Source organism: Phodopus roborovskii, unplaced genomic scaffold (assembly GCF_943737965.1).
Source record: "Phodopus roborovskii unplaced genomic scaffold, PHOROB, whole genome shotgun sequence".
In the NCBI taxonomy this organism is placed as follows: domain Eukaryota; kingdom Metazoa; phylum Chordata; class Mammalia; order Rodentia; family Cricetidae; genus Phodopus; species Phodopus roborovskii.
The window spans coordinates 22,568,493-22,693,308 of NW_026126416.1; the positions used below are offsets into that span (position 1 = coordinate 22,568,493).

Consider the following 124,816-nt stretch of genomic DNA (forward strand, 5'->3'; position numbering starts at 1 on the left):
CTGCAGGAAGACACAACTTTCATCTCAGGTCTTTGGCTCTAATACAAGGCATTTCTTACTTGCCTGCTTGTCTCACAAGGATCTCACAAGAAAGGACATCCAGGGAGTCCATGTCTTCCAAACCGTACTGGAGTTTTGTTCCCTCCACACTATTCCAGGCTAAGGTGATAAAATTACTCCATACATTTATTTTTTTGTCCCTGCTTGATCCCCCAAAACTACTATAATAGGTTGGGAGTGGAGAGGGAACATAAGTTCAAGAGGACAGAGACAGCAGAAGAGACAGTTGCAAAACGTGTTAGAAGTTGAAAAACTGGAACGGATGATAAATTTGACTTAGACACTCCAAAAAGAAAAACAAAACAAAACAAAAACAAACAAAAAAACTAAGACCCAAGGAAAAATTATAAACAGCCTCATTTTCATGGAAAAGGGGTGAGAAGGAGAGAGGAGATTTGAATTGAGTCTTAGACACCTTTGAACCGGATCAAGTCACAATCAGAACTGGGTGAAAGAATTGAGAAACAGTAAAGTCTCACTGTGGAAATTTGAATGAGGTGTCCCCCCCCCCCAGGTTCTGGCCTCTGAATGCTTGGCCCCCAGTTGGCACTATTTGGGAGGCTTAGGAGGTATGGCCTTGTTGGAGGAAGTATGTTAATGGGGGTGGGTTTTGAGTTTAAAGAGTTCCATCTTTCTTCATACTTATATCGAGGGATGAGAGCTTTTCGAATCCTGCTCAAGCTGCAGTGCCCGTTGCTTGCTGCTATAATTTCTTGCTTTTATCCCTCTGAAATCATAAGGCAAAATAAAATCTTCTTTAAGTTGCCTTGATCACTGTGGGGTTTTTTTGTTTGTTTGTTTGTTTTGTTTTGTTTTTGTTTTGTTTTGTTTTTTAAGACAGGGCTTCTTTGTGTAGTTCTGTCTGTCCTGGACTACAGAGATTCACCTGCCTCTGTCTCCCAAGTGCCTGGCTGACCACGGCACAACATGGGTTAAGGATGCCAGAAATGTTCCAGATTCATCATGTGTTTGCTTTTGAATTAAGTTTTCAGCTGTTGCACATTAAGAAACCTTTCACTGTTGCCAATTTTTTCATGACCCCCCACATTCAGAGTGGAACACTACCCACATTTTGGGAAGCTGTACCTTATCCCTCATCACCAACCTCCCCCACCACAGTGGTAAGTTCATAATAGCTGATGAATCGTCATTGATATGTCATTATCATCTAAAAACCCATGGTTTACATTAGGGTTCACTCTTGTGGTCATATATTCTACAGGTTGGCACAAATGTGTGACTTGCATTCATCATCACAGTATCATACAGTATTTTCAGTGCTCTAAAAATTCTCAGTGAATTTTAAGAGGAAACAAGTTTTCTTCTGTGTTGCCAGGTAATTGTTGCTTTTCTAGTAGAGGGACCAACAGCAAGAGTTGCAAAGAGTGAAAAAGCATGGTGCTGTTCTAGAAACAGCTGTAAAATAAGACTCAAGTGCCAGACGGAGCAGAGAAAATGAAAAGCCAGACACAGCAGATTTGCACATCAAGAGAATATCTTGAGAGAGAAAGAGAGAGAGAGAGAGAGAGACAGAGAGAGAGAGACTAGATCTGCATGAGAATGGATTGAGAAGTCTGCAACAGCCTAGGGGAAAGGTGAGGAGGTCTGTTTTATACCAAAGTGAGAGCTCTATCATCAGCAAACCTATGTTCAAAAGGCCTTCCTGGAAATTGCTAGATTGCAAGGAGGGAGAGGAGAGCCTAGCTCCCTGACTCGAGGTGTGAGGGAGGAAGTGGTCACGGCAGCTGGTTCAGAATAAGCTTTATTAGGAAGTGAGAGCCTCAAGATCATGGAGGGCTATTTTCAGGCTTAGGCTAAGAGAGTACCAGCAGTGACAGCATCATCTCAGAGACCTTGAAGAGAGGGGAGGAGTTTGCCCTAACACTTAGAGGACCCTCATCAGTAGAGATAGCTTAAGTGGAAAAATAGAAAACAGAGCTGCAATGTACGGTGTGACAGTTATCCTGAGAGGAAAGTCTTCAGATAACCCAAAACAAGGGAGATTTTACTTATTTGACTTATTCTTCTACAATTGATTTTACTTATTTGACTTATTCTTCGACAATTTCATACATGTATAGATCATCATGTATCTTGATCATCTCTCTCTCCCACAGACTCCCCTTAAGCTCCCTGATCCTTCTCCTCCCACCTAAATGCCCCCTTTCTCTCAACTCACTGAATCTAATAAGTGCTGCCAACATGGGCACAGGGATGGTGCCATCCGCTGCAGTATGGGAAACACACTATCAGACACATCCCTAAAGAAAATTGAAACCTCCTTCCCCAGAAGCCATCAACTGGCAATAGCTTCTCAGTTAGGGGTGAGGGCTTGTGAGCTCTCCCTCCATCCCTGCTGGAATGTTCACTGGCTAAATCCTGTGCATGTAAGCACAACTGTTGTTGAGTTCACACGTGCCGTGGCCATGTCATATTCAGAAGAAAGCATTTCACAGCATCCCTTCGCATCCACTGGTCTCTGCGTTCTTTCTGCCCCTCTAACATGATATTCCCTGAGTCTTGGGGTAATAATAGATGTCCTGTTTGAGACTAAGCATTCAATAGTCACTTATCCTTAACTCTTTGACCACTTATGAATTTCTGCATTATCTGCAAACAAAAGGTTCTCTGTCCAATCTTGGGAGCAGCACCAACCCATGAGTACAAATATAAATATTTAGAAGCTTGATAACATGAACATTTAGAACAACAGTACTTAGATCCCCCTAGGGCTTGTCACCTCCCAAACCATCGGCATTTGACCAAGTTTACAGTATCAAGTATGAATTCCTTCCTGTGAGGCCGGCCCCAGGCCCTAGCAGAAGGTATCCAGCTAAACCACAGCAGTCATCCCACTATTCCAGTGGGAAGATCTTGACTGACAGATCAGTATGGCAGCATATAAGGTCCTGTGCTGGGTAAGACCATTATTTTAGTTTGCGTTGTGATAAAACACCATGAGCAAAAGCAACAAGGGAGGGGAAGGGTTTATTTGGTTTACATTTCCAGGTAACAGTCCATCACGAAGGGAAGTCGGGACAAGAACTCAGGGCAGGAATCAGAAGGAAGGAACTGATACCCAGGGCACAGAGGAATGGTGTTTACTTGCTCGCTTCCTATGGATTGCTAGCTTTCTTTTGTTTCTTCCTTTTTTTTTTTTTTTTTTTTTTTTTTTTTTGGTTTTTCAAGACAGGGTTTCTCTGTATTGCTTTGAAGCCTGTCCTGGAACTCACTCTGTAGACCAGGCTGGCCTTGAACTTGCAGAGATCTGCCTGCCTCTGCTTCCCAAGTGCTGGAATTAAAGTCATGAGCCACCAACGCCTGGCACTAGCTTTCTTATACCACCCAGAATCACCTGCCCAGGAGTGACACCACCCACAGTGGTTTGTGCCCTCTCTCATCAGTTATTAATCAAGAAAATGTCCTACTGGCTTGCCCACAAGCAATCTAATGGGATCATTTTCTCAAGTGAGATTTCTCTTCCAACATGGCACTAGGTAGGGGAAGATGAAAACAAAACAAAACAAAACTAGCCACACAACCTTCTGCAAGGGAGATTCCTAACATTTATAGGTTTACACAAGGTAACAAGTGATACTGCCCACAAAGGGTGGGGCCCCTCGCATGTCACCCATCAATCATTAATCAAGAATATCTCCCACAGATGTGCTCACAGGTCTGCCTGATACAGTAATCCTCCAGCTGAGGTTCCCTCTCCCCAGATGACTCTAGTTTGTGCCATGCCCCTTCTTCTTTTGTGCCCCATAAAAGATGGCCTCAGACAATAATCCAGGCACTTGGGTGTCTTCACTCCTGTAGCCTGCTGCTTCCTTGCAGTGTATTCTGAATGTTTCTTTTTTGCTTTTCTTCAAATAAAGCTTTCTTGCTACTTTCGCACATCTGTGTGGGCTTTTATTTTAATTCCTTGAAAAAAGAGACCAGCAACATGAAAACACTCTATCCTCAAGTAGGGTAACAATCTGCCTTAGTTTATATGCTAAGGTGAAGAGATTAGGTAGGCCTTCACAATAGCAGCAGAGAAGGGGAGGAGCTGCAAGGCCGCAGCACAGCGGGGCTCCCGAGAGCAGAAGAGGGAAAGGGGGAGAGGGAGGGAGGAGTGAGGCGAGGGAGGGGTGAGGGCGGGGAGATTTCAGGCTGGTGTGGCCTGATTCTAGGAGGGGAAGTTGGGTAGAGGGCTTGTAACCTAACATTCACTGATTTCTTCTTACTTCCCTTTTCGGGGGAGGTTTATGGTTTGCCAAAGCAGAAGGAATGGGCTGCTAGGCATTTTCCATGATGAATTAACCCACAAACTATTTATGGTTTATGTGAAGGATCTGGGAGGGGGAGAGGGGTATCTCAGACTGGAAAATGGGGAGTAAGGTAAGGGGGGGCCTGAAGTGCAGTGCGCATACACCCTGCTAAGAAGCCTAGCGGTGATGGCTGTGAGAACTGCATGCTTCCACTGATCTGCTAGAATGGGCCTTGCTATCACAATAAGGGCTCAGTGCTCCCAAATCCCGAGTCAGTTTCTTGTCTATAGTGTAAAAAACAAGCTGGGCGGTGGCGAGAGTAATGGGTAGATAAACAAATGAATAAATAAATAAATAGAGATAATTAAGTACAGGGACGCACTGTTTCTTGGATATACTCGCTCCCACTGTGCAGTCACTGGCCTGCAGCAGGTGGAACATCTTAGAGGTACCCCACCTTTGAGGACTGTTGCGCCGGATGTTACGACAGAAGCCAAATTGCACTCTTTTAACAGTTAAAAATGTTCACAGACACGGAAAGGACCAAACAGCGGAGAAGATGTGACCCTTACAGCTCAGCATCAGGAATCCATCCTACGGCGTAGCCAACAGTGTAACCCGGCTACGGAGCGCGCCGCGCCTGCGCACTGCAGACAATGAAGCCGCGCGCCCTCAGCGAAGGAGGCGGGACTTGCCCGGGCATCCGGGTCCCACACCCCGCCTCCGCGGCATGAATGAGAGGCGCGGCGCCCGCCCCTCCCCCGCCGGGCCCGCCCCTCGCCGGGGCCGAAGCTATCAGTCGCCACCGCCAGCTCAGCGGCTCGGACTCGCGGACGCGGCTTGCTAGCAGTACGCTGCCCGAAAGCTGCCGCCGGGCGCCGCAGCCCTCACGCCTGCTGCCCACCGCCCGGGTGAGTGAAGGGAGGGCCGAGCGTGAGGCCGCACGGCTGAGGCTGAGGCTGAGACGCAGGCTCCGCAGGTTCGTCTCTGGGATGCTGAGGGCAGCGCGCCGGCCTCGCACCGGCTCTCAGAGCCGGGGGTGGGGGGCGCGGGGCAGTCCCACACACCCGCACAAAGGGCGGCGCGGGTTGTCACCCGGAGGTCACCTCGGGCTGGGCCCGGGGTGGGGGAGGCGGGATGGGCGGAGGATGGAGGAGCCGCTGCCTCCGCGTTGGTGGTGGGGACGGACGCGCGTCTCGGGGACGCGGTGTGGCAGTGGTTTTCTGGTCCCGAGCCACTCCTTCCTTTGTGGTGCTTGTCTCGTGCCTGGTTGTCACACTGTGCAAGGCAGTGGTCTGCACTGGCTTATTTACTAATGGAAGTCATATGGCGGCCTCATCAACTATGGGTGGGGGGGCGTGTGTTGCACCCACAGGCCAGAGAATTAATGACCCTGCTTTGTTTCCGGAGACCCAAGGGGTGTGTGTCCTGTGAAATGGGACGGTGTGAGATCCTCTAAAAGGGAACATGGAAAAGAAGTGTAAAGATAACTTCTCATCTTTACCTGTCCGCCCCTGGTGTTATTCCAGATAACAGTTTTTCTGATTGATTGGTTTTGGTTTTGGTGTTTCTTGTAAAAACAGTGGGTCTGTTCATTGAAAGTGTAAGTCTGTATTATGTCGTTGGATATTTAGAACACATTGCTTTTGGGGTTAATGGTGAGATATTTATGGGTCGGGGATACACCAACATCCAGAACATTGCTTTCTGGGCTTAGGTGGTTGATAATGGGTCTTTGTATACATATCTATAGGAATACTCCCATGTATCTAGGGCACTGCCGTACGCACTCCAGTACAGGTGGATTGTGTTTCTTGCCTCCCTGCTTTACAAAGTAAAAGGTGGTACAGCAGGTTCTCTTCACCTCCTTGTTTGTCCGGCCGCCTGGTGCCCGCTCCCCATGCTTTGGCAAAGGATTTTATTGCATATTATCCTGGCATGCACTCTGGCTTTGATCTGAATTTTCTTGTGTTTGGTTGTGCAGCTCATCTTACATGATTACCTGACTACCAGAAAACACCTTTCTTTTTTATTTATTTATTTTTTTTAATTTGCCGGGCGGTGGTGGCTCATGCCTTTAGTCCCAGCATTCGGGAGGCAGAGGCAGGTGGATGTCTGTGAGTTCGAGACCAGCCTGGTCTACAAGAGCTAGTTCGCTAGTTCCAAAGCCACAGAGAAACCCTGTCTCAAAAAAAAAAAAAAAAAAAAAAAAAAAAAAAAAAAAAAAAAAAAAGACACCTTTTCTTTTTTTTTTTTCCCATCCCTCAAAGAGAGTAGGAAGCACTGCTCGGTCCAGTAGACTGACTTGATAGGACCACTTGCCTGTTCACTTAACCAGCTAAAAAAAGGTCTTTAAGCTAGCATCATCAAGGTGTGGCAGCCAACGCCTTTCATCCCTTCTCTTGGATGGAAGAGACAGGAGAATCTCTGTGATTTCAAGGCCAGTCTGATCTACATCAGAATTTCTAGACCAGAACTACATGATGAGACCTTGTCTCAACAAACAAGCTATATCTTGTTATTTTAAGACAGATTATTTGACTTTTATAAGATAGTTACTATTCTAGTTGGATAATGATATTTTGGTTTCTTTTTTACCCTTTTAATTTTGTAGAGTGAAAAAGCACATTTCAGAAATATTTTGTTATGATCTTTTGATTCAAAGTAGTAGTAGTGGAAAAAAACTGAGGAGTTTATATATGATTAATTGAGTGGGTTCAGGTTTCTTTAAGATTCTCTTCAAGATTATTTATTTTTGAGTCACATATATTTTCATTCCTAGTAAAATTTCAGTACAAAATGAAATGTAAACCTCCACAGCATCTGTTTATGTATAGATTCCCTGCTTAAAACATTTGCTTTTGATTTGAAGGAAATTTTCCACTGGTTGGATGACAACCCATTATTCTTAATAAAAGTCTTGCCTTATTCGTTTTTCTTAAACCAAACCGTGGGTCACAACCCAATATGGGATTGCATAACTGAATGTGGGAGTCACAAATAATTAGCAATCAGAAGTTTCTGAATGTTCAGTGATCAAAAATAATTCAAGGGGTTGGAGATGTAGTTTAGATGATAATGCATATTTGCTTAGCATGTACAATGTCATGCCCTGGATTTGGTCCCTTGGACTGAATTAACTAGATTTGGTATCCCATACCATTTCCCCTTGGGAGACTACAGGCAAGAGGATCTCCTTGGCTACTTTAATGGGTTTGATGCCAGCCTGCGATACAAGAGACCCTGCTAAAGTGGTAATAGTAAGAATAATTCACAGACACATAATAGATCTGAGATGTTCTGGCTTTGCTAGTGTGGCAGTGCAGGACATCCTTGAATGCAACCTTGCTTCTGAGTATGCTTAGTCACCTCATGCTGTCTGTCACACCAGTAACAGTAAGTGAGCCTCAAGTACCTTGTCTCAGATTCGAGGCCCTTGTCTATTAGAATTCAGTGGTTTTGTTTTGTTTTTTCTGAACCTAGAAAGTTCTGTGATCCCATTGAAACATAATGGTTTAAAGCTGGTGGTGTGGCAGAAACCTTTAATCCCAGTACTAAGGAGGCAGAGTTCAAGGGCAGCCTGGTCTCCAGGATGAGTTCCAGGACAGCCAAGGCTATACAGAGAAACCCTGTCTTGAAAAACCAATGAGTGGATGGATCTTTGAAGAAAGAGAAAAATACTGTACCTTTTGTATTATTTAATTTTCTTTTAGATAGGGTGTCACCACATAGACCTGTAACTCACTATGTAGACCAGGATAGAATATTTTGGAGGCAGTGGCAGGCAGGTGGAGCTCTGAGTTCAAGGACAACTTGGCCTACATAGAGCTGTTTGAGTTGCTAACTTGAATTTCATTTAAATTTTTTTTTGAATTTTGCTTTGGGATTAGATTTCCAACAACTTCAGAAATTGTCCTGTATCAGTTGTTTTTCTCATTGCTGTGACAAAAATAACTGACAAATGACTTAAGGGAAGGTCTGTTTTGGCAGCTTGAAGATGTCATAGTAGGGAAGTACAAGACAGGAGTATAAATAAGTCCCTTGTTGCATTATGTCTAGTGGAGAAGCTGAGAGTGGTGATAGATGCTGTTTTCCTTCCAGCTTGTGAGGATACTGCCATTCACATTCAGTGAATTTGTGTTTTATGTGTCTGGATGTTTCACCTGACCTGCAAGTGTGTTCGTGTACCAGTGTGCTTGCCTGGTGCCAGAGGAAGCCAGAGGAGAGCATCAGATTCTCTGAAACTGGAGTAGCAGTTGTGAGTGGCCATGTGGGTGCTGGAAATTGAACCCCAGTCCTCTGGAAGATCAGCCAATGCTTTTAACTGCTGGACTTTTTCAGCCCAGTCTTTTCAGTCAAACCTTTGGGAGCAGAGGACACCTTTATAGACATACCCTGAGGTATGATTTTTATGATTCTCCCATCAAGTTGAAAATCAACATGAACCCACATAGGCCTTAAACATACTTATTCCATGTTGTACCATATATTTGTATAAAGCAGCACTTGAACTTTGACATTATAAAATCAAAAGACTAGTCATCTCTAAATGATGGTACTCTATGAACTATCAAATATTTAGCCACAATTTAATTCTCTATATAAATATCAACATATCCATACAATATGCAAATTTGCCTTTTGTCTTTAGTAAGTGGCAAAATTGTATATGTCAAAGAGTAATTTAAATTTTTTTAAGTTTATTATCAGTAAATGTTTGGTCTGATATGCCTGTATTCCTGAGGTCACACAAAAAATCATTTCTGAGATGAAAGGGGATGAAAATGATAAGATTTTTTTTTAGTACCTTAAATTAGTAAAGGTTAACTTCCTTGTTTGTTTTTGAGACAGGGTTTCTCTGTGTGTAGCTCTGGATGTCCTGGTACTAGCTCTGTAGACAAGGCTGGCCTCAAACTCACAGAGATCTACCTGCCTCTTGCCTATGCAGCTTTGGGATTAAAGGTGTGTACCACCACCACCTGGCTAAAGGTTAACTTTTATGTTGATAGGCTTGGGTTTTACAATGTAGAATTTGTTTATTTTTGAGACAGGGTTTCTCTATAGATCAGTCTGGCCTCGAACTCAGAACTGCCTGCCTCTGCCTCCCAAGTGTTGAGATCAAAGGTGTATATAACTATACCTGGCTGAACTTTAATTTTTTCAAGTGTGATTCTTTTCTCTCTCTCTCTCTCTCTCTGTCTGTCTCTCAAGACTTAAAGATTTAGAAGATCTCAGATAGAAGTCCCCCTTCACCAACCCTGAAAACCTGTCCTTAGGACTCTTGTGTTTCTCATATCAGGAACCACCCCTCCCTCTTGTCTTCACTATTCATGGTTCCTGTATTTATGCCCTTTCTCTTGCATCATTAACGTTACACAGGTCTCTCCATGTCAGCTCACAGGCATATTCTCTTGACATCTTTAAAAAACAGCACTAAATTTAATAAACTTTTTTTTTTTTTTTTGCCTTCCACCAGTCTGTTCTGTTTACCTGATGGTTAAATGTCTCAGGTGAGAAGCACACACTTTGCCTGTGTCTATGTAGGAACCATCATTCCTAGCTGGTATTGTTGACTTTCTTTCTTGTCTCTTAGCCCTACTAGAATGCCAGCGACAATAAGGCAAGAACCTTATCTATTCTGTAATTCAATATTCAACCTAGTCATCTAGCTCGTGCCTTTTGATTTTCCATTTTTTTTAACAAGAAAATAATTTCATCTTTGTTTTATTTATTCATTTCTACACTAAAAGTTGCTGGGCAGTGGTGGTGCATCGCTTTGATCCCAGCATTTGGAAGGCAGAGGCAGGCAGATCTCTGAGTTTGAGGCCAGCCTGGTCTATAGGGCCCAGGGGCTTGAACTCAGGGTTGTAGGCAAGCACCTTTACCCGCTGAACCGTCTCATCAGTTCTCTCTTCAATATTTTTCTTTAGAATACTTGTATCCTTCTAAGATATTATTGGTCATAGATATAACCTATTTAGTTTTTTTCTCCTGTTCCTCCCCCATTTCTTGCCCATCTGTTCCCCAAATTATATCATGTGATAGGTTAGTAAAATGATCTGCAATTGGCCAGGCAATAGTGGTGCATGCCTTTAGTTCCAGCACTTTGGAGGCAGATGCAGGCCAGCCTGATCTACACAGAGTTCCAAGGGTATTATCCAGAGAAATCCTGTCTCAAAAACCAAACCAAAAAAAAAAAAAAACCCTACAGTTGACAAATGAGCAGAACACCTTATAGCATGTCTTAGCAGTTTGGTAAACTGATAAATCAAGTTGATCATTTGATAAAACAGTTTAACTTTGAGCCAAGTACTATTTGTTTATTTGGCTCAAAGGTTCCTTCTTCATGATAGTCCATGTTGTTATCTTATTTACTAATTTTGTCTTCCTTTCTGAAACAGTTTCACTGTTGTGTAGCCCTGGCTGGCCTGGATCTCCCTATATCATCCAATCTGGCCTCCATCTTGAAAGACCCTCCTCCTACTTCTGTTACCTGTGTGGTACGATTATAGTTGTGTGCTAAAACTTTCAAATGCCCAGGGTCATCAAACAGATTACTTATTTATTTTGGTTGTTTGAGACAGTATTTCATGTAGCCCAGGCAAGCCTTGAACTTAAGTTTGTGGCTGAACATGACCTTGAACTCCTAATCCTCAGGACTCTACCTCAGGTGCTAAGATTATAGATAGATAAATGTTCTCAGATATGTTTATATACTAGATGCATGGAAAAGAGTTTTTTTTTTTCCCCCAGTAACTGTAAGATGTTCTTTTTACATGCTAGCAAGATAAGCTAGGCAGGCAAATGTATGCAGCAGTTTAACATACTTTGACAATCACATAGAGGTTATATACAGGCTGTATAAGTCCCACTAGAAAGGATTAGATCTAACTTAGACTTAAATCTTTTTCTATGTCTTACATTGTTTGTTGTTGTTTTGGACATTTACTTAATAACCATGGTCCTTTTAAATTGAAAACAGGATAATTTTTAGTTTTAGAAATTGTTTTTTGAATTAATTTGGTAGTTACTTCTTTTTTATGTAAATGCATAATGGGAACTCTTGTAATCTGAGCATTTCAGACCTCAAATGTAGTGCTGTGTAAATTCAGGGTTTTAAAAGAATGCCAGATGGTTGAAAAGGAATTGTGAGCACTGCAGTTAGTGCCATCCTTTGAAAGCCAGCCGGATAAACCTCTGCTGTGGAGGTAAGAACTAGACACTTTGTTCCATGCCAGCTGGCCCATGAATAGGTGGACGGTGGCCTTATTTTGAGTTGACCACTCTTGGAAAGCCAGCCTGGACCTTCCATCTACCCTAAGGATAGTAATGCCAAAGGGTTAGTTGCTCCAGGCCTCCCTCTGTGGTGTTGAAGTCAGCCTGCAGTGTCAAGGAAGCCACTTAGTGTTGCAGATGAACTCTGTGTTATGAATTGCTGTGGGAGAGTTTAGTGCAACCTGAATTTTTATGAATTTAATGCTAAGGATAGAAGAATTGCTTGTCAATAAAAATGAATGTTTTTATATTGGGACTTTCTCCAGTTTTCCTGTTTTCATTTATTAGCATCTCTTAAAATGAAGTTTGCTTGTTATTTTCATCTTTATCTTGTAAAATTTGAGCCATTTGGATAAATAAAAATTTTCACCTCATAAAATTTGCTTTATAAACCATAGGCCTCAGTAGAGGGCCAATTCTATATGTTGTCTTAAAATTTGTCTCATTTTATTTGCTAATGATTTCCTAATTAGACAGGTGCTTGTATCAGGCAGTTCCTTACATCCTTTAGCAAATTTAATGTATTAATTTAATTAAGAGAAAAATTAATATATTAGTTTAATTAAGTATGGTACTGCCGGTATGAGCACACATCTCATCTGAAGATGGTATCTTTTGGATTCTCAACATTAATAGCCTAATTTAGACTTCAGTCTTTAACAATTGGCTAGTTTTAAAAGAATCGATGCAAAGGAAATGATGGAAAGGGGTCAACACTTCAAACCATCAAGTTCTAGAATTGCAAAGGTGTGGGATATGGAAAGGGACATGTATAAAAAAAGTGTGTGTGTGTGTGTGTGTGTGTGTGTGTGTGTGTGTGTGTGTGTTTCAAGACAGAGTTTCTCTATGGCTTTGGAGCCTGTCCTAGAACTAGCTCTTGTAGCTAAGGCTGGTCTCCAGAGATCCACCTGCCTCTGCCTCCCCAGAAAATAAGTCTTATCATGTGGAGATTTATGGTATGTTAGTGGTCTAACTACCTTTGACAGAAAAAATTACAATAGTGTGTTAACTTAATTTTTGTTTCCATTTGGAGAGTGAATGGTTCTATATTACCTGTTTGTTAAATTCATCTAAACAAACCAAAAAAAAAAAAAAAAAAAAAAAATGACGAATGGCCTATGTTTCTTTATTATTCCTTCTTAAATCTGAGCATGTGACATTATACTTTGTGCTTTAAACTTAAAATAGGATCTAGTCTCTACTGTTTGGACTGAATTGTGTATATTCTGTAATTAAAGTTTTTTTCAGTCTTCTGGGTGGTGATAACTGCTTCACATCTATCATTCCAGGGCTCAGGAGGCAGAGGCAGGCAGATCTGTGAGTTCAAGACCAGCCTGATCTGTGTGTTCCAGGACAATCAAGGCTACACAGAGAAATGATATCTGGAAAAACTAAATAAATACATAAATAACTAAATATTCTTCAATCTTTTGATTTTTCAATTTTGTCTTTGAAAACAAGCCAAAAGTAACATTTCTTTATTGAGACAGGGTCTCACTATGTAGCTCTGGATGTCCTAGAACTCTCTTTGTAGATGTAGACTTGGCTGGCCTTGAACTCAGTGCCTCCCAGTTGCCGAGATTAGAGGTATACACTATCATATCTGGCCCAGAAGGAAACTTAAGATTTGTTTGCTTTAAATGACAAAGCAATATTAATAGCTACCGATAACTTTGTGCAAAATGTTTTACATGATTTAGCCTGCACTGAAAACATTGTATATCTATAACATTATAGGTATTACTTATTTCTTCCTTACAACTATGCTGAAAACAGTTCATGGATGATAAATTAAAGATCAAAAAGTAATTTCCTTTTTTTAAAAAATAATTTATCTACTTTTATTTTATGTGCATTAGTGTTTTGCCTGCATGTGTGTCTGTATGAAGGTGTCAGATCTCCTGAAACTGAAGCTACCCGTAGTTTTGAGCTACCATGTGGTTGCTGGGAACTGAACCCAGGTCCTGGAAGAGCAGCCAGTGCTCTTATTCCATGAGCCATCTCTCCAGCTCCCCAAAAAGTAATTTCAGGTTAACAAGTCAGAAGCTAGGGCACAGACATCTCCATAGCCCATCACCTATTTATGCTGCCAACTTCTAGGAGAGTATTCAGATGGCTTGGCTGCCATGGATGAAGGCAATTTAGAGTCCTTGCAAAGACTAGCTGTAGAACTACACTGATCTTCTGGTTCTGCCTCCCAGTTTCTGGGACTTAAACTACCACAACCAGCTACAAATTCCTAATTACATCTGCAAAGACCCTTGTTTTGAGGTCACATTTAGGTTTCTGGTACAGATTAATTCTCCCCTCCCCCATCATTTAACCATTTAATGCCACGAGAAGACAACAACTGCCTTGATATTTTTCATTGTCAATGTTAGACAAGGTGGGGAAAGTACAGAAGGACAGAAGACCCAACTTCTTAGCAAGGGTTAGGGAATTGAGCAGATGTACAGGAGACACCAAAGGTTCTGTAGGACTGGGGTGTGTGTGTGTGTGTGTGTGTGTGTGTGTGTGTTTTGGAACACTTGCCTACACAATCCCCATAACTACAAAACCATTGTTCTGATTAGAAGCAGAATGTTTTGTGCTTAGAAACTACTTCTGGAAGGTTATTGATTTTTCTTCCTGCTTTACTTTGAACCCCCTGAGAAGAGAATTTACAAAGTGAGCTTCATAGACCTTTAGTCAGCACCATGTGTGGAATATGTTGTGAATGTTGTGTGTTAAGATACTATCTGAAAAAAAAAAAAAAAAAAAAACATGTGAAGTGATCAAATGGAAACAAAAGGAAAACTTAATTCAGTTCTGAACGTAGCTGTGACTTCTGTTTTGTGTGTCTCTATTTCAGTTCACTGCCACCATCCATTTACAACTCAATTCTGTGAAAACAGGACACTTCTGAGGAGTAGACAACTGCACCAATAAAAGGATGTGTTTGCATTTGGAGATTCTGCCCCTAACCCTCTCTCCCCCCCCCCCCCGTATTCTATAAAACTGATTGTTCTATGCTATAGATTTTCAGTAAAAGAATGCATTTTAGGCATAAAACAATATGTGTGGTCTATAGTTGTGTGGCTGTTTTATTCAAGGAGAAATGGTATTTCCCATATAACTTATCCTACTTCTGCACACTGAAAAACCAGTAAGGTAACTTTTAGCCATGGGTTCCCTTTATTTTCTGCCTGAAATTAATATTACTTGTTAGATTCAACTACCTTTTTTTTTTTCTTTTGTTTTTGTTTTGTTTTTGTTTTTTGAGAAAGGGTTTCTCTGTAGGTTTGGAGCCTGCCCTGGAACTAGCTCTTGTAGACCAGGCTGGGCTCGAACTCACAGAAATCCACCTGCCTCTGCCTAGTGCTGGTATTAAAGGTGTGTACCGGCAGACTCAACTATCTTACTTTGCTTTTGCTGTTGTTGCTTTTATTTTGTTTTGTTGTTTTTTGAGACCAGGTCTCACTATGTAGCCTGCTGGTCTGGAACTTGTTACATGCATCAGGCTGGCCTGAAACTCAACTGAGCTCTGCTTCCTTCTGCCTCCTGAGTGCTGGGATTACAAGCCTGGGCCAACACACCCAGCTAGATCAACTAAGTTGCTTTTCAAACTTCTGTTTGCAAGGGGCTTAGATTTTGTGAGGAAGAGCTGTAAACATAATCAGAAGTAATGTAAATACTTCTATATGCCACCTCAGTGGTTACAGCAGCAGTTCTCAACCTGTGGGTTAAGACGCCTTTGTGGGTGGAATGATCCTTGTGACCTAACACCATTGGAAAATACAGGTACTTACAATTCATAACAGCAGCAAAATTACAGTTATGAAGTAGCAGTAAAAATCATTTTATGGGATAACCACAACATGAGAAACTGTATTCGAGCATTAGGAAGGTTGAGAACCACTGAGTTACAGGGTATGTCATACTTGTTTCTCTTAGCCTTTTATCTTTCACCTTCCCTTGCTGAAATATTTTAAAAAGCTAAGTCCGTGTCATTCTGTCTGTCTCTTTTTATTTGGGGCAGTTCCTCTTCTTTTTGTTTTATGTTATGAACTCATCCCAGGAGCTGGGTCCTGGTCCTGTGACTCTACATTTGGGCTTTGTCTGCTTCTTCATCTCATGGTGCAGTTTGTTTGATATTCTCTGTATCACATTCAACACTGAATCACACTTAGAGGCTTTATGTATCTATCTACTCCACTTCTGGTATTGCTAAAAGACCATTGTGATAGTCACAGTATAAAGCATTTTATCTGTGGTGTAATGATGACTTTTTTTTACTCTGCTGTCTCTTCTACATTTGTTAGCAAGAATTTTGTGAGATATTTATCTCATCAAAGGGCTTTTTAGGGTGACCACTTTATATGAGAGGCTGCTACTGTAATTTTATACTGGTATACACTTGGTAAAAATAAGTTTAATGAGATAAGGAAGGGAATTGAACTGTTTGACTTGAGGATTTAATCTTTCTCTTAGTGGCGCTACCTTTGCTTGACTACCATAACAAGATGGGAATTATTTCTTTTAAAATTTACATGAACTTTAATACCTTTGCAAGCAAAAGGTGGAAATATATGAAAGCCTGTTTTAATCAAGCAATGGAAGGAAAAGCTTACTAGGTTAGGATACCAAACCCACCAAAAGTCGATTTGACCCAGTCCTTCCTCAGATGCAACTGAAACTCTCATTCCACTCATTCTTCATGGGCTGCTTTTTGTGTGAATGTTGCTAAGTTCCCAAGAAATAGTGAATCTGGAATAAAAAACAAGATAAACACCACAGATTACATTGGTTTTAAATTTATTTCCTCTATCATGAAAAACAATGATACTTACATTTATTTCTTCTTCCTTTTCCTTTTATTCTACACATCTGGGATTAAATATGGCTTTTAGACCTACTTTTTTTTTTTCCTCGAGACAGGGTTTCTTTGTGTAGCTTTGGAGCCTCTCCTGGCACTCATTCTGTAGACCAGGCTGGCCTTGAACTCATGGAGATCCACCTGCCTCTGCCTCCCAAATGCTGGGATTAAAGGTGTAGCGAACACTTTTAATCCCAGCTCTGGGGTGGGGGTGGGCAGAGGCAGATGGATCTTTGTGAGTACCAGGACATCTGTTAAACAGAGAAACCCTGTCTAGAAAACAAACCAGGAGAAATGATGGAAGAACTCATTAGCATAAAGTTAAAAACAAAACAAAACAAAAAAAAGTATGCGCCATCACTGCCCAGCATTTCCTGATACTTCACATTCATTTGATAAATTCAGAGAAAGCCTCACTTGTTTTGTCCTTGTTCTCAGGGTTTCCTTAATTTCAAAGGGAAGTTAAACAAATTAGGGTTTTTAGCTTAGTAACTATCTCTAGATAATCTCTAATTATACTGTTTGAGAAGGTCATTAAAAGTATGTGCTAGTATGATTTCTCCATAGATGAGCCTTTGCTGTGTTATATTGTTTACTTTAAAAGGATTAGTACTGTAGTGTGGTCTCCTAAAACTGAAGTACACCATTATAAAGGGAGAGATGCCTTAAAAGACCATTACAGAAATCCACAACTGATCACAATTCAGAGAACAACTGATGGAAGAGTACCCAGCCCCAGGTGATATACCTGCAACAAACTCCAGTACCGAAGGCTCAGGGAAGCTCATGGAAGAGGGGCAGTGATGGGAGATGTCATTCTGTAAATATGTTTCTCATATTGGTTAATGAATAAAGCCCTGTTGGCCAATAGGAAAGCAAGACAGGTGGGACTAGGAGACAAAGAGGATTTTGGGAGAGGTAGGAAGAGATTCAACATGTAGGACCAAGAGAACAGAACTCTGTACCCTCTCTCCTGTAAGATAATGACACGTGAAAACACTTAGATTGATAGAAATGGGTTAATAGTTAAGACAGAGCTAGCCAATAAGAAACACTAATAACAGGCCAACAGCTTTATATCTAATATAGCGTCTCTGTGTGTTATTTGGGACTGGCGCGGCTGTGGGACCAGGCTGACAGGAAAACTGCTCCAAACAGGGCAGAAAGATTATAAAGCTAGAGAATCAGCAAGCTGCACAGTTGTCTCCTGGAAATGATAGGGAAGCTACACTAGTGATACCTGAACAGTGTGGCTGCCTAAACAATACCTGAACAACGACAACACCAATAGACAACCTAATATGAAAGGGGGTAGCCTGTAGTCACTGCTGAGGGAGGGAGAATGAGTCATCCCTGGGATGAGCCCCCAATTGGTTATCCAATACCAAATGGTCAGCCCTGAAATCATGTACATACAAGCAACTCAGCAAGTCATGTGTGTGTGTGTGTGTGTGTGTGTGTGTGTGTAAATAAAGGAAAAGAGGCCATCAAATTAAGAGATAGCAAAAGGGGATGTGGGAGGTATTGTAGAGTGAAGACCAAAGGAGAAATAATGTAACTATATTTTAATTTTTTTAATTGAAAAAAAAAAGACTATACAAGAACTGGGGAGTATTAGTAGAGTACTTGTTTAACATGCATGAGGCCCTCCCTGTTCAAAACTCCCCTCACTCTAGCCCATAGATAAAATCAGCATAATTGTTTTTAATCAGGTGATCAAGCATTACAGGTAATCATTGTTCCTCATCTCAGCCAAAGTAATCTAGTGCTGAAAATGAACTTTCTACTTGCTGAGTTCAACAGTTACTTTAGAATAACCACAGTGTGCAAGTCACTGTGCCTAGCTAGGCACTAAGCAGAGGGCTCATTGCATGGGTTTAGATAAGATGCACTTCCTTTCTGTAAAGAGTCCTGGAAATTGTGTCACCACTTTGTTGCCTCATGTCCTTGCCTTCTTTTGATGCAACCAGAGCCCACAAGGTGTGGACCCCACGGTCCAGTCTTTGCCCTGTAATTATTTCTTATGATGAGGAGGCCAATAAGACAGTGCACCACAATACTTAGCAGTTCTGACTCCTGGAGTCTGAGCAAAGTTGGTACATTTTCACAACAAACAAGTGTAATCTTTTGTCTTTTTAGGATAGAGATGTCAATTGGGCCAATGAGATGACTTAGCAGATAAAGGCACTTGCCACCAAGACTTGAAAACATCCCAGAACCCACAAGGTAAAGAAGAGACCCAACTGCTTCAAGTTATCCTCTGACCTTGACATAACATCCCAGTGTACACATGCCCCTTCCCGTACACAGTAAATAAATAAGCAGTTCATAAATTTTAATGACTTAATATAAAAAAAATATTCACATTGTTCCATTGAACATTCTACTTTGGTTTACTATCTTTATTCATGTCTCTTATCTTTTATATGCCAGGTATCATCTAGTCTGAATTTATAAATGGATTACTCCTTTATCTGATCCACAGTGTTACAGTTTAATTCAAAATTTATTAGATTTGCCAGTTGTCATTTTAATATTCTTTTCCTGACATTTTTCATATGATCTGACTGAAAAGTTCCTGTAAAACTTAAAACAGGAACTTCTTTGGCATCTTAGTATTTTCCACAAGCTTACTTTCTATAAATACAGTGAAATCAAGTAGAACTTGCATTTGAGTTTTTATTAGCTAATTCCCAACTCTCCTAAAAGTCAAACATACATTTTTTGGGGGTGGGGCAGTAAATGCCATTGATATTTTTTTGAAAACAGAAAAAAGCAGAGTGATACAGAAACAGCATATAGTAGTTGGGCAAGTTTTGGCCTTACTCATTAACTGTGTTCTTAATCACAGATGGAAGTAATTACAATTAAATACTTGAATTACTGTGAATGTAATTTAGTTCCTTTAACAAAGTACCGTCCTAATAATTATAGGGCTAGTCCATTGGATGGAATGAACACAAAACAAATAGTCTTTGCAAATAATATGACTATCTTTGCCTGCCTGGTGAAATGTGCCTGATTAGAGGTTTCCCTCCAGTGATTGTAACATGGTCTGAAAAATTGTTCCTACTTCATTCAGTTGGTATTTTTTCACTTTTTAGGAGGCATATTTTTCCATATACATGAAATAATGTGAGACTCTGGGTTTATTGTACACAAAACTGTTGCAACACTGTCATTTTTGTTTTTGTTTCCCTCCTTTGTAACTGGTTTTTCTGTTCATTGTTCTGCATAACTTAGACATTATTGACATAATTTCTAGGCTTACACACTACATTTTTAGTTATTGAGTTTCATGAGAGGAAAACTTAAATAAATGTTTTATTTTGAACAGACAGCTGTTGTGTATGACAGGCTGAGTATCCCTAATCTTAAAATCTGAAAGACTCCAAAAGTTGAGGCTTTTTGAGCATTAACAAGTCCTAATTTGTCTAGTTACAGTCACAGAGTAGATACTATAAAAATTGAATAAACAGCTTTAGCTGTATGTATTCAATATATAGAAATACAAATGACTTTGTTTAGACTTGTGTCCTATCCCCAGTATTTCATGTTATATACCTACACAGAGAGGGGATGGGCAGATTACTCCAGAATCTGAAAAAAAGGCTTGATACGATTCTTGTACCAATCATTTCAGATAAATGATATTCAACCTGCAGCACGAATGAGATTTTGGGATCAGGATATATATATATATATCCTGTATGTCAGATAGAGGCAGTTAGATAATTAGTAAATGTATTGCTTGCTGATGGTTCCAGACTACTTCCACTGTCAATGTTAAGATCACATTGTAACATCAAATTTTCTGTGCTCTAATTAGTTATATGTCAGAACATGGGGCTAGGGAATATATATGTATGATTTTAGCAAAAAAGTGTGTTTTTCTGAACTAGAATTAGGATCTGTGATCTGGTTTCCTGAATGTCTGTGAATACAAAATAATTTAAAAATAGTACTAACCTAGATGATAAGTCTATGAGATGGGATCAGCTATCAGTGACAGAAAACTTCCTAAAACAATTATTTTAAAAAGATTGAAAATTGTTTCTTTATGAATGTAAAAGTTGTCACAGGTCTAGTATGAAGAATCATGGAGCAAGGAACCATAATATTAAACACCCCCATTTCTATCTTGTATCCCACCTTCAAGTTATGGGCAACCCCATCCACTTCCTCTATTTGCCATGCTATGAATAGAACCCGGAACTTGTGCATGCTGGGAAAGCCCTGGACCAATGAACTATATTTCCAGGCCTTCTTGAGTAGATTGGCATGGTGTCCGCATTACAGAACATAACGTAAAGAAAGGGATGAAGCATAAAGTAGACGACAGGGAGTGCTTTGATAAGCATGATTTCTAGACACTTTCCTGTGCATCCATTGCAGGTGTTATAACTAAGACGTGGGCAAGTGCAACAGCAAGGAGAGTTGGGAAGTGTAATCACAGGAAAGAAAGGAAGACAGAAATTTCAGGAGACAGGAGAGGAGGGCAAACTATCATTCTCTGCCACAATCTTTGTTGTTGTTGTTGTTGTTGTTGTTATTTGTAAGCATTTTATTTATTTAAATATTTATTGTATGACTGGTTTGCTTACATATATGTCTGCATGCCACATATGTGCCTGATGCCTGTAGAGACCAGAACAAGGGTATTTGATCCCCTGGAACTAGAGTTAGAGATGCTTGTGAGCTGCATGTGGGTGCTAGGACTTGAACTCAGGTCTTTTGGAAGGGCATTCAGTACTCTTAACTGGTAAACCATCTCTCCAGCCCCATGACACTATCTTGTTAATCATAAGAGAAAACCAAGGACATCCTTCATTATATCTCTTCCTCTAAAGAAGGATTCTATATTTCTAATACCTATACCTACTACTGATTCTCTCTCTCTCTCTCTTTCTCTCTCTCTCTCTGGGGGGGGGGGAGACAGGGTTTTTCTGTGTAGCTTTGGAGCCTGTCCTGAAACTCGTGTAGACCAGGCGCTGGCCTGCCTCTGCCTCCCAAGTGCTGGGTTAAAGGTGTACACCACCACCTGGCCTGATTTTCTAAATAGACCTATCTTTTAGAGAAGAAATGCTCCCAACTTAATTGAAATGTCTCTTAATATGTCATTACCATGGCTGAAGAGAGAGTTCAGTGGTTAAAAGTAAGCAGTGCTCTTGCAGAGCATCCAAATTGTGGATGTCATTTGGTTTACAACTGCCTGTAACTCCAACTACAGGGTATCTGGCCTCCATGGACACCTACACTTGTGTATGTACGAATGTGCATGCACATACACACACATGTATTAAGTGTAACAAAAATTTTAAAACGAAAAGAATGTCATTCTCAGATGTGGTGTCTAACCCCTGTAGTCCCACCCAGCATGTGTGACACTGAAGGAGGAGAATACCAAGTTGAGGACAGTTTGTTCTACATCCCAGGTTCCAGGCTACTCAGAGCTATATGGTCCCAAAAATAAAATAAAATACAGAAAGATAAATCATTCCTTTTTCTGTATTTGGGTTATTGTAAAAGAATAGTCTGAAGGATTAATAGAGCTGATGTGATTTATGAGCCAGTCTCTTATGAAATAAAAGTTGTTCACACATTCCATGGAACTCAGTAACTCCTTAAGGAAAATAATTAGTAGGGAATAGACTCAACCAGACAATTAGCTTACTGGGGCATTTACATTTAAGACTTAATCAGTTCTAATCTTGTAGTAGGAGAAACTCAGAATTTTCTAATATATCCATCTGTAAAATCCAAATAATAGTACTTTATGTGACAGTTATAATACCAATAGTGTAAATGTTTTTATTATATAAAGAGAAGAAAGCTTCCAGGACTAATAACATTGCAAGAGCTGACTCTTTAAAAAGCTGTTTAGAGAAGATTGTTCATCATTCTGGAATGATTATCACCTTCTCAGGATGTTTTAAAACATGAAAGCAGAGCCATACTCAACTCACAGGAAAAAAAAAAAAAAAAAAAAAAAAAAAAAAAAAAAAAAAAAACACATTTTATCCCCACCCCATTATCCCGGTAATTCTATAATCTGCCTAAAACCATTTTAAGCGTACACTTAGGCTGTGTTTGTGGCTCAGTACAATGACTCCCTAGCATATAAGAGATCCGGGGTTCATGCCTCAGCGTAATTCTAGAAGACAAAAAGATATTTGGGTGTAGTGCTTAGGATTAATATCTAGAAACTTGAGGTAATTATCCCCAAGTGTCAAAATACAATAAAAAGCAGCCTCAGCCCTGTGGTGGCTCATGCCTTTAGTCCCAGCATTCAGGAGGCAGAGGCAGGTAGATCTCCCAGTTTGAGGCTAGCCAGATACACAGACTGAGTTCTAGAACAGCCTGGGCTACACAGAGAAACCCTGTCTGGAAAAAAACAAAACAACAAAAAGTAGCCTTCATACTTTGGGTTTAAAGAGAGACATTTGAGGATTGCTGAGTTAGTCATGAGCCTCTTAGATGGCTGTTTTAGTCCATCGGTTTTCCTTCTACAAATTAAGGTTCAAAAACAGATATGTTTTTAGCTTATAGAACTTTAGCTATCTAGAACTTGTTTGAAAAAAAAAAGTTCAATTACATACTCTGTCAGTTCACTTTAGAAAGGAATCTGCTTGTGACCCAAAGTAGGCCAGGAAGATGTGACTTAAGCCAAAACGATTGATTGCTAACTGGAAAAGTTTACACTTAACCCCTACCCAAATCAAAACTAACCTTGGTAGCCATGATGAACACTTGCCATTTACCAGGCACATCCCTTGGTAGATGTTGCTGCTATCCTTTTCTGTGGGTAGGAAATGGAGACTTCCCTGTGACTAGCATCCTGGGAGGAAGGATGGTGAAGCTGAAGCCTGGGAAGTCCATGCAAGTCACTAATGTGTCCCTTGCTTGGATTCTGAGTACTACCACGAAGTTTACTCTCATTTACCTCATTCTGCTAATGAATTTCTAAAACATTGGTTACACTATTTTCTGTCTTTTTAAAAGCCTGTACAGTGACAGACTCTTCAATTTATTTGTTTGCCTGTGTTTTACCATTCTAAATGTGGTTATAGTTTATTATTAAACTTTGTTACTGGTTGCCAAATATGCTTTATTTCTTCTAGTACTTTTCCTCTTCAATGATTTGGGTCCTGTGTGGACTCTGAAAAATGAGTATCTTTTCTGGGAATTGAGAACCTACAGGTGAGATGGCAGGACACATTTAGTGTTTGAAGTCCAGGGTCTAATCACCAGAAAGGGGACTCAGCAGGAAAGTCCTGAACTTGATATGCTAGACACTCGGCCTCAAGAGTGAGAGAACCTGGTGAGCCTCATTCTTGGAGGATCTATCTTATCTTACCATGTCTCCTGAAGCAGCTTGAATATATATGTACTCAATATGCAATAACTGAGTATTATATAAAGACTATAAACTTTTTCTAGGTTCAGAATTTAAATAGAAATCACTTCTTAGCTCAGCAACTTTAATGCCACCAGTAAGAAAAAAAAACAAAACAGTGTTTTGTTTGTTTGTTTAGTTGGTTGGTGTTTTGAGACAGTGTTTCTTTGTAGCTTTCAAGCCTGACTATAACTCACTGTGTGGACCAGGTTGGCCTGGAACTCACAAAGATGCACTTGTCTCTGCCTCTTGAGTGCTGGGATTAAATGTTTGCACCACCACTGCCTAGCTACCCAGTGACTTTTAATATCTTTGTATACTTGAATTTAGTTATTAATAAAATTATTAATTTACTTTGTCTAGAGACTGAACGAAGTCAAGTCCTTTAATTTAAAAACAAATTAAATCTTTCATGACTCTTCCATAAAGTTGTATTGATTTCTGTCTGGTGACCTGTGCTTTTCCAGGAACTTATGACTAATTGGTGTGTTTGGTTTTATTGGCAGGTGTCTTAAGTGCAACTGACCTATCAGGTTATCACAGTCAGTCTCTTTACTTAGAGAATGGCTCTCTGGAGCCTGTGAGATGGTGTAGGGAGGAAAAGCTCTTTCTGTTTAAGCCTGGCCACCTGACTTCAATCCCCTGGAACCCATAAAGTTGTCTTCTGACCTCCATGTCCTCACTGTGACACACATACACCTCCAATACACACTACAACAATTTTAAAAACTAAAGAAGGGCTCTTTTTCTGTCTTTAGAGCCACTCTGGCTCTTATTTTATGTTTTCCAATTTGTCACATAGGTCCTGTAATTCCCAGGGCTAGTATTCAGTTTCCTGAAATAAACACCATGATATTTTTAGAATAAAATGAACCTTGATTAATTTTAATGTAAAAGACATAGTTCTTTGTCATATATTGAAAGAGGCTTAATACAAGGTGAGATCTTGGATTAGATCCAAAACAATGGGAAAACATTAATGGAAGAACCAGTCAAGTTTGAATGCAGTCTATAGTTTATTTAATAGGATTATACCAGTCTTATTTTCCTTTCCTAATGAAAAATTAGGTTAGGTGATGCTAAGTGAAGAGTATGTGAACTCTGCAGCTTTCCCATAAATATAAAATTATTGGAAAACATTTTTGTTTCGTGGAGTCAGGATCTCCAAATAACCGTGGCTGTTCTGGAACTTACTATGTTGACTAGGCTAGTCTCCAACTCAAGAGATGCACCTGCCTCTGCCTCCTGGGTGCTAGAATTAAAGGTGTGTACCAGCATGCCTGGCCTTAGAGAAGTTTTAGATATATGCCTTACTCAGAATCATTAGAAACTTGTGATGTGGGCCCTTCTTGAGGCTGTATCCGTAGAGTGAGAGTGCCCTAGGGTGTGCCAGCCTGCTGGCTGCCACAGGGCCCAGTCCAGACTGCTGCACTCATGTATCTGTTCTCACACTGCTGGGTTCAGCAAGCTTACACAGTCCACAGGGCAACCGGATCTTGGGGAAAGTTTGGGTCCAGGTTTGGGATTCCCTAAATGGCTTCAGTTTGGGCAGCCAATCTTATTGTTAGAGTCTGTTAGTTAGTTTTTTGTTTTATTTTGTTTTAATCTATATATTGGAAAGTATAGTATTTGGTTTATGGTGATATGAAGACTTAAAAACTTACATGTGTCTTAGTCATAAACTGTAAGGCACTATAGAGAATGCTCACTCTGATTATTGTATTAAAGAATTCGTGGGGAAAATTTTTTTTTGTCAGTTTTTTTGTTTGTTTTGGGCTTTTGGTCATAGTCTTTGTGTGTAACTCTAGCTGTACTGGAACTCATTCTGTAGACCAGGCTGACCTCAAACTCAGAAATATGCCTGCCTCTACGTCCTGAGTGCTTGACCACCACCGGTCAAGATTAGTCAGTTTTATGTATTATGGGTTAAGCTGGCTCTCTGGAACCTTTCCTAGATTAATTGTATAACTGCATTAAGTGCAACCAAAAGCCATAGATGATATATTTATAACTGTGCTTATGATATTTTCAGTATTGTATCATTAGCACTGTGAACTTTAACCAATAGGATTAAGTCTCGTGGAGTCATTAAGTTGAATAGTGTAGTCTACTAATTACAGAGATTTTACTTACACATTATTTTAACCTATTCACGCCAGTGTCTAGGGCTTTGACAGTCATGGCACTAGAAAGAGAATTTCAGCTATGAAAGCCTCAGATATGAAATATAAAACCCAAGATACCAGTGGAATCCATAAAGTCTATGACCAAGAAACTCTCAAATGGTTACCTTACATTGTGTCAAACAAAAGGTGCTGGGCAGCGTGCTAGGGGAGGAAATGCATCAGTAGTCTCAACTATCACTGGGCCTTGCATACTATAATACCGATTTGGCTGGCAAGATGTGCCCACCAGTGCAGTAGGAGCTTAATGGCCATGAGGGTAACCAACAGCTTTCTAATTGGTTATGAGGCCTGTTCCCCAGGAGGTATTTCATGCTTGGTACTGTAAACCTGATCAAAAGTCCATACCTGTGTGCTAGCTAGTTTTTAATGCCAACTTGACACAGGCTAGACTCATTTGGGAAGAGGGAACCTCAATTGAGAAAATGCCTCCGCTAAATTAGCCAGTGGGCAAACCTTTGAAGCATTTTCTTGGTTAATGGTTGGGTGTGAATGGGCCCAATCTGAAAGAGGTGGCACCAACCCTAGGCAGGTGGTCCTGGCTGTTAGAAGTAAGCAGGCTGAGCACTCCACGAGGAGCAAGCCGATAAGGAGCGCTCTTCCATGGCCTCTGCTTGAATTCCTGCCTCCAGGTTCCTGCCCTGCTTGAATTCTTGCTCTGACTTCCCTCAGTGGTGGACTGTTGTATAAGATGAAATAAATTTTTCTCTTTCCAAGTTGCTTTTGGCCATGGTGCTTTATCCCAGCAATAGAAAAATACAAGACAAATAGTGAGAAAAGAGGTCCTGGGGGAACCTGCAGTTTTGTTAAATAGTATGCTGTTAGACTTCTAAATACAGCTTTGCGTTGCTTTCAGCTTGTGTCAGAGAAGTTGCTTTTTGTAGTGGGTACTGGTTAATGCAGAGACTCATAAGTGCTTAAAGTGCTGAGTAGAAGTCGAGTGTTCAGCTGTGTATGAATCACACACATATATGTCACCCCCACCACACAGTCCAAGGCTCACGGAACACTGCAGAGGAGGGGACAGAAAGAATTAGAACTGGGGAGTGGGGAAGAGAGCTGTGAAAGACTGGTTTCCAGATACGACATGATATGACAAGCACACATCAACTCACAGCAGCTGTTGTTACCCACCCAGATGGAGCCATTCCAATGGTTTTCAAACAAATTCATACTGAAGATTTTCTTTAGATGGTCTGTCTTTATATTCTAGTAAACATGTAGATTTACATAAAACTGATAATGTGATACGTACAGGTTTTTTTTTTCAGTTGCATTTATTTTGTGCCCTGCACCTGTGTAAGAACCAGGAGTTGATGAATAATCAATGTAGACTCAGGTCCAGCTCTGTAGGAAGACATGCACTGGTCCCATTGAATTTGAGAGCTGTTAGAAAGTGGACATTTGCCGGGCAGTGGTGGGGCACGCTTATGATCCCAGGGAGAGACAGGCAATCTGTCTGTGAATTCAAGATCAGCCTGTTCTATAGGATGAGTTCCAGAGCAGGCACCAAAGCTACACAGAGAAACTGTCCTGAAACACCCCCCCCCCCAGAAAAGTTGACATTCATAGATAAATAAGAGTAAAGTTATTATTGACATAGTTGTTATTTTGATTTCTTTTGTTGTGAGGAAGATGTACTATTTTTTTTCTAAAATTAAGCAGATAATATACCTACAGTTTACTGCAGATTGAGAAGGGAGTGACTCTTTTCTGCCTAATTCTTTTCAGTGCCTTTGTGTAACTGATGGTGAAACTCTCCTTTATAATTTGTGTTCTGTACTGTCTGAGCATTACAGGATGGTGGTGATTATTATTTTAACAATCTAAGAATCCTGTACTTGGATCAGATGTGGTGGCACATGCATTTGATCCAAGACCTTAGTAAGCAGAGGGAAGCAGATCTCTGTGAGTCTGTGTCTGAGTTCAGACCAGTCAGGACTACATAGGGAAAACCTGTTTCAGGATGGATGGATGGTGGGTGGGTGGATGGATTGAAGGAAGGAAGGAAGAAAAAAAGGAAGGAATTTTAAAAATTCTGCACTTAGCATTTGGGAAGAGGTAAGAAGCTTGTGAGTTTAAGGCTGAGGTTTATATGAAGACATCCTGTCTCCAAAACAAAACAAAACCAAAACCAAAACAAAGCAAAACACCTAAACAGAAAAGAACTTTCACTAAGCTGTTTGTAAGACCATGAATCAAATAGAATATAATAATTAAAGGCTGATAAATAGATTCTTTGTAGTATAGTGTTTGCACTGTGTGCCTGATACAGACCAGAAGAGAATAGGAGATGATTGATTTGAATCCATCATCACCACAGTGAAGTCTCTTAAAAGTCTTCAAAGTTTTAATGGAGACTTACTTCATCACATAAAAAGATGGGGGTGGGCCTTTATGAAACTATCACAGAATAACTGACCAGCTGGACTGTGGTGACATATACATGGTAGATCTGACTGAGTTCAAGGCCAGACTAGTCTGCAGACTAAGTTCCAGGACAGCCAGGCTACATGGAGAAACCCTATGTTGAAAAACAAAACAACAACAAAAGAATATCTGACACTGGGAAAAGGGCAGAGTAAAAGGATCCATCAGAATAGCAAACACTCATGCTCCAATTACCGCACACAAATTAAAGGCATCAGCTCAGGCTTGATTACTTGGGCAATACCAGCCAAGGGGAGATCTGGATACATACCTAGAGGAATCAGTAGCAGCAGAAAGAAACAGCCCAGCAACAAAGGGATCAGCTGATGTTACCATTTACAGAGCAGGGGAGGATAAAGACTATTAGATTTTTTTGAAAAATGTTTTCTTTTTTTTAATGTGCATTAGTGTTTGTCTGCATATATGTCTGTGTGAGGGTGTCAGATCTCCTGGAACTGAAATTATAGACAGTTGCAAGTTGCCATTTGGCTACTGGGAATTGAACCCCAGTCCTAAAAGAGCATCCATGCTCTTAACTGCTGAGCCATCTCTCCAACCCTGGATCTCTCTCTCTCTCTCTCACCCTCTCTCCCTCCTTATCCCCTCTCTCCCCCTTTCTTGAGGTGTTTACTGTATAGCCCTGACTGGCCAGCACTCATAAAGATCCACTGGTCTCTAACTACTGAGTGTTAGGACTAGAGCCTTTTGTCCCACAGCCATCTCTGTTTAGAATTTTTATTCCTTAAAAGCAAAGTACAAATAAAGTAATAAAACTTTCATAGCATTCTTTTTTTACATTCTTACTGTTACTTTATTTTTACTTATTTGTGTGTATGTAGAGGTCAGAGAACAACTTACAAGTGTTAGTTTTCTCTTTTCCACCATGTGGGTTCCAGGGATGGAGCCAGACTTGACAATAAGTAACTTTACCCACTAAGCCACCTTGCTATCTATCCCCTTATGTTCTTTAATGAAAAAAGGCAGAATCAAAATAAAGAGGTGGTTTGTGGGTGAAATAAAATGGAAAGATCCACACTGAAATATAGATGAAACAAATAACTAGGATGTAGTATTGCAGTAATATATGTTTTTATACTTCTAATTCTCCAAATAATGAGGATAGGATGGGAATGCAAGCAGAGGGAAGTTACAGACGCTGCTGCAGAGAAAAGTCTTCTGCAGCTGATTGAGTCTGTGGCAGAGCTTTTTTCTTTTCTTTTCCACATTGGGTACTTGAAGACGCAGCCCCCAGACAGCCATCATTTTTTGCTGGCTGTTTTTAAATACTGGAAATTGACCCTAGGGCTTTGCACAGCACTCTACCACTAAACTGTATTCCATAGTTCTTTTTTACCAGTCTCACTAGGTTGCCCAAGCTGGCCTGGTCTCACGGCTGTCCTGCCCCAACCCTACTGAGGTGTTGGGATTGCAGGCCTGCACTACTAAGCTGGCATACCAGCTTCTTCGCCAGAAAAAATAAAAGATAAAAATGATCTCAAACCAACTCGAACAATGTAAAAAGTTTCATTAGAGAAATGTTTTAAAATACCAGGCAAGCGTCTTTTAGCTCTTGCACTTAGGAGATAAAAGATGTTTTTAACCAAAATCTTGTTTCCCATAGAATCTGATACCATTTCCAACATGGAAGTAATATAGAATATTGTAAAAGCATGGGATGCAAAGGGAGATCTTCGAACTCCTAGTGGTAGAGGCTGGCATATATGGAAATATGTGGCCCTGGTGGCACCAGGGCCACCAGCTTAGGCTCTAGCTCAGCCCTTTCACTGCACCAGCATCTCTGAAGGGGCTACTTTTTAGGTTTTCACTTACTTCCTTAAGGGACTCTCTTGGGAGAAACAGAATTATTAACATATATAAGCTAACTAAATTTGGTGTTAGAATAAAGGAAGGCATTTCTTCCCTAGTATAGAGGTGCTTTCTGGAGAACTTGGGTTTTTGGCATTCACTGGTGACATGGCAGAAAAACATGTTTAATCATACATATGTAATTTATACTTCATACACAGTGATTCCCAACACTATCTCCTTTCAAGTCTTTTATGTGAAGGTGTAAACAAATATTGGTCATTACTGTTTAGTTCTTTTTTTTCTGTTTTTCTGTTTTTCTTTTTTTACTTTAAAGTGTTGCATTTTGGAACTATATTTGTAGCATACCAATTTCAAAATACAAAAGAATATATATATTCCTATTGTCTTAGGATTCTTGTTGCTGTGACCAAAAGGGATGTGGGGAAGAAAGGGTTTATTCTTACAGCTTGTTGTCTGTCCGTCATCCAGGGAATCAGAGTAGGAACACAAAGGGGGAACATGAGAGGCAGGACCTGAGGCAGAGGCTGTGGAGGAGTGCTGCTTACTGCCTTGCTCCTTGTGGCTTGCTCAGCCTGCTTTCTTAACATAATTCAGTACCACCTGCCCAGTGGTGGCACTGCCCACAATAGGCTGGGCCCTCCCACATCAGTTATTACTCAAGAGAATGCCCCACAGACTTGCCTACAGGCCAATATTATGGAGGCATTTTTCTCAAGATTCCCACTTTCCAGATATGTCTAAGTTCATGTCAAGTTGACAAAACCCAGCACATGTGTTCCTTATTTTCTCACCAAAGCAGTTTGTGCTATCAGTTCTTTCAGTTTCTTAATATCCTCCAGGCTTTGTCTGTATTCAAGCCAGTTCCAGCTGTGCATATCCTGATCCACACAGGCCTGTAATTCCAGTGCTTGGTAGCTGAAAGAACAAGATCTGAAGTTCAAATACAGCCTGGGCAAGACCCTGCCTCAAAAATAGAAATAAAACACAAAGTGTGTATTCTCTAGTGAAACATGCCAAGCCTATGTAGCAGCCCATGTGTTTAATTAGCCTCTGTTGTGGTAGAGAGTTGACTGTAAATGGAGTGGTTGTCTAGACAGACTCAGAGCTGCCACGTGATTCTGGAAAGCTCGGGTCATTGTAGTAGGGCCAGGTACCGACCTACCCAGTGAAGCTGCTTTGTGGCCATCACTAGGCATCAGCAAGAATGAATGTTGTGTTCTGCACTTGTTCCTACACTAGCAACATGAAACAGGGCTCTAGCCTGGTTTTGCCTTTTAATTGGTTCTAAGACCACCTTTGGTTAAGCTAAAACACAAAAGATTGTATCTTCTACGTCACCATTCACATTGGGGAGTCTGGAGCAACTGCTGGCTTACTACAGACCAGCAAGTTAAAAGTAGTTTTACTTATTGTCTTGTCTTTGTAACATATAAGTAAAAAGTACATGTTAAATCCTATGTTCATTTGTTTTACAACTGGCTTTTCTTGAAGCACTCATTGCTCAGAGCTGAGTAAACTTCAAGTGCAGTGCGTTAACACTTAATAGATAGCAGCAGTAGCAGCATCTGTCTTTAACCTTCTAGGGTAGGCTATATAAAAAAGTAACTTTTTTCTGTCAAAACAACCAGTTTAGAAAATATTACATGTGATTTTAAATATGTATATATGTGTATATACACATACACTTGGAAAAGTATAAACTTGTTTGAATAAACTATAGAAATCTATCTATCTGGACATGGTGGGAAACACCTTTAATCCTAGCATTTTGGAGGCAGAGTTAGGTGGATTTCCATGATACAAGGCCACCCCTGGTCCACACAACAAGTTCCAGGCCAGCCAGGGTTACATAATGAGATTCCATGTCAAAAACCTAAAAATCAAATCTATCTAAAATAATATAAGTCTAAGATAAATGAGAAGAATATAAAGGTATATTTTAGACCAGTTTGTGTTGCTATCACAGAATCCCACAGACTTGAGGCTTTAAAATATTAAAATTAACAGAGGGACTGATAATGGCTTCATCACACCAAACCATGTGGTGGTCTTAATGAGAGTGGCTCCCACAGACTCATGTTTGGTCCCCAGTTGGTGAAGCTGTTAGGGAAGGATTAGGAGGCATGGCCTTATTGAAGGACCTATGTCATAAGGGTTAGTTGGTTGGGTTGGATTGAGACTGGTCTCTCTATGCTGTCTTGGCTGTCCTGGAATTCAAAGGTCTACAGCATTCCCAGTTAGTTCTCTCTGCCTTACCCTTGTGGATCAGATTTAAGTTTCAGCTACTTCTAGTACCATTCCTGCCTGCCTGCTGCCATGCTCCCTGCCTCCATGGTCATGGACTCTAATCCTCTGAAACTGTGAGCCTCCAAATTAAATGTTTTAAAGTTGCCTTGTTCATAGTGTCTTGTTACAGCAATAAAAAAGTAACTAAGACACCATCTAGCTAAATTGGTGAGCTCAGGTTCAGGGAGAGACCTTGTCTCAAAAATAAGGTGAAGAGAGTTAATAAGATGGCTCAACAGGCAAAGTTATGCAAACATGGTGGACCTGAACTCTGTCCTTAAAACTCAGGGGCTGGGTAGAGAGAACTGACTCCACAAAATTGTTCTCTGACTTCCACATGTGTACAGCGGTACTCACTCTTCCTCCACATACACATCATACAAACACGCAACAATAAAACTTTAAAAAATTTAAGATTGAGTGCTCACTTTGGCAGCACATATACTAAGATTAGAGTGATACAGAGATTAGCATGGCCCCTGTGTAAGGATGACATGGGAATTTGTGAAGCATTCCATATTGTTGAAGAAGTAAAAAAAAAAATAAAATAAAAATTAAGGTGGATTGATAGAGGAGACACCAGACATCATTGACCTCTGGCCTTGGAGCTTGTTGACTCCCCTATCTAGCTGAACCAGTGAGGGAACCTGTTTCATGAATAAGATGGAGAACATTTGAGGAACACACAAACACAGGCACTTAGAAATGTGAACACATATATGCCACACGTACACACACACACACAGTTAACAAACCAACCCCATGATATCCATTCATGAGGGAAGAGCCCTGTTGCTGTGTAGCTCTCTCTGTGTGCCTATAATACTATTACAACAGAAATTAAGCTGTATCATAAATTTGGAAGGACACAAGCATTCAGACTTTAGCAAAACATGTTCTTATGTTAACTATACATTTAATATTCTCTTCAGCCACCTTCCGAAGAGAACATTTTAAAATCTGAGGACATGTCCAATGGCTCAGAAGTTAAGAGCACTTAGCTACTCTTACAGAGGACCTGGATTGAGTTCAGTGCCCACTTCAGGTGAATCTTTAACCCCAGCTCCAGGGGATCCAATGTCTCTGTCTCCCTCAGGCACCATCACTGATGAGCACATGCACACATACCTGTACACAATAAAAAGATAAGTCTTTAAAATAAACTTAATGGAAAATAATGTGTAAGAATAATTTTGAAATATTAAAAAGAAAGCAATACTACTCCATCCTGTATAAATTACTCATGTGCTTAAATTACATTAAAACTAAGTTCCACATGCTGATATCGGGCATCATAGTATTTTTTTTATGTCACATTCTAGGTGGATTAAATATTTAAATTTAAGGAACAAAACTATGCAAATGTGAAAAGAGAATATAAGTGAACATTTCTTTAATCGCATATGGGAAAAACTAAAGTAGAAAAAATAGTGACAGATTATTGGCAGAAGCAGCCAGTCAGAGACCTGATAGACACACTTACCACACAGAAATAAAATCACAATGCCCTCCATTAGATATTTGTTCTTTTCTTCCTTTTTTTAAATACAGGCAAAAGGATTTATCTCCTGAGGGAAAAATAGCAACACAAACACAGTAAGTAAGAGGAAGTGGTGAAAATTGTGACTAATGGGAACTTATTGGCATACGTTCAGTTCACAGGCACTCTGTAGACTGTAAAAATGCCACCCACCCTACTATGCAATGGTACAGCAGCCTGCAGAATGGCCATGCAGCCCCAAGCAGTGTTTTGCTGTGTAAAAATGCAGCTTAGTAGTAGAGTGCTTGCCTATCATGCTTAAGGTCCTCAGTGACATAAAACATATATCTTTAAAGTCAGGTCTTCTTGAGCCGGTTTGACTATTTATATACCTAAACATCCATTAATCTAAATTAGGAAATTAATACTTAAATTCTCATTAGTTTTTAAAGGTCTTAGCATAAAAAATTTCTTTTTCATGTTTTATTTGGTTAGTTGACTCAAACATGCTTGATTTTTCTTTTTTCATCTGTTTTTGGTTTTCTCTTTGTTTCTTCTGGCTTACATGATTTGTTCTTCTAAAGTTGAATTATCCAGTTCATTTTCAGTATTTTTCTATTCTTTTAAGATTGATAATATAAATGAAAGTTTATGTTTCCAATTTCTGGCTATTGAACATTCCATGCTTGAGCAACTGTCTTTGGTAGGATGGAGCATTTTTTGGGTATATATACCCCAGAGTCGTATAGCTGGATGTGGTGATACATTACTTATGATTTAGTAAAGCTTGCCTGAGGATTCAGAAAGCAAAGTCAGCCACAAGTCATGAAAACCAGGCGCACACCTTTAATCCCAGCAGCCAGAAGCTAGGAGGTGGTGGTACATACCTTTAACCCTAGGACTCAGGATTAAGAGATAGATGGATCTCTGAGTCCAAGGCCACCAATAGCTACACAAGATTGATCCAAGCCTAAAGAGAAACAGCTCTCACAAAGATGATCTCAGTACATGGGATCAAATGCCTTTAATCCCAGTATTAGGGAGGTATTTAAAACAGGAGCAAGGTCTCGGTATCAGCATTCATTCTCCAGCCACGTTGAGGATAGGAAGGCATTTAGTCTCAGGATTCTCCTGCCATGCTGAGGAGAAGCAGCAGGATCAGCCCTTTCAGCCTGAGGTAGTGGTAAGAGCTAGTGGCCCAATACTTTGCTTTTCTGATCTTCAGATTGAAACTTCAACCTCTATATCAGTCTCTAGGTCTTTTATATATTGTGTTACAGCTAGATCTGGAGATAGGTCAATTCTCATCTTCTTGAGGAACCACCACCACACTGAATTCTGTTGTGTCTGTACAAGTTCACAGGCCCACCAGCAGTGAATGAATGTTCCCCTTACTCCACATCCTTGCCAGCATGAGCTGTCATTTGTGTTACTGTCTTAGGTGTAAGACAAAAATCTCAAAGTCGTTTTAATTTGCATTTTCCTAAGGATGTTGAACATTTCTTGTGTTTCTCGGCCATTTGTGTTTCCTCTTAAGAATGCTCTGTTTGATCTGATCTGGTCCTCATTTTTTAATTGAGTTGCTTGTTTTCTTGATATCTGGGTTTTTTTTTTTCAAGTTCTTTATATATTTTGGTATTATCTCTCTGTCAGATGTATCATTGGTAAAATCTTTCCCCGTTCTGTAGACTGTCACCTTGTTCAAATGATAGTGTTCTCTGCTATGCAGAAGCTTTTCAGTTTCAAAAGAAACTGAAATAAATAAAAATTATTGATCCTAGTGCCTGTGCTATCAAGTCTGTACCATGCCAAAACGTTTAAAGCTATTCCCCATTTTCTTTTCTATCAGGTTCAGTGTATCTGGTTTTATGTTGAGGTCTTTGATCCATTTTCAGTTAAGTTTTATGCGGGTTGAGAAATACAGATCTATTTGGATTCTTTTACATGCAGCCATCCAGCTTGACCAGCACCATTTGTTGAAGTTGTTGCCTTTTCCCTGCATGTATTTCTGGTTTCTTGACCAATATGTCTGTTTTGTACCAATACCATGCTGTTTTTATTACTTACTATAGCTCTGTAGTACAGTTTGAGGTAAGGGATGGTGATAGTAACTCTAGCAGTTCTTTTATTACTCAGGACTGTTTCAGCTATCTTTGCTTTTTTGTTTTGGTGTGTGTGTGTGTGTGTGTGTGTGTGTGTTTCCATATGAAACTGAAAATTTGAGAATTGTTCTGTCAAGACCTGTGAATGGAATTTTGATGGGAATTACATTGAATCTGTAGATTGCTTTTCAAGAATGGTCATGTTTACTGTGGTAATCCTACCAACCCATCTTTTTCAGTTTCTTTAGTGTCTTAGGTTTTTTTTTTTTTTTTTTTTTTTTTTTTTTTATTAATCATATAAGTCTTTCATTTGCTTGGTTAAAGTTATTTGATGCTGTTGTGAAAGGTTTTGTTTCCCTGAGTTCTTTCTGTCTGTCATTTTTATATAGGAAGGCTGCTGATTATGAGTTGATTTTTGTCTCTAACTACTTTGCTGAAAGTGTATTTTATCAGCTGTATGAGTTTCCAGTGGAATTATTAGGACCACTATCATATGTAGCACAAATTCTAATCGTTCTTAATAATAAAAATTCAGTCAGATATTGGGGTTAAAGTTGAAGGTCAGAGAAGCAAAGCAGCCAGCCACTAGAGAGTTCTTACCTCTACCAATGCTCAGACCAAAGGGGCCATCCTGTTTTCAGACTGCATCCTTAGACTGCTTAGACTGCACTGCTCCTCAGATGGCCTCTCTGTCTTGTCTCCTCCTGTCTTGTATTCCTCTCTCTGTATCACTCCTGTTTCTACCTCCCTAGTGCTGGGATTAAAGGCATGAGATCCGAAGTGCTGGAATCACCTTTGTATGAGCTCTGTTTCTCCTTTAGACAGATTCAATCTCAAGGCCCAGGGTGGCCTTGAACTAACAGAGATCCCTTTATCTCCCAAATTCTGGGATTAAAGGTGTGCAACACTACTGTCTGACCTCTATGACTAACTAGTATGCCTAGCTTTGCATTCTGTTCTTCAGGCAAGCTATATATTTGTTAGATCATAAACAAAATATCACCACAATCAAATCATCTGCAAATAAAGACACATTGACTTCTTTCTACTTTATATCTCCTTGATCTTCTTCAGTTGTCTTATTGCTCTAGCTAAGACTTAAGCTAAGACTATGTTGAATAGATACGGAGAGATGGATAACCTTGTCTTGTTCCGATTTTAGTGGAATCACTTTGAGTTTCTCTATTGAAGATAATGCTAGCTATGAGCTTGCTGTAAACTGTCTTTATTATGTTGAGGTATGTTCCTTGTATCCCTAATCTCTCCAGGACTTTATCCTAAAGGGGTGTTGGATTTTGTCAAAGGCCTTTTCTGCTTCTAATGAGATGATCATGTGGTTTTTAATCTTTCAGTTTGCTTATGGTGGATCTATATATGTTGAACCCTCCCAACCCCCAACCAACCCCCCCATGAGGAAGCCAACTTGATTATGGTGATCTTTTTGATGTGTTCTTGTATTCAGTTTACAAATATTTTACTGAGAATTTTTTCATCTATGTTCAAAAGGGAAATTGGACTGTAATTTTGAGTCTTGAGATTTGAGTATCAGGGTAACTGTGGCCTCATAAAATGAATTGGGCAGAGTTCCTTCTGTTTCTATTTTGTGGAACTATTTGAAAAGTGTTAGTATTAATTCTTTGAAAATGTGATAGAATTCTGAGCTAAAACCATCTGGCCCTGTTTTGTCTTTTTATTGGTAGACTTTTTAATTACTGCTTCTAAATAGAAGTAATAAATAGGGGTTATAGGTGTGCTTAAATTGTCTGATCTTGATTTAATTTCAGTAGGGGGTTATATATGCATCAAGACAATTATCCATTTCTTTTAGATTTCCCAATTTGATGGAGTACAAGATTTTAAAGCCTGTCCTTATGATTCTCTGGATTTCCTCAGTCTATTAATTTACTTCTTTTCTCTGCCTTTTAGTTAAATTTGGCTAAGGGTTTGTCAATTTTACTGATGTTCTCAAACATCACCTTACTGATTCTTAGTATTGTTTTTGTTATTGTTTCTATTTTATTGATTTCTGTCCTGAGTTAGATATTCTTGCCATCTACTCCTTTTGGGTGTGAGTTGTTTTAGTTCTGGAGCTTTCAAATGAGATCTCTTCTTTTTTGTACTATAGGCACCTAGTGCTTTAAACTTGCCATGTAGAATCACCTTCATTATGTCCCATAAGTCTGGGTATTTGTATATTCATTTTCATTCAATTGTAGAAAGTTTTAAATTTCTTTCTTAATATATGTCTTGATCAAGTTTTCATTCAGTAGTGAATTGTTCCGTTTCCATGAGTTTGTTTCTGTTGTTGCTGACATCCAGCTTTGATCCATCGCTGCCAGAGAGGATACAGGATGTTATTCCAGTTTTCTTGTATCTGTTAAGTCTTGGCTTTGTGACCAAGTATGTGTTCAATTTTGGAGAAAGCTCCATGAGCTGCTAAGAAGGAAGTATATTTTTTAGTGTTTGAATGGAGTGTTCTATAAATATCTGCTAGGTTCATTTGGTTTATGATGTCACTTGGCTACAACATTTCTCTGTTTAGTTTTGTCTGTTTATTGGTGAGAGTGGAGTGTTGAAATCACTTACTATCTCTGTGTGAGAGTCAATATGCGATTTAAGCTGTGGTAGTGTTTCTTTATGAACTTAGGTGCCCTTGTGTTTGGTGCATAGAAGTTAAGAATTGCAATGTCCACCTGGATTTTTCTTTTGAATATGTAGTGTCCTACTCTAGCTCTTTTGATTAGTTTTGTTTGAAGTCTATTTTTGTCAGATATTAAAGTGGCTCCACCAGCTTTCTTCTAAATGGACATAAAACATCTTTTTTCATCCCTTTACTCTGAGGTGATGTCTATCCTTGATGTTAAAGTGTGTTTCTTGAATGCAGTAGAAGGATGGATCCTGTTTTCCATCCAGTCTGTGATTTCCTTTTTGTTAGGGAATTAAGACCATTGGTGTTGATAATTATCAATGAACAGTATTTGTTAATCCCTGTTATTTTGGTGTGTGTGTGTGTGTGTTTCCCTTCTTTGGTCTAGCTGCTGATCTACAATTATTTATTCCTTGTATTTTATTGAATGTGGTTAACCTCTTTAGATTGAAGTTTTCCTTCTAACATCTTTTATAGGGCTGGATTTGTAGATAGATATTGCTTAAACTTGGTTTTATCTTGGAATATCTTATTTTCCTTATTGTGATTGAAAGTTTGGTTGGGTATAGTTGTCTGAGATGGCATCTGTGGCCTTAGTGTGTAGAACATCTTTTTGTTCTACATTAGGCTTTAAAGTCTACACTGAGAAGTTAGGTGTTATTATAATAGGTCTTCCTTTGTATGTTACATGATCTTTTCCCCTTGCAGATTTTAATAATATTCTTTCTTCATTCTGTATATTTAGTGTTTTTTATTATTGCATGCCAAGGAGAGTTTCTTTTCTTGTCTGATATATTTTCTGTGCCTTTGCCCTGGGTTTCTTCTCCTTTCCTTATTCCTAATCTTCTTTGATGTGATCATTTCATAGTGTCTCAGATTTCCTGTTTTGTGCCAAGATTTTTTTAGGTTTAACATTTTCTTTGACCAAGGTACCCATTTCTTCTATCATGTCTTCAATGCCTCTCTCATCTCTTGTATTCTGTTGGTGAGGCTTGTCATGAGGTTCCTGTTAGAGTTCCTACATTTTTCATTTGTGGATTTTCCTCAGTTTGGGTTTTTTCTTTATTAATTCCACTGTCAGTCAGGTCTTGAATTGTTATACTCATTTCCTTACACTGGTTGTTTGTGTTTTTATAGGTTTCTTTAAGGGATTTATTCATTTCCTCCTATGCTCCAGCTGTGTTGCAGTTCTCAAAGCCTACAATGATTGTAATTCTAAGTGCTGACGTCTGTCTTGTCTTTGGTGGGTGTTTTGTTACTTGGTTTCTGTTTCTTCTCTGGTTCTTAGAACTTGGTGGCTGTGTGGTGCCAAGTGTGGCCATTTGGGGTTTCAGGTAAAAGTGTTTCTAGGTATTGGAAGCTGACACTTGGGAATGACGATGGGCTTGGGAGTGGTTTGAAGGGGTCCACAGGAAGGAAGAAGACTCCTCTAGAGTTTGCTTAGTCACCTAGGAATGGGGCAGAGTGAAGAGAGACCACAACAGGTAGTCTGCCACAGAGCTAGGGGTGAGATTGGTGGATTGGATTTGTAGAAGAGGGAGAGTAAAACCAGCAATTACCCTACTTGCTCCTCTGGCTGGCTTGGCTTACAGTTTCCCAGGGAATGCCTGATGTAGTTGGGGACTGGGATAAAGAGATGAATAGAGGTAAAGAAGGCCAAAGGGGAAGATCTGTGTGGTCTGCTGGAGATGGGGGAGAAGGGGGAAAGCGGGAAGGGAGGCCAAGGCAGATGGTCTCCTACTGAACTGGGGTGAGACTGAGGAATTGGGTGTGGAGGAGAGAAGGGAGAGATGAAGATCTGCAGTTAGCTTACTTGCTCCCTGGCCAGTGGGTTTCCAGAGAATTCAGTCCACTTCTTTTTATTAAGGCTGACTAGGACTCCATTGTGACAAACCACAATTGTTTACCTGTTCATCTCAATAGACATCTAGGCTTTCCTACTTTCGCACAACAATAAAATAGTGCTGCTAAGAATACACAAGAATTTATTTTCAGATCTTTGGGATATATCACATGATAACCCTATTTTCATTTTGTTTTGTTTTTGAAGACTCTCACTGTGTATCCCTGGATAGCCTAAAACTCCTTGTGTAGACCAAGCTGGCCTTGAACTCACAGAAATCCACTTGCTTCTGCCTCTGAGCACAGGAATTAAAGGTGTGCATTACCAGGCCCAACTCTTTAACTTTTTGAGAAACAACAAAACTGTATCATTTGATGCTATATAATATTTAATCTTTTCTGAGAAATATGTGGGTTATTGTGTATGTCATGTGCCACAGCAGGGAGTCATTTTTCTCCCCTTTACATGGCTTCTGACAGTGGAATCTGGCTTGTCAGGCTTGCCATTACCATTACCAGCCCATATGTGTTATTTTTCACATATTACCATTATAAGTACTGATAAGTTATGAGGTGAATACTGCTACATAAAGGGGTGAGTTATTAAATAATCTGAGAAGCTTAAATACATTTTTTTGTTCCCTGAAATTTTTGTGTTGATTAATTACTGGCATTATTTCATGAAGTGCATCATGAATGAATGTAAACCAAAATGCTTTTGTTTTTAATCTAATAACTAACATTGGTAAACATTTGGTGTGATAAATGAAGGAAGAACAAGAATATTTATACTTTACCTTATTTTAGTTCAGGTCAAACATTAGAAAACTTGCCTCTTCGTGGTTCTAAGGGAGTTTGGGGGTTTGATTTTTTTTTTTTTTTTTTTCTTAACAGTCTTGCTACGTAGCTTTGGCTAACCTCAAACTCTTAGCAATCCTCCTTCCTCTTCTCAACAGCTGGGATTACAGACATGTACATGACACACTTGTCCACACCTAATTCTTTTCCATTCTTTCTTTTCCCACAGTTCATCCATGAGCTCAGATTTCCCACATTACAACTTCAGGATGCCTAATATTGGATTCCAGAATCTGCCTCTCAACATATATATTGTGGTTTTTGGCACTGCTGTATTTGTCTTCATTCTTAGCTTGCTCTTCTGTTGCTACTTGATTAGGTAATCAATTTTATTATTTCCTGATATTTCTACCATAAGGTCAAAATATGTGTAAGAATGGGCCAATCTTCTAAGGCCATAGTGGGTTAGCATTTTAGCTGTCTGTGACTTGGTGTTCAGTAACCCACATTTGTACAATCTTCAATCCTATCAGCTGATGAAATGTTTTACTCTATAGTAGAAAATGGTCTTCAATAGTTCTTCCACAATATTAGCAGCCCGTCCAAATATACTTAATCATCATCTCCAAAACTTAACCTACTTTCTCTTTGTAAGTTTTGTTTTGAGACAGTCTCAATCTATGCATCCCTGACTGACCTGGTACCCATTATGTAGACCAAGCTGGCCTTGAACTCATAGAGATCTGTCTGCCTCTACATCTGGAGTCCTGATTTGGTCTATTGGGAGTTGCTCTTGTAGAAGGCATTTGCATCACTGTCATCTGACGTCACCATGGGTCAGAAAATATCTTAAGACAAAAGCTATGCCTTAAAAAGCCTCTTGCAGCTGGTCTTTCAAGACTAAACACCTCTGTGTTGCAAAAGTTGGGTATTCATGTAATTATCTATCTGCATAACACACTAAACATTCCACACTGCAAACATTAATTATACACAGAGGCATGGGATAGAAGAGGTCATCTCACTTGGGGTGAGGTGACAGATTTTGTCACTAATGATTCACTCCTGGCTGAGTTGTTATCTAAACACTTTTACCTTTTACATTGTTAAATAGAACCTAATTTTCAAAGCCCAAACTAACTTTAAAAATTCTGTGTAGTAAGCCAAGTTTAATAGCAGATACTTGTGTCTCAGCCCTTCCGAGGTGGAGCCACATGTTCAAGAGTTCAAGGCCAGCTAAGCTTTGTAGCAAGAACATATATCAATCAAAAAACAACAGTGCAAAGTGGTACACGAAACCAGGCATGTAATTATAGCACTGAGCATGCTAAGGCCAACTTCAGCTCTAAGTGAGTTCCAGGTGGGATAGAGTAAGACTCTGTCTCAAAAAAAATTATACACACTAGGGAAAGTGAGAGCAAGCGCATGGGCACACAAGCCAGGTGGCTCACACAGTCCTAATACTCAGGATGAAGCAGGTCTGTCCTACACAGCAAGACCCTGTCTCAAAGAAGAGGGTATAGTGTATGATAAAACCTAAAGAAAGTAGCAATAACTGCTGCATAGAACCTTAGGATTCTAATCATGGATAGGTAAAAAAGCAAAAAGAAATTATAAATCAAGTCCCTCTTCCCCTTCAGTACTAGGCTTATGCAGGCTAGACAAGCATTCTATCACTAAGCAATAGTCTAGAGCAAGCAATATACCAGAGCAAGAAATAATGATCATATTGAATTTTAGTCATAGAGCATAATAACTGGCTGCTTTCACTCTTGTGTGAATTCCAAGTAGATATACAATTAGGACCACCGGGCCAGGAAGGTAGATGCTAATGGAAAGAAGCTTATATGACAAATAAAATAGAGATATTATTTTAACCTGTCTCCCCAAGATTGTGTCAGAAAGGGTACAGCAGTGACTTTATGGATTGACAAAACTGAACTGACTGATTGACTGATTTAAGTTAAGTGTCAAAGGTTTGAACAGCTAAGGAACTACCATGAGAACTGAGGCTAAGGAGACATTAGGTATAAAATGGGATCCCAAGCTAGACTATTGCTAAAGAAAGGGCATGAGTGAGAAAAAAGCTTGTGAAATTCAAATGGGGCTATTGTTGATAGTTGGCTGATGTCCTGTCAGTATTATGCCATGTAGTTTTCTAGTTGTGGTAAGTATACTATGGTTCTATAACCATAGTATTGGGAAACAAGGAGAAAAGTATATGTGAGCTAAGCATGGTGGTGGTATAGGGTCCTAAGGTAGGGAGTTCTTAAGTCCAAAGCCAGTCAGGGCTACATAGTAATACTCTTGTCTCAAATCAAAAATATATATGGACTGTATATGTTTTGTGTGTTTGCTTTACAATACAAGTTTTTTATGTGCATGTATGTACCTACATGAATTTATGTGCACCCCATGTGTTGTGTAGGTGCCTTTGGAAGCCAGATAGCATTGGAACTGAAATTATAATCAGTTGTGAGCCGCCTGATGAGGGTGCTAGGAATGCAACACAGTTCCTCTTCAAGAGCAGTGAGTGCTCTTAGTTGCTCAACCATCTCTCCAGCTCCTAGAATAAAACAGGGTGTTAGTTTTCTAGGACCCTCTCAGAGCACTATAAAACAGATGAGTCCAGACAACAGAAGTGTCCCTCTCTTTGGGCATGTCCACTAGAGGCCTCTTCCTAGCATCTGGTGACAACCAGCAGTCAGTCCTTAGCTTTCCTTGGCTTGTGGATGCTGCTTTGCTTCTGCTCTGCAATCACTTGGTCACCTGGCCTCTTTCTCTCTCTGCCTGTTGACTAAAGATACCAGTCACACCAGATCCAGGATTCAGAGTTTTTGAGGGATGCCATTGGAGCCAGTGTGAAGGGCAGGAAGATGAAGCACTGGGGGCGGGTGCAAAGTCTATGAGAAAAATCACATGTTGCATATGACAGTTGATACCAGATATATATTGCTGCATTCATGGGGAAAGGAGGATCTTAATAAATGTTTTGAAGCCAGTATAAAAGCTGGTATAGGGATAAAAAGAATCTAGAACCCTACCTCACAACACACATAAAGTCTAGGCTCAGGTAGATCTCAAGCCCTAAATGCAGTAGGTAAAATAAATATAGCACATGGTTTTTCAGAATGTAGGACATTGTTTTGAGACTGTCTTGTGTAGCCCACCCTAGGTGGGCCCAAATGACTTGAACTTTTGATCCTTCTACCACTCTTTCCCAAGTGCTGGGGTAATAGGTTTTTACCTTCAAACATTGGCTTCAGGATTATTATCTTCTTAATTCTTGGCTAGGCGGACATTTCTGTAACAATGTAGAAAAAAGAATCTGTTAGGGCCTGTAGATTGGAAGAAACCAAACACAAAGGAGGGTGCACCAAGCAACCAATGCATGAGTTTAAAAGCAGACTTAGCTAATCTTCATAATCTACATTGATGGGTGATAAGAAGCCAAATAGATGCCAGGTTTTTTTGTTTTTTTTGGTTTGGTTTGGTTTGGTTTGGTTTGGTTTGGTTTTTCAAGGCAGGATTTGATTTCTCTGTGTAGCTCTGGTTGTCCTGTAAATCACTTTGTAGACTTGGCCTTGAGCTCACAAAGATCCTCCTGCCTCTGTCTCCCGAATGCTGGGATTAAAGGTGTGTGCCGCCACCACCTGGCAAATAGGGCCGGTTTTAAGGATGAACACTGATTGGGAGGGATCATTTCAGAAGCTTTGGGGATCCTGAGAATAATCTATATCTATCCTGATGTGACTGATAATTATTTCAACAGATGCATATTTTAAGTTTCTGAACTGTGTACTTAATTTTGGCACTTTACCGAATGTGTATCATAAGTTTTTTCATTAAGAATGAGACAAATAAGTAGACTTTCCTTAACATACAAAACCCTTTTCTTCATTAGAACATCTGGTGTAGTGAGTTTGTTTCAATGATATTTTACTAGAACTTACAATAGATGCTATCCCATGGCTCACTGGACACTTTCTCCAAAATCTCAGTATTAAACTGCTCATTTGTGTCTTTTAGGCTAAGACATCAAGCACACAAAGAATTTTATGCCTACAAACAGGTGAGCAATTTACAATTAGCTTTTATCATGCTTTGCAATAAACTTTGAGACTATTGTTCCATAGTTTAAAATGAGATTAGCTTAACATGGGTTCATTTTAGCTTTTCATTTGTCAGTCTGTAGCACAGAATGATCAATGATTTTCTCATGTGGTCTACTACTAGTATTTGAAACTATAGAAATTTTAGGTGATAGAATAAAATGACAGAATTTCAGTCAATATTTGCTAAAGAAAAATGCTGTCATCTGTAACCCTCAAGTTACCACTGACTTAATAGAGTGCACATCCCACTGAGTGGGTCCTCTCTTTCATGAACAATAAAGCAACTGCTCAAAGGAGACCAGATGTGTTTCTATGTTCTCTTCCTCAGGTCATTAGCCTTTTACCCATTTTTTTTTTTTTTTAATAACCTCAACTGGCTTTTGGTGGCGGTGGCAGGTTTTATTATTTTGAAACAGTAGCTTATGTGCCCAAGGCTGACCTGGAACTTATTTTGTAGTCTAGGATAATCCTGAACTGGAAGCAGTCCCTGTCATGGCCTAGCCTTGCTGGCACTGATGACACATTTTAGAGTTGTGTTTTCTTCTGTTTGACTATTGTGAAAGTGTTTGAAATGAATTCATTGTACACCTGTTAGTGACTACCCTGTGTTTCTCTCCAGTACTACCATATGGGTCTAAGACAGTTGAATGCTGTAGTTTTCTAAATGAATGAATCCTTTTGTCTCAGTTTTATCATACATAATCTTGAAAATCTACAAGGTACTTGTATGTAAGTAACTATAGAGTAAAATTGGTCTTAGTGGCCATTTAATAGGTAAAACTGACTGGAAACTAATCAGGTGAGATGAAAAGTAAACATGATACTAAGATGAGTAAGATTTTTAGCATATCATTCTGTGGCTGGATGGTAACTTGCTTGTGATTTTGGAAAACATGGTTTGCCTTCAAAACCATTTTCTATTTAAATGTCAAACACCCAAAATTTAGGGGTTTTCACCAAATTTAACTTGCCTGATTTTCCCATTTAAGATAAACATAAGTAGTCAGATTTGGCACAGATCTTTATTCCTAGCACTCAGGAGGCAGAGGCAGGCAGATCTCTTTGAGTTTGAGACCAGCCTGGTCTACATAGTGAATTCCAGGACAGTCAGAGCAACACAGAGACTCTGTCTCAACTGTCCCCCCACCACCTCAAGCAAGCAAATAAATAACTTTTTAAAAAAGATAAACATAAGTGTGTTCTGGGGTTAGGAGCCTCAGTGGTTAAGAATACTTGCTGCTCTTGCAGAGGGCCCATCCAGGTTTGATTGCAGGACTCATGTGGCTTATAACTGTAACTCTAGCTCCAAAGAAACAAGCACACACATGGTGCACAAATACACATGCAGGCAAAGAATCCGTGCTCATAAAATAATTTTTACTTGTGTGGGTGTTTTGCCCGTATGCTTGTCTGTGCACCATGTGCATGCCTGGTGCCCTTGGGCAAGAAGAGGGCATGAGAGTGGCAGATCTCTTGAGACAGGAGTTACAAAAGGTTGGGAGCCGCCATGTGGGTACTGAGAATGGAACCTGGGTCCTCTGGGAGGAGGAACAGTCAGTGCTCTTAACCACTGATATCTCTTCAGCCCCAAAATAATTTTTTTAAGGTAAGCCTATTCTCAAATTTTCCTTTTTGATGGAATCCTTGCCATGTCACATTCACTTTGGCTAATGTTTGTTACCACACACCCAGGACAAATCTAAATGAATTTTTCTGAGAACATGGATGTATAATAATAAGCAGACGTCCTGTGTGAGCAGATTTAATGAAGTCCATGAATGCCCGAATAAAAGAACAACAGATACTTATTTGGGGAGCACTCGTACAATAAAGGTAAATTGCCATCGCGGTCTTCTGCCCTTAAGAGGCACAGGATGCTGTGATGCAGAATGACAATCGGGTCTCAGACCATAACCCCAAGAGATAGCAAGTGCAACCCCTCCTCTTCCTTATAAGGGATCATGTCCATACACCAAATGACTCCAAAACTACTGGCAGAAATTAATTCTCACTACACTTCCGGAATTAAAATTGGCTTTACATTTTTATCTTTTATGAATTACTTGCATTGGCCAATGCCACTTAATTGTGGTTATTGCTTCCACCAGTTTCATTACAGTCCAGATAAGTATGTGTTAAGATTTGCTCTACTCAAAAAGATTCAGACATAGAGCTGAAGATGTAGCAGTTAGAAGAGGCTTGCCAAACATGCACAAGGTCCCGAGTCCAATCCTCAGCTCCACCTAAACTGGGCATGAGTACACGCCTGAAATCCCAGCCATTCAGGAGATGGAAACAGGAAGAACAAAGGTTAAAAATCATTATTAGCTACATATTGAGTTCAATAACAGCTTGAGTTACATGAGACCATAGCTTTAAAAAAAATAAAAATAAGTGCTCTTCAGAATATTTAAAAGAATGCTGTTAATCTCAGCACTCAGGAAGAAGACAGCTCTCCATGAGTTTAAGGGTAACTTGACCTATATAATGAATCCCAGGCTAGTCCTGCCTTACAAAAGGTTAGAATATTCTGTTTTAAATTGTAAAGGAGATTGTAATTTCAGTGTAAGGAAAATGAGCTAGATACATGTTTTTTTATATTCCTATATATATGCACATATAAAACATGCATATATTTGTCAACAGAATTGAGAAATTCTTTAATATTCTGTGCATGTAGCAGTAGGGATTGAAGCCTGAGCCTAGTACATGCTAGGCAAATACTGTGACCACTAAGTGCATATTCACATGGCTGGTGAGATGGTAAAGATACATGCCTACATATTTATATGGTTGTAAGAACATTTTTTTTAATCTTACAGGTTATATTAAAAGAAAAAGTAAAAGAACTGAATTTACATGAGGTAAGTTGCTTTTAAGTATTTTAATCTTTCCATGATTTTCTAATACCTTCATTTTCAGCTGAAAAAGATGGGCATCTCCCAGCTCCCTCTCCTGTGATGATCATTGTGTAGTATCACTTACTCTTGTCACTGTGACAAAACACCTGACAGCACTTAAAAGAAGGGAGGGTTTATTTGGGCTCAGTTTGGGTATTAATTCATCATGGTGAAGACCTGGCATTGAGACAGGCGTGAGCAATTTTAGGTGCATGAGCAGCTCACACTGTCCTCCAGTGAGAAGCAAAGAATCAAACACTGATGCTCACCAGGCTTCCCTGGCCCTCTCCCCCTTCTATATTCAGTGTGGAAACCCAGCCCACACAGAAGGTGTCTTCCTCTTCAGTTAGGCCTCTCTTGGAAACATCTTAACCCTTACACAAAGTCTCAAGATTTTTCAGGGGTTGTTTTTGAGACAGGTTCTCATTTGTAGCCCAAGGTATCCTTGGATTTACAACAGTCCTCCTGCATCAGCTTCCCATGGGCTTATAGGCATAACTCAACATGCCTGCTTTAAGGATCATGCTGACTTTGACTACAGATGCCCAGAATGTACAGCCTGATCCTCTCACTAGGAACCTTAGGGAGCCCTATGTCCTGATGCTTAGCTGAGTTTCAGGAACCCACACCATGTTTTGTGGTAGACACTGGCCTTACTTGGGACTTTGCCTTTTAGCTCTGTGCTGTGTGTCTAGAAGACTTCAAGCCTCGAGATGAACTGGGGATTTGTCCATGTAAGCATGCCTTCCACAGAAAGTAAGTACTGTATAACATTACTTAATGTGATTCAACTTATTCTAGGCTATGGGACATATCCAGCCAAGCTTGATGGCTTTATAATTGGTCTGTAATGCAAAAACTGACAGCATACCACAGGGTGGGGCACATGCATGTGTACGTGACATTAGGAGGGAACGGGGAAATGGAACATGACCACCACTGCAGGGTTGGGCAGAGATCCAGCATATCCTACACCTCTATAAACAGCTCTTTGGCTGGAATTTTCCAACAACTGTTTCCACCTCTTGAAGCTATATTTTAATCAAAACTAATTATTTCAAGTCACAATAAATAGTGCGGATATACATGATATTGTAGGATTACTTTCCTTTCTACAGACACATTTCATATCCCCTTCTGGAAACTTTGGTTTCTTTTATTTTTCTGGCTTCCCTACATCAGCATACTTTTAGGAAGTCACACATGACACAGTATGATGTGTTAGTTGTGGTAACTTTGTAACCTTGTGGGAGATAGAAAGCTCTGGCTTGTCAGAAGGTGATGTGGACTTGGGGCTGAGATCCCACCCTAGACTCCTTGCTTACTCTTAAGTCTAGAGCTGATGATGTCTTCCACCTGGCTGTCTTGTTCTGCAGGTGCCTTGTTAAGTGGCTGGAAGTCCGGAAAGTATGTCCCCTGTGCAACATGCCGGTGCTGCAGCTGGCCCAGTTGCATAGTAAACAGGACCGAGGTCCCCCTCAAGAGCCGCTCCCTGGGGCAGAGAACATTGTATAGCTTGCTGCAAGAATCAGACTTGCTGGATGCATCCGTGTGGAGCCAGGAGGAATACAGCAAACTTTGTTTGGGCTGCTCTCTGCCTGGGGCACCCACTGTCTCTTCCTTTGCTTCATGAAGAACTCCTGAGCCAGGCAAGCTGAGACCCCAGGCATCTGGATCTTGTGACAACCAAAGCCCTCTGACATCATCCTAGGCCAAGAGGAGTGGATAAGCCTGCAGGTTTGGTTTCAGAAATTCCCTGAGTATCTCTTGCTGTCTCCCAGGCACCTCCACATCAACCAGAAGGGAAGATAACATGGATGTTAGAGAAATGAACTGAGAATGAGACTTTAATGCCACACCCACCTGTGGACCTATAAGCTGCTGTATAGACCTCACCTGCCTCTGTTGCCACAAACCCTCTTGGCATCCTGAATGGTGAAACCAGCTGCTCCATCAGCTGAAGCACAACTGGCTGCCAGTGTTTGGTGAGGTAGCCCCTGCAAGGCTCTTCGGGTTCTATGCCTTTACTAAGGCCTTCTTGGAACCTGAAGACTATGGGAGCAGCAGCAGCAGAACCTCTCGCCATACACACACTGGTTCACACTTGCTGTCAAATCTTCCAAGTTGAAGCCATTAGACACTTGGAAAGGCCTGGTCAGGAACCATTCCTCTTCTGTTTTCCTTCCTAGTCAGCAGTAAGACCCAGCAGGAGCTTGACCCTGAACCTCCACTGTCTTGTGTAACCCAGGAGCCAGGGTACTGCTTAATACCCCACAAACGCAGTATGATTCCATTTCAGCTGCTGGCCTCAGTCGGCTCCAAAGAGGAGCTCCTTTCTCAGCAACGCCGGTCCTTACCCACCTGGATGACCGGGGCGCTGACACTTTGCTTTTTTCCTTCTTTCTCTCCCCTCCTCTCTTCTGCTCCTTTTCTACATAAGAAAAACGGTCTTACTGAATTTTTAAACATTTATCCCAAATAAGCTCTCCTGTAATTCTGAAGCGTGAAGCCAGTGAGCCACTTGGAGTTGTAAATAGTTTGAGGAAACTCCTGCATGGCTGACCTTCTGTTGGTGTGTACCTCAGTTATTTGGACTTGGTATCCCTAACTGAAGGTGTTTTTATATGAGAAATGCATGCTGCTCTTTGGCTTTTCTGTCCAACTTTTCCAGAGATAATTGCCTCCAATGGGCTTTGTGGACACTGTAAATTAGCCATTAGCCATGTAAAAAGCACAGAACATTCTTTTTACACAGCTTGCTCTCCCCTCCCTCGTTGCAACAGTGCCCTCTGTAATGCCTCATCAACTGTTCTGCCCTGCTGTCCCACAGTTGTGAGGAGGAAGTTTTTTGCAGGAAGTACAGTCTGGCATGGGGGGGTGGGGGGGGCTTTGCTACTCTGTTCTTGGCATCTACCCAATCTTAGAATGAGAGGAGACCTGCCTTTGCTCCTGGTAACTGAGGTCAGATGGGGAAGAAAATTAAAATTCCTATTTGTCTAATGTTAAAGTGCTAAGGAAGCCAAATGTGGTACACACACCTGTGTAGTTCCAGCTGAGGCAGGCAGGGTCACAAATTTGAGACCAGTCTTGGCTTCATAGTGAGATCCTCTTGCAAAAGGGGACTGGGGGGGGGGGGCGGTTCTTGGCAGAGTCCATTTGGAAAATTACAAATCTGGCTGGTAAGAATTAGTTGTCCCCAGTGTGTGTTTTATACAGAGCAATTCCTATACAGAGCAAGGACGTGTTAACCGTTTTCTGAGAGCCTTTGCCTGATTGGCCCCAAGAATTCATGCCTATGTTCCTCTTGCTCCTGTTAGGTTTGTAGCCCCAGAGTCAGATGCCCAAGCACTCAGTTTACAGTAAATGTTTCTTATAGGGTAGCATCCATCATTTCATATTCCGTAACTGGACACAATAAGAAGTTACTACCGCTCACAGCTTTTGTAGAATCCTGACGTTTCGCTGCAGCCTTTTCTTTCCCTGTCCTTATTACTAAAAAGCCAACTTCACCAAATCTCTGTTATGTAGAAAGGCAAAATTGCTTATCAGACAGGTTGAGGTGGTGGTGTGCAGCCTGAAAAGTCAGTCAGTCATCGGAAAAGTACTGGGGGTGCTTTGCTTTTCTTTCACCAGGACACTCATTCTGCTGGGCCTGAATAATTGTTTCTGCCCAGCCACTGTTAATGTGATTCTTCCTAAAAGACATTCCTTGACTGGAAGAAGCTACAACCGTGCAAAGTTTGGTTCTCATCTCCCTTCCTTTGGCTTGGTGATCACCTCCTGCTTCAACAGCCCAGTCACACCTCTCAGTCATTCTGCCCCATTCATGCCTGATGTCTGGGTCCCCCACCAATGTTTTCTTGTACATTTACAGTTGGCTGAGCCATATTCTGCTCAAGCCTAAACCTGCAATGAGGCCATCACTTCTTAAGTGTCTGGTAACCTTTATGTGTGGGTTTGTGAGGATTTTGGTCTACTCTTGAACTATTTGAACTCAAGCCTCTTACGTAGCTAGAGGATTGGGTGTTACTTGTAAGCTATGGGTTAGTAGAGCATAACTCAGTCCTTGCTGGGCTTAATGCCATGATCATTATTGCCTGGAACTCAACTGAATTTGGTTGGCATTAGAAATGAAACAAAATCAGATTCCTACTTGAGTCTCTAACATATAGATGTTGACATCTGTTTTAGTTTGCCATGTATAATTTTGTTTGGCCCATCCCTGACTATTATGGTTCTTATAGCATGTGCTTACCTAACCAGGAAGTGGGACAAACAGCCAGGTAGGGAGAGGTGGCCTCTGGGTGAGGTCTGTACTGAGGAATACAGAGGACCTTCCACCACTGCCAAATACTGTTCTTGACAAGACTTGACAAAAGATCTTTTCCATGGCTCTGTTGCAAAGCATGTTGACTTTGAACAGCCACTCTGACTATGCTAAACACCCTACAGCTCTTACTTTCTGGGAATTTGAGATGACCATAGAGGTTCCAGGGAAATCTATGCAGAAGTGCTTGCACAAGTTTGAATTGTCCACTCAGCGTTCACTTGCTTTGTGCTTTTCTTCATGTCAGCCTCCCAGAGCCTCCTTTCCTTAGCCACTACCCAGGAATTGTAGCAAGGTTCCTAGAAGACATTCCCGTCCAGTCTGGAGGGCACAGGCATGAGAAACACCAGGAGCTACAGATAGTATATACCTTCCTGGTAACAAACTGAAGAACTTCTTGAACTGTGGGGCTTCCCCTGGCTCTGCCAGTCAATTTTTTTGTGACAGGTTCTATGTACTCCTGGTTGTCCTGAAACTGTAGACCAGGCTGACTTCAAAGTCAGAGATCAGTTTCCTCTGCATCTACTACAATTAAAAGCAGGGAACCATGCTTAGCCTCCACACTGAATCCTGACTTGGTTGCTCAGTCTTCCTTTGAGTCTTTGAATAGGTTAATCCTTCACAAAAATTCAAATATCACAGCAGTTGTCTTCCTTGCCAAATTCTATCCCATGAGCACTCAATTCATTACTTGTTCCTTTTGTCTCCTCTCAGGGGTAGGGGTACATGTGGAGAGAGACTATACAGAAAGCCATCCCAGAAGTGAAGATAGCTATATGAAAGGTGAGCCAGAAGTGGAGGCTGCTCTTGCATTCCTTTTGTGTAGATTCCTTTACAGACTGTCCCTTACTCCTAATAAAACAGCACAGCTGCTTTTCCTTACCCTCTCCAGAATGACAGTCTTCCCTCTAGCACTAAACAATTTCTTCAGGTGCCTGGACCAGCTGCCTCTCAAGCTGCAATGGTCACTTAGTTGGAAATCATGGATCAAGATAGAGGTCTCCTAAGTCCCCAGGGCTAACAGTCATTACACCTAAGTATCTGCAAATGAGACCCTATAGAAGTAAATCCTTCCTATAGAATTCCCCCCTCACTTTCTGATTAACAGAAATCACTGTTTTCTAAAGTTCATTTTGCCCTCATGATTTAAAAATTAAAACAGCCTACTCCAGGCAACCATAAGGGAAAAGCAGACATGTGCCTTGCTCTCTAGCATCCACCAACCAACGTCTTTGCCCCACTCACCTGCTTCCATGCAGCCCAAGAAGCACCCCAGTGAGTAAAGTGTGCCTGTGCTTACCCGAGATGAACCTTGAAAAGTGGAGACCCATCTTTATGGTACTTCATACCTCCAGCCTGGTTAATCAATTAAGAGCACCCAGAAGACAAGACCCAGGTTCAGCTCCCAGAGATTTCTTCTGGCATTTGAGGGCACCAGGTACACACATATATAGGCAAGCAAACACTCATACACATAAAAGTGAATCTTTTAAAATTTTACCTAACATGGAAGCATCACAGTATTTAAATCTTAGAGATGACCTGAAATGCCAGGTAAAGGCTTTTAAATAAAAGATTTAACAGGATTTGAGTACACTAATTGAGCTGTTTTCACATTCAGCTTTAAAAGCCAAATTGTTGCAAGATGCTTTTATTCTAGTTAGACCAAGCAAAGTATCCACATTCCTAGTTCCTTTGTACACAGGGCCAGGGAGAACATCCCTGCTGTTTCAAAGACACGATGTAGCTAAGAACATGGCCCTACCAGTGTTAAAGGGATTTGTGCAGTTGAGAAACCTCAGCACCAACCACTTGCCTCCAGCATGGCTGATGTGGAGAAGCAGGGCATCTTCCTGGTGACAGCCTGGAACTGCTGCCTCTGAGTCTCTTGACAAGTCATGGCCAGGAAAAGTCGGGGAGTGGCACTTTAGTCTTGTAGTTTAGCCTTTTGGGGCTTATTTACTAGATATAACTCCCTCAAAAAAAAAAGGTTTATGAAATGCTGAACCCCAGGTTTCATAGACTGTTTGTACACTAAGAATTCTGCAGCAGAATATTTTTAAACATTGGTTTTTGTAAGCTATATTTTTGTATATTTAATTGCTATTTTAAAACTTTAATGCATTTTTTGCTAATCACTTGTTTAAAAATAAAACATGCATGTAATTGACTCAAACACATGTAAATAAAGGGCAGATTTTGAAATACTTTGTATTATATACCTATCAACTTATGGACATGAAACTGAAATGACCTGACCTGTCGTCCTTTGGCATGGGGTAAGGTGGGGCACACTGATGGGGGAAAACCCATTAGGCCTCAGTGACATCAAGAAGCCAGACCATACTATCCATTCCTTCTGTGACTGCTAACTAGTACTTGGGGTAGTAGCTTCATATATAGTTTTATCCTTTGATAGTCTGCAACATTCCTAGAATTTGCCTCAACCTTAACCCTCAAAGTCCTGTAAATGTGGCTGCTTTCCTCCCCTAATACTCACAAAGCAGTGAGCCGTTCTCTGCTGTTTAGCTTCAGCCCATGGCTTCACCAAGACCACACATAACCCTGGACCTGTCTCTGGGCAACCTTATAGCCCTTCTATCAAGTACCTGTTTAGCACTCTGCTCTCTGACTCCTCTGTCCCTTTACCTCAGGTTGTGTTCCCTGCAGCCTGTTCCTTCACTGCCCATCTCCAAATTTTCTCATACTCTATCTCAAATTCAAATGTCCCGATGCTTTGGGGGGGGGGGGTTCTCAAAACCAAGGACTCTAAAACCAAACCTAGGTGCCCTTAGCACCTCCTGGCTCACACTTCCTATACTATATCTAGCCACTGGAGCCCACAAAACATTTCCTCTTCGCACAGGTCATCCTCCCATCTTACGTCCAGGCTTTCTCTGTGCTTCATGGCCACAATCCTCCTTCATACCTGAGTGGGAGAAGTGAGGCAGAACTTTTGGCCACCAAAGAAACTATCTAGACTGGACAGATGAGAAGGCAAGATGGTTCCAACAGCCACTGGATGCAGCTCACAGGTCAGAGGTGGCCATGAGATGCAATATGTACCTTTCTGCAGATAGTGATGGGACCAACAGGAGGACAGCTTAGAGAACCCACAGTTGAGCTTGAGAGTGGAACTGTCAGTAAGTCAGTTGGTAGACAGCTGCCAGGGATGAGGCCTTAAAACACCCTTTGTATGTACAATGGCCTTGTACTAGTAGTGCACACCTATAATCTCAAATTTTTCAGATGTGGAAGCAACTGCATCAGCCAGCCTCAGCTAAACTGCAATATTCCGAGTTTGAGGTTAGCCTGGACTACAGGAGACACTGTCTCAAAAAATAAAAGAACCCTTCCATGGAATGACACTGGGCTGAACACAACAAGGAAAGAGAAAACAGATAAGAAATGGGAGGTGCAGAACACTACCCATTCATCCCCTTGCTTTGTGCCATTGACCTTGTTTCTTCAACGTAAGAAGATAAAAATAATGAATACAAAACACTGGTCACAGCCATCAAATAGCCAAGGTGTAGACAACACACCTCAAGTGCTTGGTCAGCCAGTCCCAAGGCAGTGTAAGTTCACAGGAGTCACCGAGGGGGTAGTAGGGTGAAGTAGAACCCTGCCACAAATGGAGAAATATCCTGGTACTAGTGGTAGGTGAAGAGTCAGTTTTGAGGAGTCTCAGCCATCCCTGCAACAGCCCCATGTACTGTGCTATGTAAGGCCCCAGCCCAATGGCACCAGAAATCCAGTGGGCCAAAAGTACACATTAAAGTGTAGTTGTCCCTATGGGAATCGGGAACCATCAAGGAGGCTAGCCAGCCAAGTTCATCTCCTGAGTTCCCATGGCCCAAACCAACAAGAGCCTTCTGTTGCCCTAAAGTTGGCATGAGAACCCACAGCTGAATGGCAGAAACACATTTCTAGCCAGAGCTTGAGGTCTCTGTTCCAGATGCAAGGCTACTGTGGACAGGCCCTTCCTTGTCTTCAGCTTGCCAATCACCTACCCAAGAGAATTCTACCAGAAGTCTTGTCTTTGCACACAGTATAGAGGATAGGAAGTATCCTTCCAAAATTCATGTTGAGCCAAGTTTGCAGAACCTTGAAATAAACCATTTTCAGTATGTCAACATAGAGGCTAAACATGAACCAGAATGTACAGAGAAGACTATCTCCAAGGGTATACTGACAAAACTGGTTAGATTCTAACACATATTCAACAGGACAAGCAGTCAGCAGAAGTACAGATAGCTCTCCATTGCATACCAAGTGGGTGATGTTGAGAGTTCAAAGCACCTTGGAGGCAAGATTACTACCCTGAAGAAGAACAGCTTATAAACAGCAAATCTTCATACTGTCTAGACAGGGAAAAAGGAAAATAATCCTTACTGGCTACTAGGTTAGACAGAATTTTAAGAATTTATCTTGATGACTTAGAAAAATACATTTGTTTCTTGCTCTGATTTGGATAGTACACGATCATAAAACTTTAAGTCTCTTTAAAAAACAAAACAAAAAAAGAAAAAAAGAGTCCACAGATGCCCTTGTGGTAGGTTTCAGGAAGTCCTCTGGGTAACAGTCAGGGTATCTTCAACAGCTCAAGGAGTGCACCAACAGCTCCAAAATAACCCTGAAAAAAGAAAAGAAAAAAAAAAAAAAAACAAGATCAATTTTTACAATTCTTTTAAGATATGTATGGGGAGTGTACATGTGAGTACAGGTAGACAGAAACCAGAGCTCAGCTCCCCTGGAGCTACAGTTGCTTAGATAGTTGTGAGCCACCCAACATGGATAGAGAGGCAAATTTAGGTCCTCTGCAAGAGTAGTGTGCGCTGTCAGCCACTGAGCCATCCTTCCAGTCCCAGGAGGTCATTTTTAACTCCCGCCAAGTATAATTACTATATTAAAGTTAGCATGCCCCTTTAACACCTGACCCATTTGTTTCCTGAGCACAGAGAGCTTAGGAGAAGTCCTAAGGAATTCCCTTTAAGTGAGGGACTGGATGCTGGAAATGCTCACAAGAAGAGTGATTAGTGATTGGTGTGGGAGAGCCCAGCCCACTATGGGCAGTGCTATCCCTAGGTAGGTAGTCCTGGGTTCCATAGAAAGCAGGCTAAGCATGCCATGAGAAGCAAGCCAGTAAGCAAGCCTGCCTCAAGTTCCCACCCACTTTGAGTACCTGCCTTGGCTTCCCTCAATGGACTGTTACCGGGGATATGTAAGCCAAATAAATCTTTCCTTCCCAAGCTGCTCTGGTTATGGTGTTTATCATAGCAATAAAACCCTAACAATGACAGATGGTGGCTGTCCCTGCCCTGGGGCAAAGGCCTGGACATTTCCAACAGCCAAAGCTTGCCGGTGTCAGTGAGAAGAGACATGTAAGCTTAGTTACACAGGATGAAAACCTGAACGGTCTGGAAGAAGGGGGAAGTAGGAAGGAGGGTATAACTTGATCTACAGGGTTCTCCACCAGCCAGGCTACATAGTGAGACCCAGTTTAAAAAAGTAAACCTTAAAGACACATGCCCTACAGTCTGCAGCAGTAAGGAGTAGGCTCAAACAGGAACCTGAAACCAAACCAAAAAACAAAGGACAAAAAAAAAAAAAAAAAAAAAAAAAAAGAGGCAAAACCCTCACCAACAGAAGAATGGCAGCAAGAACCATACAAAGGACAGATTGCATCAGTCTCCAAGCAGGAGGTCAGAAATTAAAGCATGTAAGAATAAACAACTGGACAGGGCTGTGGCTCAGTGGCAGACCACTAGGCCAGAAGAGAAAGCCAGGGCGAGATCCCCAGGACTATCCAAAGCAAAAAAAAAAAAAGGAAACATGAAAATCATCACGTCTTAGTGGTGGATTCTAAAGAATACACTAAATATTATACCTAGAAAGGAAACACTGTAGGAGTCACTTAACCAAGTGGGGACAAACTCAGCAATGTTCAGAAATTCATCACACAAACCTAAGGGTACTCTCAGCTCTAAGTGATATAGCTTCAAAGTAAGTAGCTCCCTATGTCTGAGGTTTATTTTATAATGAAAGAACAAAGAAATGAAAGAGAGGAGGGAGGGAGGGAGGGGAGGGAGGGAGGGAGGGAGAGAAAAGAGAAAAAAGCACAACCAAGTTATAATACATAAGTTCCACAGAAAACCCAGGGCCTTCTACTGAGTAAATAAAAAGGTCACGGTAGGCTATTGAGTACTTTGGAAAGTATTAAGAAAGAAAGGGGAGACTTGAAAAGAAAAGTACAGCATTCCTCCACATCTTCTGAACCAACTGCCTTGTCATGAGAGGGCACACAAGTGTCTCAGGACCCAAAGGGACTGAAATAATGAGTGACAGGCATCAACATACAGGTCAGAAACCTGACTATAAGCAAAGATGCCAAGAACAAATGGTCCAAGCTAAGCAGAAGGAAAAAATGAGCAAACAGTGAGAAGAACAAAACAGAATCCCATTAAGGTATGACTACAGGCTAAGTCCCCTTTTCCAAAATGCTTGGGAACAAAAGTGGTTCTGGTTTGGGAATCTTCCAGATTTTAAGGTTATCTGCAAAGATTTACTTCTGTACCACATCTAATCAAAAACACCTCAAAGTTTCAAATTTGCTGCCCAGAGATGTTTAACCTGTATAAATGGGGAAGGAGGAAGGGATATTATACTAAGAAACTAATTTCCATGTTTTACATAGCAAAAGGTGCTTGCTGCCTTTTGGTAGAAATTGTGCAAGAGATAAAATTACACTAAGATAAACAATTTTGTTTGTTTTTTCCTAGAGAGGGTTTCTCTGAGTAACAGCTCTGGTTGTCTTGGAATTTGCTTTGTAGACTATGCTAAACTTGAAATCTGAAATCTTGCCTGCCTCCCAAGTGCTGGAACTAAAGGTGTGAGACACCACTGCTCAGCTAACAATTTTTATTCTAATATAAAACAAAATAAAGTAGGTGAGGTGTCATAGAAATGGGTATATGGAAAAGATTATAAACTGTAAGAAACGTAACAGCAATTGGTACCAATTTACTAATATAATAACCTTACAAAATAAAAATGCCAATCACATGCCTATAATCCCAGCACTTGGGAGAGGAGGCAGGAATCACTACAAGTCCAAGGCCAGCTTAGTCTACTACACTTAGAGACCATGTCTCTAAAAACCAGCAGGTAAGATGGCACAGCAGATAAACGCACTTGCCACCAAGCCTATCCACACAGAGCTCAATACCCAGGACCAATATGGTAGAAAGAGAGAACTCAGTTTTGTTTTGTTTTTTAATCTCAACATAGCAGGTGCCTGGCCATGAACACATATGCATATGCATGGATATACTCATATGTACACACACTAAATGTAAAATACGTATTAAAAAAATAAACTAAGCATTGTCGCATACATCTTTAATCCAAGCACTCTGGAGGTTAGAGGCAGGTGGATCTCTTGAATTTATGGCCAAACAAAGCAAGTTCCAGGACAGCCAGAGCTACAAAGAGAAGCCTTGTCTCAGAAAATAAATAAATAAAAGTTAAAAGATTTAAGCCTTACCCTATCTGATGAAAGGATGTGTACTTTGGATTTTAATCATGACGAAAAATAATTTAAAGAACTTTTATCAAGTCATAAAATACTTAAATATGCACACAATAAATTTCATTATCTAAGCTCCAACAACACATGAACTAAAATAAGTACCCACTCACCAAGGGGAAGGAAGAAAACACACCCATCCACAGCTCCTGTCCAATTGTCCCCAAACAGAGAAGAGGAGGGAGACAGGGCACTTTCCAAGGCAGGACCCAATTCTTTTCACCCTGGCTTCTAGCTGTCAGTATAGTATGGTTCCAGTGTAGAATGTTTTTATTACCACTATTCATTTCTAGAACATATATACATATGTAAACGATACCTGACATTAAAAAACTGTCATGAAAAAGCAGAACACATGCTTGTTTAGAGAATAAAGCATCAGCAATACAGGGCAATGTCCATCAGCATCACCTTCCTTTGGGCCTAAAGGTATAGCTGAGTGATAGAACCCTTACCCACCTAGTACAAAGCCCTGCATTTGAGCCAACACCAAAAATAGACAAACAAAAAAATTTTTTTTCCTTTAAAACCACTCAAACTGTCAGGCATGGTGGCTCATGCCTTTAATCCTAGCACTTAGACAGTAAAAGCTCAAACCAGCCTGATCTATATAGTAAGTTCCAGGACATCCACAGCTACATAGGAATTCCTAATTCAAACAACAACAACAACAAAAAAAAAAAAAGTTTAAAAAGTTAACTAGCTGAACACTTACCTCATTACATTTGTTAAGAAATATTTTCATAAACAACAACAAAAGCCCAAGGCCACTGCACAGTTAGAACAGGACCACTGCAGCCCTGGTCAGTTCTTTAACTGAGCCCTGCAAACAAGTCACTCACCTCATGCTCTGAAAACAGTGCTTTCAGCTGCCCCTTGGACCAGTAATCCAGAGCATATGCCAGAAGCCGCATGGCGATTGTGTTGACTCTCAGGAAATTGCCGACAAATACAACCTGGTTAATGTTCTGAGCACAGAAAAGTGGCAGTGAGTTCACACTCTGATTTGTTTTCTCATAAAGTTCTACCCAACAGCATCATATAGTTTTCAGAGAAACTTGACTGGATCAAATTCTATCCAACTGGTTCACATCTAATGAGATTTGATAGTCAAGACAATTCAGGGGCAAGCCAAAATTGTCCCACAGAAAGATTATGAAACAGACTGTTAAATGTGATAAACAAGAAAAACTTAATAGTAAGCTTAAAACAAAACAAAAACCCCAAAAATAAACAAAACCCCAGCAGAACCCCTCATTATTAATTTTGTCAACCTGATTGGATTAAGACACCCTGGGGTATTAGTGAGGTACAGCTTTAGGTTGTGAAGTCACTTGGAGAGAGGTGTAAGTGGGTGAGGGGCACTGGGGGGGGCGGAGCCACATTCACCTCTCTCCCTCTCGGTCCTGCCCCATCCACTTGTGATCAAGAGCCTCACATTCACACAGAGCAAGTGCAAGCCAATTCTTATGGCCATGCCTTCCCTCCCTGAGTTCAAGTAAAACTTTTGGTCTCTAAATTGCTCTTGCCAGGAATTTGGTTATAGCAACATGAAAAGGAATACAGAGCTTCAGGAAGACAGATAAGGTATTTGTTCTGAAAGCATGAGGGAGGACCTGAGTCAAATCCCATCACCTATTGGCTGCACATGCCGGTAACCACAGCATCAGGGGTCCAAGACAAGTGGATCCTGAGAGCTCATATTCTATTTCAAGGCAGTAAGATGTAGACAAATAAAGGAAGACATGCAGAGTCCTGCTCAGGCCTCCACAAACATAAGCATAGGTATGCACATATGCACAATCACATGTATAAGTAGGAGGGAGATGGGATACATGGACAGGGAGAGAGACACAGAGAGGAGAAAAGAGGGAAAGAGAGAGAAAAGGAGGGGTCTCTTTCTAGAGAAAACAGAAAAGCAACACAAAATTGGTATGGGCCAGTGAAATGGCACATCAGGTAAAAAATGCTTATCTCAAAGCCTATTGGCATGGGTTCAATTCTAAGAATCCACAAAAAGGTAGGCCAGAACCAATTCCAAGCTGCCATCTAATATCCACAAGCATGCCATGACACGTGGGCACCTCAGCCCCACATACATAATAATAATTACATCTTAAAAGAAATTGGTGCCAAGAAATGAGGCCATTATTGTGGTAACACTGACTGTGGTACATAGGCTTTCTAAACCACTGGAGGAGTGGGGAGAGGTCTGGACCCTGAAGCGCCCAAGAGATGGGGAAAATCGGCAATTTGAAAGAAAGGAGAATGAATCCAGATAAAGTTAAAGAGAGTATTGCCATTACAGAGATACACCAAGACAACAGAAAAATACTCTGAGTTTAAGACATCCCCCGCCACACACCTTCAAAAGCTCCAGGGCACAATAATGCTAACTTACTTGAAAAACTTTCATTAAAAGAAGACTGCCTGAACAGGTAATGACATCTTGCTCCAAGATGGCTGCTCAGAACAGTGTTTTCCTAGGTTCAGACACTCAAGACACCCAGAGACCTCTGTCACTATTATAAATGAGGCACAGCTACATCTGGAGAAGGCAGGAGGCAGCAATGAATCCACATGGTACTGTTTTGCAGGCATCACAGTCTCAGAGTTGGGCTGGTACATGGCTCAGTGGTAAGGACACCTGCCTGATAAACTGAGTTGGATTCAACATGCTGGAAGGATAGAATCAATTCCCAAAAGCTATTCTCTGATTTTACACAACTTCTGACATGCAAGCACAAACACGTACCCACTAAATATATAAATAATGTTTTTAAAAGATCCAAGAATTACAGAGTTAGTGAAGTTTGCATCATGGCTTCAGAAAGCTAATGGGGCCAAGCAATGTGGATTGGGTTGAATACCCTACAAGTAGACTCCAAGAGGGCACCGTGTGAAGTATAAGTTGCAACATAGGCTCTATAATACTGGAGATGCCAGAAACATGGGATATTTACCAAGAAAACCTGTAGACTCCATGTGAAGTCATCTCAAGAAAGGAACAACAACTGCCACCAACAATATGAAAGCCCGTTGATGCCTAAATGATGCCATCATGAGCCCTGGGCACGGAGCTGCAAAGGCTGATGTTTATCCTAGTCTGTTACATAGTCTGTTATTTCCTTGCTGTGCTCCTGTTCCTCCCTTACAGAATGGAAATGTTTACTCTGTCTCAGTATACTGGAAGTTGTATTCTACATTTTGATTTTTACAGAAGCTCACCATTATGACATTATGCTAAGACTCAGAACCAACTTTGTTTTGTTTTGTTTCTAAGACAGATTCTCACTATGTAGTCTTGGCTGGCCTGGAAATCACACTGTAGACCAGCCTGGCCTGGGATTCAGAGATCTCTCTACCTCTGCCACCTGAGTGCTGGGATTAAAGGTGTGGCTTTCCATGCCCAGCTTCAGAACCAAGCCGCCTTATTCAAGTAAATAATACCTTACCCAGGCAAGCAACTCAATTAAATGCAATGAGCCACAAACAACAACAAAAAGACATGAGGTAGATGGGAGTTTGGGGGAAAAGAAGGAAGGGGTTCAGGGGAAGACAAAAACAAGTGATAATGAGGAACATGTAATGTGAAAGGAGACTCTGTTGACACTCAGATGAACATGAGGAAAAAAAGAAGACATTAAGGGTAAGGGTGGGATGTTAGATTTAAAGTGAGGTGTTTGGATGACAAGTTGACAAGGGATAAGCTTAAGATGAGCAATCCTTTTTGTCAGTGTCTGAGGCATTTCCAGAGGGTAATTAAGAAAAAACTTGCCTTGAATGTGGGCAATACCACCCCACAGACTGAAGCATCAGCTGAACCAGCCTTCATCTGTTTCCTGGCATATCAAGATGTGAATAAGCATCCTTGACAGACTATACCCTCAGTCTGTGAGCCAACATAAATCCTGAAGTCACTCTTGTCAGATATTTTGGTCAAGGTGAAGAAAAAGTAACTAACCCAAAAGAGGACTTGACACTAAGAAGCAAATTGTGCCAGCTAAAAACAATTTAGCTTCAGCTACGAACCAAGGAAGCAAAATCTAGTCTACCTGAAACTCCAACCGCAAATTCATAAAGCTGTCCAGCCATCAATGCTAAAGATGCTCAAAATGGGTACACCCCTGTGTAAAACTCCTCAGCAATTTCTACCAGGATCCATAAGCACAATCATAACGTAGGATGATCACAATGGCCACACCCAACTCAGCCCTGGATCAAGAATAAAACAGCCAAAGAACAGTTCATACTTCAAAATACTTACCAGTCACCACTTCCAAGAAAACCAAATGCCCAGCTCTATTTGAATAGTTAATGCAAAATAAGAATCTGATCAAATATACAGCCATGACAAAGGGAGGAAGCTTAGTCAGTAGAGTGCTTGCCATGCAAGTGTGAGGTGCTGAGTTGAATTCCCCAGAATCCACCTAAGAAAACAGGGGCAGGAGCAAGTTTAAAATCCCAGCACTTCAGAGGCAAAAACAGATCCTAGGGACTCACTGTCCAGTCATGCTGGCTAATGAACAAGTTGCAACCAGTGAGAGACCATGCCTCAAAAACTAAGGTGAGCCAGGCATGGTGGCACACATCTTTAATCCCAGCACTAGAGAGGATGAGATATCTAGCAGTTTGAAGCCAGCCTGATCTTGATAGCTAGTTTTAACCAGCCTGGTCTTGATAGCTAGTTTTAAAAAACAAAACAAAAAACAAGGTGGACAGAACCCTAGATTATCCTCTGACCTTCACACTCACAAGCACACACATGCACTCGCACACACAAAATTCACTCACAAACCATATATTTCAGGTTAAAAATACAATGTATGCACATTAACTAAAAAATTTAAAATACATACGCACAGAAAAGATAACATTCAATAAAGGAAAAAAATGTTATTTTTAAAAATGAAGTACTTTTTTAAAAACCTGGTATATAGTATCTTCTAAATTAAAATTTAGGCAAATCCTTTTGGGCCTAGAAGTCTCCTTTTAAGGGACATGTCTATATTAAAGAATAATTTTAAACCAAAGTGTGTAAATAGGGACAAGCCATAAAGCTGCACAGACTGGATCCTAGATACTCTTTCCCTAAGGCAGCCCATTCTTGGTTCTTTCATAGCCCTGTACAATGCTGCTTGACCTGAATGCTACAAGGCAGCACTGTAAAGAAGCTGAAAGCACGAAGACAGCTCTGCTGAAGTGGAGGGGAACCAAGGTGGGCTTCCTCTGACCGCTCAGTCTTCTCTCCCAGCTTCAGTGGCTTCTTGAGAATTCCTTTCCATACCTCAACAGCACCCAATAAACAGCATCTAGATTCAGCGTTGTTACCCATCATTCATCCCACCCCCAGCTCAACTCTAGCCTCCTTCCTGACCCCCTCCACTTTCTCCTCAAAAGCAGCCACTCACCTCTAGGAAGAGAAAAGATGTGTGAGGAGGGTGGGGAGGGGGAAATCAGTGAAGATAAATCTGATCCTCAAGCATATAAAGTTTGTATTTAAAGTCTACCCCACGTAAATACATTTGGACACTACTGTAAGAAGACAGACACTTTGTAAGGCTGAGGTAGGACCAATTTTAAAAAAGTCAACATTTCCCCTTAGAATAACAGAACAATCTCATGTCCCCTTACTTCATTAAGGGCGCACATTCTTGCTATGGAGCCAATGTTGTTGGTGATGGTGATCAAAGTTGCTCTGGCAAGGTCCTCCTTACTGGCAGCCTCTCTCTTCTCCTTGCTCATCATGTTTCCAAAACTGTAACGGAGGAAAAAAATTTCATTGCTGAAACAAAGGCAACACAGTCCTTTTTTACTATGATAAAATGACTTTACAATAAGCCTTTCCATTTTTTATTACAGAGTGATGGAAGCATCCACTGGAGATCTCAGCTTCAAACAAAAGCCCACAAAGCACTCTAAATGAGCAGGTAACCTGCCCAGTCTTCTACTGAAATTCAACTCTGGTACTAGATAGTTCCCTACCCAAGCAGCATCCTACAGATCCACTGAGAGGCAACACTGCCTGATTTGCCACCAGAGTTCCAGGAAGATATCTCTTATCAGCAGGCCATCCCTATTGTGCAACTGTTCCGCTCAGATGGTCACAGTCACATCTATTATAAAGAACTCATCAGCACAAAGTACAAAACGACTGAGTCCCACAGTGAGCTACTAAAGATCCAGGCTGTCCTAGAAGGTAAATAAAAGACTTCAAATTTACTGACCAGAAAAAGTGCTACATTAGTAACTGTGACCCAAACCCAAGAATAAGAATAAGGAAGTGATCAAATGTTGCAAACAAAACAGAATCTACAGCACTGACTCAGTTCCTATTACTCAGCACATACTTGCACATGAATGCCTTTCCTATTATTAAAAACCAAGTCCTCTGTTGTGCATGGCATCTCAATACCAGCACTTAGGAGAGGCAGAGGCAAGTAGATCTCTAAGAGTCCAAGGCCAGTCAGAGCTACATAGTGAGACTTTATCTCAAAAACAAAGCAAAATAATACACATGCTCTAACACAAAACACAAAAATTACATCCCCAGGGGGGCTAGAAAACTGGCTTACTGGCTGCCCTTCCAGAAGACCCCTTCAATTGCTAGAACCCAACATGTCAGCTCATAACCATCTATAAGTTTCTACCTTCACTCTCAAGGAATCTGATGCCCTCTTCTGGTCTCTATGGGCACCTGGCATGGCCATGGTATACAGATATATATTCAAACAAAATATTCATACACATAAAAGTAGTTACTTTAAAAAAAATTACAACCAACAAAATAAAATTAAGTAAGTCCCCAGCATCTCACAGCACCTGAGAGATCAAGGTAGACCTGGGCTTCACAGTGAAATACAGTCTCAAAAACATCAAAAGGGAGAAAAAAACTTCCATTTTTGACAGAACTGCAGAGAATTAAACAGGAATATACTTAACAAAAGAAATATAATGCAGTTGAAAGACAATAACCACCTAAATAAATGGAAAGAAGCCCATCTTCCCGAACCAAAGACTTGACTGTGTTAAGTTAAATATTCAGGTCTACAGAAATAGCTCAGTGGTTAAGAGTACTTGCTCTTGCAAAAATCCAGGTTCAATTCTAAGAACCTATATAGAGGTTCACAATGGTCTTTATTTACAGACTGATAACCTCTTCTGACCTTCATGGCCACCAGACACACACTGGGTACACATGCATACATCCAAGGGAAACACAATATAAAATTTAAAATTAATAATAAAAAAATAAAAGCTGGCAATACTCCTCAAACTGGTCAATAGGTTCAACACAGTCCCTATCAAAATCCGAGGTGTCTTCTTTAGACATTGCCAAGTTAATCCTAAAATTCATACAGAAAGTCAAAGAATTCAAAGTAATCTTGGAAAGGAAGAACAAGTTAAAGGGCTATGCCCTGTATGTTTACCACTTCCCCCTTAAAAACTTAGTACAAAGCTGTTGTAAACAAGGGAATGTAGTACTGTTCTAAAGACAAATATATAGAACAAAAGGAAATTAAGAATCCAGAAATAAACTGAAACATCTAGAGTCAACTGACTGTGACAAAGGTCTCCAAAGAATAGGGAAAGAGCAGTCTTCAGTAGATGGGTCAGCTAGAACAAGTAAAAACACCATGCAAAAGAGACTATGGAGCTCTATCGTGCACCACACAGAAAAGCTAACATAGAATGGTCATAAGCATAAATGTCAAAGCCCAAAGTATAAAACTCTTAGAAGTTAATCTTCACAATCTAAGATGGGACAAATGGCACTAAAAGCACAAGAAATAAACACATAAATAAGAGGTTTCACCAAAATTACAAACTTCTGGCTAAGTTTGATAGCACTTACCTATAATCCTAGCACTCAGAGGGCAAAGGCAGAAAGAGAAGCAAAAATCTGAGGCCAGCCAGGACCACACACTGAAACCCTAACATATATACATATATACATATACATATATATATACACACACATACATTAGATACACACACATACACACACACACACATATATATATAAAATAAAGAACTTTTATCTACAAGAATATAAAGAATTCTTGAAGCTCAACAAGGTGGTAGTGGTGAGGTAGAAACAGCCAGATCTCTGAGTTCAAGGCTAACCTGGTCTACAATACAAAGTGAGTTCTAGGACAGCCAGGACTCATAAACAAAAACAATTCTTGAAGCTTAATAAATAGAAAAATTAATTTTAATTAGCAAAAGGCTTCAACAGACATATTCCTTAAACGATGAACAGAAAAACAAAAGTCAAGATTACAATGAGCTGTGGCCTGGTAGCACATCCCTGTTATTTTCAAGTCAGGAAGCTGATACGTGAGGATTACAAATTCAAGTCACTCTGGACTCTGTAGAGGGAAGACATGGCTCCATCAAAGGAAAGAAAAGCAAAGACCCAGATTTAGAGATAAATGGAAAATTCAGGAAGAGATGAGAGAAATTAGGAGAAAATTTATGGAGGTATCCTTATGTGGGAGCCCTCTAATCTCAATGACATCAGGATGAATTCTGCTATGTATGACTTCTACTGTTTTCCATGCAACTGACACTGGGATTCCCATGGGTCTCTTTTTCCTTACACTGCAGCTATGCCGGCTTCTAACTGCAGGCTGCCTTTGTGCCCAGTGTAATAATACAATTTCAACCATTTGCATGGGGAAACTGAAGTTACTAAAGCAGCTCATAAAAAGGGGCTGGGGGTGAGGAGGAGAAACGACTCCTAAACAAAAAGACAATGATATAGAATAAGTTAAGATCCTGAGGCTGTAAAATGGTATGGTCATACCAATTTCATTCCTAGCTAGAGATCAACAGAATTAAAACAGGTTATAGTAGCACATGCTTTTAGCTTGGGAAGCAGAGGCAGACAGTTCTCAAGTTCCAGGCCTGCCTAGCCTACAGAATAAGTCAATCCCAGGGGAGCTAGGGCTACATAGAGAATCTCTGAATCCAACAACCAACAAGCAAGCACACAAAAAGGAGAAAGAAAATTAAATGTCCATACAAAGACAAGTACACAGGTCTTCAGCACTATTCATGATAGCCAGAACCCAATGTTTATTAATAAATACATAAAATATGGTATAGTCACATAATACAACAATAAAGAGAAATAATTCCATAAACATTGCAGTAAGTGACATGAAGCTGGTTATGACATTTCATACTATATAATTCCATATATATGAAATGTTCAGAATAACCAAATCCAGAGACAGGGGGAAAAAAAAGGTATTGGAAAAAAAAGAAAAAAAAAACAAGTACTTGTGTATACCAGACTAGCCACCCGGGGCTGAGATTATAGGTGTGTACCATCCCAGTTTATACAGTGCTGGAGAATCATATACACTAGTACAGGGCTCCATAAACACTAGTACATACTCTAACAGAACTACATCTTTAGCCCCAAATTAAATATTCTCAACAGATTAACTTTACAAATTACATTTCAATGAAACTGTTTAAAACAAAACATGTACCTAATAGAATTTTAGTCCTATATTTCTTACTACATACATACACCCTTACCTTGAAGCCACAGCCCAGCCTGGCAATCCAAACCTTTCATAGTCTCCTCCATAAATGTCTCGAACTAATTTGTCCACTTTGGTGCTATCCCCACGAGATGCCATTTCAAGAGCTTCTTCAAAAGTGCTACAGCCAGTAAGAAGACAGCAGAGACCAAAGAAAGTTCCTCCTCCAAGACTATGATTAAAAGCAAACAATGCAGTATTTTTAAAACACAGAAAAGGGATGTTAAGACTTATGAACTCCAAACAATACTCATGTAGCAGTCTACTCTTGCCCCGATTAAATCATGCACAATACCAATAAGTTTGCAAGACGATAAATACAAGTGCTTCATAAATACAAAATGTATATGTCCATGTGAGCCAAAAAAGTAGAAAAATATATACAGCCCATTTCCCTGTATGTGTCCCCAGTGCTGTCTACTCTTGCTGAGTATAAAAGCCTCAGGTACACATAAACAAGGCCAACATACCCAGAGTCATGTTAGCACCTACTTTCTGTCTTCAAGTGCGAATGACCTCTGAAGTCATTCAAGTACCTGTCACTCTAACCCACCAGACTCCTCTATTGAAACCTCTTTCTCCAATACTCTCACTTGTTGGCTAATGAGTGTTATTATACTCATTAGGTAAAGAGTTATTCAAACCCTCAGGTTTTTTTTTTTTTTTTTTTTTTTTTGCTCAAATAACCCTTGAATCTTAACCAAAACATTTTCTTTCATCTAATCCCCCCTTTTCAAATCATTTTTCTAGTTATCAGTATCTCAACTTCTAGATCCATTGTCTTAGTTACTTTTCTCTTCCTGTAATGAGACATCATGACCAAGATAACCTACATAAAGGAAAGCATTTATTTGGGGTATACAGTATCAGTCCATGACAGTAATGACAGACAGCATGGCAGCAGGCAGGCATGGCACTGAAGCAGTAACTGAGATCTCACATCTTGAGACATAACCACGAGGTAGAGAGAGCTAACTGGGAATGAATGACCTACCCCCAGTGACAAATTTCCTCCAATGAGGCCAGCCCTCCTAATCCTCCCCAAACAATTCCATTAACTGAGGACCAAGCATTTAAATATATGACCCTATGGGACGGCATCTCATTCAAACCACCACATTCCACCCTGGCACCATAGGCTTGTAGCCCTATCATAATGCAAAATGCATTCAGTCTACCTCCAAAAGTTCCCATTGTATTTCAGTCTCAATACTATTTCAAAGCCCATCCACATCTCTTCCAAGACTCAAGGCAATCAGTAATAGTAACCCCATGTAAAAGCAAAAGCAAAAAGCAGATCACATACTCCCAAAACATACAATGCACAGAATATACATTACCATCCCAGATGGAGGAAAGGGGACACAGTGAGGAAATATTGAACCAAACCAAAACTGAAAAACAGCAGGGCAAACTCCAAATCCACTATTTCTGTCTGATGGCAAAGGATTTAAAATAGCTTTCCCCTTCCAGCTTTGCCAACTATTATACACTTCTCTCTTTTGGGCTGGTTCCACAGCCTGTCTGTGACTCTCCTTAGCAGGTATCCCAAGGATCTGGCATCTCCAATATCTTGGGATCTCTAAAGCAATCCAGGTTTCACTTTCACTGCCTCACACATGGCCTCTCAGAGCCTCCATGCAGGGACTCCCCTGCCATATGCCTGGCCTCAAGTGACTTTCCTTAATCATGAAGATTCCACAACCCCTTTAACTCATGTATCCTTCTTGACACTAAAGCCAGAACCATGTAGATAGCTGCCAACTTGAGCTGCCTGCTTGGGAAGAGACCTGGCCCCTTCTTGAATTACATTTGCAGTTTTCCTTTGTTATTGGTTTTTGTTTGTTTTGAGCAGAAAATTTCTCAAGCATTTCTTTTACAAGCTGAAAGCTTAGCTGGGTAGTTTCTTGCCCTGAGGACACCCATCCCTTTTATTTTATTTACCATTAGGTTTTACCTTGTCTTTCAGCATAGGCCTTGGTTCTGACATTAAATCTCCTAATGCTATTATTCCACTTTAAATACAGTTTGTATTTCTTTTTGTTTCACTTATTGTTTTGCACTGCAGATCTAACAGTTATTGCTAATAATCACATGACATAGTATTAGGCTATCTTGAAATCTTCTCAGCCAAGAAAATTAATCCATCATTATTCAATTTTGCCTCAGGCAATTTTTTTTAAAGGACAAGAGCAGAAAGTAACCAATATCACAAAAATGATCTCTAACCCAGTTGCTAATATTGTTCCCCTCTGAAACACTTTTTGTTTGGTTGGTTGGTTTGTTAGTCTGTTTGTTTGAAAAAGTCTCTCTCTATATTAGCATTTTTCAACCTGTGGGTTACAACTCCTTTAAGGGTCAAATGAATCTTTCACAAGGGTCATCTGAGACCACTGGAAAACAGGTATAACATTACAATTCCTAACAGTAGCAAAATTAGCACAGAAAATAATTTTATGTTTGGGGGTCACTACAACATGAGGAACTGTACTAAAAGGTTACATAGCATTAGGAAGATTGAGAACCAGTTATATAGTCCTGAGTGCCTAGAATTCTGTAAGACCAGTCTGGTCTTGAACTCAGAGATCCTCCTGCCTCTGCCTCCTGAGTGCTGGGATTAATGGCATGTACCACATCATACCTGACCCTATCTGAAACCTCTTGGCCTGGGCACCTATAATCAACATTGCTCTTAGTACTGCTATCTTGCAAGTTCCTACTAAAATGACCCTATTCAACCCTGCTTACAGTATTTTTCTAATCCAAAGCTCCAAAGTTCACATACCACAAGCCTGTCACACCAATAGCCCATTCCCTGGTACCAACTTCTGTCTTAGTTACTGTTTTATTGTTGTGGTAAGACACCATGACCAAGGCAACTTTTGGAATGTTTACTTACTGGGGGCTGATAATTAAGAGTCTATGACCATCATGGTGTGGAACATGACAACAGGTAGCTAAAAGCTCACATTTTGAGACAGAGAAAGCTAGGAATGTCTGGGGCTTTTGAAATCTCAAAGCCCACCCCCAGTAACACATCTCCAACAAGGCCACACTCCCTAATCCTTCCCAAACATTTCCATCAGCTGGGAACCCAGCATTAAAACATGAGACTAGGAGGGACTTTTTCATTCAAACTATCACACACAATACCACAGAATACCCATTACCCTAGGGCCACATCCCCTGGTCACCTTATACCATCCTCTGATATAAATGCATGCATGCATATGCTGAAGTATGTATGGATATATATGTACAAAGTCTATAGGTTTCAAAGGAAGAACTGTTTGCCTTCTCTTTCAGAGGTTTACCTGGTTAACTGCAACTATCTTAGATATGCACACCAAATCTATAGATGCAATGAGTCTGTTGAGGTAAAGCTTAATGAAACAATGATAATAAAAATCCTAAGCAAAAGCAGGGTGGCAGTGGCACAAGCCTTTAATCCCAGCACTCGGGCAGCAGAGGCAGGCAGATCTCTGTGAGTTTGAGACCAGCCTGGTCTACAAGAGCTAGTTCTAAGACTCCAAAGCTACACAGGGAAACCTTGTCTTGAAAAACAAACAACAACAACAAAAAAAAAAAAAAAACAAAACCCTAAGCAAAAGAGCTCATGATATCAGAATGTTGGAAGAGAAGCAACATGTGCATGCATAGTTTCAAAAAATTTAAATCTTTCACAAAATTTTAATGGGTGCTATAGATATATATGGTGATATATTATTTATGATTTAATATAGCTTGCCTGAGGGTTCAGAATGCAAAGCTAACCACAAACCATAGAGGCCAGGTAGTGGTGGCACACACCTTTACTCCCAAGACTCAGGAAACAGGCTGTGAGTTCAAGGCCACCCAGGGTTACATTAGAGTGAACCAGTCTGAAAGAAAAACAGCTCACACAAAGGAGATCTCAGCACTTGGGACCCCACAACTTTAATCCCAGCTCTAGAGGTATAGGAACAGGGCATTCAGTATTCAGTCTCAGAGATTTATTCTCCAGCCACGCTGAGCACAGAACAGCCCTTTCAGCTTGAGGCAGAGGTAAGAACTAGTGGCCAACTGCTTTGCTTCTCTGATTCCAATAACTGTCTCTGGGCTTTTATTATTCATGCTACACATGTGATTCGGTGTAGCTCTGGGGCTCTCTGGCCAAATGGTCTAGTCTAATCAAGTAGACCATGTGGACAGCTCCTTAAGATCAACACCTGGAGGTCAACATCAAATCTTTCTCATCTTCTAAGTCAAGGTCTTTTACTGCAGCTAGCTAGCACTTACTGACGACCTAGACCAGCTGGCTCAGTAAACCTATATCAAAGTATAAACAATGACTTATATGAAGGATTTACCTGGTGCCTGTGACCCTCTTGTAATTATCTTTGGAATACACTGCTAAAATGCTAACCCCTGAGCCGATGTTCACCAGAAGCAGAGGGTATGGATTTTTCAAATCAAATGGTAACTTCTGACATTTTTCAGAATCAGCAGGATTTTCAAAATAATAGCACTGTGACCGTCCATTGAATCCAACTGAGTCAATGTATAAAATTCCTTTTATCAAGCAATCCAGTTCATCCAGTTTGTGAAGTTGAAGGTCTCCTATCTGTAATAAAATTAGAATGTAATCAGATTTTCTAATAAGCCAACAATTTTTTTTAATATGATTTTCTGAAACAAAGTCTCACTGTAACCTAAACTGGCCTTAAATCCTCTTGCACCCAATTGCTAAGTGCTAGGACTATGGGTATGAGTCCCTACATCAGGCAACCAACAGAAAAATTTTAAATTCCATTTAAAAGGACATCCCTACACTGAAGGAACTATAAAAGCATACCCATTTATATGTGCTTTGAAGAGCAGATCTAAGCAGATCTTTGGTTCCCAAAGAGTCTCCATCCAAACCAATGCAACTGTGGGGCTATGTGCCAAGTCCCAAGTGAGCAGCAGAAAATGGGACCTCTGATGACAGGGACAGTGAAGCAGAGATGTAACTGAGGCCATGGCTTATCAGAGTACCTAGTAACAATGGCAGAATCCATAAAGACTGGCATGTTGAGATGGAAAGATAGCTTAGTTGGTAAAGTTTGGCACCCAAGCATGAGGACCATTTCCATTTCTACACACTCAGAAAAGGCTGGGTGCAGGAATCCCTGGGGCTCTCTGGCCAGATGGTCTAGTCTAATCAAGTAGACCATGTGGACAGCTCCTTAAGAACAACACCTGGAGGTCAACATCAAATCTTTCTCATCTTTTAAGTCAAGGTCTCTTACTGCAGTTAGCTAGCACTTGCTGACGACCTAGACTGGCTGGCTAGCCATCTCTACTCCCAGGCCACAGGCACACACTCAGCTTTCTAATATGGGTGCTAAGGATTCAGACTCAGGTCCTCATCCTTGAGCAGTAGGCACTTTACCCACAGGGCCACTTTCCCAAAACCCTTCATTCCATGTAGTTTTCATCATAACATGAGAACATGAAAAGGAGAAACCCTAATAGACTAAGAACCTGCTTTTAAAATACAAAGTCTAATTTGCACTCTGGATTCTCACATAACTGAGGCTCTGTAAATGGTCTGAATGGTTTTCAAATATTTATTGCAATGGGGCCTCTACAGCACCTTGGAAAGAGAAGTTTTTGCCACCTACTTATCTATCTATCTGGCCCACTGGGAGACTTTCTTTACCTGAATTCATAGATTGGGGGAAAGGGGGGAGCACTGAAAACCCAACAAGCCAGGTACATGTTAGAGATTCTGCATACTGACTTAAGGTTAGTTCTTAATTATTCTCAATAGCCATGGCCAACTTTTATACTTAACATCCTTTTAGAGTATCAGCTAAAATTTTTGGAATGTATTAACAGACCACTAGCTTAAACTTAAGAAAGTCATTAGACAACATCTAAAACCTACAGCACCTGCCTACCTGATGTTTCCACCAATGCATTTGGAAAAGCACTGACTTATGGCTTCCTTTTGTTCTGTAATCTCTTCCACAAAAGGATGTCATTCATGTTGTTCAGGGCAGCCCAAATTTGTGTTGCCAGGCCTGGCTGCTTGTATTTGGTTCAGAATAAACTCAATTCCTGTGAAGCAAGAGCTATACTTTGTCAAAGAAGGGAAAACCTCCCTCAAGTCAAATACTCTCATTTGGTAGCATGAAAAGGGGTTACTGAAGCCAGGCAGTGGTGGCGCACGCCTTTAATCCCAGCACTCGGGCGGCAGAAGAAAGGCAGATCTCTTTGAGGCAAGCCTGGTCTACAGAGCAAGTTCCAGGACAGGCTCTAAAACTGCGTAGAAACCCTGTCTCAAAGAAAGGTGGGAGGGAGGGAGGAGGAAGGGAGGGGGGAGGGAGGGAGGGAGATTGGTCACTGAAGACATTTTAAGTCTATATACATTGCACTCTGAAGGCTAGGGCCTTGAGAAATCCACTTGTTAGTTCTCATACCTTCGTTACATCAACCCTCAAAAGACCTAGCCTTAATACCTTGCAATCACAAAAGGAAAGCAAAAACTAATGCCCAGTGGTATACAGTAGTTTAGATATGGTTGAGAAACTTGGTTTTCAAGTATAGCACAGGCTGGGATTGTATTTGCCTAGTTTGTGCACGACAGCTCTGCTGTCAGCTCTAATGCCTGAAAAGAACCACTTTTAAAAAATGTCTTTTGCTCTTGTTTTTCCAGACAGGGTTTCTCTGTTTAACAGCTCTGGCTGTCTTAGAATTCACTCTGTAGACCAGGGTGGCCTTGAACTCAGAGATTCCCCCTGCCCCTGCCTCCCCAAGTGCTGAGATTAAAAGTGTGTGCTAACACTGCCCAGTCACTTTAAAGTTTTTATTTAAAATTTCATGTATATCAAGTTTTTGCCTGCATGTATGTATACCACATGTATATATCAGGATCCCCTGGAACTGGAGTTACACATGGTTGTAAACCACTATGTGGGTACTAGGAATCAAACCTAGGTACTCTAGAGGAGCAACCAGTGCTCTTAACTACTAAGCAATCTCTCCAGCTCCCCACATACACACACCCCACTCCCAAACCACTTTTAAGCAGGCATGCTGGAAAACAACCGAGGTGGCAGAAGAGAAACTATATGGTATACAAGATAGGAAGCAATTTTGTGGCAGATGTGGCACATGTGGAGATCAGAGGACAACCTGAGATGTTATTTCTCAGGTGACATCTACTTTTTTCCTGATTCTTCACTGACCTGGAATTTTCCATGAAAGCTGCCCATTTAGCCCCAGGGATCCACTTGTCTGTCTCCCAAGTTCTGGGCCAATACCCAGTTTTCGGTTTTTTTTTTTTTGTTGTTGTTGTTGTTATGTTACTTCTGAGATGGGGCCTATGTGTCCCTGATTGATCTGGATGGAATTTGTCATTGTAGACCAAGCTAACCCCAAACTCCTAAGAGATCCACCTGCCTGACTCCTGAGTACTGCTGAGATAAAAAGGCATGGACCAACACAGCCAACTTAATTTTTATTTATGTCTCTGTACACCCTGGTGCTGGAAGTGCAGGCAGTTATGGGCTGTTTTGACATGGTCCTTGCTGAGCTACCGCTCCAGCCCACACACAGCCTTTTTATGTGGGTTCTAAAGAATGAACTCAGGTCCTCCAAACACTTTACTAACTGAGCCATCTCCCTAGCCCAGGGCTAAATTTTTAATTTTTGTTTTTAACTCCTTAATGAAATATAATGACGGTACTTCTTATAAGCTCTTAACATGCTTATCCCATATTCAAAGCTTTCATACTAAAAAAATGGTAAAGTGCTATGCTCATGCACATTAGCATACTTCAACCAGGTAAGAAGCACACTACCCAACAATCTCCAGATGATCAACTCCTGACTGCCACTAGTTTATATATAATGTTCACTTCCCTCAAGAATATTCAAGCTCCATTAGAAATGGAAATGATTCTACCACTTGTAATTGACATCATTTTAAACAATCAAATTACCATAAATTGTATATAAGCTAAAAAATGCATACTGTGAGAAAATCCTGCTCAAATTTGTATGATCCGCCTCCAGTGGCACAAAAGACAGTGTGGAGACTCGAGAAGTTTTTATCTTTGCCCATTTGAATAAAAGCAGGCATGTCATGAGTGGGAAAGCGTATAAAGTGCAGATTGCCTTTGCGTCCACACAGAGTCAGGTCCTTCAGCTCAAGGTGCACGTCCCGGATTCCTGTGGATCCATAAGCCACATTGGAGGTCAGGTACTTTCGAATGCTTTTCAGACTCTCCACCTCCTCCTTTTCTTCTTCAGCAGTGATGTCTTTAGGTTCAAAATAAACCAGCTTGACTAGGGTTCCACCAATATCCAAGCCAAACCATGGAAAAACTAAATGGAAAAGAAAAAAATGTCAAAATACCTTTTTCTAAAAATAAAGGTTTCTACTTGCTTGACTAGCAACTTATTCTATAGGCTATGGTTTCTAAGGAACAAAATTCTAAACAAAGATTTGGGGAAGAACTATGAATCAAAAATATCAAAGTTTTAGAACAAACTAACTTTCCTGTATACTCAAAGTATACTATGAAATACTTAAAAGCTAACAAATTAAGCTTCAACTCTGAAAAACAAAGACCGTGAATGAAAATCTTCAGCCTTCCTCCTGCTCGAAGGAAGGAGTGTTGAGACTTTGCAGAGCTCTAGTACTCACACTAAAGAGCAAGGAAAGTCCCAGCCCTACCTAAGACTCTCCAGGGTCAACTCAGCACTGCTCTGGGCTGGTTGTACAGCTTAGTGACAAAGTACTTATCCACTACATGTCAGGCCCTAGGTTCATTCTCTGGAAAGACAAAAAAGAAAACACAGGCACCTTAAAAATAAAAGGTTTCGATGGACTTTAAGTCCAAGTCATCTGCTGTCCATAAAACACTTTAAAGTTAAATAAATAGGGGGCAGACAGAATACCCACTTGGTAGCTCACAACTGTATTTAACTACAGTTCCAGGGGATCAGATATCCTCTTTTGGCCTCCATAGGCTCTACACATGCATAGTATACAGACATACACATAAGCAAAGCAACCATACATATAGTAATTTTTAATTAAAAAATAAGAGCTTTAGGAACAGAGATAAAGATGGACATGTATGTGCCTTCCTAACCCTAAATCTAGAAATGACTAATAAAAGCTTAAGTTTTTTTATTAACATTTTTCTCTAAAATAATTCTGAAATTCTCTCTCTCTCTCTCTCTCATCTGTTCTGAACCCTCCAAAGCAATGTTAATAAAGCTGGAGGCATCTGTGAGGGTGGAAAAGCACACAGGGGTGCTCTACCCAGAATCAGATGGAGTATCTGCCAGGATGACACAGGGCCATATTTCAGCAGCCATGTTGATATGGTCAGGAAATAGATTTAGAGAGACTTGACAGGCTATCACCAAGTTCCCTCTGCCAAGAGTACTTCTCACCATCACAAAGGCAAACAATTTCTTCTCTGAGTAAATGGACCAGAGACACAAAGTCAGGAAAGTCACAATAGTATCTACTTGGCTGCTGTCACCCACAGCAAGGACAGCCTCCACACCTGGTCATACATACAACCTGTCTCTCAACTACAGACTCCATCCCAGGAGACAATAAATAGAATCTACACCTACTGACAGGTCAACAGGAACTTTTGTTCAAGAATGAAATCACTAAAAGGAAGCAAATACCACCAAAATGATAAAGTATCTGAAGAAAGAGTTACAAGAATAATGAATAGTAAATGTCATCAGTCACATGTGATCCCATCTATGAAAACTTAGAAACTAAAAGCTACCAAAACTACAAAAATGAATGCATGATTTAAAAAAGTAAACAAAACCAGATACTTACAAACTTATATAAAACTAATAAGTAGGAGCTGGAGATAGCTCAGTGGAAAAGAATACACAATGCTCTTACAAAGGACCAGAGTTCAGTTCCACCACTCACATCAGGTGGCTCACAACTACATGTAACTACAGCTCCAGGAGATCCAACATTCATTCTTCTGGCCTCCTCTGGCATCTACACTCACATGCACATATTGACACACAAACACAAATACACAAAATTTTAAAGGAAAATAAATCTTAAAAAAAAAAAAACATGAATAAAGTTTGTTCCTAATAATGGGGAGGGGGGGTGCTTTCAACACTCCCCCAAACATAAACTTATCTATGAAATTCAAAAGCAAGCTGAGTGAAAGAAGGCTTACAGAAAAGGCTACACACTCTAGGAAATAATCACTTCTGCAACTAGGAAAGAAGGCCAATGTATGATCATACTGGTAAAAGAGAGGAAAGGCTTCAGAGGTACAGGTCAGCAGTGACCCAAATCTTAAACTGTACAGGGGGGGGGGGGGAGAAGGGTGAGAGTCACAGGCTTTATACTCTAGCCAAACAAATACACTTAAGAGTAAAATGGGAATGCAGACACACAAAATAGAAAACAAAACTAAGAAAGCCTCCCAAAATGCCTCTCAAGAACAACAAAAATCTGAAATAGTGGTAGAACCAAAACCAAAAGCCTTCTCTCACAAGCTCTAGAAATTTCTTGAGACAGAGTGGAAGTCTTCCTGACTTTTTTAAAATCCTACTAAAGCCAAGTATGATGTGATACATATTTAGTCCTAGCACAGGCCAGTCTTTGAGTTCTAAGCCACTTAGTGATCCATAGTGAGACCTTGTCCCAAAAAAACAAAGAAAAGAAGCCAGGAGGTAGTAGTGCACACCTTTTAGTCCCAGCACTTGGGAGGCAGAGGATTTCTCTGTGAGTTTTAGGCCAGCCTGATCTACAGAGTAAGTTCAGAACATCAGAACAGCGAAGGCTACACAGAGAAATTCTGTCTGGGGGAAAAAAAAAAAAAAATATATCAAAAGTAAAATAAGTGAAGAAATCTTACTAAAATTTCAGAAAACCCTAAGAAGAACCAAAGTTCCTAGGAAGAGACATAAATTACACAAGGGTAAACAGTGTTCTTCATCAGTAACATGAGTGTTAGAAGAAAAAGGTACACAGGCTTCAAATAAAGGAGAAAGGTTTAGAAGTGTTATCTTGTCAAACAGCTTTCAAGCAGGAATCCAAAAGAAACTTTACACACAAGGACTGCCACTCGAAGAGTCTGAATTGTGCAGATGAACAGCAGCATAATTTTACATTTCCAAGAGCTGTAAGAAAGATTTTTATCCACAAGCTATAAACAGAGGAATAAGTGCATGCTGACTTTAAGATCTAAAATACTTACACAATTTCAACAAAGGACATCAAGGAGGAAAGGAGTAGGAAGTGAACGCAGCACATCTGTCTCGCAGGGAAAAGAAAGAGGACAAGACTGGGCAGCTGGAGACTAGAACAGAAAAGGGACGCTTTAAAACAAAACAAAATTATGCAGTGGTAGTGCACAGCTATAATCCTAGTACTCAAGAGGCAAAGGCAGGGGATCATTGCAAGCTGAAGACCAGCATGGTTATATGTAGTTTCAGGCTAGCTAGTACTTCATGACACCCCATGTCAGAAAATAAATAAAAGCAGTTCCAGAAGAGAAAAGGAACATAAGATTTTTCAAATAACTAGATACAGGCAATAAGTCTACTATTTGGGGGTGAGGATAGCCCAGGGGACCCAACCCCAGGCCTCACATACTATAATGTGCATACTCCATGATTTAGATACATCCCCACCCCTAAAAGATTTTTCAGGTTTTCACCACAGAGAAATTACATTTGAGTAGATAAGCTAACTAACATTAATGATTTAAGCATACTGGATATATGAGTAAAAACTTCACACAGATCTCTGTCAACAGGAATATTTTCACACACAGCTAAAAACAAATTTTAAGCTGGGTATGGTGGTACAAGTATGTAATTCTAGTGCTCAAGAGGCTGAAGCAAGAAGATGATTAAAAGTTCAAGGACAGGCTGGACTACATAGTGTAAGCCTATGATATCAAATAAAATATATATCATGTACCACTTCAAATGCTAGAAAAATAAAGTAGACTAGACCTAAAATAGGCAGAAGCAAGCCAGGCATTATAATGCATGTCTACAGTCTCAATGGCACTCAGGAAGCTAAGTGGGATTAATGCCACCATGTGCAGGCCAGCAAGGGCTACAAAGTACAACTGTCCCAAAAGCTGGAAAGATGACTCAGTGGTTGAAGCACCTGCTGCACAAGAGAACCTGAATTAGTATCCAAGCACTCAGGTAAAAAGCTGGTTGTTGCCGCATGAATGTGTATTCCCCCATCCCTGTGGAGGGTGGAAACAGGAGGAAGTTGATGCTTGTTGGCCTCCAACCTAGCTCCAAGTTCAGTGAGAAACTGTTTCAAAAGCAGCTCATATAGAACAAGACACCCAGTGTCTTCCTCTGGCCTCCACCTCCTACACACACACCAAAAGGAAGATAGAAATAAAAACAGAAAAAATATTGTGCATAAAGTTACAGTACTACTGATGAATAGTCTTGGAAAGGCCATTAAAACAGAATAAAGCTTTTGGGTCTGCATTTTGCAAGCCTACTAGCCCATTCCCATTCTTGTCTTTCTCAAACTATTTCTATTTCTACTGACTTAGAATAGTAACAACAGCACTCATGAGGCAGAGGCTGGCAGAACTCTGAGTTCAAGGCCAGTTTGCTCTACAGAGCAAGTTCCAGGACAACTAGGGCTACACAGAAAAACTCAGTCTTAAAACATGAATGGATGCATGCATAAAGCAAGCAAGCAATAACTGTGCTGGGAATATAAAGCTCACTGGTAGAGTACTTGCCTAGAATGCATGAGGTTCTAAGTTCAAATTCCAGCATGAGGGTGGGATATTCTAGTAACTAGTAGCTTCATGTGTATGACTGACTGGGTGTGCAAATGGGAACCAGGAATCAACACTGCATATCTACCTCATCACTTCACCTTACTGCATGAGTCAACTCAAACAATTGGGTACACTGGCAGGCCCCAGGGATCCACTTGTCTCCACCTCTCAATCTTAGGCCTGCACCATGCTTTTAAGTGGGTGGTAGGATACAAATCATATCCCCATCTCTACACAAGCACCTTACAATTGAGCTATCCCCAGTCCCTCAATATGAGGGAGGATGGAGTGGATCCCAAGAATTCACTAGCTAGCCATCCTTGCTGATAGGATACCTTACTGATAGGGTGAACTTCCTGTTAGTAAGGGATGCTGACTCAAGCAATCATACAGCAACAGAAGATACTTTATGCCCTGCTCAGGACCACATGTACATTAGATGGGCACATGCACCCAAATTCTCAATGCACTCACCACACTCACATACAAAACCCCTACCTCATCAGATAATGAGACCTAAATAAAATACCTGGGGCACAGTGTCTGACAAACACCTAGAAATTGTTAGCTATAAGGCTGGAGAGGCAGCTCAGTGGCTGAGAGTATTGGCTGCTCATCCAGTGTACCTGACTTCAATTCCCAGCACACACAAGGCAGATCACAACTGTCTGTAACTCCAAGATCTGACACCCTCACACAAACATCAAACAGGCAAAAAAAACAATGCACATAAAATGAAAATTTTTTCTTAAAAAATTGGTAGCTATAACCATATAACACCCACCTGATCTAAAGTCGTTAAAAGAACTTCTGAGTCTGTAAGATGGCAGGTAAAGGTACTTACCACTATGCCTAACAACCTGAGCTGAATCCCTGGGACCCACAAAGTGAAAGGAAAGAGAACAAACTCCTACAACTTGTCCTATGACTTCCACATATGCACCGCAGTGCATGTGACCAAACACAAACAACATTAAAGTTATTTTTTGAGATCTATTATTCCATGTTTATGAGTGTTTTGCTTGAATGTATGTGTGTGCACTTCATGTGTGCCTGGCATCCTGAGAGATCCAAAGAAGCCAGATTCTCTGAAACTGGAGTTACAGACAGTTGTGAGCTACCACGTTGGGCTAGGAATCCAACCCAGACCCTTCACAAAAGCAACAAATGTTTTTGACTGCTGAGCCAACTCTCTAGCCCAAATTCAGGTAATTTAAAAAATACTTTACATTTCTTACATATGCCCCTCATGTCCTTTCTAATTCAGAAGTCTAGGATGAAACCAGTCTGGAAACCACACTGCCCAAGCAACATGTGGGGTACAACATTACTATAAACTAGGATCACAGGTTACAAAACAAATTAGCTCCTACTAGTTACAATTGCCTTAGAAAAGCAGTATAAGCTGGACGTGGTGGTGCATGCCTTTGATGCCAGCACTCGGGAAGCAGATATCTGTTGACTTCAAAACCTGGTCTACATATCAAGTTGTAGGACAGTCAGGGATAAAAAGAAAGACCCTGTCTCAAAAAAAAAAAAAAAAAAAAGAAGTTTAAAGACAGTAACACAAGAGTTTCTAACCTCAGTTGGCTCTTCCAATAGAGATAAAGAATTATTTAGTTGTCAGTGGACTCTCAGAGTTTACGAATAAAGTACACTCTTAGACGGGTTCAGAAGTCAACAAGCTATGTTCTCCATGTAGCAGGGTATCCCTGAGTAGTACAGAAGATCAAATGGATGTAAGAACAGCCAGTTCCTTGTCTGAATCCTAGAGTGGTGGTCTTGCTTGTAATCTTAGTACTCATGAAGTGGAAGAATCATGAGTTCAAGGCCAGCCTGAGCTATGATTGAGACCATATCTCCAACAATAACCAAAACAACAGAAAAAGAAAAAATAGTTTCTTCAGCAGGTTCATTATCTGAAGTAGTTTATCATAATGTATCTGACAATCAGAGAAAGCAAAGAAAAGGAATATGTACAAAATCGGACACCATATTAAAAAACAAATAAATCAGAGGCTGGCTGGCTGGCTCAGTGGGTACATACAGATGCCTGCCTCCAAAGCTGACCACCTGAGTTCAATCCCCAGGATTCACCAAATAGGAGCAAACCAATTCCTGCAAGTGTCCTCTAAACTCTCCATATATGCCCTCACATGCACACACACAGATCCATACACACCAAAATAAATAAGTAAATTAGTATAAAAGTAAGTAAATAAATGCCCGTGGTTTGTTTAAACTTGAAAAAAATGTAAGGGACATGGCTCAGTGAGCAGAGTGCTGCCTAACTTACAGAAAGCCCTGGGTTCAATCCCTAGCACCAGATAAAAGGTCTTAAAACTTCAGATCTCTCTTTTGCAGTTTGTATTATCAAATCTCTTGCAAAATGAGAAAAGACAATATATATAACTTTCCATGACAAAACAGCGCTACATCCAACCACTCAAATCACCGATAAAGGCAACTGAGCAGTTAGTTTCGAACACTGACCTCACACACCAGGCCAACTCTCACAGCCTGCATTAATCATTAACCTTCCTCTTATAGTAAACTGACAACCAAGTCTCAATCACGTGTAAAACTCAGCTAAGCTGCAAAGTTCCTATTATAGTATCAGGACAATTGACACTTAAAAAACAATAATAATGGCTGCTAGACAACAAGTCTTGAAGGGGAGAAAATACACAAGGCAAGAAACACAAATTGGTAGTAAAGTGAGAAACCGATTCTCGGGAAAGAGTAACTCCCTAGGCAACACTGAGGTCGACACCCCTCTAAAGAAAAGACCTTAATGCACAAGATGCCACAGCAGAAACCGGAATTCCCGTGCACTGGAAGAAAAATGGGGGCAATCTCTGAGAGTGAGATGACCTGAATTCTCTCGGGAAGAAAAGCAAGCAAGAGGCGTACCAAGTCCAAACTCGAATGTTAGGCCTGTGGCGCCTCACTGGGGACAGTTGTCCAGTGAGCTCGAAATTGCCAAACGCGGTTGGAAATTCAAAGGGTCTGGGATAGGAGGCGCCTTCTAAGAATAAAAGCAAGGCATTCTCAGGAAAAGAACGCTCCGGGAGGCGGGAAGGGAGGAAGTGGCGGGGACCCCCACGTCCAGCCGGGGCACTTACGCGGCCGCCTCTTCCGGAGGCCCTCGCCGCGCGGGCGGACGACCGGGACGGTGCCGCTGAGGGAGCCAGGCCGTTCCCGTCTCACGCCCTCCGCCGCCCCGGACCCCGGCGGCACCGCGCTACTCGCCCGGCGCCTGAGCGGCTCCCGCCTCCGCGCTTCGGCGTCCACGGACGCCGACTCGCCGGCCGAGGTTGAGGAGGCGGTAGCCCTGCCCTGGCGCTCCATAGGCGCGCAGAGCCGACCCGCTCCCATCCGCAGCAGCCGTCGCTGCCGCCCGAGCCAGGCCCCCAGCGCCGCCTCGCCGTCTTCGCGCAGCCCGCTGAGCGCAGGCGCACGCGGGCTGCCGCCTCTTCCGTTGCGCCAACGTGCAGCGAGCCAATCCGAGCTGAGTGTGGGGGAGTGGCAGGGCTCTCGTCCAATAGGCTCTGCGGCTCGAGCCGAAGGGGCCGCGCTGCTATCCAATGACAGGCGTTCAGGACAACGGAGCAGAGCAGGATTAGAGTGATGGCGGCGGCGCACTGACGAGTTCAGAGAGGGGCGCCCCCTCCTGCGCAAACACGAGAGAGGTGGCCTCTTGGCTCCTCTTCCCTAGAACTCTCCCGGGACGTCGCCTAGTCTCTCCTCGATGCCGGGTGCTGGCGCTCGTGAATCGTGCCTTCCTTCAGCCCAGGAGAGCCCCCGAAACCATTAGCAGTGTTAGCAGAAGGAAGAACTTTGAGCCGTGACTAACCTTAGCTTTTGTCTCTAGGTCTGAGTCTGGGTCTGTAGCTGCGGAAGGGGCCCCACAACCATCGGAACTGTCCAGGCACCGTATCTTCCTTTGTGTTTGGGCTAATACCCTTCATTCCCGGTACCAGAAGAATGAAAAGACTGGGGTTGGTCTCCATGGCAACTGGCGGGAGGAGGTGGTTTCTAAATCCTTCACTTAACGTCCTGTCTGAAGGAGGCGGTGTTGAAGGCCAGGAAGTTGGGTTGGATTTTTGCATACGTGTATGTACGTCTGTGATCCCGGTGCGTGCCTAATGCGCGCTGAGGGTAGAAAAGGCCTAGGGATTCACCGTACAGTGAAGGGCTTATCCCCTGCCCTCTCTACAAGAATAGCTAGTGCTCCTAATCGCTGAACAATAGCTCCAGCCCCCTGGGTTGGCTTTGTGCAGAAGACAGGGATCCCCTTTTTTATGGTGTGTTGGAGCACAGAAAAGAATTTGGCAACTGGATTTTTTTTTAATTGTCTTTCCTAACAGTCCAGGGGTCCCCTTATATACTAGAGGCTCTTCCCAACATCCCCACTACCAAAGGCTGCCTTGACCCCAGAAGTACCCCTACCTAGCAATTCTCCTAAGACATTCCATCAATTTTTAAGTGACTGGGGCATTTTCACAATTTCCTAAGTATCTTTTTTGGAGAGGCGATAGTAATGTCCGCTGAGTGACAACCCTCATATCTTCACTTACTCCATCATTAATAATAATATCAGGCCAACCTTCTTTTGTGTCTGTCGAATAGTACTCCCATGTTCACTCCAAACTAGTGCCCCATGGTGTAGGATTAACTCTGGAAACCCTGTTTCCTTGCTTGAAACTCCAGCTCCTGCAGAAAAACACCACATATACAGATACAACAAGAATCAAGAATACCCATAGCAGAGCTTGAGAGACCAATCAACAATTAAGAGCAGAGTCAGGATTCGACTCCAGCGCCCATGTGATGCTCACAGCCTTCAGTAACTCCAGGGGATTTCACTGTCATGGCTCCTAGAATACCAGGCATCTAGATGCTGACAGTAAGATACCTGCTGCCAAGCCACCCTGTCCCTGTCCCATGTGTAGCCACCATGCCAACTCAAAGTACTGGGCTTGGGCCGGAGAAGAGCACCTACTAGACTTTAGGCATCACTGCTAAAATCTTAGGACATCATTGGAATTCTGAGTTATGTGCAATCAATAAAGACAAGACATAGATGAGACAAAGAGCCATCAAAGCCATACTACTGAACAAAGTATCCCTCTTTCCTCCTTTGGGCTAACCATGCAGCTGGTATTCATTGAAGCTGCAAGCCAGAAGTACTTGCTATCACTGAGGAAACTGCATTCTTGCTTCCAGTGTTGTGTGTAAACTGGGTATCTGACTTGCCTCCATGCCTGGCATTGTCTGTGGCAACTGAAAACACCTCCCCACTTGTTGATAAGGCCAAGGCCTTCTTAGCTAATCCATCTACATTTGTGGCTGCCGCCCCTGTAACAACAGCTCTCACTACTGCTCCTGTTTCTGCAGCCTCAGCCAAAATTGAAGCCAAGGGCATGTCAGGGGAGTCAGGCATGGGTATAGGATTTTGACTAGTTACATAGTCTCGACCAATTCAGGCTAGCTTTATTTGTAAAGTATGGAAATCAAGGCTTAGATTTGGTGATGAGGCAATTATCTAAAAACATAGAGATTTAAAAAATTAGGATGTAGCTCCACTAGAGAGTGCTTTCTTAGTGTAGGGAAACCTTGGATTCAGGTTCCCTTCCATCATGGAAGAAGTTAAGCTATTTTCTGCCTTTGTAATTAAAAGAAGGCATAGATTGGAGCAAAGCATGTTGGTCCACACCTATAATAGCAGGATTCAGTAGGCACCCAAGTTCAAGGCTATAGATTGAAGTTTCAATAAAAACCCCTAGCTTTTTGAAACAACTATTTTTTTTTTTTAAACTACATAGTTCCAGTGGCCTCAAATTCACCAGATAGCACAGGCTGGCCCAGAAATGCTCCTACCTCAGGTTCCTGGGAGCTAGAGTGTGTGTGTGAGTGTGTACATCCACATGTATCTGCCACCATGCCCAACTTTGGCTCTTAAATATAATTCTCAACCTTTACATTGTTTATGTTTCTGAACTTGCTGATAGCCTATAATATCAAATGAAGTAGTACATTTATATAATCTTAATATTAAATCAGAAATGAAAATTGTTGGGTATGTTAGCACATAACTATGATCAATCCTGACACTCAGGAGGCATAGATGGGTAGATCTATGTGTTTGAAGCCACCCTAAGCTACATAGTGACACCCTGTTTTAAAGAAAAGGAGACAAAAATGTGTACTTAAGATTCTGTATTAAGTTCAGAGACTGGGGTCTATCTCAGAGGTACTTGCCTAATATTCCTAAGACCCTGAATTTAATCCTCAGCACTTCAATTACTAATTAGTTAAGTTTTGTTTTGTTTTGAGACAAGGTTTCTCAGTATAGCTCTGGCTGTTCTGGCACTCACTCTGCAGACCAGACTGGCCCTGAACTCAAAAGATCTGTCTGTCTCTGCCTCCCAAGAGCTGAAGTCAAAGAGTGTGCTGCCATTGCTGCTGCCACAGCCACCCCACCATCACCACCTGGCATTAATTAGTTTATTGAACTGAAAAGGGCTGGACATAGTGGTACCTACCTGGAATCCTGGCACTTGGGAGGTGGAGGCAGGAGGATCAGAAGTTAATGCAGGAGGTCTCCCTTATGTAGTTTGAGGCCAGCCTTTTCAATATTAATGTAAAATATTAGGTTAAGATGACCATTACTGTGGGGGGGGAGCAGAAAGGGAAACTAAGGCCTCTAAGAGATTGGTAACGTTTTTTTTTTTTTTTAATGAGGGCACGTGTCTATACCGTAGTGCCCATGTGGAAATCAGAGGATGATTTTATGGAGATATTTCTCTCCATCTTTTATATTAAACTCAGGTCATTAGGGTTACAGGACAAGTGGTTTGCTGTGCTGTGACAGACTGGTAATGTTTCTTAATCTGAGTGGTTACATACATTCACAATGTAATATTTCATCAATTGTTCGTTTGTAATTTGTGTAATAGTCTTTGTTAACATTTTTAAAAAGAGGACTATTAGCAATGGAATAAACTATGATTAAGCATAGCTGTTTACCTCCAAAAAGTGAAATGAAATTAGCAAGAGCTGAAGAGTGGTGGCACACGCCTTTAATCCCAGCACTCAGGAGGCAGAAGTAGGTGGATCTCTGAGTTCGAGGCCAGCCTGGTCTATAGAGCAAGTTCCAGGAGAGCCAGAGCTACACAGAGAAAAACCCCATCTTGAAAAACAAACAAAAGGAAGTAAGTTTCCCTTCTCTGTGGTTAGGACAGGTTTTTCGGAGAGAACATTATTGCGGTTTTTATGACTCTCGGTCTCCATTTTCTGTTGTACAAGGCAGAGCAAGCAAGCACCATTGGGCACCTCAGAGGAACTGACCAAGTTCTAAAAGAAGCGACTTGCTGAGCTAGAGCTGCTTCTGTGGTGTAACACCATATTAGTTGTTTATTGCTAGGTTAGAGGAATGTTGCTGTAAGGAAATCAGGAATTACTTAGCTGAAAAATTTAGTCTTCAAGTCTTTTAAAGGTACAGTTTGGGCTGAAGAGATAGGTCAGTGGTTAAGAGCGTGTGTTGATATTGCAGAGGAACAGCTCAGTTTCTAGCACCTACATAGTAGCTCAAAACTATCCATAACTCTTAATTCCAGATGATCAAACATTCTTCTGACCTCTGCAGGCATCAGGCACACCCATAGTACACAGAAAGATGTGCAGGCAAAACACTTGTATGCATAAAATTAAGAAAGGATGAAGAAGTACTGTCAATGAAAATGGGCTGAAGGATTATGCCTGGATATCATGAGACTGGCAAGGTAGTATTATTGGTGATTAGCAGGAAGCGTCTAGGGAAGCTGAAGCATCCTCACAACATAGCAGTTGGTTTTCCGCAGAAGTGGTGTTCTGTGAGAAAACAGAGGTGGCAGTGTCTTTTATGACATAGGCTGGGAGGTCATACTCCATTATCTATGCAATATCCTGTTACTAAACAGGCCAGCTATCTTCAGTATGGATTGGTATCACATAAAACCATCAGGAAAGAGACAACTCTTAGAAGCAACTTAGAGCCCACAGTCTGCCCTAGGCTTCCAATGAATCAGAGCTGCATTTGTCTTCTGAGAGTATAAGATTAGAGCATCATTGTAGAGGAAAAGATGATATTGTCTTAAATACTGTTTGTTAGAACCAAAGCAGCATCCTCCAAAACAGCAGTGCTGGGTACAATTTCCTAAACAGAAGGACTTTGTTTTGGGTAAACAGAAACCTAAAGACCCTTATCTTTATGGAACTAAAAGCCCAAATAAACCCTTCTCTCCATAAGTTTCATTGGCCCCACTATTTCATCACAGCAATGAAAAATAAGTAATACTGGGTTTTTCATCATGTCTAGGCCCTTCTATAGATAGAATGTGTGTGTGTGTGTGTGTGTGTGTGTGTGTGTGTGTGTGTGTGTAAGCAAGTATGTGGGGGGGAGGCTGAAGTAGAACTTGGATGAGCTCCACATTTTTTCTTTGAGACAGTCTTTCACTGAACCTAAAGCTCACTCATTCAGCCTGTCTGGCCAGCCAATGAGCTTCAGAGATCCACCTATCTCCACCGCATCCTCAAGGCATGGAATACAGACACAGCACCATGTCCTGCTTTTTCTGTATGTTCTAGATATCTGAGCTCAGGTCCATATTCCTGCATGGCAAGTACTTTACTGACCAGGCCATCCTGCAAGCCCCAAACTGCATTTTTGAGTAGAAAAACACATCCTGAACTTATTCTAATATTTTCCCATTAATTTTTATAGTTGCTGACATTCAATATATTTGACTTACATTTCTATCTTATCTCACCCTAAACTTCAAGTTCTAGAAACATTAGTACTTATCAGATAGGTAATGGTTTCAGAATTAAAATATTAATATTGTTTGCAGTTCTTTATGTCTTTAGGACATACCACAGAAAGGATTGTTATATTTGAAAGTCACTTGAATTAATTTCTCTTCATGGAGATCAGCAATCAACACAAAATTGTTTTCCATTTGAACTCAATTCTGTTTGATAAGGATTTGATGTTTAAGTTTAGTTCTGGAATGCAGCACAGTTGGAAGAGTGCTTGCCTAGCATGCCTAAAGCCCTGGGCTCCATCTCCAGCACCACACACATCAGACACAATGGAGCATTTCTATAATCCTTGTACTGAGAGAGAGAGACAAAAAGTCAGAAGTTCAATGTCATCCACTATACAGTGAGCTCAAGGCCGGCTCTATACATGACCCTCTTTCAATAAATACATTAATGAATAAGTAAATAAACAATTAAATTTAGCTTTATAATTACATAGAAGAGTAACATGATTTCCAACATAAAATCAACGTATGTGTTATGTCCAGAGAAGTCCAGTTTTTCATAGTCCCTCCTCCTTTCTCTCTATAGAAAGTTACCATGGTTAGATTCCTGTATTAGAAGCTTGGCCCCTAGAGTGACAGTAGTAGGAGACAGTGAGACCTTTAACAGATGGAGTCAAGCTGAGATTAGAAGTGGGTCCCTTTCCCCATTATCATCTCTACCTTCCTGTCTTGCCACATGATGGTGCTGTCTTGCTCCCACCACATTTGTCCGACATGAATTGATGCAGCCAAGGGCGCCTTCTGAAAGCCTTTGAACCAGAGGACCCAGCTAACCTGCACCTGAAATCGTAACTCATAATAACTATGCGGTAGTGATGGTGGTGTTTGGGGTTTTTTGAAAGGGGAAGTTGGCTTAATATCTATTGCTGCAGTACGTACAGGTTTGAATGAGCATCCCATAAAGACTGATGTGTTAGGTAGCTCCTCACTGCTGTGGTAAACAAGGCAGTAGTTTATAAGAAGGAATGATTTATTTTGACTTGTGGTTTTAGAGATCTCAGTCTAAGCATGGGTGGATCCATTGCTTTGAACAGAAGACATGACAGAATGTCAAGTTACAAAAAATGCATGTGCCTTAAGGAAGCCAAATGAGAATGCCTGTCCTAATGGGTTTCCTCCCACTTCATTCCCACAGGTCCCAGATTACTGGATGGTGAAGCCAATGCTCCAGTCTTCTCCCTTGTTAAACCTCTTGGAAGTACCCATACAAACTGATGGCTGATTTTCATTGCCAACTCCAATAGGTTGAGAACATCCTGTGATAGTTTGAGTGCAATTGACCCCCATAATCTCAAAAGGAATGGCATTATTGGGAGGTGTGGCTTTGTTGGAGTACATGTGGCCTTGTTGGAGGAAGTGTGTCACTGTAGAGGTGCGACCTTGTTGGAGGAAGTGTTTCAATGTGTAGGTGGGCTTTGAAGTATCACATATGTTCAAGTCACACCCTATAATCTCAGTTCACTTCCTGTTGTCTATGGATTAAGATACAGAACTCTTAGCTCCTTCTCCAGCACCATGTCTGCCTGCATGCTGCCATGTCCCATCATGAAGATAATGGACTAAACCTCTGAAACTGTAAGCCACACAATTAAATGTTTTCCTTTATAAGAGTTGCTGTGGTCATGGTGTCTCTTCACAGCAATAGAAATACTAACACTCATACAAACTGATGGCTGATAATCATTGTCAAATAGGTTTAAATAGGGAACATGGCTCAGGCATTACCTGTGAAAGTGTTTCCAGAAGGGTTTAACTTAGGGGTACTAATGTGGGTAGTGCTAGCCCATGCACTGGAGTCCTGACTGAATACACTAGTGAAATCTAGCAGAGCACCGGCATTCATCTCTTCCTCCTCACCATAAACACAATGTGACCAGTCACCTCACACTCAAGCCACCATGTTTCCCTGGCTCTGCACTCTCCAACCCTAAGCCAAAATGAACCCACTTTCCTTAAGTTTCTTTGGTCATGTGTTTTACTAACATAAGTTTGCTTTACAGCAACTCTCAATCAAATCAAGTTGACAATGTTGACCATCATATTGTGGAGAGATATGTTATGGTGGAAATCTCACCCAAGTTCACTCCTCCATCTCCCTCCAAACCCTGCTGCATCTCAGAAAGCCCACCAAATGATGAACCCTGCACAAGAGATGCTCAAGACCACTCCCACAGGATATTTAAACTGCCCTCCAGAAACAAGACTTGTGGTTTTTCCAGTCTCCCTTTCCCATCTCCTCTTTGGGGGACTGGAAGGCCATCTGGGAACATTGTATCCATTAAATAAACATGGGATTTTTCTAATTCAGTTTGATTTGGTCTGATTTGGATTGCTGCATCAGTGGAGAGGCTTATCGGGGTATAGAAACTTTCCAGATACTAGGGACAAACAGGAGGTAGGACCTCTGATACATATTCCTGTCACTGTGTACCATCTGACCAGAGGTCCAAAGCAGTGGTGACCACTTGATCATGGACTGGAACCTCCAATGCCATAAGCCCAATGAGCTGTTTGCTTTTCTTTATAATTGTCTCAAGATTGCATTATTGTGGGCTGGAGAGATGGCTCAGTGGTTAAGAACACTAGCTGGTCTTCCAGAGGTCCTGTGTTCAATTTCTAGCAACCACATGATGGTTCACAACCATTTGTAATGAGATCTGGCGCCCTCTTCTGGCCTGAAGGGATACATGCAACAGAACACTGTATACATAATAAATCTTTTTTAAAAAAAGATTATGATGATTTTTGTGATGGAAAGCTGACCAATGTAACCTCAATACAGGTGTTAGGAATGGTATTAGATTACTGAAGAAAATGCTGATTCATCAATTCATGATCATGTCTTGTGGCCAGTAGGATCCGGGCTCTGGTTTGCTATCTTCTCCATTTTCTAGATGGTTTAGGTGGTTCATCCTGCATGTGGTTAAAAAACCTAAACCACAGGGCTCTCAAGCAACTGACAGAAACCAAATTATTTGTACTGTCATGTCATTTATGGTCAGAAACTAAACCCAATTCAACAAAGCTTAGCAAGATCACATCATGGGGTGCCATAAGAGATACATCCAATTTCAGTGGGATAAAGGACATCCATTTCTAATCATTGTTCTTTGCTTTTATTTAAAATAACAAGGGCTCTTTAGAAAGGCAGTCTCGGTCCCTACCCAAGGTTCAGTAGGTTAGAACCTGCATTTAACAAGTTTCCCAAAGGACCTGCATTTCTATTGAAAATTGACAAACTCAGAATTTTATATGTATTCACATATTACCCATGTGGTTATGTTTTAGTTGTTTTACTTTGTTTGCTTTTTATTTTGTGTCAACTTGACACAAACTTCAGTTATTTGGGAACAGGAACCTCAATTAAATGTGTAGGCATTTTCTTGATTAATGATGGATGCGGGAGGGCCCAGTTCACTGGGGGTGTTGACATCTCTGGATAGGGTGAGGGCCTGGAGTGAAGACTCAGTGGTTAAGAGTACTTGCTATTCATCCAGAGGACCTGAGTTCATTTCTAGCACCCATATCAGATGGCTCACAACCATAAGTAACTTCAATTCCCAGGAAATGTGATGTGTTCAAGGACACCTTCACTCGTGTGCACATACCTGCCTGCACACACAGATACCTACACATAACTAAAAATAATAAAAGTATTTTTAAAAGCCAACAGAAGTTAAAAAAAGAAAGAACACTGACTGAGCAAAACATAAGGAGCAAGCCAGTAAGCAGCACTCCTTCATGGCTTCTGACTTCCTGACTCCAGGTTCTGGCCTGGAGTTCCTATCCTGACTTCCCATAGTCATAGAGTGGGACCTGAGAATTCTACGAAGAAATAAACTCTTTCCTCCCAGATTTACTTTGATTGTGGTCTTTTATCACAACAATAGAAACTCTCGTTAGGACAAAATAAAACTTTTTTTTTTTTTTGCCAAGAAGTGTAGTGCACACCTTTAATACCAACACTTAGGAGGCAGAGGCAGGAGGACCTCTATGAGTTTGAGGCCAGCCTGCTCTACAGAGTGAGTTCCAGGACAGCCAAGGCTACACAGAGAAACTGTGTCTTGGAAAAAAGAAAGAAAGAAAAAAGATAAATAAATTTTTTAAAGGGATTATCAATAAAGAAGCTAAAAATTCATGGGAGAAAAATCTGACAATGAAGGGACCCACTAAGCTTTCCTAGGATGCAAATGACAGCCCACCCTGCCATACCTTCTAAGATCCAGGAGCTTGTTTTTGAGTAGAATATCCCAACCCCACAAAGAACACAAGAGTGCAAAGGGGAAGAGGTCCCAGACCCTGCCCCTCCCCCCAGGTTGAAACCCCATTGCAAGCAGCATTTGGCCAGGGTGGACATTCACACATATAGATAAACAAGTTTTAGAAGAAATGATGGCAGAATTGCTGCACATGAGTGGCTATGGACTAACAAGTCTAAAACTGTCATTAGAACAGTAAGTCATGGAAGAGAAAGATCATGCAGTCCGTGATGTAGGACTTGGAGGTTGTGTGGTTTGAACGGGAATGGGTCCCAAGGGCTCATATGTTCTAACACTTGGTCCCCAGTTGGTGAAAATGTTTGGGAAGGATTAGGAGGTATGGCCTTGGAGGAGGTTTAAGGTTCCAAGAGTCCTGCCATTCCCAATGTGCTCTCTGCTTCCTGATTGCAGTGTTTCAGAAGTGAGCTCTCAACAGTTCATGCTGCCATGCCTTCTCTCCATCATCCTGGACTCTGACCCGTTGAAACTGTAAGCCCAATTAAATGCTTTTCCCATAGCTAAGACTCCACATTCTAACTTCATTGGCTACTGGGCACAAAGGGGAAGGGGGAGATTCAGGAAATATGAGTTCTTGGGTAATATGAGCTGTTGGGTAATAATCTTGGGTCAGGAGGAATTAAGTCAGGCTATACTAGACAACAGCCTTGAGCAGTAAAGAATGGCTTAGCCCCAGCCTACTCCACCTGCTCCATCTACAGAAACAATATGCCCAGGTATCAAAAACAACTCACCTTGCTCCCAGTCAAACCACAAAATAGCTATAAATGCGCTCAACCTGAAAGGACAGAGCAGATGCCGTAATAGCCTGCTCAGTCTTCTCTCAGAGATCAAGCTTCAGTTTCAGTTTCCTGACACTGAACAAGTGGTTTGATGGGAGATGTCATTCTGTACAGGTTTCTCATACTGGTTAATAATAAAGCACTGTTGGCCAATAGGAAAGGAAGATAGGAGGGACTAGGAGACAAGGAGGAAATAGGAAGTAGGAAGGAGGAGTCAAGATGGAGAGTCTGGAGAAAGCAGTATGCCTCCGGCTCCCCAGTAAGAGAAATACATAGATCAGCAGAAATGGGTTAATAATTAAGGCAGAGCTAGCCGATAAGAAACAAGTAACCGGGCCAACAGCATTGTATCAAATACAGAGTCTCTGTGTGTTAATTGGGGCTGGCGCAGCAGCAGAACAAGACTGGCGGCGGAGGAAAAACCCATACTCGTTACAGTGGTTTCTGAGGAAAATCCATGAATAAAGAGCAATCAATCTCCAACATCCCCAACAGCAAGGAGGATGCCTGGTACATGCAGTACTAGGCCAGGCCAGGCCTGAGCCAGCCTCCACAGCAGCTCAAGGACGGGGCCTGGGACTTGTCCAGGCCTGTCTAAAAATAGAAAACTGTAGCCCCCACCAGCCCCTGACTAGTCCCAGCCAATTAAAACATATCAATATGATTGACACTTGCTTAAGATCTAACTTCCTTAGACACTCACTCCCCTTGGTGAGGCTTAAAAGGAGCCCCACCTCCTTCTCAGGGTCACCGACATCTTGCCTTTGTATAGGGTGGTAAGCCCCAGCGTACTGGAATAATAAAAAAGACTCTTTGCTTTTGCATTGTATCTGGTCTTTTGGTGGTCTTTGGGGGTCTGGACTCAGGGCACAATACAACCTTTATCCCATGGAAAGGCTGGGACCCCTTACTGTTACAACAATGCAGTCTCAGCCTGTTGAAATCAAGTCTGTGGGCTTCTCTGTCTCACTTTTCTTATACTAATTACTTTTGTGGAGGAAAAACAAACAAACAAACCTTTTTCCCAGAAGGGATCAAGCACAGGGCTAGATAAGCATTCTACCCCCAAACTCACTTTGTAGACCATGCTGATCTCAAACTCACAAAGATCTATCTGCCTCTGCCTCCTGAGTGCTGGGATTAAAGGTGTGCACTACCTCCTGGCTCAGCTTTTTATTAATGCAATCAGAGTAACACATCTTCACAGTGTACAAAAAGGTTATTCCACAAGGGGGGTCTGATACAGGGTTTGTCTGTGTAGCCCTGGTGGTCCTAAAACTCTCTCTATAGTCTAGGCTATCCTCAAACTCAGAGATCTGTCTGCCTCTGCCTCCTGAGTACAAGACATTCACCACCATACCTTGTTCACAAACCTTTTCTTATACCAAGAAAGTTTACTAAGTACACCAGCTGGGTGTGGTGATACACACCTTTTGATCCCAGCCTTTGGAAGACAGAGGCAGGTAGAACTCTGTAAGTTTGAGGCCAGCCTGGTCTATATAGCTAGGGCTATGCAGAGAGACCCTGTTGAGGTTGAGAGAGAGGAAAAGAAGTACAGCCTCTTTTGTAGTTTTTTTTTCCTTTGTTGTTGTTATTATTGTTTTTGAGGGGGTAAGGTCAGCAGAGAGCTAAGTCAGACAATGTTGGCAAAGAAAACACGGGACACGGTTGCCTTAGGAATGATAACACAGCTCAGGAGGATGAGTTGGATCCCCAAAAATGGCAGCCTCAACTCTTGCAAGGCACAGGCTCCAACATCAGACCGGCCTTGCCAAATTTATTCCTGAACAGGGACACAGAACTAAAAGTTCCCTTTGTCCATTCATCAGGGCCTCTGAGGAAGTCTTAGGTTTGTCTGGCTCTGCACACCTGTGTCTTTAAACCCTGTTTTAGTTAGCATTTCTATTGCTGTGAAGAAATACCATGACCATGGCAACTCTTATAAAGGAAAACATTTAATTGGGGTGGCTTGCAATTTCAGAAGTTTAGTTCATTATATCGTGAAAAGCATGGCCACATGCAGGCAGACATGGTACTAGAGAAGGAGCTAAGAGTTCTATATCTTGATCTGCAGGCAACAGGAAGTGAACTAAGACAGTGGGTGTGGCTTGAGCATATATGAGATCCTAAAGCCCACCTCCACAGTGACATACTTCCTCCAAGAAAGCCACACCTACTCCAACAAAGCCACACCTCCAAACAGAGCAACTCCCTATGAATTTATGGGAGCCAATTACATTCAAACTACCACAGATCCCCACACTCCCATCCCTATATCTCAAACCAGTTAGGATTTATTATTGGTGCAGACACAGCATCATTCTTGGAGGAGGGCACAGAGCCCATCCTCAGCAGTAGTCACATCTAGTCAGGGAGTATTGCAAAGAATCCAGTTGGTCCTGAAGGATGTTAAATTGATTTGATATTTCTCTAAGGTTTCTTTGAGTGCTGGCGAGACAGAAAAGTTAACTGATGCAAAGAAGGTTTCAACCCAGATGTTTTAATTCTGAGTCTCAAAAACAATGCCCAGAGTGGAGAAAAAGAGTGACGAAGTAAATGGCCTGGGACCCATTAGTCCCCCTTTCAGAGGTCACCCAAACTGTTTTCATGGGTTTGGGGAACCCTGGTCTCTCTTTTACTGTTTCAAGCAGCAGCAGTCAAAGTGCCTCAGGAGGGTCCATCCAAAGGGCTACAATAAAACATAATAACAGATACAAAGATCCAGAGCATAAGTCAATAGGTAATGAGAACATTAAGAGACAAAGTTAATGAGGGAAGAAATTTTACAAGATTAACAGTGAATGATGTTAGAGAGTTAACCTAAGGTTGCAATTGTACAACTAGCTGGACTATGTACCAGAGTTCTGTAGAAGGATAATGTAACTATAATTAGTCATTTGTTTACATCAGACTCCTGCATAAGGAACAAGTACCTGGAAGCTTTGTAAAAGAAGTCAGGTAAGTCAGCATCTAATTGACAATTTAAAAAAAAATAGAATCCTATTGAATGTTTTTTATAGGATTGTTTAGCAAAGTTCCAAAGACACCACTTGGATAGCCTGAGCAAGAATCCTGAAATTAGCTTTCCTAAAGAGGTAAGCTAAGGTAAAGGGCATGACAATTGAATTGGCACTTGAGTCCCACACCAGCCAGGTGGTAGGTGCCGGTACAAGGTAGTCCCATTCACAGAAACCTCATATGGTAGTTTGGGAGACAATGGGTGCAGAGTAATTGATATTTGCCTCTCTGTTGTTTGAAACATTTAGGTTGTGGGTGTGGGACTCTAAGTAGCTAGGAAATCTGACGTCAGGAGGGGTGAAGAGCTTGGAGAAGTGGGATGTCCCATCTAGTTCAGCATAGCAGCCCGTCTCAATGCTCATGCCCCTCTGTTTCAGAAAACGAACCTGCAAATGGAAAGTGACTGTTCCTAAATGGCAATAGAAGTCCGACACAAAATCCTGGCAGTGAGCATTTTGGGAAACCAAGGGAGCTAGACTCAACCTGTGCAGAAATCAATGCAGAGCTAGAGATGTCAGCTCCTAGCCTTCACACAACCACTTCTCCACATCTTATGATCAGGACCAAGCAAAAAAGCCAATTATGAGATGTCACGTCTGTATTCCCCATACCAACAACCTCCTAGGACAGTACCTTAATCTCCCTCCTCCTAATATTTCCCAGCCACTGCCTGCTTTTGAGTCTTCACCACATTTAAAAAAAACAACACACACACACAAGCAACATGCAGAGGAAAGGGTTATTTCACTTTAGAGCCTATAGTCTGTCATCCAGAGAAGTCAAGGTAGGAATTCAAGCAGGGAAGGAACCTGGAGGCACTAACTGACACAAGCTGACAAAAGAATGCTGCCTTCTGACTTGCTCCCCACATCTTACTCCACCACTCACAGTGAGCTAAGCCCTCCTACATCCATCACTAATTCAGAAAGTGCAGCACAGGCTAATGTGGTGGGGGCATTTTCTCAATTGAGGTTCCATCTTCTCTCAGGCTCTGATTAAATGGCTTCTCTGTTCTCATTTGGTCTTTACTTCCACATCAGGAACTGGACGCAAACAAGACACACTTATAAAATCAGCACACCAAAGAGGAAATAGACCAGTACCCAGAAGGCCCTTTCTCAGCTCTGTCCTTCCTAGGCTCACCATTCTGACTCCTACCCCCCCCCCATAGGTCAACTTTGCTTGTTTCTGTACTTGGTAACTGATAGACCCTACTCTTTTGCGAGTACTGACTCCTGCTAAATATCTCATCTGGAAGATTCATTTACATGTGCTACAGGCACACACATACAGCAAATTCTTTCACATTAATTGCTAAATATTAATACAACAATTAATGTTCTCATAACAGTGACAAAATACTTGTCTAAACAACTTATAGAGAGAAATTCTTACTTCAACTCAGTTTCAGAGATCTCAGTCCACATTCCTGAGCTCCACTGATTTCTAGACTGTGGTGAGGCAGTGGACTTACTGGATTAGTTTTATGTCAGCTTGACATAAGCTATAGTTATCCAAGAGGAGGAAGCCTAATTGAAAGAAAATCCCTCCATAATGTCAGTCTGTACATAAGCCTGTGGGGCATTTTCTTAATTAGGGATTGATGGAGAAGGCCCAGCCCATTGTGGGTTATGCCACCCTTGGGCTTGGGTTCTATAAGAAAGCTCGCCAGGCATGGTGGCACATGACTTTAATCCCAGAACTCAGAAGGCAGAGGCAGATCCCTGTGAGTTTGAGGCCATCCTGGTCTACAGAGTAAGTTCCAGGGCAGCCAGGGATACATAAGAAAAACCCTGTCTCAAAAACAAACAAACAAACAAACAAAAACCCAAACCATACCAAACTAGGCTCTCAAAGCAGAACAAGCTATGAAGAGCAAGCCAGTAAGCAGCACCTCTCCATGGCCTCTGCATCAGCTCCTGCTTTGAGGTTCCTGCCCTGTTTGAGTTCCTGTCCTGACTTTCTTCAGCCTTCAGTGTTGAACAGTGATATGCAAATGTAAGCCAAAGAAACCTTTTCCCCTTAACTTGCTTTTGGTCATGGTGTTTTATCATAGCAATAGTAACCCTACCTAGGACAGGCAGACTGTCTCAGTGTCATGGTGGTGGGAATGCATGGAGGAGGATGTTTAACCTCATGGTGGACAGAAAGATGGTCTGGGTAGGGGGACTGGAACAAGATATAGGGACCAGGGACAGGCCTTATGACTTCTTCCTCCAGCTAGGTCTCCACCAGTTGCAGACCAAGCATTCCACCCATGAGCTATTTTGTGGGGACTACTCATCCAAACCATAACACCATTTTACTGGGGATAGCCATTTGGGGTTGTATCCAGTTTGAGGCTATTATGGATAATGTGGTGGTTTGAAACGTTTTACACTTCTTGGAGAACTCAAGTCCTTACTTCGGTCATAAGCATGCCAAGGAATGGAATTTCTGGGCCATGGATTAGGTCCAATTTTCCAACAGGGTTACAACAACTGTCTGAATCCACAAGTACTGTTAACAAGCACCTTAAACTAGAGTGTATAGACAACAGAAATTTATTTCTGACATTGTTGGAGGTTTGGAATCCAATATTCAGGCACTAGCCAATTCAGCTTGCTCTCTGAACCCAAGATTCCATAGCCTCTCCCCGTGACTTTACATGGAAGAAGAGCTCAATGCTTTTATTTTTTAATCACAGTGTACGTGTGTGTGTGTGTGTGTGTGTGTGTGTGTGTGTGTGTGTGTGTGTGTGTACCACAGTGCATATATGCCACAGTGCAAGTGTGCCATGTACATGTGTGAAGATCAGAGGAAATGGTTCTGTCCCTCTACAATGTGAGTCCAGGGATCAAAGTCAGGTCACTGGGTGTGGTGGCCTTTACCTGCTGAGCCATCTCACTGGTCTTTAAGCCTCTTTATGAGTAGATCAATTCCACTTATAAGTGTAGGACCACCATGATCTATCTAGTCACATTCCAAAGGTCCACATCCTAATACCATGACCTTGGTACTGGATTTTAACCTATGAATTCTGGATGAGAACATTCATTCAGACCATAGTAGCAACTTAAATTCTTCTCAGTTTATGAGTGCCAGTTGTTTTACGTTTTTATCAACATTTGATCTTATTCTCTTGTAAGCTCTCCCATATTTAGTTATTGTATTACTAACTAGTAATCCCATATTAGTACATTGTATGGATTATTATCTCATTGTTATGACAAATGTCTCACACAAAAGCAACTCAAGAAGGATGGTTTATTCTGGTTCACAGTCTGAGTAAGAGAGAGCACAGCCTGTGTGGCAGGGAAGTAAGCCATGGCGGCAAACCTCCTGGGAACATCTTCCCAGGCACACCCAGAAGCATGTTTCCCATGCTGATTCTAAATGCAGTCAAGTTGACAATGAAGATTTATTGTCAGTTATTATAGATTTATTATTTCTGAGATGGGGCCTTGGCCTTGAACTTGCAGCAATTCTCATGCCTCAGCCTCCAGAGTGCCAGGATTTTGAGCATGGTACACCACCAAGAGACCCTGTCTTGAAATACCAAAGAAAACAGCCTGGCAGTGGTGGTGCATCTTTAATCCCAGCACCTGGGAGGCAGAGGCAGGTAGATCTCTGGAAGTTCGAGAACAGCCAGAGCTGTTACATAGAGGAAACCCTGTCTCAAAAAAACCAAAAACCAAATAAACAAAAAACAAAACCCAAACAAGCAAAACCCACAATAATAAGGAAGTTTACTGCACTATATCACATATTGTGATTCCTAGCTGAATGCATCCATTGTCTTCCTAACCTTTATATATATGTATATATACACATATATACATATATACAAATAATTTTTCTTATTTTACATATTGATCCCAGTTCTCCCTCCCTCCCATGCCCCCTGACCCCCTCTCCTGTCCCATTCCCCACCCACTCCACAGGGAGGGTGATGTCTTCCAGGAGGGATCATCAAAATCTGTCATTTGGAGTAGGGTCTGGGCCCTCCCTCCTGTCTCTAGGCTAAGGGAGTATCCCTCCATGGGGAATGTGTTCCCAAAGTCCTTTCGTGCACCAGGGATACATCCTGGTTCCACTGTCAGAGGTCCCGTAGACTGCCCAGGCCTTCTAACTGAGACCCATGTTCAGGGGGTTTGAGATGGTCCAATGCTGGTTTCCAAGCTATCAGTCTAGGGGCCCATGAGCTCCCCCTTGTTCAGGTCAACTGTCTTTGTGGGTTTCTGTAGCCTGATATTGACCCCTTTTCTTAATTTTACCCCTTGAACATGACACAAGGTTATTAACTCCTTTCAACAAATAACCAGTGCCTGCCAAATCAATGGATTTCCTAAGGACTGGAATTATAGGTTCATATCCCCTACCCCATCACACCCAGCCTGAAGGTTCTAACTTTGGGCACATACACAGAGATTATAGCCATCCCTGAGACTACATTACTTATAGACTGCTACTTTACTATTAGAGCAGATGATAGATCTTGACATACTGGGCAGAAATGTTTTGGTGTGAAAAATCGCACTTCGAATGTGGTCCTGGCTCCAGATAGACACCAGGTCAGCTGACGTTCACTGACATTTATCTGGGGTTCAGGGATCATTGTCCCCTCTAATCTTTCCTCCTACCATCTTATAAGGCAGCTATAAATTGAGTCCATAATAGTGTCAATTTCACAAGGTCAACAAGAGGATTAGATGACCTAATATATGTTAAGTATTGGACATAGAGCCCAGAACAGGAACAGGTATAGGGTAAGTGGGGGCCCTTACCATTTGCTGCTGTTGTTAGTAGCAGAAACAGTGGCTAACTCTTTAATTACATCTAGCAGGTCCTATAGCCATTATAGCTATACATTTTGCAAATGAAATGGGCGAAAGAGATACAAGCAGAAAACTGAGCACAGTACAGCGTATGACTGTCCTCTATGGGAAGATACAAATTTTGACACAGACACATTAGACCAATAATGTTCCATCAATTTCCCTTGCTTGGGGATGTCATGTTACAGAATTTCAATTTCTGCCTGCTAGGAAAGGTTGCCGGGCCTGAGGTGGCATAGGACACAGGTCCCTGATGTAATGGAGCATACCCATCAGTATCTCTTTCATCTCTGACAGATACCCACACACAATGAGGGTATCTAGCAAGGGGGTGGCACTGTACTGAATTCATCACAACAGGGCCCACTGGGACTTGCCGGGGATACAGCAACAGAGTTCTTGGACTTTGGGGAATTCTTCACCAGAGAAAGAAGATATAGATATTAGATCTTCAAACACTTCATAGACCTGCAGAACATGGCATTTAAATCTATTGCTCCTGACAGCACCGAGCATTTCTTGAGAGCATGTTGGGCACTGAGGTCATTCCTTCTGGAGTTCATCCTCTCCTCGGCTAATGACCTCTTGGGCAAAGAACTGCCCCCACCTCGACCGCTGACTTGGACATGCTACTGTGCTTGCAGGAGACAAACATAGAAGACTGCTGAACTTTGCCAAGTTAGGGTAAGACAGCCTTTCTACCTCCCTGCTTCTGTAGTGGTCAGTCAGATACTCTAGGCCTTAGCCATAGCTGGTTGTCCCGATGTTGCTATGAGACTTTAGGTGACTGTCCAGGTAGCCTGCTGTTTCTGTCCTTGCTGCAACTTTTGGAAGCTGCTTGCCTGTACTTCCTGCCTACCCTAGTATTGCTATCTTCCTTCTCAGATCTTTGATGAGGTTAAAGATTAGACTGCCACAATTATTGTTCTCTCTTCCTAGATAGATAGGCACAAGACTTAAACCTTCCAGCTTAGGACAACTCTATAGTAATCTCTGTTACACCTTCACCCTACGACTGGATATGTAGGTGTTAAGTTTGTATGTTCTTAATTTCCTTTTCCTAGAGCATACTTGATATTTATTGTCTTTGTATATAGTTTTATATCAAGCCTAAATCTTTTTTTTAGACTAGAAGGGGAATTATAGTGAGATATCCACCCCACCCACATCTGTTGCACTGACCACGCCCATGGGGGCATGGAGACAGATGTGGGCATGACCTGGGGGAACTAGTTCTGGGGTCCTGGACCCCAGCGTTGCCTCTTGCTTCCTGGTTGGAGACAGAGAGCATCCGGAGGCATCCTTGGGACAGGAACCTGCTGGCAGTCATCTGTTTCTGGTGTAAGTCATTTCTTTCCGAATAAACATCCATTAACCTATCATTTTCCCAGATTCTTATTTATACACACTACACCTACCTCATTGTATGTCTGATGTAGATGTGACTAAATTTTCTGCCCATGGAAGAGGAAAGAATATGCTAGCACCTATCTCTAACAGTGCAGCCAAGAGACCCAGTACCTTTCCATTTAAAACTGATAACATGTATCCAACCCCTAAAAAATGCGGAACTCACAGATTTTCATAGATAAACTCTTTTAATTTAATTATCTTGATAAAACCAGAACACATTAGCGCATATGTATGTGTATTTGCCCCATCTCACAAGAGAGAAAGTGAGGCCCAGAGGTTTATACTTTGCCAGAGATCACTATGTAGGCCAAGGCTGTTCTCTCACTAGCAAAGACTGTACCATTGCCAACATATATTCTGCTTCTCAAGCTCACCTTGTTCAACCAGGTGGGCAGGAGGGTAATTAGTTGGTAGTCATACCCTCTGGGCTAGGCACTAGGTAAATATCTATGTCCTTCAGCCTCAGAAAAGCCCAGTAAAAGGGCTCACTGTCCACACTGGGGAAAAGACTCCAGAAGCTAAACATCTGCTAAAGCCAGAGAAAGCATGGAACTGAAATCCAAGCCCAGCCTGCGCTCCGCCCACCAAAGAGAATGGAGACCAGGAGGGAAGAAGAGGTGGGGTAAGGAGGCTGCAGCAGGGCTCCAGGTCTCCCTTAGACCTGGCAGCTGCTTCTGGCTTTCTCAGGGGTCCACAGCCCTGAGAACCTACAGACCTTCCCTTAGGGTTGCCTGGCTGTGGAGGGGGAACAGAGAGACGGGATTCAAAGCTTCCTAAAAACCAGCCACTCTGCTGTTCCCAGGCTCTAGTACCAAGGCCTTAGGCCAGGCTGCTGGTGGAAGGCACAAGACGTTATGGGAGCTCTCAACAATACACCTGTGCTTGTGTTTCAAGAGACCAGCGCAGGATGAAGGGCACTGTCAACAGAAGTGTGATACCTCCCGATCTTCAGACTTGGGCCAACAAGGATGAGGCCAGTGGGGACACCCCCTTAGGAACACACAGCACAAAATCCTACACGGCTATGTGGGCAGGTCAGAAGCAGTGGAGGTAATCCAGTGCCCCAAAAAGCTAAAGACCGGAAGATGGCATGAATTACGATGGAAAGAATGTCTCTCCCCTACCCCACAGTGGACGGAGTCTTGGTGCAGTTTCCACCCAGACAGCTCGATGGATTCACCATCTCTAAGTTCCCCCAACTCAGCCTCCACCAGCCTGAGCCCAGAGACCATTCTTGGCAGAACTGGGCAAGTGAGTGGCACACAGCTGAGGATTCATTGGGCCAGGTGCCTACTACGGTACAGCATCACTCCCAGGAATGCAGCCAAAAGTGCACCGGTTGCCCCGAGCCACTTAGCCCAGGATATTTGACTGACACAAAGCTCTTCATCTTCTGAGGGCTTCTGGGTGGCTAGTGGCCCAGGGTTTCCTGCCAGGAGGTCAGCACTGGGGTCCTCATCCACCTGCATCCTAAAGGACAAATACTCATTCTCCTCTGGGCCATGATTGGGTTCGGAGCCCAAGGAGCTGCTAGGGCTGATGGCGAGGTCCATAGAGCAGCCTGAGAATGGCTCATCCACCTGGGACAACAGCACACCTGGTTTGCTCATCTCTGCCCCAGAGTACAAGCTCCTGGAACTGCTATCTGGTCCAGGCAAGCTGCTTCTAGTGGTGACTGTGGTTGCTGGAGGCTCTACAGTCTCCTGGAAACATAAGGAGAATGGTGGAAGGGATTCAGGTGACAGGGGGACAAGCTTGGTTGTGTGGCCAGGGCATGAACTAGCATCCCACAATAGCTGAGACCACCCTCTCTTGGGGTTTAACACATCAGGGATACATACACAGCCGGGAAGGAAGTGACAAAGACCCCGCAGTAATCCTTCCAGGGCAGCCCTCTCCCACTCACTGAGCTGCTGTGAGCATCACTGCTAGGAAGCCCTTGCTGGGGTGTGACCCATCTTGCACTACCTGGGCCTGAGAGCCACAAGGCAGCCACAAGATCCCAAGGTTTATGAACTGGGCTCCTTTGGGTGAACATCTGTAAGGCCTTGGGGAAAGTGGTGGCAGGGATCACTGAGTTGGAGTAGCTGCTCCAAGCTGGATGCTTGAGACCACTGTCCAGTGAACAAAGCACAGGAACCATCATGCCCATCCCTCACTACTTCATCTACAAAATGGTACTGCTGAGCTTAATTGGGGGCTTTAAGCTCCAAATGAGTTAATATACATGTCAGTGGGGATGGTCCCATGCCCCACCCTGCTGAAGGTCCATCATTCTTCCTTGAAAACAAGGGGTAAGGGCTGGATGAGGCAACAAGGGGTAAGGGCTGGATGAGGCTGATCCCCATCTGTCCCAACACCTAGATGAACCAGACCAGAGACAGCACAGAGACTGAAAGGGTCAGAGGCCAGGGCAGAGGACCTGCTGTCTTGGCAAAGCGGACTGAGTGACTATTAGGAGGAACGAAGTCTTACCTTGGCTTGGTTGTTGCTCCTGTTGAGCGGCATTACACTGGCAGGTGCTTTGGCCACACTAACAGGCACTTTGGATGGCATTGTGCCAGCATATGCTGAGTTGATGGGTAATCTTGATGGCGCTATATTGGTGAGCACAGCAGAGGGCATTGCAGCAGTGGACTTTGTACTGATAGGCAACTTGGAGGACACTTTGGAAGACATGGTAGTCACCGGTAGCGATCTGGTAGAAGGCGGCACTGAGCTGGTGGTCACAGAATTGGTGGGTACTCCCCCATCAGTGCTGAGACAGGTGGCAGCTTTGGCCTGGTCACCAGCTCCCTTTGCAAAAGCCAATCCAGAGGAGGAGGAAGGCAAGGAGGTATCAGGAGATGGAACTGACACCGTGACCCCAGGCAAGTGGCTTGTCCGCTGGGTGGTACGTGGAAGGGGCTGGAAGGAAACTGTTGGAGACACGGGTCCATGGAGTGGTGTGGGAATGGAGTCAACACCTACAGGTAGGGAGACAAAAACAGAAACCCAAAAGATGGTTTTACAATAAGGGCTAGAGAAGGGTCCCCATGACCTTGGTTACACTGCCCCTATCACATCCAGTCTCCCCGCTTCCTGCTCATGGAGAAGACACAGCCCTAGTCTGTCCTGTCCTCAGAATAAAACGGCCTCTGCCTTCATCCACACCCAAAAGCTTGATGCTCACTATAAATTATTCTTTTTTTCCTTCCACCTTGCACACTCGCCTCTTCTCCCACTTCTGCCTCATCTAACTTGTCCTGGGCATAAGTGTGAGTGTCCTGAGACACTTCCCTCACCACTGTCCCCGTCTATCTTCCAGAAAGGGCAGTCCTGAATTGGGGAAAGGAACAGCAGGACTGCTCAATAGAACCACTAACACCAGTCAATGGAACCACAAGCGTATGCCCCAAGGATCAAGGACCTAGTAGTCCCAGAAAGGGAGCTTGATCTGGGGAAACCGGAAGCAGCAGGCAGTAACAGTGCATAAGGGTGATGTTACCAGACTCTTCAGAGAACTCTCAGGACACGCATGCCAAGGCTGACAGACATCAGATGTGATGTCTGACGTCTCCCCCGAAACCTAACGGAAAATCTCCAGGTACCTGTGATCATAAACATGCTACAAATGAAATGCCTGTAGCCCCATAGGTCACAGCAATATTTCCCGAGAAACGTCTTGTGACAAGCTGACATTACAAAGCACAGTGACTGGGGGCTGTGTGGGGATGAAAGAATTTGGGAGCACTAAGATGATTTCCCCCAACCTTTAACTGCTTCACACAGCAATTATAGGGCGCTGAGGGCTGACCAGGCACCTGTGACAAACAGAACAGTTAAGGGTAGAGGGGAGCCATTCTAGCCTAGAAAGCCAGGGTGGATGGAGCACAGCCCTGGGGTGGGGTGGGGCACCCGGTTCTTCTGATCCCTGACTGACTCATCTGGAGTTGAAACACTTTAGTGATTTTCCTGGTGTCTTGGTTACTTTTCTACCGCTGTGACAACACTGTGACCAAGACAACTTATGAAAGAAATCACTTCATCTGGCTGGGGCTCCCTGTTCCAGAGGGTTAGAGCCCATGAGGATCATGGTGTGGAGCATGGCAGCAGGCAGGCAGGTATGGTGATGGAGCAGTAGCAGAGAGCTTCCATCTGATCCACAAGCATAAGGCAGAGAGAGAGAGAGAGAGAGAGAGAGAGAGAGAGAGAGAGAGAGAGAGAGAGAGAGAGAGAGAGAGAGAGAGAGCACTGACTAAGGATGGCCTTGGCTTTTGAAACCTCCAAGCCCACCTCTTTGACACACCTCTTCCAACAAGGCCACACCTCCTAGTTCTTTCTACATAGTTCCACCAACTAGGGACTAAGAATTGAAATGCATGAGCCTCCAGGAGCCATTCCCATTCTAACCACCACAGCCGGGAAATAGAGACCGCCTTGTACAGAACAGGGTCCTATGCTATCCCTCATCAGCTAGTCCTATGCTATCCCTCCTTCAGGCTCTGGACAATCCCTACCAGGTCCTTTTACCTGAGTGCAAAAATAGCCCTAACTCTCTCTCTCACATGCAGCAATGTATAGCAATACACACCTACACCGCAACCACACTCTCCAATGTGATTTTGCCAGTTTCTCCATTCTCGGAATCTGGCCTGGCCTTATAACTTGTTTTGAAGTAATGAGGCCAGTTTTGAGCCTATGCCTCACAGCCCTGCCTTTCTTTTACCTAGAGCCTTGCCCAGATGCAATGAATTGGGTTTGTGTGCTAGAGGATGAGAGAACGAAGAGGCACCAGCCAATGGATATTAGCAGAACAAATGTATGTCAGGGAGGATAAGAGGATGTCAACAAAACCAGAAGACCTACCCAGCTGAGCCGTGTGCAATTTAAGCTGCTGTTATTCTTCTCTCTCTCTCTCTCTCTCTCTCTCTCTCTCTCTCTCTCTCTCTCTCTCTCACACACACACACACACACACACACACGTACACATGCACACTCTCTGAAGGGAATACCCTTTATTCCTATCCTGCATCCTGTCCGAGAAAGGCCAGGTGATAACTGTAACCCTAACCTTCACTTGAGAGGTCTGAGAGACCCTGTAATACTACATTATGTGCATACTTGCTGTGTTGGTGCCACCCACTTCTGGCTCTTGACCATGGTGTTCTCTGGAAGGCTGAGAGCTGACAGCTTGCAGGTTAGATGAGGGCATCAAAGAGCTACCAGACATCCTCGGGATGGCCCCAAGGCTGGCCTGTGGGGCTTGCTCTAAACTCTGCAATAGAAGAAATGAGAGAGAGAGAGAGAAAAAAAAAGGCAGTTGCTTCTCCCAAAAGCTGACAAAGAGTAGTGGACATTTATGGGGCATCTTTAGGTTTAGCTCCTATTCCCAGGATCCCGGGAACCCTTGCTTTGCTTCTGGCCATAGGTTATCTTCACACACCAGTGGGTAGCTCATCAATAATATACTTGCCTAATACAAGTCCCTGGAATCTATTTGGTTTTGTTGTTGCTATTACTATCCCATCCTAGCCTTGAACTTACTCTGTAAGTTCTTATTTACCCCCTGTACTTCCTGAGTACTTAGCTTACAGGCATGTGTCATCATACCCAGCTTATATGGTGTTGGAAATTGAATTCAGGTTTGTGTGTATGCCAGACAAGAGCTCCACCAACCTAGAGCCACGTCCCAGCCTCTTAGAATGACCTCAAGTGCCTTAAAAAAAAAAAAAGAAAGAAAGAAATGTCCTGCCCAAGTTCCCTATCCATGTGCCTGTGTCTGGGTCTGTAACCACTGCGTATAGCCCTTCCTTTAGCAGTTTCTGCGCAGACCCTATGGCTTCAGACCCACAGTTTGGGGTCTCGTCTACACCCCATGGCTGACTCACCTTATCTCAGTAGAACTAGTTATCTTTCCCCCATACCTGATTTCACTATTGATAATTAAGAACCCTGTCACCCATGACTTCCTGAGCCTTCATATAACCTCCCTCATATTCAAATCTGGTTCCCCCTCCCCCCCCCCAATCTTTTACTCAGCTCAACATGTCACATGACCATTGCAAAGACCTCAAAACCATGCCTCCTAGCTAGCTGATGACAGACTGCCGAGGTGACCACAGGCCTGGCCAACAGTCAGGTAGCTAGTGAGGGAACTCTAGTATTCTTAGCAGAGATAAGGCGTGGTTTTCAGGAGGTAGCAAGGGGCTTCTGGAAGGCTGGGTGGTCAGAAGTGGGCAGGCACACAAAAGCAGGGGGCTTGAAGCAGACCTACCTCTCCTGGGGACTTTGGTGGCTGAGTGTCCTGGATAGGCCTGGGGTAGCCTGGTCTCTCTTGGTAGCTATTGCCAGGGATGCTGTGGCCTGGAACAGCAGAAGGTCCTGAAGTTGTGGCAGGGACTGCTGGTGGCTCCAGTGGGGCTAGGGAGCGGAGTGGAGTTCCTAAAGGACAAAGATGAAGATCCCAGAAAAATCAGAAGTATTCTGGTATCAGAAGAGGCCTGGAAGCTTTGAGATGTCTCCCTTAAATAATTCCAAAAGCTGACCTGATGAGGGATGAATTTGTTAGAGGTGATAAGCATCATTGGGGAGGGGGCAGGGAAGAGGAGCTGGAGAAGACAGGAAAGGGGGTGAGGGAGGTGGAGGGGCAGGAGCCCCTCACACTATCAGTGGCCATTCCCCTGTCCCAAGGCTTTCTCCTCTCAGCAGCCATCCCCAAATGATCCTTGTCTCCGACCTCTCCCATAGTCATTTCTATTGAGAGAGCACTGCTGACTCCCACAAATGAGACGACCAACTTGGAAAGAAGGGAGGAAAAGAGAAAGAAAAGCAAACATGGGGAGTTCAAGATTGGCTTGACTTTTCTTCCTGGATCTTCTCTTCAGGCCCAATTACCAACACCTCCCCACCCCCCATCTCCATCACATGACTTGGCAGGGACATTAAGAGGAATTAAGGAGCGACTGGGCAGCTGGGTGTTGGGCTTAGAAACCAGGATGTTTTTACGGAAACCTTGGGGAGGGGAAGAGAAATGAAGAGTGGGGTGAGCGACTGGGCATAGACTCTACACTCTACATTGTAGAGAAAGGAGACAGGAGAGAGAAAACCAGGACCAGGGAGGGAGGCAAACACCAGAGCTACAAAATTGACAGCAGGTGCCTTGTGCTGGGCACAGGGGAGGCGTGGAACTCCAGTGAGGCACTCGACAGGCATCTGCAGCCACACATGAGGGATGTGGCCATTAGCCCCACTGCGACAGACTATGAAAGAAAGGGATAGGGCCAAAGGGACATAGCTAGTGAGTGGCTAAGCCTAGGTATATCCTATGATGGAGAGTGATGGAGATAGAAAGGCAAGAGGTACAAGGTGAAGGAAGAGGAAGATTGCCAGCCCGAGAAACAGGCAAGGGCCCGGGAAGGAGGCTGGGGCAGGATGCTCACCAGGAGGTAGGTAGCTCTGATACACTCGAGTCACTTGGTCAGCCAGTCCAGGCAGCTCACAGATCCTCAGCGCCCGGATGAAGAACTCTACCCAGCCAACCCGACGCTGGAGCTTATTGAAGAGTTCCCAGAGTGTGTCCTGGTTTCCCAGTTGCTTGTAGGAAGCCCGCAGTCGATCCTGTAAGACAGTATAGCCACCCTACTCGGGCCTAGCCTTTTCTCCGCTCAGACGAGAGCTACTGCAAAGAGGACACTAAGAAAGCCACAAGAGGAAGGGCAGCTACCTGAAACTGGGTGAGCGGCAGGACAAGGCCAGGGTGGTAGCCCAAGTATGGAGTGAGGAGGAGCAGTCGACAACAATAAAGGGTGCTGCCAGGAAAAGGCTCTGGCCATGTCTAGGTTTGCAGGCACTGTCTCATTAAATGCTGCGATCATCCCCACTTTAAAGATAAGGAGACAGAGGCTTAGCACAAGCAAAGCAGCAAAAGGGGCAAAGCTTCAATCAGGCAGCCACTAAAGCAAAGAGAAGAGGGAATGAGATGGGAAGGAAAAGAGGCCCAGCAACAATGGGATGAAGGGGGCAGAGGAGAAAGGGGAAGGGACCAAGAATGGGAAGCAAGACAGGTAAGAATACTGTGGAAATTCTAGAAATATAACACCAGCTGTAGTATTTTTATTCACTGGATTCCCAATTGAAAAGCATCAATCAGCTTGTAGTCCCAACACTAGGGAGGCTGAGGTAGGAGGATTATGGGTTTGAAACCAGACTGGGCTATATGGTAAGACCTTGTCTGAAGAAGAAGGAAAAAGGAAGGAGGAAAGAAGAAAGGAAGAGAGAGGAGGAAGAAGAGGAAGAGGAAAACTTGGTAGAGGATTAGGAGGAAGAGGAGGAGAAGAAAAGAAAACCAAGTGACAATCCACAGGGAGTATTTACTACACACTAGATGGCAGAGTGTCCCGATGGATGCCCAACACAAGGTGTTACAGCCCAGACCTGCGCTGTAACAGTATCTGCACGGGAGACTGCGCAGGAAACAACGGTACTCATGAGACACCTAGAACAGTTGGCCCCAACAGCACAGGCAGATGCTGGGAGCACAGGAACCCATGCCATCTGAGAAGACCTATAAACCACTTCATGGCTGGTGAGTGCAGGAGCCCACACCAAGTCCTAATGCGGCAAGACACTGGCTGCTCCCTCAGGACAGACACTCCAGACTCTAGTCCAAGATAAGATCCTATGAGAGAATGAATCAAGACCCAGTAAGACCAAGATCCAAAGACAAGCAAAGAGAAGGCTCCCTAGAGCCAGAGCCTGGAAACCTGCCCATCTGGTGCCATGTTCTTGAGTGCAGCATAAAAACGAAAGGAGTTCAACTAGGTTAGAAAAGCCACTGTAAATAAGCTTAATCTGAAAGTTAGAAAAGCAGTGCAGGCGGCAATCTCAGGGGCCCTGGCCTGGGAGAAGGGCTGGGACAGGCTGAACTTGGATGGCACAGCCCTGTGCCGGTGCACTGGGCAGCTGTGGCTTCCCTGGCTCACCTGGTCACTGGCTGTGAGGCAGGGCAGGTAAGGCAGGATCTCCAAAACGTCAAGACAGCAAAACTTGCTGTGGTTGTCTCGGATATACTTATAGGTCTTGTCCTCAGCAAATGTCATGGCTGCTCAGCTTCTGGAGTGGACTCCGGCCCTGGGAAGGGTAGGATGGACTGAGAAGGATGGACTAGAAGAAAGATCACACAGGGCAACAAGTTGGCAGTGGGGTTGGAGGCAGGCAATTCTTTCTCGGCTTTTAGAATCTTTGCTTTATTTCCTTTAACTTTCACTTCTTTCTTTTTTAAATATTTCTTTTATTAATTTTAAAAAGTATGTGTATATGTGTGGGTATGGGTGTGGATATGTGTGTGAGGGAAGGTGCCCGGGGAGGCCAGAAGAGGGCACTGCAACCCTTGGAGCTGGAGTAACAGGTAGTTACAAGCTGCCAGATGTGGGTGCTGGGATCACAACTCTGGTCAGCTGTGCACTCTCCCAACTGCTGAGCCACCTCTCCAGTCCTAATCTTCCACTTCTTTAAACAGCCTGTGTTACTACCAGCTGGATCCAAGGGCTCTCAAATAATTCCCTTGAAAGTGAATTGATGAACAGAGAGCTATCTCTCTAGTGCCCACTTCTGCCTTTTGGGTTTAATCATTTTCTTTCTCTTTGTTTTTGTCCGTTTTCGGTTTTCTCCAGACAGGGTTTCTCTGTATTGCTTTGGAGCCTGTCCAGGCTGGCCTTGAACTCACAGAGATCTGCCTGCCTCTGCCTCCCGAGTGCTAGGATCAAAGGTGTGGGCCACCAGTGCCCAGCTGGGTTTCATCATTTTCTAAGGATTTGATATTGCTTGTACCGTTAGCTGCTGAGACTGTGAAAGATACTAGATGCCGTCCTATCTCTAAAGAGGGATAATACAAGAGTCACCTATTAATATTGCTTCTTTTGGGTATACTGAAAACAAAGGGAGCTTCCCAATATGATGATGATAGAATAATGCTAGTGTAAAGTTGGAGGAAATATAGCACCAATAAATTGGGGGGGGGGCGCTTGCTAGCTACCTGAATACCGAACAACTGAGGTCTCTCAGATCAGACTGTTTCTGGATCATGATGCAAGCCCACTAGTTTGCCATATATGCACACATATATTCTCATGGGAGAACACTGAGTTCGCTACACTGAAGTCACTTTACAACTCAGAGCAAATTACCAGCCCTTCCCATAAAATGGTTCAGAGAGGGGCTGGAGAGATGGCTTAGTGGTTTAATGGAAAAGCATGCTCACTTGAGAACATTAATAAAGACGTGGTTTAGAGCAGTGGTTCTCAACCTTCCTATTGATGCAACCCTTTAATACAGTTCCTCATGTTGTGGTGACCCCCAACCATAAGATTATTTTTGTGGCTGCTTCATAACTGTGATTTTACTACTTTTATGAATCATAACATATACCTTGTGAATGAGTCGTTAGAAGAACCACTGGTTTAGATGGGTTAGTGGAAAAGAACACTCGTTGCTTTTCCAGATCACCCACATCTGGTGGCTCAAAACTGCCCATAATTCTGGTTCCAGGCAAATCTGACTCTCTTTTTTAGCCTGCACACACTTGATACACTCAGACAGACGTAAACATACATTTTAAAAATTATTTTTAAAAATGATTCAGAGAGCTTGTGCAACACAGTTGCACAGTTCAGGCATGTAAGCTTAAATTTAAATACACAACATACATACATTGGTTTTTTGAGACAAGGTTTCTATGTGTAACTGCCTTGGTTGTCCTGGAACTCTCTCTCTGTAGGTCAGGCTGGGCTTGAACTCACAGAGATCTGCCTGCCTCTGCCTCCTGAGTGCTAGGACTAAAGACTTGTGCCACCACTGCCCGGCCAAATTTTTAAAAGTATTTATTTTTCAAATTGTTTATGTATATAGGTGTTTTACCTGCATGTATGTTTACACACCACTTTTGAGCTTGATGTCCATGGAGGCCAGGAGGAGGCATCGTATCTCCTGGAACTGGATTTACAGACAGCTGTGAATGGCCATATGGATGCTGGGAATCAAACCCAGGTCTTCTGGAAGAGCAGCCAGTGTTCTTAACCATGGAGCCTTCTCTCCAGCTCCCTTCAGGTTAATTTTTTAAAGGGGCCACTTTTAAACACTCATTCATTTATTATAGTATTGTATGATGGGTGTGTGAATGTGCGCCCACATGTCACAAGTACACATATGAAAATCAGAGATCAGCGCCTCCCCCCCAACACTGTTCCTCTGTTTTGCTTTTGGAGCCGGTCCTGAAACAAGAGGAGAGCTTTTGTAAGTTGATTCTCTCCTTCCATTTTGGGTTCTAGAGCTGGGTCTCAGGCCATCAGACTTAGACAGCAAACACTTTTACCTGCTGAGCCATTTCACCAGCCCTAAATTTAAGCATTTAAAGTGCCTTAAATGCAAGCAAACATTACTTATGCAGCGCCACAGTGTGTTTGTTTACTTGTCTCTTATTTGCCCTCCCCATCAGGACTAAGAAGACAAGGGCACTGTGCCCTCCACATCCAATTTATATACTATTGGAGTGGAACTGGTCACAGATCTGTTAGCACAAACCTAGACGACAAGTCCAGAAAGTAATTCTGATTATGAAGAAAGTAAAAGGAGACAATGGGGCAGAACTCTGGGAGGAAATACCTGAGCAGAAGGCAAAGTAGATGCAAAAGTTCTAAGATGTGTGTTTCTCTCCAAACACCCCAAGTTCTAAGAGCTTGGCGTGTCTGAAGAGAAAGTATGTGAGTGAAGTGGTATGGAAAGCTAAGAGGGGCGAGGTCAAGGTCAAAGAGGTTAGCATGTAAGGTGTTGTGGGAAGGACTTTTTGGGCTTTATTTGGTGAGAAACAGGGGGATCAATGGAAAGCAGAAGCTCTGACTTGCACTGTAGAACTCTCCAGAGGTTTGAAGGCCTTTGAGACACCCAGGATAGAAGAAGGGTGATAAATCAAGAGACCAAGTGGGAAAAGGATGATGGGTGTGGCCAGGATGGCAACCAGAGGTGGTGATGGCAGCTATATTCCTGGTGCTTTGTACACATGGGAGGTGGGGGAAAGAATCAAACATTGTTTCTTGGGAGCCGGGGCAAGGAAGGTGTGTGCCATTTACTACACTAGGGAAGTCAGGGAGAAGCCACAGACAGAGAGCACTTCACAGCTCCATTTTGACAAATTCAACTTGTTGGATTCCAAGAATATTGTTCAAAAGAGAAGAAGGAAGGGGGATAAGAGGGAAGCAAGTGCTCTTGGTTGAAATATGAGGCCCCTGGGAGACAGTGTAGCTGCTGCAGGTGCAGGGCCCTTGTAGGTGGAAGATGAAATGCCAGGTCTGCCTAGTGACCTCAGCCCCTGCTGAGGTTATCTCCCGCTAACTACCAAACGCTACATTGCTATGGAGAGCTTTAGATGGAAGGTCAGGAAATCAGGGAGGTAAGATTAAGGTCTGTTGGGCCTTCAGCTAATGAAAAAGAATAGCTCAGTGACGGACAGGCTGATGACCCTTCCCTTCCTTGCCCAGATCACCTAGAAAGACATAAGGGAGTCAAATTAGTGATTTTCTGCGGTCCAGCCACAACACTGAATGCACATATGGGGGGGGGCATGTAGCCCCACCAAAAGCAGAGGAAAGCTCACATTTGTTCTTTTCTTGAAGGTTCATTGTTAGGAAGAGCAACCTAAGGTTCTTTCAGTTAGTCCTTTGACACAATCACGAGCAAAAAGCAAGTGACACTGTGCCACACCACTGACAGTGTGGGTTGAACCCAGACTTTTTGCCGTGGACTAACAGAGCATGGAGACCCCTACAACAGGAGAGCCACCAAGTCCATCTTTATGCCAAGGTCGCTCACTGCCTGGGCATAGGACTACAGGGTGGGAAGATGAAGCATTTAGGCTCCTTGAAAACATAAAATTCTCCCAGACACAGCTAGCGTTAATGGCGCCCTCACTGACATTCGCCTGAGTTCTGAGATCAAGGCCAAATGCCCTTCAAGTTTTTGAAGCTTCACAGTATCCAAAGAACATGGGGGGGGGGGCACTTGGCTTTGTTTTGTTTTCATCCTTTTCTTCAAACTTCTTTGCCATCTCAGAGAAAAGGAGATAGATGGCAGTGGTGTCTTGGACACAGTAAAGCTTCCGACCAGGTCACGGAAAGAAATAGACACACTCCCGAAGGACAGGTCTCCTGGCCTCAAACTGGATTCCTGGCCGGTCCCAGGCCTCCAAGTGCAGGGAGGCTGTTTTGAACAGGTGTCACTACCCACAACTGTCAGACCCGGGATCGGGCGACAGTCCGGACTGGCAGACCTACTCCCTGGAGCGACTGTCACAGATCGTTGCGCGCGGCCAGGCCTCGCTGGAGTCACCAGGGACGGGGACAGGCACTCCGCAGTTCTTCCTATCCAGCCCAGACAAACGCTCTGCACCACCTACCTGCTCGCTAAGGGTGCTGGATGCGGCGGGAGGGACTCCCGGGGTCCCGAATCCGTATGGGGTGGGCCGCACTCTCCCATAATCAGGTCAGGAGCCTCCCCGACCCCGCGTGCCCGGGGCGATCCTGCGGACTCCGAGCCGCACTGGGCTCCGTCCAAGGCCCCCTCCCTGAAGGGCGTTGGTGAGCACTGAGCCCGGAGAACCCACTCCCAGGCTGCGAACTTACCAAGAGGAAACCAGAGTAGGCAACAAGTTGACCTGCTTGCGACCGTGCAGAACCCTCCCAGATGAAGAGGGCGGGGCGGGCAGGGCGAGCAGCGCGGCCATTGGCCAGGGAGGAGGGAGACGGGAGGGACGGAACCGGAATCGCGGTCATTGGCTGGGCAGGGTGGGTCGGAAGCTAGGCTGTTGGCTGGGCAAGGAGGGCCAGGCCGATCGTGGGGGCCATTGGATGAGACTCTGGTCTAGCCGCTAGTGCTTACTTGGGGGGCGTTCTGGCTCCCTGCAGAGGCGCGAAGGAGCAGATTTTTTTTCTCCCTGCTTTCTCCTTCTCTGCTTGGTCTAAAGCAGTTTCCAGAGGAAGTCCAGAAGCCCAGAAAACTGCCTTTCTTGGACTCGGTCCCATGCAACTCAGCAAAGCATCTCTTCTAGCTAACAGCTGGAGGAGAGAGGGTCTCCAATGCCTGGCAAGCAGTGCTCCATAAGGGTGGGGTGCCACGCAAATGTCACAGGGGTTTTGAATGCCTAGGCAGGCGACACACCCTTGTGACCGTGAGCAGGGACCATGGGAATAAGGTGCAGCAAGACTTAGAGGTATGCACCCATGTCTGACGGTTTACAACTGCTTGTAACTCCAGCTAACGGAAACAAAATGCTTTCTGCTTCCAGTCAGATGTTTCGACAAGAAGTAAAAAATAATGTACTTAAAAAGAAATCATATTAGTTACCTTGGCACGCCTAGAGGTAGAAATGTCCTAGAGCCAGCTGTAGATGGTGAGTACAGGGCTTGAGCGTATGTTAAAAGTGTATCAGCAAGGGCTGGTGAGATGGCTTAGTGGGTAAAGGCACTTGCTGCCAAGCTTGAGGATCTGAGTGTGCTTCCTATAATCTACATGAGGGAAGGAGAATCGATTCCCAAAAGCATTGGCATCTATCCCCCCCCCCATATATGTAAAATATGAAAAATTTTGAAGAATACATCAGTGACATCTTAATGGTATATTTTCCTATCTAGCACAGATTCTGTGGATCACTGAGGTTAGAACTCTGCCAAACAGAATTAGTTATGTGACAAAGATTCTGGAACTCTTTGAGATTTTATTACTGTTTGCCTTAGGGTTCCTGTTGCTGTGAAGAGACATTATGACTACAGCAATTCAATTGAGGGCTGGCTTACAGTTCAGAGGTTCAGTCCATCATGGCAGGAAGTATGGCAGTGTGCAGGCAGACACGGTGCTGGAGAAGGACCTGAGAGTTCTTACTTCTGGATTGGTAGGCACTAGAAAGGGAGAGTGAGCCACTTGGGCTAGGTTGAGCTTCTGAAACCCAAAGCCCATCTCTGGTGACACACTTTCTTCAATAGAACCACACCTCCTAATAGTACCACTCCCGATGAGCCTATGAGGGCCATTTTCATACAAATCACCACACTGTTCTTGGTCGTTGTGTAGATAGTTCACAATTTTCAGCCTGTACAATTCACACATAAGTTTGATTCCTGGGACAAAGATGTTGGAAGAACTCCCGAAAGCTGTCTTCTGATCTTCACAATCATCTGTCCCCCTGACTGCAAAACAAATTTGAAGCCAGGCATTGGTGACGCATGCCTTTAGTCCCAGCACTTGGGAGGCAAAGGCAGGTGGATCTCTGTGAGTTCAAGGGCAGTCTAGTCTACCGAGCTAGTTTCAGGACAGGCTCCAAAGCAGTACAGAGAAACCCTGTCTTGAAAAACAAAAACAAAACAAACAAAACAAAAAAATTTAATTAAAAAAAAATTTGAAAATGTCTAAAGCAATTTTTTTTTAAAAAGTAAGTATTGGTGATTTAGTCTTGCTGCAAACCACCATGGCCTCTTATTTAATGCTTATAAGCAGAGCAGCAGGCCTGTGGGGACTGGCTTCTAAATGTGGTTATAGATAGCTCTGTCCTTGCTGGGCTTCGAAGGGCATTGAAACAATTCAGCTTCCTGGCCTGCCTGGTTCCCAATCACCTGTCAACAGCTCTTAGAAATCTAGAAAAGGGACAATGTCATGCCCCTGGCATTCTGAGCCCCATTGGCCACATTTCAAATGCAAAATTCATCTGTGTATTGGCCATTGAGATACAGAACATTTCTATCTTAGAAAATTCTACTGGATAGCACTGGTCTACAGAACTTCAAAAATGATAAGGTTGCTTCTCTTTCCGCCGTTACTCTGAGGAGGCAGGCAGGTCTGTCTGTCTTTCCTCTCTCTCTCTTCTCTCTCCCCTCTCGCCTTTCCCTTCCCCCAGTAAAACTTCCCACGTGAAAAAGAATTATTAAGTCATGTGATACAACCTACAACCTCAGCAATTAGGAGGTTGGGGTAGAGGCAAGAACATCCGAAGTTTGAAGTCAACCTGGCTATATAGCACGGCCTTGTCTCAAAAAAGAAAAGGAAAAAAAAAAATAATAACATCAAAGTCATGAAAGTTAGGGAAAGATCAGAGAACTATTCCAGACTGAAGGAGACTGAGTAGTATAACAACTGAATGCAAGGATGCCACGATGGGCCCTGAAACACACAGAGAAAGGACACTCGTGGAACACAGGTGAGATCTGAACTAAGCTTTGGACGGTTAATGGCTCTGTCGTGTTACTGTTCTGTTCTGATTGGTGCATTGCCATTGTACAAGAGGCACTTGTGTTACTTGGAAACTGAAAGTCTGAAATTCTTTCAAAATTATAACATAAAGGGAACAGTTGATGGACTCTGGTTATTCATATTACTTTGTTCTATTGCTTGTTATATTCCCCTATTTCATAGCTACAATTCATTGTTGTCCAGGACAGGGCTCCAAGAAGACTGTGGCCACTATGATGACTCAGCAGTATCAGCTCATGTTTTCCCAAGAGAGCAGTGGTTAGGCCCATGGACAGTGACAGAGGGCCTCAAAAAGGCAATATCCACATGCCTCGGCCCTTCAGGAACTCTCCTAGACCAAAAAGTAGAATCATCCCTGACTTTACAACTTCATACAAATTGTGTTTTCATTTAAATGGTGAGTTTATTTATTTGTTTATTGAGACAGAGTTTTTCTCTGTAGCCTTGGCTGTCCTAAACCTTGTTCTGTAGACCAGTCTGGCCTCAAACTCACAGAGTTTGCCTTGCCTCTTGAGTGTGTGACACCACTGATTGGCTCATTTATTATTATTTTTTTAAGGCATGGTATGGCCCAGTTATGAGCTATAGTGGAAAAGCATGACCCTTGGATGGTAACCTAAATTCTAACACCTCACTACAGCTAGATCTTATTTTACAGTTAAAAAGGCAAATGGGGAGGCATTCCTTATGCCCAGGTTTCCTTCTCCTTTGAGGGACAGCACCAACTTTTATAAAGGCTACAAACTGGAACCCAGTTCAGAACATTCATTCCTATGGGCAAGTCTGCTTTAGTACTTATATACTTGACATCAATTCAAAATTTATGAGGGGGAGCTAGAGCAATGGCTCAGTGGTTAAGAGACTGCTGACTACTCTTCTAAGTTCAATCCCAGCACCCACATGGTGGATCATAACCACCTGTGACTCCAGTTCCAAGAGCTCCCATACGCTCTTCTGGCCTCTGTGGGCACCAGGTACACAAGTAGTGTAAAGATATACATGCAACTATCTACCTATACCCATACAATAATAGTAAATATATTTTCTTATAGTCTGTGAAGGAATGAAACTAAGTATAATCAGATCTTAGAGCACAGAGATTATTAGAGGATTTTAAACTTCAAAATGTTAAATGACAGCCTTTAAAAACAAAAATTGTATCAGGCAGTGGTGCCTTTAATCCCAGCACTAGGGAGGCAGAGGCAGGTGGATCTCTCTGAGTTCCAGGCTAGCTTGGTCCCCAAAGCAAGTTCCAGGACAGTCTCCAAAGCTACACAGAGAAACCTCACCTCAAAAAACAAAATAACACAAAATAAAAAATCTCTTCTGGTAACCTTTCCTTCTGAAATGCAGAAGTGAGCTTACCCATCACTTACAGGGCACAGATGAGGGGTTACTTACAGGTGACCTTGAATTACCTGCATCACCACAAACAGCCACCCCAGCACAATGACCTCATGGAAGCTAGCTGCCCTGTGGAGCCTCCTTTCAGTCAACCTTCCACTTCCTGTAACTCTAGTATGTTCTAAGATCACTTGTGGCTGGGGGAGGTAATAGCTGCAATCCTAGGGCAAGAGTGCAGCCCCACCTGCCCAGCCTCCAACTAGCTCCATTATCATCAACACAGACCTGGCTACCTTGGTTTTGTTCTGCTCAATTAGCTGCAGGGTTAAGAGGGTCAAAGTAAGCTCTACTCCAAGATGCCAATCATTATGCACAGACCTTTTCCCTGGTCATGCCTCTCCAGGGTTCCAACTTCCCACCATGGGGCTGTACATGTCCTCAGTCCCCTTGCTACCTGTTGGTCTAGAGCCCTTCACTCCATGTCAGGTGTTCAGTTCAGGAAACAGAAGTCACTCTGGATATTTCGTGCATGGAGAGATCTTGCTGCCTGAAGCATAATTCACCTTCAGGGAATCACATCAGTCTTCATGTATGTGAGTGTGTCTGTTTGCCATGAATGCATGCCACAGCCATGTGTGGAACTCAGATGATGACCTCAGGTGTCATCTTCGCCTTCGACTTTGTTTGGTGGCAAGGTCGCTTTCTCTCTTGTTTACAGCTGTAAGTTTCAGGCTATCTAGAATGAGCTGGGCAGTAAATAGTAGCACATGCTTTAGATCCCAGCACTTGAGAGGCAGAGGCAGGTGGATTTCTATTAGTTCAAGGCCAGCTTGGTCTATAGACCGAGTTCCAGGACAGTCAAGACTATACAAAGAAACCCTGTCTAGAAAAAAATAAAATAAAATCTGGAGTGTTCCATCTCCCCAAAACTTCTCCCCCACACTTAAAAGAAGGGGGAGGGGGTCTCACATAGCAGAGGCTGGCCTCAAACTTAGTCTTTACAAACTTGCTATTAAAAAAAAAAAAAGGAAAAAGAAAACAGTAGTGAGTTGGAAGGTGGCTCAAGTGTGACAGGCTTGGGCACACCATTTAAAAAAAAACTTGCTATGCAACGAAGTGTGTATCTGTCTATGTGTCTCATAGTGTATCTGTGGAGATTGTAAACTAGGACACTGTAAAGGAACCACAGAAACGACCACTCCTCCATGGTTGGGAAGGTTTTTATTGTAAATATGAAACAAAGAGGCCAGAAGCATCTGGCAGAGTCCAGAGCAGAGAGACAAAGAAACAGACTGT

The 124,816-nt window shown here is 42.3% G+C and overlaps 3 protein-coding genes and 1 non-coding gene across 8 annotated transcripts; 2 read left to right on the plus strand and 2 right to left on the minus strand.

Annotated features, from left to right (window-relative positions):
- Positions 1–5,029: 5,029 nt before the first annotated feature.
- On the plus strand, positions 5,030–51,459 carry Rnf24 (ring finger protein 24). 2 transcript variants are annotated; one of them, XM_051183350.1, is made up of 7 exons: positions 5,030–5,224; positions 18,583–18,669; positions 41,667–41,816; positions 45,467–45,509; positions 48,375–48,416; positions 49,129–49,208; positions 49,829–51,459. In XM_051183350.1, the coding sequence occupies exons 3-7, from the start codon at positions 41,674–41,676 to the stop codon at positions 49,965–49,967; spliced, it is 447 nt and encodes a 148-aa protein (XP_051039307.1). In that variant the 5' UTR covers positions 5,030–5,224; positions 18,583–18,669; positions 41,667–41,673; the 3' UTR covers positions 49,968–51,459. The 2 variants fall into 2 exon arrangements, with proteins under 2 accessions (XP_051039307.1, XP_051039306.1); XM_051183349.1 differs by lacking the exon at positions 18,583–18,669 and having other exon boundaries at positions 5,039–5,224.
- LOC127221670 (U6 spliceosomal RNA) lies at positions 32,989–33,092 on the plus strand. Its single transcript, XR_007834467.1, has one exon. It is a non-coding gene; the product is annotated as a U6 spliceosomal RNA (small nuclear RNA).
- A 5,726-nt stretch (positions 51,460–57,185) lies between the features above and the next one.
- On the minus strand, positions 57,186–86,192 carry Pank2 (pantothenate kinase 2). Of its 2 annotated transcripts, XM_051183347.1 has the most exons (7): positions 85,856–86,190; positions 77,927–78,279; positions 74,274–74,527; positions 69,920–70,096; positions 66,002–66,125; positions 61,210–61,335; positions 57,186–57,415 (listed from the first exon to the last, which is right to left on the minus strand). In XM_051183347.1, exons 1-7 carry the CDS (start codon positions 86,106–86,108, stop codon positions 57,365–57,367), a joined length of 1,338 nt encoding a protein of 445 aa, XP_051039304.1. In that variant the 5' UTR covers positions 86,109–86,190; the 3' UTR covers positions 57,186–57,364. The 2 variants fall into 2 exon arrangements, with proteins under 2 accessions (XP_051039304.1, XP_051039305.1); XM_051183348.1 differs by lacking the exon at positions 61,210–61,335 and having other exon boundaries at positions 85,856–86,192.
- A 19,891-nt stretch (positions 86,193–106,083) lies between these two features.
- Positions 106,084–119,617, minus strand: Mavs (mitochondrial antiviral signaling protein). Of its 3 annotated transcripts, none has more exons than XM_051183346.1 (7): positions 119,560–119,617; positions 114,871–115,018; positions 113,329–113,506; positions 112,164–112,330; positions 111,011–111,164; positions 108,383–108,873; positions 106,084–107,610 (listed from the first exon to the last, which is right to left on the minus strand). In XM_051183346.1, exons 2-7 carry the CDS (start codon positions 114,985–114,987, stop codon positions 107,182–107,184), a joined length of 1,536 nt encoding a protein of 511 aa, XP_051039303.1. In that variant the 5' UTR covers positions 114,988–115,018; positions 119,560–119,617; the 3' UTR covers positions 106,084–107,181. The 3 variants fall into 3 exon arrangements, with proteins under 3 accessions (XP_051039303.1, XP_051039301.1, XP_051039300.1); XM_051183344.1 differs by lacking the exon at positions 119,560–119,617 and adding an exon at positions 119,334–119,550; XM_051183343.1 differs by lacking the exon at positions 119,560–119,617 and adding an exon at positions 119,334–119,550 and having other exon boundaries at positions 114,871–115,051.
- Positions 119,618–124,816: the final 5,199 nt, after the last annotated feature.

Bases quoted from the DNA above. Each gene is read 5' to 3' on its own strand.
- Rnf24 (XM_051183350.1), top strand. From the start codon at position 41,674: ATGAGCTCAGATTTCCCACATTACAACTTCAGGATGCCTAATATTGGA. The intron at 41,817-45,466 runs GTAATCAATTTT...TGTGTCTTTTAG, and splicing joins TTCTGTTGCTACTTGATTAG to GCTAAGACATCAAGCACACA. The intron at 45,510-48,374 runs GTGAGCAATTTA...TTAATCTTACAG, and splicing joins AATTTTATGCCTACAAACAG to GTTATATTAAAAGAAAAAGT.
- Mavs (XM_051183346.1), bottom strand. From the start codon at position 114,987: ATGACATTTGCTGAGGACAAGACCTATAAGTATATCCGAGACAACCAC. The intron at 113,507-114,870 runs GTGAGCCAGGGA...ACTGTCTTACAG, and splicing joins GCCTCACAGCCAGTGACCAG to GATCGACTGCGGGCTTCCTA. The intron at 112,331-113,328 runs GTGAGCATCCTG...TTTGTCCTTTAG, and splicing joins TCAGAGCTACCTACCTCCTG to GAACTCCACTCCGCTCCCTA.
- Pank2 (XM_051183347.1), bottom strand. From the start codon at position 86,108: ATGGGAGCGGGTCGGCTCTGCGCGCCTATGGAGCGCCAGGGCAGGGCT. The intron at 66,126-69,919 runs GTAAGGGTGTAT...CCTCCGTTACAG, and splicing joins GGCTGGGCTGTGGCTTCAAG to TTTTGGAAACATGATGAGCA. The intron at 61,336-66,001 runs GTAAGGGGACAT...TTCTGTGCTCAG, and splicing joins GAATGTGCGCCCTTAATGAA to AACATTAACCAGGTTGTATT.